The sequence below is a fragment of the Cervus elaphus genome, chromosome 14, assembly GCF_910594005.1.
Source record: "Cervus elaphus chromosome 14, mCerEla1.1, whole genome shotgun sequence".
Classification (NCBI taxonomy): domain Eukaryota; kingdom Metazoa; phylum Chordata; class Mammalia; order Artiodactyla; family Cervidae; genus Cervus; species Cervus elaphus.
Genome location: NC_057828.1, coordinates 6,080,570 through 6,223,267, shown reverse-complemented (window position 1 = coordinate 6,223,267; position 142,698 = coordinate 6,080,570). Strand labels below are relative to the sequence as shown.

The following is a 142,698-nucleotide window of genomic DNA, read 5'->3' as shown; positions in this document are numbered from 1 at the left end:
GTTAATGAGGTGACTTTTGGAAAGCAACTAAGGATGGAGGCTGGTTGCAGGGGAAACTAACCATGTGATTGGAGGGCTGGAACTTTCAGTCCTGCGCTCCTGACCTCGAGGGGAGCGAGACTGGAGACTGAATCAGCTGTCAATAGCAATGACTTAATCATGTTTATGTAATAAAGCCTCAATCGAAAAGCCAAGACAATGGGGTTCAGAGAACTTTGAGGTTGATAAACACATGAAGGTACTGGGACAGTGTGAGCCATGGAAACTCGATGTCTGTCCCACACACTTACCCTGCTCATCTCTTCCCTCTGGATGTTCAGCTGTATCCTTTATCACATCTTTTTGTGATAAACTGATAAACAATATGTAAACTGTTTCTCAGAGTTCTGTGAGCCTCTTTAGCAAATTATTTGAACTGAGGAGGGGGTGGTGGTGATTTATAGCCAATCTATCAGAAGCCTCTTGATGAGGGTGAAAGAGGAGAGTGAAAAGTCTGGCTTAAAACTCAACATTCAAAAAGCCAAGATCATGGCATCCGGTCTCATCACTTCATGGCAAATAGATGGAGAAACAATGGAAACAGTGACAGACTTCATTTCTTGGGCTCAAAAATCACTGCAGACAGTGACTGTAGCCATGAAATTAAAAGATGCTTGTTCCTTGGAAGAAAACTATGACAAACCTAGACAGCATATTAAAAAGCAGAGATATCACTTTGCTGACAAAGGTCCATCTAGTCAAGGCTATGGTTTTTCCAGTAGTCATGTATGGATGTGAGAGTTGGACTGTAAAGAAGGCTCATCGCTGAAGAATTGATGCTTTAGAACTGTGGTATTGAAGAAAACTTTTGAGAGTCCCTTGTACTGCAGGAAGGTCAAAGCAGTCAATCCTAAAGGAAATCAACCCTGAATATTCATCAGAGGGACTGACCCTAAAGCTGAAGCTCCAATACTTTAGCCACCTGATGCGAAGAGCTGACTCATTAGAAAAGATCTTGATGCTGGGAAAGATTGAAGGTGGGAGGAGAAGGGGACGACAGAGGATGAGATGGTTGGATAGCATCACCGACACAATGGACATGAGTTTGAGCATGCTTCAAGAGATGGTGAAGCACAGGGAAGCCTGGTATGCTGCAGTCCATGGGGTTGCAAAGAGTTGGACACAAGGAGCCATTGAACAACAAATCAGAAACACAGGCAATGGACTGCGATTGGCATCTCAGGTGGGGAGGTGCACTCTTATGAGACCGAGCCCTGGAATTGTGGGATATGATACTGGTCCTAGGTAGATACTGTCAGAATTGAGTTAATTTCTTGGTAGCATTGGGAAAAAAAATACATTGGAATCAGTGCCAGAATTGAGAATCAGTACCATCTCAATCCATTGTGAAACTGTTTTTTTTCTCAATTGACTTAAAAAGACTACTCAAGTCTTAGTCTTTTTAACAATGCTGTTGAAACAACTGGATACACATATGCACAAAAATGAGTCTCAATCTATATCTCACACTCTATATAAACTAACTCAAAATTAGTTAAAAATGGATCATATGGACCACTTTATGTATGGATCATATGTGACACATAAAATGATAGAACTTCTAGAAGAAAGCATAAGAAAAAACTCTGTGACCTTAACTAGGCAAGGAGTTTTTCAGATACAATACCAGAGCATGATTCATAAAAGAAAAAATGATAAATTAGATATTATCAAAATTTAAAACTTTTCTTCTGCAAATTACACTGTTAGTAGAAGACAAGCCACAAATTGGGGGAAAATGTTTGCAAATCACCTTTTTTACAAAGGACTATATTTTCAGAATATATTAGAGAACCCTTAAAACTCAACAATAAGGCAACAAACACCAACTAAACAGTGGACATAAGATTACAATAGACATTTCTCCAAAGGAGATATCAGTCAGTTCAGTTCAGTTCAGTTCAGTCGCTCAGTCGTGTCCAACTCTTTGCGACCCCATGAATTGCAGCACGCCAGGCCTCCCTGTTCGTCACCAACTCCCAGAGTTTACTCAAACTCACGTCCATCATGTTGGTGATGCCATCCAGCCAATTCATCCTCTGTCATCCGCTTTTCCTCTTGCCCCCAATCCCTCGCGCATCAGGGTCTTTTCCAATGAGTCAACTCTTTGCATGAAGTGGCCAAAGTATTGGAGTTTCAGCTTCAGCATCAGTCCTTCCAATGAACACCCAGGACTGGTCTCCTTTAGGATGGACTGGTTGGACCTCCTTGTAGTCCAAGGGCTCTCAAGAGTCTTCTCCAACACCACAGTTCAAAAGTATCAATTCTTCGGTGCTCAGCTTTCTTCACAGTCCAACTCTCACATCCATACATGACCACTGGAAAAACCATAGCCTTGACTAGATGGACCTTTGTTGGCAAAGTAATATCTTTGCTTTTTAATATGCTGTCTAGGTTGGTCATAACTTTCCTTCCAAGGAGTAAGCATCTTTTAATTTCATGGCTGCAGTCACCATCTGCAGTGATTTTGGAGCCCAAAAAAATAAAATCAGACACTGTTTCCACTGTTTCCCCATCTATTTCCCATGAAGTGATGGGACCAGATGCCATGATCTTAGTTTTCTGAATGTTGAGCTTTAAGCCAAATTTTTCACTCTCTTCTTTCACTTTCATCAAAGGGCTTTTTAGTTCCTCTTCACTTTCTGCCATAGGGTGGTGTCATCTGCATATCTGAGGTTATTGATATTTCTCCCGGCAATCTTGATTCCAGCTTGTGCTTCCTCCAGCCCAGCGTTTCTCATGATGTACTCTGCATAGAAGTTAAATAAGCAGGGTGACAATATACAGCCTTGACATACTCCTTTTCTTATTTGAAACCAGTCTGTTATTCCATGTCCAGTTCTAACTGTTGCTTCCTGACCTGCATAGGGATGGCAAATAAGCATATGAAAATGTGTTCATTATCATTACTCTTTAGGGAAATGTTACAACCACAATGGAATACCAGTACAAACTTGTTAGGATGGCTAGAAAATTATTTTTATATGTGGCAGTATTATCAAGTGCCAATGAGCTTGTAGAACAACAGAAATATTGCCAGTGATACAGCCATTTTGGAAAACAGTTGGGCAGTTGCATATGAAGTTAAACATATACCTACCATACAACCCAACAATCTCACTTTCCTTGGCTTAAGAGAAATGGAAACATATTCATGCTAAAATCTGTACATGAATGTTTACAGCAACTTTATTCAAAATCACGAAAAACTGGAACAACCCAAATGTTCTTTAGCCGGTAAATGAATAAACAAACTCTGGTACCTCCATGAGGGACTCCCAGGTGGCTCAGTGGTAAAGAATCCACCTGCCAATGCAGGAGACGCAGGAAACTCGGGTTCAATCCCTCTGTTGGGAAGGTCCCCTGGAGAAGGAAATGGCAACCCACTGCAGTATTCTTGCCGGGAATATCCCTTGGAAAGAGAAGCCTGGATGGCTACAGTCTGTGGGGTCGCAGAGTCGGACACAATTGAGCATGCAAGCAAGCATGGTATCTCTGTGGAGTGGAATACTTATTGACAATAAAAAGGATAAAGTACTAGTTGAGATACAATGTGGATCAGTCTTAACTGAATTTTGCTAAGTGCAAGAAGTCAGATTCAAAAGGCCACATACTATATTGTTCCATTAAACAACATTCTGGAAAATGTTTATAACTTTAGGGACAAAAAACAGATCAGTGATTGCCAGGAGTTAGTGCTGGGGAGAGAGACTGACTAGGAAGGGGCAGGACAAAGGAGATTTTGGAGTAATGTAGTTATTCTGTATCATGTCTGCAGTGGTGGATACACAACTCTGTGCATTTGTTGAGACCTATTGCAGTGCACAGCAAGAAAAATGAATGTTACTGTATGCAAATTAAAAAAAAAAATAGCCAGAGTATTGGAGGAACTCAAAATGGAATACTCTATTATATAAAATTGTATGTAAATGTACCATACACCTATGCTGAAAGGGATGGGAAAGAAAAGAACCAAACCTAAGTAATGTTAGAAAGCAGTTTTGACTGGATACAATAAGAGAACGGACAAAATAGACCATACAGGTGTTGTACTCTAGTCAGGAAAGCTGCTTCTCACAGGCTATGCCTTAGTGCTTCTGCAGCTGCCTCGGGGGTGGCTCGCACTGGGGTGTAACACTCCTTATCCACGGCAGTTAGGGTCCACAAATGACTGAGGACACTGACTTAGCAAAGCCTGAGCCGCTGCTCCTCCGGAAATACAGGGCGAGCTTCCTGTGAGGACCTAGTCACCACCTCTTCGTCAACCAGTCAACACATAACTTTGTTTTATACGTGTTTTCGATTAAAGAAACTTTAGTAAATTATATCGTTGATTCATTAGCAATGAGCTCACGATCAACAACGCCACGACTTGTGCCTGAAGGGAGCTCGTCTAACCGCCATGTTTTCCCCATAGGGCGCGTCACAGCCTCCTCTGCTCACCAGCACCAGATGGCACCTCAGCACTGTGCGTGGGGACCGTGGTAAACAGCAACATCACCAACAAAAGCGTAAAGACAAGGAAAATATCTTTACTAAACAGATCATGAGACGGGCACTTGTTTACAGAAGAAGAGCAGACATAACTAGGCGGAGGGGCGCCTCATTTCACCTCGGAACACATGCCTCTGGCAACTAACTTGTTCCCCACTCTGCGCACGATTCACAAAACACTCTGAGCATCGATTTGCAGGTGAATAAATTTTAGTGTGAAAGAGAATTCACAGTTTAGAATCCACAGTAGTTGCTGTTGTTGCTCAGTTGCTCAGTCGTGTCTGACTCTGTGACCCCATGGACTGCAGCACACAGGCTTCCCTGTCCTTCACCAACTCCCAGAGTTTGTTCAAACTCATGTCCATTGAGTCGATGAGGTCATCCAACCATCTCATCCTCTGTTGTCCCCTTCTCCTCCTGCCCTCAATCACTCCCAGCATCAGGGTCTTTTCCAATGAGTCTGCTCTTCACACGAGGTGGCCAAACTATTGGAGTCTCAGCTTCAGCATCAGTCCTTCCAGTGAACACCCAGGACTGATCTCCTTTAGGATGGACTGGTTGGATCTCCTTGCAGTCCAAGGAACTCTCAAGAGTCTTCTCCAACACCACAGTTCAAAAGCGTCAGTTCTTTGGGGCTCAGCTTTCTTTATGGTCCAACTCTCATATCCATACATGACCACTGGAAAAACCTAAAATAATGTCTCTGCTTTTTAATATGGCTGTCTAGGTTGGTCATGGCTTTTCTTCCAAGGAGCAAGTGTCTTTTAATTTCATGGCTACAGTCACTGTCTGTAGTGATTTTGGAGCCCAGGAAAAGAAAGCCTGTCATTGTTTCCATTGTTTCCCCACCCATCTATTTGCCATGAAGTGATGGGACCAGATGCCGTGATTTTCATTTTTTGGATGTTGAGTTTTAAGCCAGGTTTTTCACTCTCTCTTTCACTTTCATCAAGAGACTCTTCATTTCCTCTTTCTGCCATAAGGGAGGTGTCATCTGCATACCTGAGGTTATTGATATTTTTCCCAGCAATCTTGATTCCAGCTTGAGCTTCATCCAGCCCAGCATTTCGCCTGATGTACTCTGCATAGAAGTTAAATAAGCAGGGTGACAATATACAGCCTTGATGTACTCCTTTCTCAATTGGGAACCAGTCCGTTGTTCCATGTCCAGTTCTAACTGTTGCTTCCTGACCTGCATACAGGTTTCTCAGGAGACTGGTAAGGTTGTATGGTATTCCCATCTCCTGAAGAATTTTCCACGGTTTTTTGTGATCCACATAGTCAAAGCCTTTGGCATAGTCAATGAAGCAGATGTTTTTCTGGCACTTTCTTGCTCTTTCTATGATCCAACAGATGTTGGCAATTTGATCTCTGACTCCTCTGCCTTTTCTAAACCCAACTTGAACATCTGCAAGTTCTTGGTTCATGTACTGTTGAAGCCTGGCTTGGAGAATTTTGAGCATTACTGTACTAGCATGTGAGATGAGTGCAATTGTGCGGTAGTTTGAACACTCTTTGGCATTGCCTTTCTTTTGGGATTGGTATGAAAACTCTGACCTTTTCCAGTCCTGTGGCCACTGCTGAGTTTCCAAAATTTGCTGGCATATTGACTGCAACACTTTTACAACATCATCTTTTAGGACTTGAAATAGCTCAACTGGACTTCCATCACCTCCACTAGCTTTGTTCGTAGTGATGCTTCCTAAGGCCCACTTAACTTCACATTTTAGGTTGTCTAGCTCTAGGTGAGTGATCACACCAACATGGTTATCTGGGTCATGAAGATGTTTTTTGTATAGTTCTTCTGTGTATTCTTGCCACCTCTTCTAAATATCTTCTGCTTCTGTTAGTTCCATACCATTTCTGTCCTTTATTGTGCCCATCTTTGCATGAAATGCTCTCTTGGTGTCTCTAATTTTCTTGAAGAGATATCTAGTCTTTCTTATTCTATTGTTTGCCTCTATTTCTTTGCACTGATCGCTGAGGAAGGCTTTCTTATCTCTCCTTGCTATTCTTTGGAACTCTGCATTCAGATTGATATATCTATCCTTTTCTCCTTTGCCTTTTGCTTCTCTCCTTTTCTCAGCTATTTGTAAGGCATCTGCAGACAACAATTTTGCTTTATTCCATTTCTTTTTCTTGGGGATGGTTTCCATCACTGCCTCCTGTACAATGTCACGAATCTCTGTCCATAGTTCTTCAGGCACTCTATCAGATCTAGTCTCTTGAATCCATTTGTCACTTCCACTGTGTAGTTGTAGGGGATTTGATTTAGGTCATACCTGAATGGCCTAGTGGTTTTCCTTACCTTTAAGGAAATTTAAGTCTGAATTTGGCAATAGTTTATGATCTGAACCACAGTCAGCTCCTGGTCTTGTTTTTGCTGACTGTATAGAGCTTCTCCATCTTTGGCTGCAAAGAATATAATCAATTTGATTTTGGCATTGACTATCTGGTGATGTCCATATGCAGAGTCGTCTCTTGTGTTGTTGGAAGAGGGTGTTTTTGCTGTGACTAGTGTGTTCTCTTGGCAAAACTCTGTTAGCCTTTGCCCTGCTTCATTTTGTACTCCAAGGCCAAACTTGCCTGTTACTCCAGGTATCTCTTGACTTCTTGCTTTTGCTTTCCAGTCCCCTATGATGAAAAGGACTTCTTTTTTTGGTGTTAGTTCTAGAAGGTCTTATAGGTCTTCATAGAACTGTTCCACTTCAGCTTCTTTGGCATTAGCGGTTGGGGCATAGACTTGGATTACTGCGGAATTGAATGGTTTGCCTTGGAAACGAACAGAGATCTTCTGTCATTTTTGAGATTGCACCCAAGTACTGCATTTCAGACTTTTTTTGTTGACTGTGAGGGCTAATTCATTTCTTCTAAGGGATTCTTGCCCACAGTAGTAGACATAATGGTCATCTGAATTAAATTCGCCCATTCCAGTCCATTTTAGTTCACTGATTCCTAGAATGTTGATGTTCACTTTTGCCATCTCCTGTTGCTTGAGATCTAGGCCTCAGTTTACTCAGACTGATATGACCAAAATGCCAGAAAGAACTTCTCAACAGCTAGAGCCTTGGGTTCAGCCTTGGACCTCCCTCCCTTCCTTCCTAACTCCCTAGGTGACCTCATCTACTCTCATTACCATCTATATGGTACCACCTCTCATTACCATCTATATGGTACCATCTCTCATCATCTATATGGTACCACCTCTCATTACCATCTATATGCAGATTCATACCTCCAGCCCGGACCTCTTTCCCTGAACTCCAGGCTCCAATTTCCAACTGCCTTCACCACATCTCCACCTGGATATTTAACAGGCATGTCAAAAGTAATATCTATGAAATAGAGCTTTTATTCCCTCCCTAATCATTCCCAACCCAATAAACGGTAGCCCTAGTTGCTCAGGCTAAGATCTTGGGCATCATCCTCGAATCTTTTCTCTCATATTCTACATTCCATCCAGCAGCCAATTCTGTGGGCTCCTAGCACTTCCTACCCATGGACACGGCCCTCAGACCGCCACATTCACTTCCTGACCTGGGTCCCCTGCTTCTAGCCTGGCGTGTACATTCTGTCAAACAGCAACTGCAATGGTCTTCATGGAAAATCTTGTCACGTCATTGCTCTTCCCCCAGGTCCTCCAGCAGCCTCTCCTTTGCTCAGAGTAAAAGGCAGGGCCCACAGTGGACGTCCAGGGCCTGCTGGAGCTCCACTTCCTCTACCCTCTAGGGGCCTCACCCTGGCTCCTGCCGCCAGGCCCCTGCTTTCGTGAATGCCCAGGTGTGTTTCAGCAGGCCTGTGCCCTTCGCCAGGAAATTGCCCCAGAGCGCAGGTTTGCAGACCTTCCACACTATCCTATTGGATCTGGATAAACAGGTCTGGGTTGAAAACCTTTGCTTGCTGGCAGGTCACCCTCCTCCTCTCCCACCACCCACTAGCGAGTCTCAGTTCTTTATAGCTTTTTCCACTTCAAAGCTGGGTTTTCATCTCCTCTTCCCAGGTTTGGAATGTGTCCCTAATCACTGGAGAATCTAATTACCACTCCTTCTAAGTGAGTTCTCTGTCTCTGTTATGCAAATGTGGTTGTAATTGTGTCAGGCAGGTTTTGTTGCCATTTTTTCTTTCCTCCACTGTGTCTCCCCACCCTCACCCCCTACCCCTTTCAAAGTGGAGTTGCAGTTCCTTTTATTTTTTACTGTGAAGACCCTTGAGGTCCCCAGCTCCCCAACCACAGAAATCATCTTCATTACCCACTCTGGATCCCAGGAACCGTAACAGGTCTGCCTCAGGGCAAACAGAAGGAAAAATAAACAGCGTTTAGTGGAATTTATTTTATTTCTTTGGAGATGCAAATCAGAAGTTTCCAGAGGAGCTCTGGAAGCCGCAATGAGGGGCGGGAGGAAGTTGGCTGTGCAATGGGGAGCAGAGACTGGGAAAACCGGCCTCTCTGCAGCCGCTGGGGCTGCGCTGATTCTAATGACGCTAAGCAGTGCGGGGAGGGTGTGTGTGTGTGTGTGTGTGTGTGGTGTGTGGTGTGTGTGTGTGTGTGTAGGAGTGGGAAACAACAGCGCCAAAGTCCAAACTGTTACATATGCTATTTTGTTTTATTAAAAGTTTGAGCCCTCTCTGAGCAGAGGCTCTTGGGAAGCTCTGGTCCATTTCAGCCTTGAAATTGTCCATTGGCAGCCCCGGCTGAGATTCTGGGGTCCCTAGGAGGGGTGAGTTCTGTCCCTGGGATGGTCTGGGACCACTTCCTCAGCTGCCACATTCTGCTGACCTTTGGCTTCCCCGAAGTGGGCAGGGCAGAAGGCAGGGAGATTGTTTGAGGTTCCGTTTATTCGTTCATTCACTCATCTACAAACACAGTGAGTGCCAGGCAATATCCCAGGTTCAGGGAATATAGCAGTGAATAAGTTAGATATGAGTTTCCAACCTAATGAAGGGAGACAGACAATACACAAATGGGTGAATATATATTAGAGCAAATAGCAATGAGTATGAAGAAGAAAATCCAGGCTGGAGAGATGGACTACAGCCCACCAGACTCCTTTGTCCATGGGATTCTTCAGGCAAGAATATTGGAGTTGTTAGGTAGTTAGAATAGGGAACGGGAGTCCAAAATGGTGGTGGCTAAAAGACAAGGAAGGGAAAGCCCACGAAAATAGAACAAAGGAAGGTCCGAGGACCAGAGTGAGGACCTCAGGTAGAACAAACAGCACTCCTGGCTAAGCCAATTTACATAGGGCAGGCCCAGGGGGAGGAAAAAACATATAAAAGGAGGAGCCAAGTGCTCTCTGTCTCTCTCTGTCTCTCTGTCTCTCTCTGTCTCTCTCTCGCCTGACATCTGTAAGAGGCAGTAGGGTTAAATCCGAGTCACGGCACCATAGATGTCAGGCAAGTGTATGCTACTCGGTTCTGTCTCATCACAACAAAGATTTGGAGTGATGGACATTAAAGTCCTCGGTGTGTCACAGCTCTAGGGTCTTGGACAGACGGTGCTATAGCTCTTAGACAAATCAGTGTTACAGCTCTATTTTATTTACAAAATAGCAGGAAAATCCATCCTCGAGGCGTGAGGGCATGCCAACCCAAAGACGCGAAGAGAAGAGAGTGGAGGAGCGCGCCAGTGCGCAGGGGAGACAGATGAGAGAGCGCTTGGCTCCTCCTTTTATATGTTTTTTCCTCCCCCTGGGCCTGCCCTATGTAAATTGACTTAGCCAGGAGTGCTGTTTGTTCTACCTGAGGTCCTCACTCTGGTCCTCGGACCTTCCTTTGTTCTATTTTCAAGGGCTTTTCCCTTCCTTATCTTTTAGACACCGCCATTTTGGACTCCTCTTTCCTATTCTAACTACCGAACAGAGTGGATGCCATTTCCTTTTCCAGAGGATCTTCCTAAACCAGAGATCTAACCCAGGTCTCCTACACTGCAGGCAAATTCTTTACCACTGTGCCGCCTGGGAAGCCCCATATGAGGAACAACACAATTTGGAAAAGGTAGTCAGGGAAGAACTCTGATAAAGAGACATTTGAACAGAGCATTTTGCAAACCATGAGGCTGACTCCAGGCCTGACTCCACTGGCCACTCAAATTTCTTGTCTGGACTCGAGTGAACATGTTCAAGATCTGCAGACCTGCCTGGGGGAACCTGAGCTGGATCCCAACTGTTGTGCGACCTTGTGCTTGACTGGCTCCCAGTAATCCACCTGTTAAATGGGACCTAAAGGGCTGTTTGGTGATTAAATGATATACTGTGTAAGTGTGTGTGAACTTTAAACCTGTGGGCAGCGTGCTAATTTAAAAGCACCTTCTCAGTGTGAGTCTTGCAGAAACTGTGTTGCTTCCAGTAGGGCATAAGGTTGACCCTCTTCAGGAGGAGGTAGCTTTTGAGTTGAGAAGGCAGCTAACCCGCGGAGGGAGGGAGTTGGAGCCATGCAGCTGGGGCAGGTGACTGCAGAAGCAGAGTGACGGAGGAGCTGGAAGGGCTGAGGGTGTTAGCGAATGCTATCTCGCCCTTTCTCTCCCAAGCCCCAGCTCTCTTTCTCTCGTCAAGGAGGCATGATGACAGCAGGGTCAGCTTGAATGCAGTATTCGTGCATATATAAAAATCACTAGCAAATGTGATCCTTTATTATTAGTAACAGATAATTTGTGTTATACCACATACTGCCTGGACTGTGATGCTCCTTGAGGACAGGGACCAGGTTTTATTTATTAATTGTATTATCACTTTTAATTTCTGGCATGTTGGTGCATTGTAAGTCATCAGGAAATATTTAATAAATGACTAACCAGTTTGGACACTCCCTTCTTCTCCACTACTGAGGCATCAGCCGAGGGAAGAAGACTCCTTGGAACCAGACAGCTTAGGTCTGTAACCGGCATGACTCAGCAAAGGATTTAGGGAGTTTGGGGATGCATATGTGACTTCTGGGCAATGCATATGGGACTTCTCCCATATGTGACTTCTGGACAATGTTAGGATGTTGGAACCAATGTCCCAAGTTCCCAAGAAGAGAGTGGATGGCAAGGAGCTTCTCCAAAAGAGAATGGACTCATCTCATCCTCGCCTCTTATCTGGACTTGAACATCAGAGCCTAATTCCTGAGATTAGAGAAGAATGGGTTGACTGTTACTCTTTTACAGGTGTGTGTGTGTGTGTGCATGCAGATATGTGTGCATGCACATGCGTACATTGTGTGTGTGTGTTTTCATTTAAGTAGTGGTTGAGGAAGTATTTCTGCAAGTCAACTATTAGCTGAAGCTGAGTTTGTGCTGAGCTGGTTTCCGTGGTAACCCATCAGCTTCCTTTGCTTCCCTCTCTTCTCCTCCTCTATTATGAGGATATTCCTTTTCTAAACAGGAGGGCCAAGATGAGTGAAAGAGAGAAGGGACCCTCATCCAGCTCCTCAGTTGTCCACTGACACCGCAGCTAAGGAGGTGTTGCTGGAAATCTGAGGGGTCTGCCCCCGCGGGGCTCAGAGCTGGTGGAGGGACAGACAGACTCCCTGCTCCAAGGTCACCGCCCCCCAGATTCCTCCTCAGGCCTCACCTCACCCTGACAGCTAGGCTGGTAGTGTAGGCACAGCTGTGCCCAGGGGCTTAATTAAATGCTTGGAATTCTGTTCTCTCCCAGACGAGGTATTAGTTTATAAAATAGAAGGACAGCAAAGGGTTTGGAGGAAGACAGGCACAGAGAGGTGAAGAATGACGGACAGGGTCAGAAAAGGAGCACAGTAACCTTTTGACCGTTTGCTATTCTGAACAAAAAGAGTCCCCAGAGATTACTGGTGAAGGAACAGCTAGAAGAGGAGGTCTCAGGCTCAGAACAAACACAGCCTCAGCCCACACATTTTCTAACTTTCAGGCTACTTATTTTATAATACAAGGTGCATGAACCCATGAAACCTTCCCCTCCCCCTGCCAAATGTATATAAAGAGGGGACCACACTTTTTTAATATTTTCTAATACAGTTAACTTCTTAGAGCAAGGAGACACATTCAAAGAATCATAGACTTGAGATTTTATCTAGACTAGATGACTATGTGCCAGGCCCCACTCTTATGCCATCATAATATATTAATTAGCTCATTTCATCCCTGCAAAAAACCTTTGATATAGATGCTATTAAGAGCCCTCATTCTACAGAGAGGGAAAGAGAGGCACAGAGAGGTTAAGTAAATTGTCCAAGGTCACACAGCAAACAGGTGACAGAGCCAGAATTCAGAATCCAGAATCTGTGTTTATAATCACTCTACTAATGTGGCTAGGAAAGAATTTAGAGAACACCCATCATGTTTGACCCTCTCACTTTACCTGGAATAAGGAAGTGACCTAACCAAGGTCATACAGCCCCTGAGCAGCAGACACCAAGGGCAAGTGCTTGGATGATTAAGCTGTAACAGCTCTCTCCCCTCAGGAAAACCTCAGCCGGTCACGATCTCCCCCAGCCCCACCCCAGTCGCCTGCCATCCCCAGGTTCGGAGTCCTGGCTCCCTCCCCTTTGAAGCGCCTGGGTCTCACCCCCTGGGTGAAGGGGGCCGGGCTCTGCCAGAGTGACAGCACTGCCCACCGCCCTGTCATCTCTGCCTCGCTCGGCGTCAGGGCCTCCCAGCTCCCAGCTGTCTGTCAGCAGCTGCTGGGATATAAATAGCCAACCGTTGGCAGAGGCACCCTGGCAGAGAGGGGCGGGAGCGGGAGGAGATGGGGCTGCGGTGGTGACAGGCAGGAAAGGAGCCCGGGGGCCTCCTCTGGGCTCTCGCTGCCACAGCGGGGCTGGCAGAGGCCTGGTAGAGGAGTGGGAACTGGGCTTTAGCTGGAAGCGGCCAAGCAGACGCCTGGAGCAGGCCAGCTCAGTCACAGATCCCTGGGTGCCGGGGCAACCTGCACGCCCCCAACTCTGCCCTCTGCCACCTGATTCTTGAGGGTGTGCTCCTCTCCCCACCAAATCTGTGGGGCGTGAGGATGCTGGTTCTATAAAGAGAAGACACTTCTAGAGACGAGAGGGCTCCTGAGGCCTGACGAACGCCCAGAATACGGGCAGAAATAAGAAGTAAAGGGAGACTGGCAAACTTGGGAGGAGAAGGAAGTAATTTAAAATTCAACTAACATCTATCAAGCCTCTACCATATGCTGGGTGCTTCCGCACACATCACCTCATTGCATGTCTCTGTAATCCCGGGGGTGAGCATTATCTCCATTTTACAGATAAGGACACCGGGGGGTGATAAGGAGAAGCAAGGAGACTCGGGGTTGGGAGCTCAGGGGTGCAGTCCTCACTTCTGCCGAGGAGACACGAGGAAGCTGGTGACAAACCCAGACACAGAGCCAGGCAGAGCTTACTGGAAAGAGTGCCACAACCCCTCATCCTGCGCCGCCTCCCAGCCGCATGGGCAGCTGTGGAGTTGGAGTCGCGGGAGCTCAGGTAGAGCTAGGGAAGGCACTCCCCAAGAGGAGACAGTGACCAGGCCTGCTTAATCACTTGACGAAGGCGGCCTCTCTGGTATCTTGGTGTAGGATGGTCTCACACTTCAGCGGGCGTCACCGTCACCTGCAGGGGTTGAAGTGGAGGGCTGAGCCCCGCCCCTGAGTTTCTATATCAGTCAGTGTATGTTTATACTTTTTATTTTTTGTATTGTAAGGCGCTTTGTAATCCTGAAAACATTTCTGGCTGGGAAGAGGGACTGCCTCTTGGGCTAATCAGGTAGCAAAGTGTCCAGCTGAGAGCACATCTTCCTTTGATATGCAAACTAACCAATCTGGAGCCAAACCTCTTCTAATATTTGGCTGGGACACCCCAGGAGGCAACGCTTCTGCCTTAATCATCCCAAGGCTGGGTACCAGGCAACTAGCGACACCTTATCACTCAGAGCCCTCCAGAATTGTGCAAACCTGCCAGCCTTGTCTTGCTTGCTTTTCCCACAATTCAGTTCAGTTCAGTCACTCAGTCATGTCCAACTCTTTGTGACCCCATGGACTGCAGCATGCCAGGCCTCCCTGTCCATCACCAACTCCCGGAGTTTACCCAAACTCATGGCCATTGAGTTGGTGATGCCATCTAACCATCTCATCCTCTGTCGTCCCCTTCTCCTGCCCTCAATCTTTCTCAGCATCAGGGTCTTTTCCAAGGATTCAGCTCTTCACATCAGGTGGCCAAAGTATTGGAGTTTCAGCTTCAGCATCAGTTCTTCCAATGAACACCCAGGCCTGATCTCCTTCAGGATGGACTGGTTGGATCTCCTTGCAGTCCAAGGGACTCTCAAGAGTCTTCTCCAACACCACAGTTCAGAAGCATCACCTCTTCGGTGCTCAGCCTTCTATGTGGTTCAGCTCTCACATCCACATGTGACCACTGGGAACACCACAGCGCAGCTTTTCCCACAGAAGCCCCAGTAAGGGCTGTGCTGCCCCCTCCCTCCTGCGCCTCCTACCTCCTGACCGTGCTTCCTCGTGTGGCCCTCCCTATGTGCCAAGCTTCCAGCTTCTAGAAGCTGTGAGTATAATAAACATGTTCCCCTGAGCGTCTTGGTGTCTCTTCCTATGGCCGCACCTGACTGACAACCACATATAAGAACATAGTACAGTAGCTCCAGGGTGAGCCCTGAGAATTTGAATTTCCAACAAGTTCCCAGCTGATGCTGCTGATCCAGGGACCCCACCTTGGGAAGGTGGGTTCAAAGATAACTGAGGAAGGACTAGACAAATTTGCACAGGGTTCAAGAAGCTTCGTGAAAAGAACATGACCAAGTCACCAATCTTAAGTTCAGTAAGCAGTGGTGACTGTAGACACCACTGGGGAGAATGGACACCGAGGTCTCCAAGGGAGAACTCATCCTGAGGAAAGAAGGTGCTAGACCAGGCTCTGCAGGGAGCCCGGTACCTGCACCGGCATCGTGTGGCACAAGATGAAACGGTTACGCCCCATCCAAGGCCCGCTCAGTCAGAATCTCTGAGGTCTGTGTGAACAGGCTCTGTAGGAATTCTAATACAATACACAATTCAACTGGGGAAGAACTAGTCTAGACTGACCTTCTGGCTGTAACGCTGGAGCCCAGATTATCTTGGTAGCAGAGCGGCTGGTTCTGGCCCAGAGTAAGGCTGTGGCCAGCAATGCTCCCCAGTCCAGCTGCGAAGGCTGCCTCTGGGGACCGTGGCTGAGCGCGTAAGCACACATTCATCTGCAGTGAGTCTGAGGCCCAGGAACGGAGCATCCCTGTGCTGGTCTGTGCGAGAAGCTGAGCAGCAGGGACATCAAGGCAGCCGTGGAAAAGCGCTGCTGGACCTGGGAGACTGCTGTCAGAGCCTCGTTTCAGGAGCAGTGATGCACCATGGACTGGTCAGGCCTTCCAATTATCTGCTCACCCATCCCTTCCCACTTCACAAGGCCTAGGACTTTCCTTACAGTTACAAGGGCCAGGAGTTCTGGCGGAAGACAGGGGCATCAAGAAAGAGGTACGGGGCTTCCTGCTAAACTGTGCAGGTGGATGGATGCTCAGAGGATTTAACTGAAATACTAAAAAACATCTGTGACCTGACTTGTCTCCCAAGCCAATGAAGCAGATCACACTGGTTATCTTTCAATACATTTCAGAATTCATTTGTGTCTCCAACAGAGACGGGTTACTGGTACTTGCCACTGAGGGTTCTGCCTGACGGTAACCTGAAGGTGAGGTAAGGTGTGGCCCAGCGTCTTCACCCTGCCCTCAACAACTGCAGAGTTCACACAACTGAAGATGATTCCATGAAGGTTTGCTGCAAAAGAGGGTCCCGGCCAGGAGAAGGAACGATGCGCCTGAGCACTAGGGTGCCCTGGCCTCACCCTCATTTCTCAGGCTCGCCTGCGCCTTCTAAGCCCTGGGCGACTTTCCACCTCTGCAGAGGACGTTCCCTCCCATAGGAAGGACATGCTCCACCCTACCCAGATGACAAGTGTCTGAGCCTCCTTCAGGACTTGGTTTGGGGACCTTCTCTCAGATTTTCCAGACCTGCTCTCTGATGGTATGGCCATTTCTTTGCAGGCCCCCACTGGACACCATCTGTCAGAGCACAGACAAGGCTTTTTGCCGGATTGTAAATCCCCCAAAGGCAAAGATTACCTGCCTTTCTCTTTAGGCTCAGCTTCTTGCAGGGCAAGCAAGATAGTTACTACCCAGGTGGAGTTTATAATCAGGTATGACTTTTATAAAGTGATCCAGATAAAGAATTGAACCTTGGATGATGAGCCTTAAATGCCCGTTATCTACCAAGACCTAATCTGCTTAAGAAACAGGCCTACCTGGGGAGCTCCCATTTGATGGGGGAAACTGGCCCCTGCCCCAGGAACACCAGTCTGGTAGGGGTGATACATCTCTTGTCGTCAAGAAGGTTCCAGCATGATGGGTAAATATATTAATCAAGACACTGTTACCTGCCATTGATGGAGAAGGTGGCCCCTAGAAGCCCAAAGCTAACTTGCCCTATAGCTCAGAGTCCAGAGGCAGAGACCCAGGTCCTAATATCATGTCTTGATGTCAGAGAAGGCCCTGTGGGGCCTGGCAGGTGAGGCAGGGTGAAGGGGGTAGTGGGCTGCTCACGCTGCCCGGGTACACAGATGGGTCTGCCGCCCTAGGAGAGGGCTCTGGTGCAGGGCTGAGAGGGTGGACAGAAGACAGGCTGCTCCGACTGCGGGAGGCAGACCCCCACACCCAGCCCAGGCATGGGCACGGAGGGCAGGTGCAGGTGCAGGTCAACACTGAGGGTGCTTAAGTGCCGGGGGCTGGGGGGAGCCTGGGGCCCCAGGTCAGGGTTTAAACAGCAGATGCTGACCGGGAGGCAAATTTTGACTGAGAACTGGAAGAGAGGGGGCCTCAGGTGTTTGGGTCAGAGGGAGCGGAGGGGGTCCTGTCAGATGCAGGGGTGCTGGGAACGGGTTGGGGTACTCTGAGGAAGGAGAGGGTACTCTCAGAGGATGGTGGAGGTGTGAGGCCCAGCATTCCCACAAACCTCACCCGGGTCCTCTGCCCCCTGCTCCCGGCTCTAGCACAGGACACGTCTCCCTCAGGGCTTGGCACCAGCTCCTGGAAATCCACAGTTCTCAGGAGGACTGGAGAGGAAAGCCTGTGGTCTTCCAGAGGGAGAGACCGGAGGGGCAGGGATTTAAGCCCCACGGAAGTTAGGCATGACGGTCGGGGGAGAGGGACTGAGCGGGAGGAACCGAGGCGGAGAGAGGTTTTTCGCTTGTGCTAGGAGCTGAGTACCGGCTGGGAGCGAACCGAGGCAGCCGCACTGTTGTCATGGCAACACAGGCAAACCCAACTGTGCCGTAACCACGCCGTCTGCGTCTGCGAGTCTCTTCCTAAACCCGGAGCCCAGAAGCCCTCCCTGGACAGAGAGGAGTGAGGACAGCAGAGCCCGGGGTGTGCGATTCCTCATCCCCCAAAGAGCCTGCCCCCGGCAGGGCTGGGCGCTCCCCGGGGCCAGGGGAGGATGGGGCCTCCTTTCGGAGGTCGCCTCTCCCCTTGGAGCAGACAGAGGCCAGCCCTTCATGCAGGGTGCCTCCCGCTGCAGAAAGGAACTGAGGGGTGCAGCTTGGGCACCGGGAGTGGTGGAGCTGTGGGGCGCAGAAGAGAGGCCTCCCACCAGGCGGGCGCGGATGGGGGACGCTTAGTCCCAGGGAACCCAGGACTCATCACCAGGACCAGCACGGCCCTGCTCCATCCTCCCCAGGAAGGGGCAGGCTGGCAGGAGACAGATCCCTTCGGTTGGCTGGAGGGTGGTGGCCTCAGGAATCCCTGCCACTCCCGGCGTCTGCCTCCTTTCTCCTCCTCTCCTGCCTCCTTTCTCCTCCTCTCCCGTCCCCTGCCTCTGCCAGCTCTCATCTTTCCTGCTCCCCCCTCCCGGCCCGCCGCGCCGTTCCCCTTCCTCTTCCCCTCTCTGCTTTCCTCCGCCTCTCCTTCCCCTGGTCGAACTCTTCACTTGCCCCACCTGCCTTCTCTCTATTTAAATCGATACTAAGCCAGAGGAGTGGGTGGGAAAATGCAGCGCTGGGGACAGCAGGGAGGAATGTTTTAGTGTCAGGCCTTTTTCTTCCTAGCACAGTGGAAGCAGCAGAGAGCCTGGGGGGCACTATCCCGGGCACACAGGTCACCCACGCACTCCACCCCAACACCGACCCGGCCCCCTCTTCTGTGTGGACACCCTGCAGCTACCTGCGATCTCAGACTCAGGAAAGCTGGATGGTTCCTGAGTGTTGTTCACCTTGGGACCAGCCATAGAAGCCCTAGCGGTCCTGCACTGTCGCTGGCCGCAGCTGACAGAGAGCCCTGTGCAGGGTCGTGTGTGATGGCCGTGGGAGGAGGGCTGGGGCTCTGCAGGAACCCCTGGCCAGTTCTCTGTGCTGGAAAACCCCCCAGCTGAGGCAGAGAGAGAGGGTGGGCCGGCCGGAACCTCTGAGGTGGACAGGTTGGTGGGGAAGACTTTCTCCAGAATCGAAACTAAAGTTCATTAATGAGAAAGGCCCTTCGATTCCCAATCTGCTGAAACAGTAACACCTCTTAAGTTTAAACCCACCGGTGAGACTGCGGCTATTCCTAATGGCCTGTAAACACATTTCCTGAATCTTACAGATCCCTATTTTTTTGGGGGAAACTACCCACCCGAGAGCCCACCCTCAACTCTGGAAGGCTGCACTAGATATCGGATAGCCAAAGGGTGTCCCAGCATGTCACCCTGCCACGCCATAGAAACTGTTGACCTAGAGCTGCCCCCCCCCACCCCCAGATGAATCCAGACTTATATCAGAGTCACCTTTAAGTCTCCAGGGCCCTCAAGTACAGCTAAGGGTGGTGAGGAGCAAGGCTGCACGCAAAGCGCCTTCACCCCTGGTCCACAGCCCCACCCTGTGCAGACATTTGGGATCCTGGGTACTGGGGGCAGCACAGTTGGTCAAGCATCAGTCAACAGCATCTGGGGTGCGCACACATGTGTGTAAAATGACTAGATCACATGCACCACATGGGAAAGAAAGGGAAGATCAGGTTAGCCAGCACAGGAGGTAAGAGAGTGGGCTCGGTAAGGTCTCACAGAACACTCAGCTTCTTTCTGGTACTTACCACAGTCTACACCTGCTGATCGTAACAGTCGTAACTGCTCTAGAATCTAGACATTCTAGAGCACTCTGACTTTTCAGAGCTCTTTCTCATCCATTATCTCATTTGCTCCTCAAAGCAGTTTCACGGGGATCACTTTCCCAAATTCCAAGACAAAAGTTGAATTCGGAGAGGTTAACTGAATTGCCTAAGGTCACACAGCTTATTAGATTTGATAAAGTACTTCCCAGATGTTTCCACTGGGTCAGAAATGTGTTGTTTCTCAAAAAGATATGGCATGTTATTTGTTAGCTCATCGGTCTAAAACATGTCAAGTCCATCATTGGTCTAATACAGCCCCTCAGACCTCCTGGACTTGGACCAGGGTGGAATGTGCGGGCAACTGCCCTAAAGGACCAGGAATATGTAAAAATCTAAAATGCCTGGGAAAAAGCAGCCCCTGTAAGACTTGTGAACTGCCCCTCAGTGCTGGTTTCTTTGCTTGTGTGAATGCACACACGCACACACATCACCTGGGTGCCCTCCCCCTGGGTCTCCTGCGTGTCGTCCTTGCTATTGTCGTCCCAAGGCCAGGCCTGTTTGAGAGCAGAATCCTTGACCTAGGAAAGGGAGCAGCCCTGTTCCCGCGCCCGAGGCTCTCCTCACGTGGGCTGCCTGTACAGGCAGTGATGCGACACTGGCAGAGAAAACAGAAGCAAATGCAGAGGAATAGGCCAGCTGCAGCAGCTCCGCACGGCCCTGCTGGGGCGCAGGGCAGGGGCAGAGCGCGGGCCTGGGTGCTGCGTCCAGGCGGCCCTGTCTGCGGTTCAGGAAGTGACTTTAAGGGTGAGCTCTAATCGGTACAGACGGCCCGGGGCCCCTCCGCAGACAGTCTGCGTGGAGCATGACTGGGTGGAAGCTTAGACAGCTCCCTGGGCTCTGACCCAGGCCTGAGGCTCCCGTTGGGGCTGGGGCAGGAAGATAAAGCTGCAAGAGACAGATACTGTCTCTGCCAAGGGGTAGAGAGAAGGCACTTCCCTAGAGGGCTGGGCTAGTGACTTTCTGTGGCCAGAGAAACAGTCTGCTGTCTGAGTGCAGAAAGCCGTCTTCAGTTCCACTGGGGGGCAGAAGGGGGTCCCTCCCACTGCAGTAACCGCCCCATGAACAGGCTGGGAGAGGGACCAGCTCACGATGGATGACATGTCAGGGTGCAGCAAGGCACTCTGAACTCCTGGATGCCAGGCCTCCTGCCTTCTTCTTGCAGCTCTTCTTCCCCACGGGCCTCATCTGAGATCTGCTGGAGGCTGATTTAAATCAAGCTTGCCCAAAAACTTCCTACCTTGTATCCCTTGGTTTACATTCCCCAGGCTCCAGTTTCCTGCTTGTAATTTGGACCTCAGGGAAAAGACATAAACATCTTTACGTTTGAAGGGCTTCTGAGGAGCCACAGCAGCCCCAGGGATCAGGGGGTGACGGCCCCAGCCCTCCCCTAGAGCCGGCCCGGAGCTGGGAGACGCGGGGTCCTGCCCTGCTTGGGAAGCCAGGAGCCGGGGGAGGAGAGCTCCCTGAGCCGCGGCTGTTCTGCAGTTTACAGCCGGGCACCTAATTTATAAGCTGTTTTTACTGCTGTTGTCAAACAGCCACAAACCAAAGAAATAAGCAGCCAGGGGAACAATGTCTGCCCTGGGCCTGGGCCTCCCAGCCTGTCTGCTGTCTCAGGGCCAGGGGAGTTGACGTGCTCTGTGACAGCCCCTCCAAAGTGACTCCTCCAGGCGCCTGTGAGGAAGGAGAGACATTCCAGGGGGCCTGATGGGAAACATTCAAGGCTGGACCCCTGCGCTGGACGCCCAAGGAGAAAGCTCCTGGCCCTCCAGACAAACGAGGACGTGCCCAGACCCTCCCGCCTCCTGGCTGAGCATCCCTGGTCTGCCCTGTGGCCCCTTCTCCCCGGAGCCGCCAGGAAGGATGTGCAGCAGAAGGAAGGGGTGATGACAGCGCCCCCCCCCCGCCCCGGGGCGCACCCTGCCGGGACGGGCGGGCCATGGCTGTGCTCACCTGCAGACCGCAGGGCCACGAGCGGCAGCATTTGATGATGGGCACTGTGCCCTGGGGAAGGGTGGCTTCTACAGAATGACACCTCACACTGCTTTGGGGCCCCCTGCTCGTCGCACGTGGGCCCGCAGAGGGCAGCTGACCAGCACCTACAGGGATTAAATGTGGTTCTGGGAGGGGAGGGAGGGGAGGGCTGAGAGCACATGAAGGAGGCAGCAGGCAGACGGGAGGGGCCAAGTGTGCGGGCCAGTCCGGGAGGGGTGCGCGCCACCTGGGCATGCCTGCTGGACCCGGGAGGACGGCCAGGGAGCTGGCCACGTCTCACAGCCACTCTTCTGTGGGGGCAAACACAGGACGTGTTTGGTCAGATCCTGAGGCCCAGACCAGCCTCCCCTGCGGAGAGAAGTGTCAAGGCCTGGCTCCTCTCCTTAATTACGCTGGAAGAGCAGAGGGGAAGGGCGGTGTCTCCCGGGGCCTCCAGGAGGGTGTCACCCAGATAAGTATTGAAAACTGAGGTTCTGGGCTAGAGCAGGGGAGACAGCTATTCGAGCCATGGAAAGCTGGGCAGGTCGTGGCTACTCTGTTGCTGAAGCCTGTTTGCCGTGGCTCAGCACAGACACTCAGGCCCAGCCACAGCTCCGAGCTCTGCAGCCACCCAGACCACAAGCTCACCTCCACCACTCAGAAACCCCTGTCCTTAGAACTGCGAGCCTAGGTAACTCCCTGCCGCATCCTTTAATCCGGACCCTGGCTAACATCCGGCGGAAGCCCCTCCGTTCTCCCTCCTGCCCAGGCAGGCTCCCTCTGCTGACGGCGACTGGCTGCCCTTTCCAATCCTTCACCCGACCAGCACCACTCACCTACCCGCCCACCCTCCCACCACAGCCCCAGTCAGGCTGTTTCCATTCAGCAGCCTGCGTGGGCCTCCCCTCAAAGAGGAGAATGCAAGATGCTGGGGAAGGAACCCTGAGGGCCCTTGAGCGGCCCACAGTGGAGCAGAAAACCCTGGCATGATGGTGGGGTAACTGACAGTCCAAGTCATTTCCAAATAATTCCCGTGTGCACTCTAACCCAGGAGGGATCATAGTGGGTACTCCTCCCAATAATCATGGCAGGCTTCACAGAGGAGGTGGGGACTCCAGACGGAGGGGAATCTTCAAGAAAAATGGAAAGGCAGGAACAGACATTTCAGAAGTTGGAAATGGAATGAGCAAAAGCCCAGAGGCAGGATTTGTCTCAGTAGGGAGAGCGGATATTGAGTCCTGAGTTTACATATTATCTTTTCATTCACTCATTCATTCCTTTACTCATTCATTTGTTCAATAAATATTTTTTATTGAAGTATAATTTATTTTTAAAGTTGTGTTAATTTCTTCTCTACAGCAAAGTGATTCAGTACATACACATACATTCTTTTTTATATTCTTTTCATTATGACTTATCACAGGATATTGAATATAGTTCAATATACACAGTGCGTGTGTGCTCGCTCAGTTGCGTCCAACTCTTTGTGACCCCTTGGACTGTAGCCCACCAGCTCCCCTGTGTGTGGGATTTTCCAGGCAAGAATAATGGAGTGGGATTGAACCCATGTCTCCTCCTGTGTCTCCTGCATTGGCAGGTGGCTTCTTTACCACTGAGCCACCTGGGAAGCCTGTACTATATACAGTAGGACCTTGTTTATCCATTCTATATATACTAGTTTGCATCTGTTAATCCCAAACTCCCAATCCTTCCCTCCCTCCCTTCTGCCTTCTCCATTGGTAACCACAAGTCTCTTTTCTATGTCTGTCTTTTTCTGTTTCATAGATAAGTTCATTTGTGTCATGTGTGAAATTTTGCATATAAGTGAAACATGTGGTATTTGTCTTTCTCTCTCTGACTTACTATCTCTAGTTCTATCCACATTACTGCAAATGGCATTGTTTAATTCTTTTTTTTGTAGTTGCACTGTGAGGCATGCAGGATCTTGATTCCCTGACCAGGGATCAAACCAGTGAATGAGCTTCCCCTACAGTGACAGCACAGACTCTTTACCTCTGGACTGCTGGGGCAGTCTCTGTTTCACTGTTTCAATGGATGAGTAATATTCTGTTGAAACTCAGCATTCAAAAAACTAAGATCATGGCATCCAGTCCCTTCACTTCATGGCAAACAGAAGGGGAAAAGTGGAAGTAGTGACAAATTTTACTTTCTTGGGTTCCAAACTCACTGTGGACAGTGACTGCAGCCATGAAATTAAAAGATGTTTGGCCCTTGGAAGCAAAGTTATGACAAATCTAGACAGCTAATATCTGAGGTTATTGATATTTCTCCCGGCAATCTTGATTCCAGCTTGTGCTTTCTCCAGCCCAGTGTTTCTCATGATGTACTCTGCATGTAAGTTAAATAAGCAGGGCGGCCATATACAGCCTTGACATACTCCTTTTCCTATTTGGAACCAGTCTGTTGTTCCATGTCCAGTTCTAACTGTTGCTTCCTGACCTGCATACAGGTTTCTCAAGAGGCAGGTCAAGTGGTCTGGTATTCCCATCTATTTCAGAATTTTTCACGGTTTATTGTGATCTACATAGTCAAAGGCTTTGGCATAGTCAATAAAGCAGAAATAGATGTTTTTCTGGAACTCTCTTGCTTTTTTTAATGATCCAGCGGATGTTGGCAATTTGATCTCTGGTTCCTCTGCCTTTTCTAAAACCAGCTTGAACATCTGGAAGTTCACGGTTCACGTATTGCTGAAGCCTGGCTTGGAGAATTTTAAGCATTACTTTACTAGCGTGTGAGATGAGTGCAACTGTGTGGTAGTTTGAACATTCTTTGGCATTGCCTTTCTTTGGGATTGGAATGAAAATGGACCTTTTCCAGTCCTGTGGCCACTGCTGAGTTTTCCAAATTTGCTGACATATTGAGTGCAGCACTTTCACAGCGTCATCTTTCAGGATTTGAAATAGCTCAACTGGAATTCATCACCTCCACTAGCTTTGTTTGTAGTGATGCTTCCTTTTTTTTTTTTTTTTTTTTGCAGGGTCTACAAATAACTTTATTGAACAAATAACACACAGCCTTCCTAGGTTGAGGACTACCCTCCCCAAGCCATTTCTCACACGCTTAAAGCACAGAGTTTGCACAGTAAGGAATAAAAAAAAAAAAAATCATTTCTATGTAGAAATCAGACTCTGCCCCCAACAACATCATGGACTAAACTATTTACAAGCTTTCACATTTTAAGTATTCCTGTTATGGTTGTTCTCTCCTTTCCGCCCCTATCCAGGGGCTCCAGTACTTTTCTTTTGATTGATCCTGAAGGGAGGGGTATACTGTAGGAAAAGGGGTGGTGGGCTCCTCAGAGCTACTGGCACCAGCCCTAGGGTGCTGTGCCTCACCACAGGGTGGCGGATGTGTAAGGGCAAGGGGGATTAGATACAGTAGGTGGGATGGGGCACAGGCATCCAGAGCCCTTCCTGATCCCCATCCTATGCCCTCTCAACTTGGGGTGGGGGGGGGAACTAGTTGCAGTGGGGAGGGATCGGGCCAGCCCTGGGTAGAGGGAGAAACCTCCCACACCAGTCCCTATTCCTATTAACAGCCAGCAAATTGTTCATCCATCTGGGGCTGGGAACAAATGGGCAGGTGGGCAGGAAAAATCAGGCTTGTTCTGCCCCCAGCCTCTATCCAACACAGGAGGAATCGAGGTAGCAAACGGCTAAAATGCTCCAACGAGAGGGTAAAGGAAGTGAGGGAAAGGAAGTTCCCACTTTTGTAGAGCTCCCATTGCCCTGGGGCTGGAAAAAGGCAGACCTTGCTTGTAAAGTGCTGCAGCCTCTAGCAGGGCTGGGCCCTAGGCAAGCTTGGAAGAATGCAGGCCAGGCAGGGGCACAGGAACCAGGAATTCCTGACCAGCATGTGCCCTGCCATGCTCCTTGTAGGGACTGCTGGGAAAGGTGGACTGGTAACTTCGCCATTAGCCCTCACCAGCTTCCAGCCACCTCTGGTCCACATACAAACCAATACCCAACCAGCACTGTAGGACTGCCCTGCTCACAGCTGAAGGTTCCAGGCCAGTGGAGTTTATTCACTGTTGTGGCCCCAGCCTAGGTTCCTCAGTGGAAGCCACACCTTGAGCCTGGGGGTGTCTTGCTGGGGCAGGGGGTGTTTATGCCTGCCACCCCCCAGGCTCACACCTCATAGAGGATCACAGGGAAATCCACGTGGATGCGGGGGGGATCCAGCTTCACGGTGCCCTGAGGAATCAGGTTCTTATGCACCCGCCTCAGCTTGGCCCGCTTCTGCCCGTTCTTGGTGACGATTGTCTCCTCATAGAATTCGTGAGCCAGATCCCCATCCTCGTCATAGAACATGGAGCCGCGGCGCGTGAATACGAAGGGGGGCACGACTCGGCCTCGCGGTCGCACCAAAGCTTGCTCAGCGACCGCCGCCTCTGGGCCACCGCCCCCCGCCGCCGAGGTGAAGGGCCACAGGCCCCGAGCTTTGGAGCCGCTGGCGCCCATGTCAGGGCCGCCGGCGCATGGCGGGCCCCGCGGTAACTTCGCTCTTACAAGGCCGTCGGCGCCACCATGCCCTGCCTGGGCCTTGGCTTGCAGATGCCGCCGCCGCCGCTGCCGCCGCCTTCCGCAGGCTCCGCTGTCTCCGTGATGCTTGCTAAGGCCCACTTGACTTCACATTCCAGGACGTCTGACTCTAGGTGAGTGATCACACCATGGTGATTATCTGAGTCGTGAAGATCTTTTTTGTACAGCTCTTCTGTGTATTCTTGCCACCTCTTCTTAACATCTTCTGCTTCTGTTAGATCCATACCATTTCTGTCCTTTATTGAACCCATCTTTGCATGAAATGTTCCCTTGATATCTCTAATTTTCTTGAAGAGATATCTAGTCTTTCCCATTCTATTTTTTTCCTCTATTTCTTTTCATTGATCACTGAGGAAGGCTTTCTTATCTCTCCTTGCTATTCTTTGGAACTCTGCATTCAAATGAGTATATCTTTCCTTTTATCCTTTACTTTTCGCTTCCCTTTTTTCTCGGCTATTTGTAAGCCCTCCTCAGACAGCCATTTTGATTTTTTGCATTTCTTTTTCTTGGGGATGGCCTTAATTCCTGTCTCCTGGACAATGTCACAAACCTCCATCCATAGTTCATCAGGCACTCGGTCTATCAGATCTAGTCCCTTAAATCTATTTCTCACTTCCACTGTATAGTCATAAGGGATTTGATTTAGGTCATACCTGAATGGTCTAATGGTTTTCTCCACTTTCTTCAATTTCAGTCTGAATTTGGCAACAAGGAGTTCATGATCTGAGCCACAGTCAGCTCCTGGTCTTGTTTCAGGCCAAATTTCCCTGTTACTCCAGGTGTTTCTTGACTTCCTACTTTTGCATTCCAGTCCCCTATAATGAAAAGGACATCTTTTTTTGGTATTAGTTCTAGAATGTCTTGTAGGTCTTCATAGAACTGTTCCACTTCAGCTTCTTCAGCATTACTGGTTGGGGCATAGACTTGGATTATCATGCTATTGAATGGTTTGCCTTGGAAACGAACAGAGATCATTCTGTCATTTTTGAGATTGCATCCAAGTACTGCATTTTGGACTCTTTTGTTGACTAAGATGGCTACTCCATTTCCTCCAAAGGATTCCTGCCCACAGTAGTAGATATAATGGTCACCTGAGTTAAATTCACCCATTCCAGTCCGTCTTAGTTCACTGATTCCTAGAATGTCAATGTTCACTCTTGCCATCTCCTGTTTGACCACTTCCAATTTGCCTTGATTCATGGACCTAACATTCCAGGTTCCTATGCAATATTGCTCTTTACAGCATCGAACCCTACTTCCATCACCAGTCCCATTCACAACTGGGTGTTGTTTTTGCTTTGGCTCCATCCCTTCATTCTTTCTGGAGTTATTTCTCCACTGATCTCCAGTAGCATATTGGGCACCTACCAACCTGGGGAGTTCATCTTTCAGTGTTCTATTTTGTTGCCTTTTCATACTGTTCATGGGGTTCTCAAGGCAAGAATACCGAAATGGTTTGCCATTCCCTTCTCCAATGGACCACATTCTGTCAGAACTCCCCACCATGACCCAGCTGTCTTGGGTGGCCCCACACAGCATGGCTTAGTTTCATTGAGTTAGACAAGGCTGTGGTCCATGTGATCAGATTGGCTAGTTGTCTGTGATTGTAGTTTCAGTCTGTCTGCTCTCTGATGCCCTTTCTCAGTGCCTACCATCTTACTTGGGTTTCTCTTACCTTGGACATGGGGCCTCTCTTCACGGCTGCTCCAGCAAAGCACAGCCACTGCTCCTTACCTCGGAAGTTGGGTAGCTCTCCTCGGCAGCCGCCCCTGCCCTCAGGTGCGGGGCAGCTCCCCTCAGCTGCTCAATGGACATGAATTTGAGCAATTTCTGGCAGACAGTGGAGGACAGAGGAGCCTGGAGTGCTGCAGTCCATGAGGTTGAAAGAGTTGGACACGACTTAGTGACTGAACAACAATATACGAACCACATCTTCTTTATCCATTCATCTGTTGATGTACGTTTCAGTGGTTTCCGTGTCTTGGCTATTGTAAATAGTGCTGTCATGAACATGTATGTTTTGAATTACAGGAAGTGGCAACCCACTCCAGTACTCTTGCCTGGAAAATCCCATGGATGGAGGAGCATGGTAGGCTACAGTCCATGGAGTCACAAAGAGTTGGACACAACTGAGCGACTTCACTTTCTTTCTTTTGTCCAGATATATGCCCAGGGGTGGGATTGCTGGATCATATGGCAACTCTATTTCTAGTTTTTTGAGGAACTTCCATACTGTTTTGCATAGTGACTGCATCAGCTTCCATTCCCACTAACAGCATAGAAATGTTCCCTTTTCTCCACACCATCTCCACCACAACAAATATTTCTTGAGCACCTACTCTTTGTCAGGCATTGTGCTAAACCTTGGGGCTAGAGAAATGAACTATGGATGCGGATCTCAGATAACTCAGTCTAGTTGGCAAGACCAACAACATATGTGAAGATAGTAAGGTACACAAGTTTGCATGCTAGGGGACCCAGAGGAGGGGCCCTCCATCCCTGCTTGTAGACTCAGGCAAGATTTCTCGAGGAACTAGTTTCTAAGCTGAAACATGAGGGACACAAATATAGAACGATTTTAAAAACATTCATAGTCACTATCATCATAATCAGCGTTGTCAAAATAACTGACATTTATTGAGCCTTCACTGAGTGCCAGAGACTAATCTGAGCGCGTTACACATCTTCTCATCCAGGACTCGTGAGATCCCTGTGAGATAGACGCTATTCATTACCCCTATTTAGGGATGAAGAAACACAGGCTAAGAGTGTTCACAAGATTTGTGCAAACTGACAAGACCAGGGAGGGACACAGTCAAGATTCAAACTAGGTCAGATGGAGCTTAACCTTTATGTCCCTATGTACCATACTAGAGGTCAGAAAGAAGTATTCTTAAATCCCATGACATGCATGTTTGCATACATGTGCGTGTGTGTGTGTGTTGGTTCGGGAGGACATTTGGTTAGCCCACTGGAGGATGTTTTTCAGTCTGCCCACAGTACTCCCCAGCATCACTGCAACTGCCCACACCCTCAAGCTCGGCCCTCCTGGCCCTGGACTGGGCCGATCCTTCAGTGTAAATCTGGTGCTCCGAAGGGCCAGAGCACCAAAAAGCAAAGCAATGTCCAGAAGGACCAGAGGCATCATCTCCCTTTTCCTAAGTTCTCCTCGTCCCCCCAGCCCCTTCTGAGACACCAGCCCCAGGAAAAGTAGGGGCTGGGGCACAGAACCACATGGCTGACTCTGAATTATTTGCCAGGATAGTTCATGTGAAGTCCCACATCTATCATCACCAAGTCTCCCAGTTAACAAACCGGGACAGTTAGCCAGAAATAACTGCATGAAACTCATTCTCCGAAAGAAGCAGCATGGAGTCCCATGGTGGGCTGTAGACCAGCTCTGCCATTAACTGCTGCAAGGTCTCAGGGTCTTCATCCACAAAATGAGGGGTCTTGTCCATGCAAACCTAAACACAAGGCAAGAAAGGGGGGACATGCACTCCTGGATGATTGCTTACCTTCCTGGGAGCCCCACGAGATCAGGATGGAAAAGATGAGGGTGGGCCTAGATGAGCAGTAAGGAGATGGCACGTGATCGAAGCAGGACAGGCCTGGGTTTCTCCCTCCCAGAGAATTAGGGCAGGGAGAGACAGCAGAGTTCCTGGAGCTGTTCACAAGGGGAAGGGGTGAGTGTGGTTAAAGCAAGTCTTAGGACCCTACCCTGGACTCCCCTAGGGCAAGCTGCTCTCTGTAACCCATGCCAACAGCAGGGTGAGACCTCGGATCTCCAGGTACACACCACGGGTTCAGAGAATGCAGACACAGCCCCAAAATAAAGCAGCAACAGAAGCAATTCTTCTGGTAATTGAATTCAAGATCTTCCTTAAACTTGAAGGTGAAGCTGATTAGAGTTAGAATAATCAAATAAACAAAATATGTTTATACTCCTGCTTCACAGGGTAGATAATCCACTTAGAAACAATACCCCAAGAGGAGGCACAGGATGGAAATATGCAGAGCTCCCAAACCAGATTATAATGATTCTGGGGGAGATGGACTCATTGTAGGTTAGAAGGAGAACTAAAGTATTTTAGCTACTGTCCTAATATTTAAGAATGCCAGCAGAATCTGGTCCTTCCAAACCTATCCTGAACATCAAGCCAGAGATCAAAGGCAGCCCAGCAACTAACAAACAGTAGTAACAAAGGGTAGAGAGGTTCTTTAAAAACAAAATCGGAATTGAATACTGGTACATTATACAGGCCTTATTGAGATTTCACCAATTTTACATGCACTCATGTGTGTGGTGTGTATCTTCTTCTATGCAGTTTTATCACACATGTGCCTGCATGATAAGTTGCTTCAGTCATATCTGACTCTTTGAGACCCTATGGACTGTAGCCCACCAGGCTCCTCAGTCCATGGGATTCTCCAGGCAAGAATACTGGAGTAGGTTGCCATGTCCTCCCCTAGGGGATCTTCCCGACCCAGGGATCGAACCCGCGTCTCTTATGCCTCCTGCATTGGCAGGTGGGTTCTTAATCACTAGCCACACCTGGGAAGCCCAGTATCACATGTGTAGATTCATGTGCCACAGTCAAGATGAAGAATTGCTCCCATCATACCTCATACTACCTTTTTATGATCACATCACACCCCTCTTCTCCTCTTAAACCACCCCTCCTCCTCTAACCAGTTCTTTGTACAATCTGTACAGTTTTGTCATTTTGAGAATGTTGTATAAACAAAATCATGCAGAAGTGACTTTTGAAATCGGCTTTTTTCACTCAACACAATGCTCTGAGAGCCATCCAAGTTGTTGCATGTATCACTAGTTCATTCCTTTCTGTTGTTGAATTGTGTTCTGTGGTGTGGAGGGACCAGATTGTCTAACCATCCACCCTCTGAATGACATTTTTGGTTGCTTCCACTCTGGGGCTATTACAAATAAAATTGGTCATTCATGTACAGGATTTTATGTGAACATAAGTTCTCATTTCTTTGGGGTACATGTCTAGAAAGATGACTGCAGGATCATATGGTAAGTATATGCTTATTTTTTAAGAAACAGCAACTGGGACAAATAAACAGGCACATCTGGGAAGTGCAGACAACTCCAGCACATGATCAGAGGCGGCCACTAAGTCTGGCCAGGTCCAACTGGGAAAGCGACTGATACTTATCATGCTACAGAGACTGAGATGTCAGCTGACACAGCGGGAAATGGGCAAAAACAACTGGATGGAAGAGCTATCTGAACTGCAGAGCTATTTCAAGCAATCTAGAGAGAACTTAGAAACAAATTTTAAATAGCAAAGTAATATTTTCCTCCAATAAACCCCTAAACATGCTAGAAAGATGGGTTGCCCAGATGATTTTCAAGACTTAAGCACATTCTGGTAAATCAGAGCCCTGCGCATAAAGAATGCAATCAGAAGAACTCACCTGTTCACTAAGGAGCTGCATCATGATCCAGCCCCAACCTGCCCTGGCTCTGCCTCCCTGGACCGGAGGGGCAGCCACGTGGAAGGCACCAGACTGCTCAGTCACTCTCTCAGCAGGCATCAGTGGAGGCTCACGTGCCCAGCAATGTGCTAGGCGTCTGATTCAACCTAGAGGAACCAGTAGATGGTCAATATCTGGGAGGAAAACAAGAGAATGTTGAGGGCTGTCCAAGGTACCTTGAGAAAGTTAGCATCTTCACCAGACAGCATTTCTTAACAGAGGGCAGACAACAGGACGTGTGGAGAAGGCAGGTGTTGGGGGGCCTTAGGGACAGTGGCTACCTCTGATTGAGGACTTGGTCACCGTCGGACATCAGCAGTGTGCTGAGCATTTGACAAGACAAACGGTCCCTGACTTAATGATGGTTTAACAATGATTTTTTTGACTTTATGATGGTACAAAAGAAACCCTTCAGTAGAAACCCTTCTTCAGATTTAGATTTTGATCTTTTCCCTGGCTGGTGACATGCAATCTGATACCCTCTCACTTCTTACCATGCAAACATTTTATATTTCACTTTCAGTACAGTTACAATCAACTACATGAGATATTCAACACTTTATTATAAAACGGGCTCTGTGTTATATGATTTTTCCCAACAAAGGCAAATGTTAAGTGTTCTGAGCACATTTAAGATAGGCTAGGCTAAGCGATGCTATTCAGTAGGTTATGTTAAATGCATTTTTGACTTCAGATATTTTCAACTTATGATGGGTTTATTGGGATGTGACCCCACTGTAAATTGAGGAAGACTTGAAATTTAATAATGTAAGTTTCATGCAGTATATACTTAACGAGTTATCTCCTATGTGCCTAGATGACTGAAAAAGACACTGATTTCTCAAGATGAGGGAGCGACTTGGACAAGAGACTAAAGTGTCCTTGGATAGTCCCAATCTGGCATGGCTGGTGCTTTTCTGCTTATCCTGAGCTGGATATTATGGCAGTGATTCAGTGATTCTCCATGGAGAGGGGTGGGGAAATTTGATCTCCAATGTGGGACTTACATAGAGACTGAAAGAACATATTCAAATGATATTATAATTCTATGTTTGGAAAATTAATATTATTTTATAATAAAAATTACATCCAGTTGGGCTTGATGAAATGTTCTCAGCTAGTGCAGATACATAGAACAAAGAGCATAAAGTTCTGGGGTGAGATGCTGCTGAATCTCTGAAAGGGTGTGTACTATTTTTATGGTCATCACAAAGAAAATCTGAATGAAAAGAAAACAAACAAAAAAACCATTATATTATCAGGTTACTATATTCGCCCTGCCCCTGCCCACTTTCTCAGATAGACTCTTCCAACCTAAGCCAAAGAGCACAAGCTCTGGCCCATCAGTCAGGGGCCCTTCGAGGCCGCCTATCCCATCTTTCTCTGACACTGTCCCCTCCTCCAATAAGCCCTTTGTGGATGTCCACATGTTTCCCTTTTCTCTGAAGGTTCTGCAAGAAAAATGCACCATGTATTTTGGAAACTAACTGAAGCTGGCCCTGGCTGAAAAATCCTTTCTTTTGGTGAACTTGTCAGAAGGTTGGTCTGGTAGTGAGGGTCCTGCCACATCAAGCAATCCCTTCAGCAAATCTGGTAGTAGTAGGATAGGAAGGCTGGGCAGTGGGAAACTGGAGGGCCTCCATCCTGTCGCACCCACTAAACGCATCTGGCAGCTCCTAGAATGTTCCAAACCTCAATCAGAGGAAAAGGAGCGAGATCAGCTTCTCTTTGTCCTTAAGAAAAAAAAGATACATTCCAGATAATTTCACTGTGATGAAAGAGGAAGAACCGCTGAAGTAGCAAAGGAAATAAATTAACGCCATCTCAGCTAAAATCACACACAATTAAAACCTGGATCTGAGTGTACTTTTCTTTGCGGAGAGAGCATCTTGAAAATGACATGCATTAGTCATCTCCTCCAGCCACCCTCCTCAGCGTGTGGGGAGGTCATCTCTGACACTGTGTGGGGGGGTGGGGGCAGAGAAGGAGAGGGGCTGTGTGCCGGACCTGGGGCCTCAGCTTCCTGTTCTTCCATCTGGAGTCTGAAAGTCCCACTCCTCTGGGACGGAAGTGTCCTAGTGAGCAAGGGGCAACTTGTTCCAGAGGCTGTCTCACGGGTGGGACCCATCTAGCCGAAACAGGGGTCTGGGGTCTGTGAATGAATGTGCACCATTAGCCATTCGGGCAGAAGCAGACAGAAGTGACCCAAGATGCCCAGCTGTCTGCCAGAGTCCTGGTCTGCAAGGAGCTCAGCACTTTTAGGGGGGGATCACCATCTCAGGTCATGCCTTTAGGCAGACCAGCCTCCCTCAGTTCGGGAAGTGATGGACTAATTTACAGCTGCAGCTCTCTTCTTTCTCCTGCTTTTCTCTTCCCTCCTTTCAAAATTTTTCTTCTCCCAGAAAAGAAAAGGAACCCCGCCCCCAACCCCCAGCAAAGGAGATGCATTTACAATGCCTGAAGAAAAGACAGAAAAGACTTCACGACGCCAAAGGCTAAGGGGTTCCCACATACAGAAGCTGGTGACCGGTGACAGGCTGTTCTTCATCTCTCCCGAGGTTAAAACAGGAAGAAATGTGGTTTGTGGCAGGAGGAGCAATAAGGATAAAACATAAGGATGAGTTTTCTGACAGTGAAGATTTTAATCCCTTTGACAAGTGGCTCTCAGGGATAATAGGATGGGGAGGCAGGGGAACTGCAGAGGCGGAGGAAAGAGAAGAACAACAAAAAAGACACAGCAGACTTTGACCAGAGGACATGGGGCTGAGTTGGTGGAACCCATAAGGACCAAGGGAGGCCACACACTGACCACTCCCTGCACAGAACCGGGAGCTTAGAGTCAATTTTGTCCAAGCTGCTTATCATGCGAGACAATGCCTTGGGACAGGAGAATGGGCCAAGCTGAACTCTGCCTGAAGAAGCATTTAATCCAGGGATAGGACAGTGCCCATGCCTTCCTCTGTCATCCGTCATTTTAAGGCTTAAGCGTCAAAACTTAGGGTCCAGGATGCTTGCTTTAGGCTGCTTAGCAGCGCTGGGAGCAGGGTGAGGAAAGCTGCCTAGAGCCGAAAGTTAAGGAGGTGCCCACTCTCGAGGGCCTGCAAGTGCAAGGTCAGCATCTCAGAGTGGCGGTGCTGGTGCTGTAGTCCCTAAGTCGTGTCCGATTCCTGTGACCCCACGGACTGTAGCCCATAAGATTTTCCAGGCAAGAATACTGCAGTGAGTTGCCATTTTCTTCTCCAGGGGATCTTCCCCACCAGGGATCAAACCCAAGTCTCCTGTACTGAAGGCAGATTCTTTTTTTTTTTTTGAAGGCAGATTCTTTACTGACTGAGCACCCAGGGAAGGCATCTGAGAGTGGGTACTGCCTTAAATTTTGCTCCCTAGGCAGCTAGCTTGCCTCATTCTAGTACTAGCCTTGCTGCTCAGTCCCCTGCCTTTGCTCTTCAATGTGTTTCTGGATGGGAAGCACATAATAGCCTTTGATGAAGCTACAGTCCCAGCAGGGTCATCTAGACTCATCAGTTTTTACCAATTCACTTCTCCCTAACGCTATGGAGGCGAGATGGAAAGGACAAAGTCAGACAGAGCTGAAATCACCCAATCAATAAGGCTGTTTGATCCAGGGAACAACTCAAACACTTACCCCTGCCCTGAGCACCCAGGGTACAGACTACCACCGAAGCAGACAGGGGCTGCAAGGGGCAGGGAGATATATGGGAGGATTCTGTATTATGTACAGAGAGCATCTGAGAAGTCTGCCATGAGCAAGGTCCTCTGTTGAGCACTCTGGGGAAATAGTAATGAATGAGACACTTCCTTGAGGGAGCTAATAATTTAAGTAGGAAGGCAGGATACCCAGATAAAATAAATTTTCAAAGTGCAAATGATTGCAAATAAACATAAAGTGGCAAAAATAAGACTATTCCTGCAGAAGAGAAACAGAGGAGTGATCAGAATCATGAGTGAATCAGAAAGCTTCCTGCTAGGAGCTGAATTTTATCCATGGTTTATAAATACGTAGTGTTCTCAAAGTGTGTTCCTCAGAATCACTTAAAGAACAGGTCAGAATTGCAGTTCAGGAGCCCCACTTCAGATCTATGTGGGATCCAGGAAAGTGCATTTTAATCAGTTGCCCAGGTGGTTCTTTTGTATGCACAGTTTCAGAAGCATGAGTTTAGAAAGCAAAATTAGACCCAGGCACTGGCTGCTGAGACAGACCTTAGGAGTGATCTCTGGAGAGTCCTGTGAGCTCTAAGATCTGTTGGAATTAATTCAAATATTGGAAGTAAGACCATAAAGAATTCCTTCTCTGAGAGAAAATAAGAAAGAAAATACAGGTGTTATGAATAGCCAAAGCAGTCTTGAGAAAGAAGAATGGAGCTGGAGGAATCAACCTTCCTGACTTCAGATTACATTACAAAGCTACAGTCATCAAGACAGCATGGTACTGGCACAAAAACAGAAATATAGACCAATGGAACAAGATAGAGAGCCTGGAAATAAACCCATGCACCTATGGGCACCTTATTTTTGGCAAAGGAGGCAAGAATATACAATGGGGCAAAGACAGCCCCTTCAATAAATGGTGAAATGGGAAAACTGAATAGCTACATGTAAAAGAATGAAATTAGAATACTTCCTAACACCAGACACAAAGATAAACTCAAATTGGATTAGAGACCTAATGTAAGACCAGAAACTATAAAACTCATAGAGGAAAACATAGGCAGAATACTCGATGACATAAATTATGGCAAGATCCTCTATGACCCACCACCCAGAGTAATGGAAATAAAAAGAAAAGTAAACAAGTGGGACCTGATTAAACTTAAAAGCTTTTGCACAGCAAAGGAAACTATAAGCAAGGTGAAAAGACAACCTTCAGAATGGGAGAAAATAATAGCAAATGAAACAACTGACAAAGGATTAATTTCCAAAATATACAAACAGCTCACACAATGCAATACCAGAAAAACAAACAACCCAATCAAAAAGTGGGAAAAAGACCTAAACAGACATTTCTCCAAAGAAGACATACAGATGGCTAACAAACACATCAAAAGATGCTTAACATCGCTCATTATTAGAGAAATTCAGATCCAAACTACAATGAGGTATCACCTCACACCAGTCAGAATGGCCATCATCAAAAAGTCTACAAACAGTAAATGCTGGAGAGAGTGTGGAGAAAAGGGAATGCTCTCACGCTGTTGGTGGGAATGTAAATTGATACAGCCACTATGGGAGATTCCTTTAAAAACCAGGCATAAAACCACCATATGACCCAGCAATCTCACTTCTAGGCATATACCCTGAGGAAACCTAAATTGAAAAAGACACAGGTATCCCATTGTTCATTGCAGCGCTCTTTACAATAGCTAGAACATGGAAGCAACCTAGACGTCCATGAATGGATAAAGAATGAATGGAGTGGATGAATGGATAAAGAAGCTGTGGGACATATACACAAGGGAATATCACTCAGCCATAAAAAAGAACACATATGAGTCAGTTCTAATGAGGTGGATGAATCTAGAACCTGTTACACAGAGTGAATAAGTCAGAAAGAGAAAGATAAATATCATATACTAACACATATATATGGGATCTAGGAAAATGTTACTGAAGAATTCATTTACAGAGCAGCAATGGAGAGACAGATGTAGAGAATAGACTTATGGACATGGGGAGGGGGAGGAGAGGGTGAGATGTATGGACAGAGTAACATGGAGACTTAGCCATGTTAGCCAACAGGAATTTGCCGTGTGGCTCATGAAGCTCAAACAGGCTCTGTATCAACCTAGAGGGGTGGTATGGGGAGGAAGATGGGGGGAGGGTCAAGAGGGAGGGGATCTATGTACACCTATGGCTGACTTCTGCTGAGGTTTGACAGCAAACACCAAAATTCCGTAAAGCAAGTATCCTTCAATAAAAAAATTAATTAATTAAAAAAAAAGAAAATATAGGGGTTAGAGACAGTGCCAAGAGAAAAGGACAGGATTAGACTAGAGGGAGTCCCAGTTTCTTTGCCCTGCCAACCACTTCTGAAATAAAATGTTCATAAATGAACAGAGTCTGATTGGCAAAGAAAAAAATCAGAGAAGTCATGCCATGGAAAAAACCTGGATTTGAGTAAACACTTTATTTTTAACATGTGAGACTGAGTCAACTCCTAGGCAGGTTGATAAGAAGTCCAGGGTCCCCAAGGAGGAGACACGGGTCTGGGGCTCTCAAGGAGGAGACAGATGTCTGGAATTCTCGAGGAGGAGGAAAGGACAAACATCTTTTTTTCTCGACATTCCTTAGTCTTAGTTACATAAAACTAATTAATTTTTCTTAATAATTTTTTATTAATACTTTTGCTCCAGTTTCATGAAATCTTATGTGTGTACTATGTTGTGGTGTTCAATGTATATCTTACCACGGTCTCTATCAAACCATGGCCATTTATTCCAAAGATTCTGCAAATAAGATACTTATGAGGATCTTCATAGCTTAAGGTGAAAGGTGTTAAGCCTAGAACTGATGATTACACAGCAAACAACTCAATTTGAACTCTGTACTAAGGATTATATAACAACAATATATCCTACTTGAGGACAGTTTTTCCTTCCTGGAAACCTTCTGACTAATCCTGATATCTTAGAATGTATATTATGGGAATGGGTCTAGTAAAATCTTTCTATTGTTAAGTTCTAATCTTGTTAGAACTTACTTAACTTATATGCTTATTTAACTTATATGCAGAGTACATCATGAGAAATGCTGGGCTGGATGAAGCACAAGCTGGAATCATGATTGCTGGGAGAAATAACAATAACCTCAGATATGCAGATGACACCACCCTGAGGCAGAAAGTGAAGAAGAATTAAAGAGCCTCTTGATGAAGGTGAAAGAGGAGAGTGAAAAAGCTGGCTTAAAATTCAACATTCAAAAAACTAAGATCATGGCATCCAGTCCCATCACTTCATGGCAAATAGATGGGGAAACAGTGGAAACAGTGAGAGACTTTATTTTTCTGGGCTCCAAAATCACTGCAGGTGGTGACTGCAGCCATGAAATTAAAAGACACTTACTCCTTGGAAGGAAAGTTATGACCAACCTAGACAGCATATTAAAAAGCAGAGATATTACGTTGCCAACAAAGGTCTGTCTAGTTAAAGCTATGGTTTTTCCAGTAGTCGTGTATGGATGTGAGAGTTGGACCATAAAGAAAGCTGAGCGCCAAAGAATTGATGGTTTTGAACTGTGGTGTTGGAGAAGACTCTTGAGAGTCCCTTGGACTACAGGGAGATCCAACGAGTCCACCCTAAAGGAGATCAGTCCTGGGTGTTCATTGGAAGGACTGATGTTGAAGCTGAAACTCCAATACTTTGGCCACCTGATGTGAAGAGCTGACTCATTGGAAAAGACCCTGATGCTGGGAAAGGTTGAAGGTAGGAGGAGAAGGGGACGACAGAGGATGAGATGGTTGGATGGCATCACCGACTCAATGGACATGAGTTTGGGTAAACCCTGGTAGTTGGTGATGGACAGGCAGGCCTGGAGTGCTGTAGTCCATAGGGTCGCAAAGAGTCAGACACGAGTGAGCGACTGAACAGCAACAATGGAGGGAAGGGGGAGACTCTGTAGCCCCCTCTGTGGCTCCCTCCTTTCCCCCAAAAGAGCGTTTCTCCCAGGAATCTTCTGAATACGTTAAATTAAACAGAATGGGATTTGGTTACCATTTTGCCCAGTTTAGCTGTTTTATATTATATTATATACTCAAAGTCAATTTAACAAATACAGAGTGCAGGTGTCTCACTTAGAGTCATTAAATATGATGTTTATGGTGTTTATACTTATTTCTATAAAAAGCTGGGCACCAGGACCTTGGTGAGAATTATAATTTCCATCATCACATTGTTTCTGGGCAAAAACAGACTCAACCTACATCACTTTCCCTGCAGTACCTTTTCCAGGAATATAACCCAAGATACATTTGAGGACTCCCTGCAGTTCCACTCAGTTCCACCATCTGCAGTGTCCTCTTGCCTCTCTGGTTCTCTGGGCTCCATGGGTCCTGGGAGCTCCCTGAAGGCAGGGGCCAGGGGAAGATCCAGTTTTTGTGGGGCCCTCTTAAGAAAAAGAACAAATACAAAATTAGGCCCAATGGTTTTATTTCTTTAGAACTAGAAAGACCACAACAATTTATGTGAACCTTGGAAATTCAGGTCCCTTTCTTCTGATACCTCTTCATTCAGTTCACCAGAAATGCTTGCATAAAAATGCTTGCTGTTTGTAAACCAACCTCCCCTCCCTTCCTCCCCTCAAGTGAACAACCATAAAGCTTTAACTTCATCAGCTTCATCGAGAATCTGCCTCTGGCAGGGACCCTGTGTTCTCCTTTCACCGTTGTTCCCCAACAGCCAGAATATAGGGCTCTGTACTTCTTGTGCCCAGGCAGAGAGTGATCAGAGAGTGACGGACACCCCACACCAGTGTCTCAAAGCAGCTTTCAACCACCACTTGAATCAGAATCACCTAGAGACTCTGCCAAACTGTAGATTCCAAGAACTAGAGGATCTAACTCTGGGGTAGGACCTGTGAGTCTGCATTTGCACACATGCTTAAGCCTGAGGACCACCGCTCTGGGGCCACACTCTCTATGGAGCTGAGTCCTCAGCGACTCCAAAGGCCTCATTCAGGGCCTCCTGAGGTGGGGGCTGAGCAGAGGCTGCAGCCAACAGCGGGGGGTCCGTTGAAAGAGGTGGCACCAACCCGCAGTCTCCCTTCTCTAACTTGGCTCACCGCCAGGCTCCAGGAGCACCCCTTCTCTCCTCATCGCCCTCCCCCACACAAACAGCATGCTTCCAGCTCAGTGTCTGACTCTTACAGGAAAGAGCCAAGCGGACTTGAGCTGAGAATCATTTGTAGCGGTGTGTAATCCGGCATCCTTCTCCCAAGACACTCTGAGGTCACAGAGTCCCAGGCTTCTGGCAGTAGTGATGCACAGCTAAGCCTAGAGATTAAATCTGGAGGTCAAAAGGTCACTCCCCAGGCCATTAAATCTCCCGGGTAATTACCTAAGAGCTTCCAAAGGACTGAGTTGAGTGCCCATCTTTCCCCAGGAAAGTGTCTGGTCCGGAATGGAAGCCATGGAAGACGAGTTGAGAGAGAGAGAGAGACGGCCATTTACTGAGATGTGCTATATGCCAGATAACGTGCTCACTGCCAGACACACGTATCCCTGTGACATCTCACAACAATCCTCTGAGTCCCAGTGAACGCGCTTATCGCTACCCTCATCTTAAAGAGGTGGTGCAGGCTAGTGGTTCAGAGTTAGGACTCTATCATCAGATACCCTGAGTTAGATCTCAGCTCTACTATGTACTGGTTACATAATTTTAAACCTCTTTTGTCTTCCCATCTCCAGAGTCCTAGGGTTGATGGAATTTTCAATGAGCTGAGGCATAAATATGCCTTACGTGTAGTAGGTGTTCAAAAAGTATTAACTGCTATTACTTGAATTTTTTTACACAGAAAAGAACTGGAACTCAGAGAAGTTAATGCACTTTTCCCAAAGAAAGACTAAGTGATGAGGAGAGTTTCAAACCTCAGGCTCTGAAACCAATGCTCAGGTCCATTGGATTGTAAGAAATCTGGAGTCAGCAAGAGGTTTCCCCCATTCTCTGCCCAGAGACAATACAATTCCCTTATCCCTTACCCAGCACACGTCTTACAGGGTCTGCCACTTAGAAACAGCCAACTGGCAACGTTACTTGCTTTCACCCCACTTATTCTGTAACTATCCGTTATTGAGCATCTACTATAAGGCATTGCTCCCCTGGTAGCTCAGTGCTAAAGAATCTGCCTGCTAACGCAGGCGACTCAGGTTCAATCCCCAACCCACTCCAATATTCTTGCCTAGGAAACCCCATGGACAGAGGAGCCTGGCAGGCTCTAGTCCATGGGTTCGCAAGAGAGTTGGACTTGACTTAGCGACTAAACAACCATAAGGCACTAATCTCGACTCAACGCTATGTGGGAAGTCCTAGCCCTCCAGAAGTTTCCCATCTGGGTTGGGAGCTAAAACACACTATGCAACACGGATACGTGTTCAGGGGCTAGGGTGCTGGAGTGTCGCTGAGTTGGTAAAGGGCTGGTGACACTTCCTCCTTTGTAAGATTAGCCTGAATACACTGACATCGTCCCTCAGGATGGTGAACTGACAAGGGACTCCAACACTCCTGCTCAAAAGCTTAGAGTCAAGTTTTGGCCCCTTTCACGCAATCAGTCAGTGTCAAATTTCTACCAAGTCTTCTCAAAGAGGCCTATTGCATTTACTCTCCAGTCTCACCGCTACCCTCCCTTTTGTTCCACTAACAGCCTTCTCTCCAGCCTCCCATCTTCCAGCTTCTTTTATCCCAAATCACTTGTGTTCTGGGCCAAGGCTAAACTGTTCAGCCTGGAAATTCATGTTCTTTGCTCTGCAGACCCAGCATGGTGTTACAGCAAGGGCACTGTGGTTCCAAGAAGAGGTTCAAATTCTGCCTATAGAACTTAAACTCTCTGAGACTCTATTCTACTGTCTGTTAAAGGGGGGTGTGAGAGTCAACTCAGACTATAAAATGAGAGGGATAGGGGTGTGTGACCACGCCTGGCGTCCAATAGTAGCTCCACAAACTCCCTCCCTTGCCCCCTGCCCGCCAAGCAACCCCCTCTGCTCTGCCGTCTCTACTTGCTTGCATTTGCTGGTCCCTGTCTTCTGTCAGCTCCTCCATCCGGGCTCAGCCTGACGCTCACCTCCTCCATAAAAGCTTTCCTGAATAACCTTAACCTATGACAGCCTTTTCTTTCTGTATTTCTATGGCACTTCCCTTGCCTTTAAATGTTTAAAATTGCTTCTTGTAGTTCCAACTTGTCCCTCTAAGCTCCTAGAGGCCATCATGCCCCACAGCAGGGGTGGAGGGCATGCCATGGGAGTGGTTTAGGAGGTACAATGGGAACTTAATACGTGCTTGCTGAATACACGGAGGTGAGAACCCCCTGCGCGCATACAGAACACATAGACCCTGAGGCTGATTTGATAAAAGCCTCCGGGGGTGGAGTTAGCACTGGCTGTGCCCTTGGAGAAGACAGAGCCTAAAAGCTCTCTGAAGCTCGAAGCTGAGCTCTAGCACTGGATGAAGGAAGGAAGACCGGATGCCACTCCTGGCAGGACTCCCCATCCCTTGGGCTCCAGCCCACCTGCTTCTCTACGGTTGCTTCTGCAGGCTCTGGTCAGAACCCATCAGTTAAGAGTGTGGCCTGTCATGGCCCTGAGCTTGTTTTGAGTGGTCCAGGCTGAAGGCCCCACTGAGGCACGGGACTCAAGCAGTTGGCCCCAGCAGGAAACACACGCTCCTACGCTCTGACAGGGGTGGTGACCCAGCCTTTGTAAGCCACCACGTAGCAGCCGAGCATCACCTTCAGCGCCCTGCTCTCCTTTCCTAGGGTTCACAACGCTCGGCCCGTAGTGGGGGCATCCGCCCAAGCCAAGCCCCAGAGTGGGCTTGCCAGTTCCTGTCTAACACCTATGGAGATGGACACTTTTGCTAAAGGCCAGGATGGAACCTTCCAGAAGGTCAGAGCTACCGTGCTCAGGGGGCCATGCTAGAAGTGTATGGAACTGGCGGGGGTGGGGTGTATATTCCACACTATTCTTTAGGATAAAAGACGCCTGTGCCCGTAGACAAATTCTATCCCACTGTTTGCATTCCTTAGTCCGCTGTTAACTTAGGGGGAAAGGGGGGGGGGGGCGGGGAACAGCACCGCGCAAGGCAAAAATGCTGTGCCTGCGAGTTGCACCTGTCCTCTAAAAGCTGCGGAATTTCCCCTCTGTCTTCCTTTCCAAGGGAGTAAGAGGCAATATGAGACCGGCCCCTTTCCCCTCTCGGATCTCCCTTCTTCTTTCGGACCAGCCCTGCGTCTGAAGGCGCAAGGGCGCCGCGGCCCCGGAGGCCCAGCCGTAGCATCCGGCCCCGGCCCCGCCTCCCGCGGGCTGTGTCGGGAGCGGGCGGCCGGCCACTCAGGAGTTAAAACGGCAGCGGGCCTGGAGGGAGGGGGCGGCGCGGCAGGCAGACGGCGAGGAGGCGCCCGGCGCGGGCTGGGGAGGCCGGGGCGCGGCGCAGCGGCGAGAAGAGGCCGGGCGGAGGGCGCGCGGAGGGGCGCGGGCGCCGCGGGGGCCTGCCGGCCGCACCCGCGAACCCGCGAACGCGCGGCGGGCGGAGGAAGCGCCGCTGTCGGCCGCCGCCCTCCAGCCGGGCGCGCGGGCCCTGCGCGGGCGGGGAGCGGGTGCTTCTGCCGGCGCCGTCACCCGCTCTGCCCCGGGACCACTCCCAGGAAAACTCCGCGGCGGGGAGGCGCCCGCGACCCCGCCCCGGCCTGTGCGCGCGGCCTCCCTGAGCCCGGCCCGGGCGGGAGCCGAGCGGTGCACGGGCAGCAGACGGCGCCCGGGGTGAGTGTGCGGTGCGGCTCGCAGGCGGGCCCCGGGGGCCGGGGGGCCGGGGGGCCAGCTGGGGGCTTGGGCGGGGGGCGTCCGCGCGGGGGCGGGGAAGGAGGGCCGGAGACCGGAAAGGTTGCCGGCCGCGCGGGCTGGACCCGAGGAAGGGGCGTCCGAGCCGCCCCAAACTGTGGCTCGGCAGAGCGGGGGCCCCGAGACGTCGGGGGGCCGCGATCTTAGGGGGGGCGTGACGGGGGCAGACTCGCCAGGGAGGGCTCCGGAGCCTGCGGACTTGCCCTCCCCTGGAGCTTGGGCGTCCAAGGTGGCCTTCGTGTCGGTCCGAAGTCTCTGGAGCCCGGAGCCCGGCTCCTCCCGGGCGGCCGGAGTCTGTGCGCGGCCTCTGCGCGGGGACCTGCGGCGTGGAGGAGGGGCCGGCCCGGGCCGCCGCGGCCGCCGGCCGACCGAGGGTGGGCCAGCTACAGGTGGTGCGTCCGTCCTGCGGGCGGAGGGCGGCGCGGGCTCCGGCTGCCCCGCCAGCGGGGAGCCGCCGGGTCGGGGGAAACTGAGCTCGGAGAAGCCCCGGAGGTGCGGAGACTGGGACCTGGAGGAGGGGGGTCCGGGGGATGTTGCTGTGCTCCTCGGCGGGCCCTGCCCTTCCTCCCCCACCAGAGGAAAAGGAAGGAAAATGTCAGCTGGGCTTTGTGCTCTCTTCTTCAGCCTGCCGCAGCTCCCATCTGTTGGAGCCAACGCAGCTTCTAATTGGGCAGCCGGCAGGGTCGGGAGGGGGTGGGCTGGGCGCAGCGCTCGGTTGCTAGAGATGGGCCGATTGGGCCCTCTTCTTGAAGACCCCAGAAGGTGGTGGTAGAGAAAACAGACCCCCCCCACCCCGTACCCCAGGTCAAGGGGGTAGAGGTGGCTCCCTGCCAGCTTGGCCATCATCATGGGGAGATCTGGGTCTTTCCATGCGCCCTGGTAGCCGCAGGCTCCCCTTTCCCTGACAGCTTGGGATGGGCTCTGGCCCATGTCCTCTTCCTGAATGAGAAGGCACGGATCCTCTCCCACTGCCCACTGCTCTTTAAAGTTCCCTCCAACAGGAGCACTGGGTGTGGGGTGGGCAGGGCCGTGTACAGGGCACCGAGGCCCCCTTGCCTGTTGTTGTTAGATGAAAGTCACATGTGAGCAGCCTGACCCACTTTTCTGGCTGGCCAGGTGCCCTTGTGGGGAGAAGATGGAAAGAGAGACCAGCGAGGGGTCTGAGCCTTCTGGATACCTTTCCTTCCCCTGGGCTGGCTCACACTGAGTCTCCTTCCCTTGGTGGCTGGGGAGGGGCCACCTCCTAGACCTAGGGTGAAACCTCATTGTTTGGAAAGGATGGAGCTAACCACCTCAGGCTTCAGGATTGGGACCTGCCCAGGGTCTGGCAGACACCTGGCATCTAGGGGCACCCCCAAATCGACAGCCTCCCCCTGCACAGCCCAACCCAGAGGAGACGCTGAGTGGCAGGGGGAACTCGGAAGTCTCGCTAAGACGAATTCCACCCAGGCTGAGACAGCAGATTTCCTCTGGAACTCTCCACAGTTCCTACCCACTCCTCATCCTTATTTCCGGTGCCTCTCCCCCTCGGTGCTCCTCCTGTCTCCTTCAGGAGTGTCTTCCTCTCCCCATCCCCTCACAGAGTTCCCCCTCCTCTCTCACCCTCCTCCTCTCCCCAGACTTCTCCCTCCCTCCCTTCCAGGCCTGTGTGCACCTTTTCCCTTTCTCTTCTGTAACCTGCAGCTTCAGCCACAAGCCGGGTGGTGCATGGGCTCCTGGCTCCGGAGCCTCCTAATGGTGGGAACACCTGTCCTGTGCTGGTAGCTTTGTTGCGGCCCCTTTGCAGGGGCGGAGCCTGGGTGGCTGGCCTGGCAGCTGCATTCCCCTGGCATCACTCCTGAACCAGGGCATTTGCCCCTTCTACCCCCTCTCTCTTTTTTTTTTTAATTTGAAATGGGAAAGAAAACCCATTGTTTAAAAAAAAAAATTCATTCATTCAACAATTTATTGAGCACCTCCTCTGCTTAGCACTATTTTAGGAGCTGAGGATACAGCCATTAAACCTTTATATCTCAGGGCTGAATTTGTATCTGGACGTCCCAGCCGATCAGGTCTCTGCCCATCAGACTCTTTACCCATTACTTGTGGTGTTGCTGGGGGAGGGGTGTGAACAGTCCTAGCAAATTGTCATCTTGATCATACTGAGTAACCTCTAATATGACAGGCGCATCTCCTTACAATAAACCAGATACTGCAAAGCGTACAGACCCAGGGTCATCCTGTCCTTAAGACATTTCTGACCTCCAAGGATGGACCAGTTCATATCTCATCGTTTATCTGGGAGAGCAGAATAGAAGGCTAGTGTCTTAGATGGAGAAGGGAGAAAGAAGCATTTATTATTGAGTACCTACTAAGCATCAATCTGTCAGGAACTTTACAAAAATTATCTGATTCGATCCTCCTAATAACCTTATAAATTTGGGGTTATCATCCAGTTTATAACTGAGGACACTGAGGACTGTGGAGGATAAGCCGCTTGTCCCAGGTCACAAAGGTCTCCGTTTTGAAATCACTGCCTCTTTGCAGTTCATTTGGCACCTGTGTCTGTGACAGCTGGTAACTTATGCAGTTCTCTGAAGGTTACATTTTAACCAAACTTTGCAGAAGCATGCCTTGTCTCAGAATATTAAGATATATAAAGATTTGCTGAATGGTTGCATGAATAAGCTTTCTCAAGGGATCAGGAAAGGCTCCCTGGAGGAGCTGGGCCCCTGGGAGAAGAGACAGGGCAGTGAGTCTTCCTGATCCCACACAGGTCTGTGACATGCTGCAGGCAGGCAGTCACACACACACACGTAAGCAGAGGTCGCTGTTTTCATTCAGGGTCTGTGTGTAGGAGCTTGGTCTGTGGCCAGTCTAACGAATCAGTGTCACTGGTGTTCTCAGCTTCCTTGGGCAAGTCTGGATTCTAGAAAAGCTCTAAGGCAGAGAATGAGGGTGGAAGGCTTTCAAGCCTGCAAGAACTATACGGAAGGGCAGGGACGATGGATGGAGGCTGAACGGGACAGGACAAGGGGAGAGTGACCCACGAACAGACAAAGGCAGGAGATAAACAAAGGCAAGAACCAGAAGGCAGGAGACGTGCAGGAGAAGGCTCAGCGGGCAGGACAGACTGCAGTATGCGGTGCACTTGCTAAGAGAGGGCGCATAAGAAGGATGCCTTTACCTGATGCTTTCCAGAGGGCCTTGGTCCCTCTGTCCTGCAGCTCAGAGGCTGGGACATTCGCCATGTTAGCAGTATGCAGGCACATGCTTTCCCCATCTTTTGTAAGCACCTGCTGTGCGTTCAGCCCAGTGCTAGGTGCGAGGGATAGAAACACATCAGGTGTGGCCCCTGCCTTCTAGGAGTTCTAAAGCGACATCGCTGGGGCTTGAATCCAGGCCCCATGACTTCTAGCTGAGTGATATTGGACAGGTTATCTTAACATCTCTGTGCATCGGTTTCCTTGTGTATGAATGGGATGATAACAGTACCTACTTCATAGAATTGTGATGATTGAATGAGTTAATGCATGGCCTGAGTTTAGAACAGTGCCTGGCACAGTAAGCGCCAGATAAATATTATTCTTAGTCTTATTAAATGGAGTAGTTAGCCTTACAATAATGAAACAAGTGCTATAATACATGGCTTTCCTGGTGGTCCAGATGGTAAAAGTGAAAGTCGCTCAGTCGTGTCCGACTCTTTGCGATCCCATGGACTATACAGTCCATGGAATTCTCCAGGCCAGAATACTGGAGTGGGTAGCTGTTCCCTTTTCCAGGGGATCTTCCCAACCCATGGTAAAGAATCCACCTAAAATGTAGGAGATCTGGCTTCGATCCTTGCGTGGGGAAGATGCCCTGGAGAAGGGAATGGCTACCCATGCCAGTATTCTGGCCTGGAGAATTCCATGGGCAGAGGAACCTGGTGGATACAGTCCGTGGGGTCACAAAGATTCGGATGTGACTGAGCGACTAAGCACATAGAGCAGTTAGTCTTTGTAATGAAACAAGTGCTGTGATACAGGGATAGCGGATAAAGAGGTGACTATGTCTGTCCCCAGTTTACAAAATTGACCTTGGAGGACAGGATACTGGGGCGCGGCTTGGAAAGGAGTCAGCCAGGCAGAGGCAGTGGGCCAAAGGCCCTGGTGCCCAGGACTGCATGTGGAAGGGCCTTGCTGCATGCGTGCTGTCTTCTGTGGCGAGCAGGAGCACCTTGGACACACCCCACTTCAGCCTCTGTTTCCAGCACTCAGAGCTGGGCTTCCAGTGGGGCTGGCAGGTCATCCAGAGCATTCCAACACCCTCCAGCCACAAACAATCGGCCTTTGGGCAGGGGGCCTGGTGTACCCCTAGGGTTGCTAGGGTTGGTCTTGTGACCGTGGCATCCTAACTGTTCTAAGCCTTCATCGGGCAGTCTCTGCTCCAAAGCCAGTGTGGCCACGGGCCTTGTTCTCTGCCTCCTTGCTCTTCCTGGGACCCCGGAGACGCCTGGGCCTGGGTCTCAGAAGGTGCCCGTCTTAGAAGGTGAGTTCAACCAGGCTTGGTTTAGAATTCAGTTTCTCTCTGTACATTTCTTCCACCCACACCTTCCCTGCTGCTCAGCGTTTGATGGACTTGACGTTCCCAGATGAAGAGCAGGCAGAGGGTTCGTGGGGCACTGACTGTTATTCAGCCTCCACCTCACACGTCGTAATGGCATTAATTACAGCAGCTGGCATTTGTGGAGCACTAACTATACGCCAGGTACTCTGCCGTGTGCTTTACCTACGTTATTCCATTAAGCCCTCAAAAAGTACCCCATTAGGTAGGTCCCCTTATTATCCCTAATTTAAACACCAGGAAACTGAGACTCAGGTTCAGTAACTTGCTCAAGGACATGTCGCTAGAAAAAACCTGAGGGAGGACTCAACATTCTCTCTGACTGCAGGGCTCCTGCTCCTTACGCCCCCAGAACCCAGTGTTCCTGGGCCAAGAGGTGCCCTGGTGGCATCCTGCCCATTCTCCTCCACTTCCTGCGGTAAGCTGCTCCCCAAAGGAAGGAGGTGGGAGGGAGGGGAGCTGGGTGTACCTGTGGCTGATTCCTCTTGATGTATGACAGAAAACCACAAAATTATGTAAATCAATTATCCTTCAATTAAAAAAAAAATGAAAAAAAAAGATGCCCCTTGGACAAGTCCTGTCCAGGCCAGGGGCTGCCTGCCCCTCTTTGGGGACCTTCAGGAAGGGTCTCCCTTTTTTTTCCTCCCTCAAATGACAGCTCCTGGAGAACCAACATTTTTTCCTTCTGCTTCAGCTAAGTGCGTCAGGGACCACATGGAGCCAGTGACCTCAGAGGAGCTGCACCCTAAGAGTAAGTCCCTGGGGGCTGACACAGCAGTGGGGCCAACGCAGAGGTGACTTCTGGGAGAGGTCTGCTCCCAGTGACTGAGGTCCCAGTGGCTCCTGGGAACCAGAGTGCAGAGTCCAGACACGGTGGTGGCAGGGGGAAAGCTTGCGATTGGTGTTGCCAGTGGGATGAGACTCCTGTGTGTTGGGAAGAACAAGAACAAGCGTTCCTTTTTGCAAACATCTTGCAAGGCAGAGCCTCCAGGAGCAAACATGTGGAAGAAGGGGCAGTGATTGTGAGGCAGCCAGCGTGGGTCCCCCAGGAAAAGCAGGTCTGTCTTCCCTCATCCCTTCCAGAGTGGGAAGAAAAGGGCGAGGAGAGAGGAAAGGCAGGGAAGGCTGTGTTCCTTTACACAGTGTTCTCAGAGTGAGCATCAGAGGCAGGTGATGAAAGTGTCTGGACTGGGAGGACAGGGGTGGTGATGCCCAGGAGATGGAGCGACCACAGGGGCAGCGGATGGGCAGGCTGGAAGTGTGAACGCTGTGTGGGCGGAGGGGAGGGGCTGGACACTTGACATTGACTCTGCCTGGTCCTCACCCTCACCCTTCACCAGCTCCTTGGAGAGCCCTCCCAGCAGAAGGTGCTTGCCCAGAGTTGGCCCGGGATTGGAATTGTGGAACCCTTGGGCTTCCCTGATAGCTCAGTTGGTAAAGAATCTGCCTGCCATGCAGGAGACCCCGGTTCGATTCCTGGGTCAGGAAGATCTGCTGGAGAAGGGATAGGCTACCCACTCCAGTATTCTTGGGCTTCTCTTGTGCCTCAGTTGGTAACAAATCCACCTACAATGCGGGAGACCTGAGTTCGATCCCTGGGTTGGGAGGATCCCCTGGAGAAGGGAAAGATTACCCACTCCAGTATTCTGGCCTGGAGAGTTCCATGGACTGTACAGTCCATGGGGTCGCAAAGAGTCGGACACGACTGAGTCACTTTCACTTTCATCTAGGGAGAACCTACAGAAGTTCCTGTCCATTGTCCTGCTCTGAGCACAGCTGTGCCTCAGCCATCTCAGACCAGGGTGGCGCTGGGGTGTCTTCATTCAGCAAGTATTTATGAAGCACCTGTGTCAGACACTGGGTACAAATAACTAAGCAACCAGAGATCATCACCCTTACAGAGTTTATACTTTATTGTCTGAGGATACAGTAAATAAATAGTACAGTTGACCCTGAACCACATAGGTTTTAACTGCATTTTTTTTTTCAGTAGCAAATGCTGAAGCACTACATTACCCCTAACATGCTTGGCTGAATCTGTGGATACAGAACTACAAAATAGAGGGTTGATTATAAATTAAACTCAGACTTTCAACTGTGCAGAGAGAGGGTCAGTGCCCCAAACCCCACATCGTTCAGTAGTCAGCTATGTATTATTAGGTTGGTGCAAAAGTAATTGCAGTTTTGCATTGTCGAACTTTGCCTATTGATATTGGAATATATTCTTAAATGTGGTTATGTTATATGTCATTTTAACGTGCATTTCTCGCTTTATGTTTTTTTGCTAATGACTTATTACTTGCTGTTTGTTTTATATTTATTTTAGACTAGGGAAATGATGTTAGACAAAAAGCAAATTTGAGCGATTTTCTTGAGTTCAAAATGGGTCATAAAGCAGTGGAGACAACTCACAGTATTAACAGTGCATTTGGCCCAGAAACTGTGAATGGACTTACAGTGCAGTGGTGGTTCAGAAGGATTTACAAAGGAGATGGGGGCCTTGAAGATGAGGAGCACAGTGGCCGGCCATTGGAAGTTGGCAAGGACCAACTGAGAGGATCGTCAAAGCTGATCCTCTTAAAACTGCACGAGAAGTTGCGGAAGAATTCAGTGTTGACCATTCTGTGGTCATTCGACATCTGAATCAAATTGGAAAGGTGAAAAAACTCAATAAGTGAATGCCTCATGAGCTGACCTCAAATTTAAAAAATCGTCATTTTGAAGTATCTTCTCTTATTTTACACAATAACAACAAACAATTTCTCAATTGGATTGTGACATATGACAAAAAGTGGATTTTATGTGACAACCAGCAACAACCAGCTCAGTGGTTGGAATAAGCAGCTCCAAAGCACGTCCCAAAACCCAAACTTGGCCCCCCTAAAGGTCATGGTCATTGTTTGGTGGTTGGCTGCCGGTCCAGTGCAGCTTTCTGAATCCCAGTGAACCATTACATCTGAGAAGTATGCTCAGCTAATCCATGAGATTCTCCATAAACTGCAACGCCTACAGCTGGCACTGGTCAACAGAAAGGGCCCAGTTCTTCTCCACAACAACTCCCAACCCCACATTGCACAATCAGTGCTTCAAAAGTTGAAAGAATTGGTTTTGCCTCATCCGCCATATTCACCTGACCTTTCCCCAACCCACTTCTTCAAGCACCTTGACAACTTTTTGCAGGGAAAACACTTCCACAACCAGCAGGAGGCAGAAAAAGCTTTCCAAGAGTTGGTTGAATCCCAAAGCATGAATTTTTATGCCATAGGAATTAGCAAACATTTCTCGTTGGCAAAACTGTGTTGATTGTAATGGTTCCTACTTTGATTAATAAAGATGTGTTTGACCCTGTTGTTGTTGTTCAGTCACTAAGTTGTGTCCAACTCTGCAACCCCATGGACTGCAGCATACCAGGTTTCCCTGTCCTTCACTATCTCCTGGAGTTTGCTCAAACTCAAGTCCATTGAGTTGGTGATGCCATTCAACCATCTCATCCTCTGTCACCCTCTTCTCCTCCTGCCTTCAGTCTTTCCCAGCATCAGGGTCTTCACATCAGGTGGCCAAAGTATTGGAGCTTCAGCTTTAGCATCAGTCCTTCCAGTGAACACCCAGGACTGATCTCCTTTAGGATGGACTGGTTGGATCTCCTTGCAGTCCAAGGGACTCTCAAGAGTCTTCTCCAGCACCACAATTCGAAAGCATCGATTCTTTGGTGCTCAGCCTTCTTTATGTTTCAACTCTCACAACTGTACATGACTATTGGGAAAACCATAGCTTTGACTAGATGGGCGTTTGTCAGCAAAGTCATGTTCTGCTTTTTAATACACTGTCTAGGTTTGTCATAGCTTTTCTTCCAAGGAGCAAGCATCTTTTAATTCCACGGCTGCAGTCACTGGTCACAGTGATTTTGGAGCCCAAGAAAATTAAAATCTGTCACGGTTCCCACTTATTCCTCATCTATTTGTCATGAAGTAATGGGACCAGATGACATGATCGTAGTTTTCTGAATGTTGAGTTTTAAACCAGCTTTTTCACTCTCTTCTCTCACCTTTATCAAGAGGTTCTTTTGTTCCTCTTTACTTTCTGCCATTAGAGTGGTATCATCTGCATATCTGAGGTTGTTGATATTTCTCCCGGCAATCTTTATTCCAGCTTGTGATTCATCCAGCCCAGCATTTCACATGATGTACTCTGCATATAAGTTAAATAAGCAGAGTAACAATATACAGCCTTGACTTACTCCTTTTCCTAATTTGGAACCAGTCTGTTGTTCCATGTTCAGTTCTGACTGTTGCCTCTTGACCTACATACAGGTTTCGCAGGAGGTAGTCTGGTATTCCCATCTCTAAGAATTTTCCACAGTTTGTTGTGATCTGCACAGTCCAAGGCTTTAGGATAGTCAATGAAGCAGAAGTAGATGTTTTTCTGGAATTCCCTTGCTTTTTCTCTGAGCCAGCAACAAGACCTGGAGCTGACTGTGGCTCAGACAACGAAATCTTTATTGCAAAATTCAGACTTAAATTGAAGAAAGTAGAGAAAACCACTAGACCATTCAGGTATGACCTAAATCAAATCCCTTTAGGTGATTAGCCTTGCAGTGGAGGTGAGGAATATATTCAAGGGATTAGATCTAGTAGGCAGAGTGCCTGAACAACTATGGACAGAGGTTCGTAACATTGTACAAGAGGTGGTGGCTGAAACCATCCCCAAGATAAAGAAATGCAAGGAGGCAAAGTGGTTGTCTGAGGAGGTCTTACAAGTAGCTGAGAAAAGAAGAGAAGTGAAAGGCAAATGAGAAAGGGAAAGATATACCCAACTGAATGCAAAGTACCTGAGAATAGGAAGGAGAGATAAGAAAGCCTGAAGTGAACAATGCAAAGAACAATAGAATGGGAAAGACTAGAGATCTCTTCAAGAAGATTGGAGATACCAAGGGAATATTTCATGCAAAGATGGGCTCAATAAAGGACAGAAACAGCAAAGACCTAACAGAAGCAGAAGATATTAAGAAGTGGCAAGAATACACAGAAGAACTATACAAAAAAGATATTAATGACTCAGATAACCACAATGGTGTGATCACTACTGAACCAGACATCCTGGAATGTGAAATCAAGTGGGCCTTAGGAAGCATGACTACGAACAAAGCTAGTGGAGGTGATGAAATGCCAGATGAGCTATTTAAAATCCTAAACAATGATGATTGACTTCCCTGTAGCTCTGATGGTAAAGAATCTGCCTGTGATGCAGGAGACCAGAGTTTGATCCCTGGGTCAGGAAGATCCTCTGGGGAAGGGAATGGCAGTCCACTCCAGTATTCTTTCCTGGAGAATTCCATGGACAGAGAAGCCTGGCAGGCTACACTTTGTGGGGTTGCAAAGAGTCAGAAATGACTGAGCGACTAACACACAGACAATGATGCTGTTTAAGTGCTGCACTCAATATGCCAGCAAATTTGGAAAACTCAGCAGTGGCCACGGGAGTGGAAAAAGTCAGTTTCATTCCAATCCCAAAGAGAGTATTTGAGCTTAGTTATAATGATTTAAAAGTCACAGTCCCAAACTGCAATTATGTTTGTACCAACCTAATAGAAAGTTGGCAAGTGCTAAACAGAAAAATAAAGCCAGGAAGGGGGATAGGAGAGCCTTAGAGGAGGAGACTCTAGCTTTGTCCAGGCTGACCTTGCTGAGAAAGTGGCATGAGGAAAGCAGAAGGTGCAGGTACAGGACTTGGAGGCAGGGCTGTGCCTGGCGGGATTGAGGAGGGCAGATCTTGGCGAGCCGTGGAGCTGGGCTAGGGAGTTTTTTTTTTTTTCTCAGAGTGAGGGGAGCTTTTGCAGCATTTAGGACAGGGGGTGGTATGGTCTGATACTTTGAAACCCCAAGGTTGGGGCCATCCATTTCCATGTTTTACTAGGTGGGAAGAAGTTCTCCAGGCCTTGAAGCTGGTTTAGTCAATCCACATTGTCCCAACAAGTCATCTCATGAAGGGCACGGCCTCCCAGGCAATAGTGGGTAGAGGGGAGAGAAGATAAAGAAACAGTAGACACAGTCTTTACTGGTAAGGAAACCTCCTGGTCACTGGAAAGGCAAAACTTACAGTCACAAGAAATAAAGAGGGAATAATACCAGACAGTATTTAAAACCAAGTGCTAAACTGTGTGATTTAGACTATAAATGTTATCAGAGCTGTGAGCTCTGTGTGGGAGTATATTCTTCCCTGAGGAGGTACAGCTGATTTGGGCCTGGAAAACAGGGTGGGGTTTGGATCTGCAGAGAGGAGGACTCTCTGGAGGGGAGCTTGTGGGGTGGGAGGGGGGACCGGTGGCCAGGCCAGGGGAGGGTGTGTGGCTGGGGGTAAGGCGGCAGGTGTAGAAGCTGCAAGGGCAGGCGTTTGTCTCTGGAGTGGCCCTTCCCCATCACCTGGGTTTCTGGGTCCCCTTTATGCTCTCAGGGAACAGGAAGGCAGCCCTTCAGTGTTCTTGGCCTCTCCTTTGCAGAGCCAGCTGCCCTCTGTCCCTTGAAACCCTCTTGCTCTTCTCAGTCCCAGCCCCAGCTCTCTGGTGGTTTTCATGGACCCAATGTCTCGCAGTCTGGGGCCATCCATGAGCCCCCAGCCTCCTCATGTTCGGGGCTCGATTCTCTGCAATTCCCTGGGGCCCTGTCTGCAGCCAACTTCTCTTCTTCATTTCTCACTGCCTAGGCTCCTCTTGGGTAGGTTACTCCTAGAACATCACAGTAGTTTCATGTGTAGTGAAATGGGGCTTCCCTGCTGGTTCAGACAGTAAAGAACCCGCCTCCAGTGCAGGAAGCCTGGGTTCGATCCCTGGATCGGGAAGATCCCCTGGAGAAGAGGGTGGCTACCCACTCCAGTATTCTTGCCTGGCAAAACCCATGGACAGAGGAGCCTGGTGGGCTACAGTCCATGGGGTCGCAAAGAGTCAGACATGACTGAGCAACTAGAGAGAGAGAAAGCGCGAAATGGAAATGAAATTCTGCCCAGATGTGCCCCCATCCTTTTGTTTGTCTTGGAGAGGGTCTGCCTGGGTCCTGGGGGTCGGGCTTCCTTCTGGAGTATGAAGAAAGACAGCCCTGGAGTGGGGTGGGGTCTTTGGTGGTGCCTCCCCTGCCTGACAGCGGCCGACCTGAGCCAAGCGTCACTTGGGCGAAGCCTTCTCCCCAGCGGTCCGCTCTCCCTCCTCGGGGCCCCTGGCAGCCTAGCACCGTCACCTCCAGGATGCAGGCCTGAGCCTGGGGCTGCCTGCCGACCAGAGGAGCTGTAACCAGAGCTGCTTAACATCCCTTCCCTGACCGTATGCCCTTGGGCGTTTTGCCTCTCTGAGCCTCAGTCTCCTCATCTCTACATCTGGATTAATAGCACCCACTTCATAGGCTTGTTAATGATCACAGCAGAGTTGCTGAGTGCTTGTGATGTGCCAGAAGTTCTGCTGCATTCATCTCACTTAATCCACATAATGCTGTGAAGTAGATGTTATTTTCTCCCATTTTGCTGTTGAGGAAACTAAAGCTGGGAAACATTAAGTAACTTGCCTGAGGCCACACACAGCCAGCAAATGGCAGCCCGGAATTCAGCTCCCAGTCTTTCTGACTCCAGAGCCCTGGTTCCCATCCAAGTGAGCTAATGAGCTAATCTGTGTAGAGTGCCTGCTCCAAAGTAGAAGCTCAATAAATGCTAATTCTTCTTGCTTCCCTTGTGGCTCAGCTGGTAAAGTATCTGCCCGCAATGCGGGAGACATGGGTTCGATCCCTGAGTTGGGAAGATCCCCTGGAGAAGGGAAAGGCTACCCACTCCAGTATCCTGGCCTAGAGAATTCCATGGACTATATAGTCCATGGGATCGCAAAGAGTCAGACATGACTAAGCAATTTTCACTTTCTCCTCAATCTCTCCAGGGCCCCACCTCCAAAGAACAACTTTCCCCTCCTCTATCAAATTTCTTCTCCAGAGTTCCCTGGGGCACATGATAAAAGTAGGAATGGGAATGAGCCATCGGTTGATACCAAGGGGGAAGAAAGGCTGAGAGAGGGTGAATAATTTGCATAAAATCAAAAAACACTAGGGCTGTGATAAATACTCAGGGTACCCTTCTTATAAGAATTTGGTTACTCAGCTCCACTGGGTCCCAGGCAGTTTGGCAGAGACTATCTAGCAGGAGTGAGAAGAGGTTATGCTGTAAGGGAGGGCCACCGTCTCCCCCAGGGCAAGTCTAGGCTCCCAAGGGGCCTAGAGACGTGCTAGCCGGGAGATTCTAAGACCTTTGCTTTCTGAACTTGGGTGCTGTTTCTGGAGTTTATTACAGATCATCTGGGGGCTCCTCTGGATGGATTTAGGAGGGGGACAGTGAGGGGAGAAGAGATGCTATCTCTTCTTTTTGACTGTCAAGCTAGTGCACCTTCTGCACCAGATGCAGCACCCAGGGCTGGGAATGGGTAGTGGGGTGCAAAGCAAGCAAGAACGTGGCCTCTGGGGTCACCCGGTCTGATGGGGAGGTCATTCACTGCATGCCTGGGTACACCACCCACACAGCTCCATCCGACCTGACCGGAAGCAAAAACAAGAACAGATGACTGCAGGATAATGCAAATATGTGGATACAGAGGGATGGGAGAGGAAAGAGTTGAGACTGGTGGATTCCCCAAATCAGGGCTCTTCTGGTGGACACAGAGACCCACCTCTCTGCATACCCTGCTGGGACAGCCCAGGCTGCCAGCTTTCACTCTCAATGGGCAGGCCCTAGAGTTCCTCTGAATTTCCTTGCAAGGGTCCCCCAGGGAGAAAAGGAGGTGTCCAGGTCGGAGCATTTAAAACTGATGGCCACTGAGAGTCACGTGGCTTTCAAACATTGCTAGAAATTGATCCATTTTTCAAAACAAAGCTATGTCTGTGGTAGGCAGAATAATGGCCTCCCAAAGATGCTCACCTCCTGATCTGCAGAACTTGTAAATTTGTTATGTTACGGGGCAAAGGGAATGAAGGCTGTGAATCAGCTGACCTTAAAATGAAAAGATTATTCTGGATTATCCAGGTGGGCCCCATGTTATTATCACAAGTCCTTTGAATGTGGAGGAGGGAGCAGAAGTCAGTGTCAGAGTGATGACATGTGAGGAAGACTGGCCGTTGCTGTCTTGGAAGGTGGAAGGGACCATCAGCCACAGAATGCTGCAGCCTCAAGAAGCTGGAAAAGGCGTGGAAACAGGCTCTCCCCAAGACTCCAGGAAGGAACACATACCTGCTGACATCTTGATTTTTGCCCAGTGAGACCCATTTTGGACTTCCCAGGTGGTGCTAGTGGTAAAGAGCTTGCCTGCCAATGCAGGAGAAGTAAGAGACGCAGGTTTGATCCCTGGGTTGGGAAGATCCCCTGGAGAAGGGCATGGCAACCCACTCCAGGATTCTTGCCTGGAGAATCCCATGGACAGAGGATTCTGATGGGCTACAGTCCGTGGGGTTGCAGAGTCAGACATGACTGAAGCAACTTAGCACACATGCACGAGACCCATTTTGGACTTCTGGCATTTCAAATTGTAGACAATTATGTTACTTTAAACCACTAAATGTGTGGTAGTATGTTACCGCAGCAACAGGAAATTAATACCAGCTGCTGTAGCTGGAGCAATGCTGAACCACAGCCCCCCCTGTTCAGCCTCCTCCTGATCCTGACTGGAGGAATCGCTTCAGAACTCAGAGGCTCAGCAGAGTCCTTTTGAGGTACACTGTGTCTGGAACACAGTCTGGTTATTTTCTCAATGATGAACTCGAGGCCCAGAGAGAAGTGGCTTTGTCGGAGGTCCCCCTAAACGTGTTCGGTCCAGAGCCTGCTCCTGTCCTGTCAGAGATCTCGGGAATCTGACCATGTTCATTCCCATCTACTCACCCGTTTGTGGCCAGTGGGTGTATGTGCTAAGCCCTGGGCCGAAGCGCATGTGAGTTCCTCGTCTAGGAAGGTGGGAGAGGGTGGTTGAGCGTAGTCCTGCCCTCACCCCTCAGGGGCTTCTTGCTCTAGACTCCGGCCAGCCGCTCAGGTTACTGGGGCATCAGCTTTCCTCCCCAGGGCTGGTCCCCGAATGTGCTTCATCACCTCCGGGCAGAGAGGCAGCTCTCTGAAGGGAGGGGCTGCCTGCTGGCCTGGTGCTCCTGCCCTCTGGCAGCGCGCAGGGCCTCAGGGAGGACGGGAGGCTTGGCCTGCTGCCCCCCGCAGCCCGCGCCCGCGGGGGCCGCCTCTCCCCTCTGCCGGGCATTCTGGCCTTGCCAGCCCTGCGCGCAGCACACAGGGGCCACGGGCCGGCCCGCAGGGCTGCCAGCTCCCGGTGCTGGTCTCCATGGCAACCCCACATTTGCTGTTCTGGTTCCTAATGACTTATTGGCATGTGTGGTAATTTGCAGAGCTTGGCAGGCAGAGCTAGGGGAGTTTGTGGGGGAGCGGAGGGGGGCTTGGCAGTGGGGAGGGGGTTCAGGTTTGGGAGGGTAATCGAGGCCCGCTTTCCTTCCCAGCCCGCCCTGCCTGTTCTCTGCTGGTTAACACCTGTAGCAAAGGAGGACCTTCAGGTCCAGGCCCCCCATCTGAGGAGCATTAGCTCCCTGCAGGCCCCTGAGATGCAGATGGACAGACAGATGTGGAGTACAGCTGCTCACCTGTCAGGCAGTGGCGGGCAAGTGTGGGCTGACAGCCATGTTCATCCGTGCAGGTCAGACCCCTTCTGTTTTCTGACATCTCCTGCGTGCTCCCTGGGCCCTGAGAACAAGGGTCCCTCTTGGACAGATAGTGTTTCCCCCTTGTGGGGAGGGGACAGGGCTGGTTTATCCACAGGACAGGTCTTTGCTGTGTCTTGGCCTCTCACACACTCAGAGAACCAAGTCAGGCAGTGCTAAGTGGGATGCCAGCTCCCATAGGCAGTGGGCAGTCCAGCCAAGCAATCAAAGAGGGAGGCATGAGCAAGGGCCTGACCCTCTGCACTTCTCTTCAGCAAAGCTTACCCAACCTCAAAACTGCTTCCCTGGCCAAGGCAGTGGGGAGCCTCGCCTGTGTGCCACACAGTCTTCGCCCTTTTCTGCCACCGTCTTTGCTTCTGTCTTCATTCTGGTCTCTCTAGGTGAGAGGTAGCTTGGTGTGTTGAAAAGACCACCATCTTTAAAGTTGGATGCATCTGGGTTAGTGTCCCAGAGCCACTGGCTACCACTTCTATGACGTTGGACATATCTCATAACCTCACTTTGAGCCTCAGTTTGCTTATCTGTAAAATGGGATTAACAGAGCCATTTCACAGGGTTCTGGAAATGAAGCCAGCTCACACTTCAACAACTGGCATATAGTACTGTGCTGTGCTTAGTTGCTCAGTTGTTTCCAACTCTTTGCGACCCCATGGACTGTAGCCTGCCAGGCTCCTTTGTCCATGGGGATTCTCCAGGCAAGAATACTGGAGTGTAGGTTGCCATGCCCTCCCTCAGAGGATCTTCCCAACCCAGGGATCAAACCCAGGTCTCCCACGTTGCAGGCAGATTCTTTACTATCTGAGCCACCAGGGAAGCCCAAGAATACTGGAGTGGGTAGCCTCTCCCTTCTCCAGGGGGATCTTCCCGACCCAGGAATCAAACCAGGGTCTCCTGCATTGCAGGCATATTCTTTACCAGCTGAGCTACCAGGGAAGTCCCTGGCACCAATAAATATCAAAGAATTTAAGAAATAATGTTTTATCTATGCCAATAAATAGCAATGTGATCAATAATTTAAGCAATTTTGGTGGGCTTGGTCAAGTTTTCTAAGTATTTGAAAATAGTCTTCATTTATTCAGTAAATGTTTACTGAGTACCTACTGTGTACAAAGCCCTGGGCCAGATGCTGGTCTTTGCTAATATTATGATTAGGGTTTAACTAAGTTGCCTGTGCAGTCCCTAAGCATTAGCGTCGGACAGGAGGCGGAGGGGGGCCGAAGAGGGCTGGTGGCCGAGAGAGGGGAACCCAAGGTCAGCCACGTAGTGCTTATCTGTGGATCTCCAAGGAGTGGTGGCCCCAGAACGGTCTGCACTTTGAAGGCTCTTTCTGGGTCACGTGCCCCGAGACATTCTGCCTGACTCCTTGGAAATAGGGAGCCCGTTTTTAGAACTGGGAAGTCTTGCAGGAGCCAAGAGGAGGTCGCTCCTCCACTTCCATAAGTTGCTGCGGAGGCTTGAGGGGGCCACCCGCGACCCCCCAGCCCAGGATGGGAGAGGAGCAGCCGCACTGGCTCACCTGGGCAGCCGTGTGGGTCCCAGCCCTTCAGCTGTTGCTGGGAGGGAGGCGAGGGGAGCTGGGCACTTGGCTTCCATCTCTGCCAGCAGATGGGCTTCTGCCAGCAGCCAGAGTCTGTCTGTTCTTCCGTCGGCCTCCCCACAGCCCCTTCCGAGACGTAGCACTGAGCCAGCTGGGCCTGGAGAGTCTGTCCCACGCTTCTCCGCGCTCTTGTGCACCGTGCAGCACTCTGACATGATGACGGCGGCTCAGGAACTCTGACTCGGGGGCTGAGGGGCTCCGTGTCTGAGCACACCTGTAACCCATCTGGGGAGGGCTAGCTTAGCCGTTTCCCCAACCTATTTTTATTGATGTGAAATCTGAGGCTTGGGAAGGGGGAAGGACCTGCCCAAGCATGCAAGTGACATCAGGACTGGCGTTCATTTCTTGACTTCTGACCCTGTGCTGTATCTGTTACCTCTTCTCAAGACTCTTTCTGCTTTCTTTTCTGACCTTCCACTCTGGAGAATGTACTTAAGGTGCAAGGGAATGTAATTCCCCTAAGAGACCATTCTTCCCCAAATCTCATAAAATTAGGCTTCATCTCCGCCTCCCCCTTGTCATCACCAAGCGCCCTCTTGTTCATAGAAGCCTTTGGCCTCTGCCCCTAGGCATCCTCCCCTGGAGCAAGTCTGTCCATCATTCGGAGTGAGCTCAGTGACTCTATGGGCAACGAGTTCTACCCCCAGGCCCATCAGCCCCTTTACGGGTCTCCCCCTCAGCTGCCCACTCCCAGGGTCACACACTGGATCTTGCCCTTGCCTGGAGGTCACCTGATAGAGTCCCCCGCTTTCTGGCCACAACCTCCTAGCCCCCGGCTTGTTATCTCAGACTCTCACACAGCCGTTTTTAACCTCGCTGAGACCTTTGGTTCATATGGACGTTGATCCTTTGGGACCTGTGCTCTAGAGTCTTCGGTCCGCTGGCACCTCTACTTTCTTGCCATCCATGACTTTATTCTGCCTACTCTTTGAATCCAGAGAGGTTCCATGTCCCATCACTTTAAGAACTCTCCTGCTGAATGCAAGGATTCTTTAGTATCTGCAAATCAATCAATGTAATACACCACATTAACAAATTGAAAGATAAAAACCATACGATTATCTCAATAGATGCAGAAAAAGCCTTTGACAAAATTCAACATCCATTTATGATAAAAACTCTCCAGAAAGCAGGAATAGAAGGAACATACCTCAACATAATAAAAGCTATATATGACAAACCCACAGCAAACATTATCCTCAATGGTGAAAAATTGAAAGCATTTCCCCTAAAATAAGGAACAAGACAAGGGTGCCCACTCTCACCACTACTATTCAACATAGTGTTGGAAGTTTTGGCCACAGCAATCAGAGCAGAAAAAGAAATAAAAGGAATCCAGATAGGAAAAGAAGAAGTGAAACTCTCACTGTCTGCAGATGACATGATCCTCTACATAGAAAACCCTAAAGACTCTACCAGAAAATTACTAGAGCTAATCAATGAATATAGTAAAGTTGCAGGATATAAAATTAACACACAGAAATCCCTTGCATTCCTATACACTAACAATGAGAAAACAGAGAAATTAAGGAAACAATACCATTCACCATTGCAACAAAAAGAATAAAATACTTAGGAGTATATCTACCTAAAGAAACAAAAGACCTATACATAGAAAACTATAAAACACTGATGAAAGAAATAAAAGAGGACACAAACAGATGGAGAAACATATCGTGTTCATGGATTGGAAGAATCAGTATTGTGAAAATGAGTATACTACCCAAAGTAATCTATAGATTCAGTTCAATCCCTATCAAACTACCAACGGTATTCTTCACAGAACTAGAACAAATAATTTCACAATTTGTATGGAAATACAAAAAACCTCAAATAGCCAAAGCAATCTTGAGAAAGAAGAATAGAACTGGAGGAATCAACCTGCCTGACTTCAGACTCTACTACAAAGCCACAGTCATCAAGACAGTATGGTACTGGCACAAAGACAGAAATATAGATCAATGGAACAAAATAGAAAGCCCAGAGATAAATCCACGTACCTACGGACACCTTATTTTCGACAAAGGAGGCAAGGATATACAATGAAAAAAAGACAAACTCTTTAACAAGTGGTGCTGGGAAAACTGGTCAACCACTTGTAAAAGAATGAAACTAGAACACTTTCTAACACCATACACAAAAATAAACTCAAAGTGGATTAAAGATCTAAATGTAAGACCAGAAACTATAAAACTCCTAGAGGAGAACATAGGCAGAACACTCTCCGACATATATCACAGCAAGATCCTCTATGACCCACCTCCCAGAATATCAGAAATAAAAGCAAAAATAAACAAATGGGACCTAATTAAACTTAAAAGCTTTTGCACAACAAAGGAAACTATAAGCAAGGTGAAAAGACAGCCTTCAGAATGGGAGAAAATAATAGCAAATGAAGAAACAGACAAAGGATGAATCTCAAAAATATACAAGCAACTCTTGCAGCTCAATTCCAGAAAAATAAATGACCCAATCAAAAAATGGGCCAAAGATCTAAACAGACATTTCTTCAAAGAAGACATACAGATGGCTAACAAATACATGAAAAGATGCTCAACATCACTCATTATTAGAGAAATGCAAATCAAAACCACAATGAGGCACCATTACACGCCAGTCAGGATGGCTGCTATCCAAAAGTCTACAAGCAATAAATGCTGGAGAGGGTGTGGAGAAAAGGGAACCCTCTTACACTGTTGGTGGGAATGCAAACTAGTACAGCCACCATGGAGAACAGTATGGAGATTCGTTAAAAAACTGGAAATAGAACTGCCATATGACCCAGCAATCCCACTCCTGGGCATACACACCAAAGAAACCAGATCTGAAAGAGACACGTGCACCCCAATGTTCATTGCAGCACTGTTTATAATAGCCAGGACATGGAAGCAACGTAGATGCCCATCAGCAGACGAATGGATAAGGAAGCTGTGGTACATATACACCATGGAATATTACTCAGCCATTAAAAAGAATTCATTTGAATCAGTTCTAATGAGATGGATGAAACTGGAGCCCATTATACAGAGTGAAGTAAGCCAGAAAGATAAGCACCAATACAGTATACGAACACATATATATGGAATTTTAAAAGATGGTAACGATAACCCTATATGCAAAACAGAAAAAGAGACACAGATGTACAGAACAGACTTTGGGACTCTGTGGGAGAAGGTGAGGGTGGGATGTTCTGAGAGAACAGCATTGAAACAAGTATACTATCAAGGGTGAAACAGACCACCAGCCCAGGTTGGATGCACGAGACAAGTGCTCAGGGCTGGTGCACTGGGAAGACCCAGAGGGATGGGATGGGGAGGGAGGCGGGAGGGGTGATCGGGATGGGGAACACATGTAAATCCATGGCAAAAACCACTACAATATTGTAAAGTAATTAGCCTCCAACTAATAAAAATAAATGGTGGGGAAAAAAAGAACTCTCCTGCTAGTATCCTAAACTCTCCTGACTCACTGTCTTTTTATTGTTCCAGTCTGGCAAAGTCCCAGTTCTGGATTAACCACTCTATGTGCTGCTTTCTGCCTGCATCCAGTCAACAAACCTGCTAGAAAAAGACTCAAAATGAGGCAGATTGGGACCTATAAAAATTCACCATCACCAACCCAACTTATTCTTCAGAAGTGTTCCTACCACATTCCTATGGTTATCTCCCTCTCAATTCTCCAGGATGACTAGTTCACACCTTCCTTCCCAAAACTCTACCTACGCCCTCACTCTCAGCTCAAGACCTCGCTTCCTGCTTCACAGAGACACAGGAGCCGTCAGGAGAACACCCTCAACTCTTGCCTCAAGCCCGGAGGCCCACCTGCCTCTGCCCAGTCCTGCTCCTCCCGCCCGTCTGAGCCGAGGCGGGAGGCGGTGTCGCCCCTGCGGCCCAGCTCCCGCTCCGTCTGTGCCGCACACCCTGTCCTCTGGTCTCGGGACGGCCTTGCAGCCATGCTCATGCCTCTCCCATCTCCAGCCACAGCAGAAAGCGTCCTCGAGCCGGCGTCGCCTCCTTAGGGGCCGTGTCTTGAAAGGACCGGCTGCGCGGGCTTCCATTTCTGCCCTCCCACCGCTCCCTCGCCCCGCCTCCTCCGTGAAATAGCTTTCCATGGCGCTACCAGTTTTTAGTTCTCAGAGCCGTTTTTCACTCCTGACACTTCTTTTCCCCCGGCTTCTCTGACCCCCTATTCCTGGCTTTTCTGGTTATTCCAGGTCTTCTTTGCTGACTCATCCTTCCCTTCTCTGCCTCTCAACGCTGGCAAGGCTTATAGTCTGGCTCACGGTCTTCTTTCCTGACGGGGTAGCTGTCCCTAGACGATTTCATGGCAGGCTTCTCCTGTCAGCCCTGTGCATGGGTGTCGCCTGCACGTTTCCTCTGAGTTCCATGTCCCTGTGTCCGCCTGCCTAGTTGACGAAGTGGGGTGTCCCGAGAAACCTCAGCCGTGCATATCTAAAGGCAGAGTCGTGGTCCTCCTGAATCTCCACTGCCCGTCAGCTCCCCTGCCTGGACCCCTCCAGCATTGCCTGGTTTTTGAATGCCACCACCTCAAGCCAGTTCTGTGCTGGGAGTCCTTGTCAACTCTTCCCTTTACTCCATTATGGATGCACTTGCTAAGTGCATCCACAGGTCCTGGCCAGTCTCTGGAACAGCGCCCATGTCCCCCCACTCCCCATCTTCACACTCCCCTTCATACTGCCTTCACCTCTCGCCTCGGACACTGGAATCCCCTTCTGATTTGAGTATCTACATCTGCCCTTGCCAGTCCTGTCTCCAAATAGCTGCTAGAATGGTCTTTTAAGGACGCAGATCTGATCTGGTCCCAGTTTTTCTGTACTCTGAAAACTCCTCAATGATTCCCAGTGCCCCTACCACCCTCATGCTCCACACTCTGCACACTGCCTTCTTTCCATTCTTTGCTAAACTCTTTGCCTCATGGTTTTCACACATGCTGTACCCTGGCCTTTTGTCACTCTTCCCATTCCATACTTCTCCCTCAATTCTGGTGTGCTTTCAGATCTCAACTCAAATAACCCTTCTTTCAAAAAGCTTCCCCAGGGTACCTGCAGAATTTTATCAGGTCCCTGTTGGACACACTCATAATGCCCTGTATGCTTGGGTGGTTGTTGGACAAATGTCCATCTCTGCCAGTAGACTGTGACCCTGTGAGGGTAGAGACACTGGCTGTTAAGCTCACTTTTGTAACACAGATTAGGTGTACAAAAAGTATTTGAGGAGTGAATTAGTTAGTGAAAGATCTTTAAATACAAAAAGGATTGCAAGAGAAAGGGTGAAGGGAAAAGCCAGCCCCAAGCGCAGCGTTGGTAGACCAGATGGCCACTGCCTTACCTGTGTTCCCCTGTGAAAGGAAGCAGGGTTGATGGTCCTGTCTCCTTTCCCTTCACTCTCCTACCTCAGCTAAAGACCTTATCCAGCTTCAGAGAAGGTTTACTCTGGTTTTCCAGCCAGAGGGGTAGACTCCTCTTCACCAATAGTTCTTTCAGGAACAATAGCAGTAATCTTCTGCACCTGGACAGTTGTTTGCAACCTACAAAGCTCTTTCACATATGTCATCATAGTGTTTTTTAAAGGCCTTTGAGCCACCCCTTTGAGGAAACTGGGGTATGTATTATGATCAGTTGTTTCATAGTAGAGGAAACTACTGCTCAGAAAGGTTCCGTGGCTTACTTGCAGCCATGGGGCTGGTCAGCGAAGAGTTAAGCTCAAACCTAGTGCTTGTGGCCCCAGTTCTGTGCTCTCTGCACTGTTCCATTCATGCTAGTATTTGAAAAAGAGACAAGTTCCGGGTTATCGACAGTAGTGGAAGGAGTGGTACCAAAGAAAAACAGACAAACCTACACGGGTGGGGAAGGAGGAGGTGGGTTGGAATGTGATGTGCAATCTGGTTTGTGTAGATTTACCTGCTACGCAGCTCAGGGCGATCCCAGTGGGCTCTGCAGAGCCTGCACGGGCCTCTCACCTTTCCCAGGCATTTAGAGTCCCTCGTTTAGCACAGAACAGCAGGACCCATCAGGCTCTGGGGACCCCAGGAGCAGAGTGCCGGGGGAATCCAGAGGAAGGAACAGGTGGCTGAGGTGGGCATGGGGCAGTGGCCCCCACACTCAGCTCCGGAGGGCTCGCTCCCAGTGGCTCCCTGCTTGGCTCCTGCCTGCTTTGCAGCCTCCTTGCCTACCACTCTCTGCCCCCTAAATGCACGAGTAAGCCTTCTCTGCAGGTCCGCACCGTAAGCTTTGCTCTGCTCTTGCCCTGCCTGGGTGCCTTTCATGCACACTCACCTGGTCAGCTCTCCCTGAGCTTCAGCACTCAGCTCTGGTGACATCTTTCCCAGGAAAGCTTCCCCGAAGCCTGAAGACCTCTTCTCTTGTACTGAGCACACTCAGCATGCCATATGAAAAATCTCTTTCCCGTGTCTTCCTATCTCGTTGGATTGGAAGCTCCTTGAGAACAGAGGTCTCCGTGACTTATTGATGTGGTGCTCCCAGAAACTGGCAGGAAGTAACAACAGGTAATGAAGGCTTGCCATGTTCTAGATGCTGTGTGAAGTGCTCTGTATTAATTCATTGAACCTTAAAAACAACCTTATCCTGTAGGTACTATATACCTTATTTTTAGAAAAACGTTTTGTCTTGGAATAAGTATAGATTCACTGGAAGTGCAAAGAAGCATACCAGGAATTCCTGAGTATGCTTCATCCAGCCTCCCCCAGCATTAACATCTTATGTGGCTATAGTTCAATATCAAAACCAGGAGACCAGCATGGATGAAATTCATAGAGTTTATCCAAATTTCATTTGTGTATATAGCTTTGTGTAACCACCACCACAATCAAGATCCTTACCTGGACAGTCACAAGGCTCCCTGCTGCTACCTTCACAGCTACACACCCCATCCCTAATGTCCGCCAGCCTCTGACCATGTCCCCCATCTCTGTGGTGGTGTTATTTCACAGGTGTTACATCAGTGGGATCGTACAGTCTATATCCTTCAACATTGGCTTCTTTCCCAGCAGCCCAGTTTCCTTGGGCTGCAGTCAGCTTGTTCACTGTATCGGTAGTTGGCTCCTCTTTGTTGCTGAGTGGTGGTCCCTGATGGGGATGTGCTCCAGTTTAATTACTCACCCCCTGAAGTACATTTGCATTCCTCCATTTTCAGGTGAGAAAACTCACTTGCCTAGGGTCACATAACTAGTAGCTGGCATTTAATAAGGGTTTAGTAATAGGCACCTAATAGATGTCTCTTGTCCTAAGCTCAGCTGAGGGCACTTCGTGCGCTTCTGTTAGTTCCCAGCCTGGTGTCTTACACACAGTAGGTGTTCAGTAATATTTGCTGTGAGGATGTGGATGCAGTTGCATCTGTGTTTACATAGGTAGCAGTAATGTCTAACTTATCCCTGTGCCTAGACATTTGCAAGAGAGACATTTGATAGCTTACATAACTGCACTTTCAGTTTCACTTGGAATATCAGAAAAGGAAAATTGGGGCAGTAAATATGATCACATACAGGGCTGGCATTTTATTGCCTAAAATGCCCAAAGCTGTTGGTTCCAAATTAATACATGCCGTATTTGCATGGTATTTTGCATCTGATTTGCAGGTGGCTCGTTTTAGCACAATGGAGAGAGGCCCTTCCGGCTCCTGCTTGTCACTCCGGCCCTCCCAGCTGCTCCAGGCAAGCCGGCTGGTGCAGGCTGCGCAGACCACATTTGGGGCCTGAAAGTACCCACCCTCGGCCAAGAGGGCCACCAGGGTGTTTTTACCCATCAAAGAGGACCAGAGTTGTCCCTCAGCAGGGGCCTCTGGAGGTTTAATTAAGGAGGATTTGGGGAGCAGTTGGAAGCCTCAACCTCAGGTGTGGAGCCAAATGCAATTAAGTGACTGGAAGGGCCCCTCAAGGTGGCTTGTCTCCACCTGGGCACGGCACACAATGGACGGGCTTGCTCAAGCCCCCGTGCCATCCCTCTGTTGGGAGAGGAGAGGTGGCAAGAGAGCCAGTCCCAGCCACCAGGAGTCCAGTCAAGGCCTCACCAAGGGTGCGTGTTGGAGGGTCAAACAAAAAAGGTGAGCTCTGCCCTCAAGGAACTGCTAATGGTGTTGATCCAGCCTCAAAGCAATTATTTAAACACCAAATGGTACAGGCCCCCACACCAGTGACAGCTGGTGGAAAAGAGAGGCTGTTAACTGGAGACAGTGTCCTAGAGGAGGTCAACCTGGTGGGTGTGCCTCTCGGGGGAAGCTTCTCCTTGACTCAGAGGCTGAGGGGGGAAACACTAGAAAAAAGCAAGTGTGGGTCCGGCGTGAAGTTCACAGAGTCAGGCCAAGACTGCAGAGTCCCTGGGGCCTTTCTGCAGGCCGCTTGGGACTGTGTCCTCAGACCCCCGGGAAAGCGTGACCACTCTCTGTGGTCAGGGCCGCTCCAAAGGAGCGGCCCTCAAGAGCGTGGAGTGGTGGGTGGAGAGGCAGCGTGGATGTTGGGAGGACGGCTCTCTGGGGGCTTGGCCGACACCGGGGAGAGGGTGTGGCGTGTCTGATTTGAGGCCAGTGTTCGAAGGACTTGGGTTGGAGTTTGGTTGCTTAGGGACTGAGTGGAGAGAAGAGATCCCAGCGCTTGGTGGTCACCGGGGTGGTGCTGCCAGTGTGATGGGGGTGCCAGGGAGGGCGGGGATGAGCCTGCAGGAGGCTGGCCCTAGACGGGGGTGGGAACCGGGAGCACGGAAGACGGGGAGAGGTTTCCCCAGTGAAAGGGCTCCTCCCCGTGTGGCTGATTCCGTTAAGGGCTCCCAGAGGCTGAAAGCAAAAAAAATGCTGCCAAGTTGAGAAGAATGGTGAGACTGGAAAGCAGCTCACATAGCACTTTTATAAGCCTCTATTTAGGAGGAAGAGCAGACCAAAATGGCATTTTTATTGTTGGTTTTAAAGGTGGAGAGGGTGAGTGAAGGACTGAGTTTCCTGGAGGTGGGAAGGGATGAGGTTGATGTTTAGAGAAAACCTCTCTCTTTAAGATGGAGCGAAGGAAGAGAAGACGGGCCGCTGGGTGCTGGGCGAGGTGGGGACGGAGGCCCAGCGCGGGGGGAGGGGCACAGGAGGTCGCGCCTGCCCAGCCCGTCAGCCCCACGGGTTGGCAGGGTCTCTTGTCAGAGGCAGGGAGAAGCAGGTCCGGGAAAGGGCACCCAGAGTGTGCCAGGGTGGCAGTGAGAGAGGGCTGAGAGGGCGGCAGCAAGCCGGCTGGGGAGGCTGCCCCTGCAGGCCTGTTACGCGGCTGGTCTGTTGGCTTCTCTGTCTTCTTCCTGCAGTGCTTTGGGAGGAAAGGAATGAGGCAGGGTACGGAAAATCACTAATCTTTTCATTAAGACGGGGTGGCATTGACACCAGTAATCTTTGCCTTACTTCCTGGGGCCTGGGCTCCTAGACCTCTCCAAAGACTACCCAGCCTGGCCTCCTCCTGCGAACAGCCCAGCCAGGTGGCCCATCCATCTGGCCTTGCCATCTGAGGAGTCTTCCACCTCTCAAAGGCTGAGGTCATTTCTTCTTGTCCAGACTTATCAGTGGATCCAGTTCTAAAAGAGTCCCATTTGCCCTCACTGCTCTCTGGGCCCTGTTTTCATTTTTCTCCCCTCCTTGGTCTTGCAACAGCAGCTAAATAGCCTGTGAGAGGGTCAGGCGGGGAAGATGAATGCTGGCCTGTGGGGGCTGCATCCTGCCTCTCCGTTAAGGAGTCGATAGAAGGCGGGAAGCAAAGAATGGATAATCCAAGGAAACAGCAACAGATGCAACATGCACCTTGTAGGATAATCCAAACAGCGCTTCCTCTTGTGCTCGGAGAGTGCTGTGATGACTCGAGTGCGCCAGTTTGCTGGTCTAATTAGGTCTGATTTGTAGAGCACTGGTTGCATTGCCTAGAGGAGAGGCAGCAACAAGCAAAGGATTGCTGGGGAGAAGCCCATCCGGTGAATAATCCCCAAGTTCATGCAGAAGCAGGATGGAGGGTCCGTGAAGGCCGCCTCCCGGCTGGTCTTCAAAACAGTCCAGATCCTGCAGGGTGCCCCAGGACACAGTACTCCACACGTGTTGTGTGTTGGCCCCCAAAGGCCAGGTTAAGCAGGGGAGAATGCCTGCACTTGACTCTCCCTCAAGATAGGAACAAAGAAATAAGGGGAAAAAAAAACACCAGATTTTTCCCGTGCTTAACCCTAACCCCCTCTCATGGCACTTTCCTCCCTGTCCCCACCCCAGGCCTTGGAGATGTCATGTTTGGTCACCATCCTCTAGTGCTTCTGGACCAGCCCGGTGCCGCCAGAGGACCCAGGCCTGTTCCCCTGCCCGTCTCCCTGTCACAGCTCCTGGGGACACACATTTGCTGTGTGCAGATTGCCAGAGTCCAGGCACACTCCAGATGAAATTGGCCAATTTTAGCTACAAATGAAAAGACAAATGAGATGGAAATTGCACAGAACAAGCCTGGTCCTCGTCAGTAGGTATCAGTCCTGACACAGGACTGTGTAGCCTGTCCAGGCCCTTCCCTCCCGCTGAGGCCCACAGGACTCTCCTGTGCTGAGACGCCCGGCTCCTTCGCTCCCAGCCCAGCAGAGGGGCGGTCTGAGGGGCTTCGAGAGGAAGCCAGTGAGGGTGTGAGCATGTGTGAGATGGTGGTGGGGTGGGGGGTACAGGTAGGGGACACAAAGCAGATGCCGAAATAGCACCATGCAGAAAGAAGAGTTCATTATTCCAAAAAAGAAAAAAAAAAAAAAAATGAACATCTGTGTGCCCAGCCCTGTGCTAAGTGTTCTCACTGTAAAGGCAGAGAGCCCTATGGGGCTCCCAGCCCAGGGGACATGAAAAGAGAAAACAAGATGACGGGGCCAGAGACAGCAAGTGCAAGAGGACATGTCTAGCAGAGGGAGGAGGCACTGGAAGGAAGAAGCAGGGATGGGCAGGAAAGTGGGGGTCAGCTCACACAGCGGGGACAGAGCAATCTGAGCTCTACAGCCGGCCAAGGCTGTTTCAAGACCAGGGCTGTCCTGGAGCCTTAGGTACAAAGCAGAGAGGGAGAGCTGGGAGGAGGCGGCCCGCCTGTCCCCTGGACCGGGAAGGGGCAGCCAGGAGGAGAGCTTACCACTGCTTTACAGACAGCAGGTAATTCATTCCAGGTGAAGTGTCAAGGAGTAGGGATGACAGGGAGTAAGTACACCAATCTAGTGAACGAGGAGAACTAACAATCCAAATGTTTGAAGGATAGTTTACTTGCTCTTTGTGAAGAGGAGTCAAAGACCCAGGAGTTCTCAACCCTGGGTTGAGGGACCTTACACATTTTCTGAGCTGAGGGAATTGCAGAGAGGCGGAGAATGCAAATTTGTTTTCATATGGATGTAAGCTAAATACAGCTTTTGTAATAATAATAACAGTAGCAGACACTTGTAAAGCACTTACCAGGAGCCGGGCTATTGTAAGCACTTAACCGAGCTATTGTAAGCACTTAACCGTATTAGTTCATTCCCGTAGTAAATATTCTGGGGTCTGGGGTTCAAAGCCAAACACATGTAACTTAAAAGCTATCCATTTCCTTTCTTCCTCCCCACTCTGAAAGTTGGTTAAGAACTGGTGGCCACAGAAGGAACTCTGAGCCAACTCTCCCTTACTTGGGTTAGCATGAAGCAGAAGGGCTGGGGATTTGGGAGTAGTTCCAGGAGGCCTTAGATGATCCAATCTTGGTAGGTCAGACAGACTCCCCCCTCTGCCTCTGCATTCTCTGAGCTGAAGTGCTTCAATCCAGGTCCCTTGCTAGGGTGGGGCTCAGTGCTCATGGAGAGAGGAGATCCAGGAGACACCCTGAAGGGTGAAACCGGCCGTTAGGGTGAGTATGGCCAGTTCTCCAGGGACTGCTCTCTTCCCAGAGCCAGAATTGATGTGCATCCCACCACTGTGAATGTCTTTAAGCCTGGCTGTCACCAAGGAACAAGTTTCTATAGTGACAGAGATACACTAGACCCTTGACATTATCAACATCATAGCCCGTCATGAATCAATGGATTAAAAACTACCCTATAATTTCCCCCATAAAACATAGTATGGCTGAGAAATGTAATGAGGATGACTAGTGAGGGCAAAGTTACCTAACTCTCAGCTTGCCAGGAGGTTTCCCTGAATCAGACTCAACAGCCTTCAAGTCAATGCCATGCACTATTTCATGTCAGATATGGGCTGGTGGTTGCAGTGTAAGCCACTTTATGATAAACTTGAGAATGCCGTCTATTGCTTTTCAAACAGCAGGTAGCAGAGAGGGGCTGTGATGGAACAGGGTAGACTGAACTCACCCATGCTTCTCTCTGCTGCTGCATGTAAACAAGAGTAGAGGAGGGGTGCAAGCCCACAGGGCAAGTGACAGGAGACCAAAGTGAGTCAGTGACGTCTGCAGCTTTGGAAGTTGAAAAGCTGATTGACTTGGCTTGATGGAGAAAGTAGAACCGAGAGATCCCTGGACAGATTCCTGCCAGTGAACTACAGACAGGCTCAGAAATCAGCGACATCTGATGATAGGGTAAGGAGTAGGGCCAGAAGCAGAAGAGTGATTCCTCACCCATTTCACCACCTAGTAGCATCCTGGAGAGAACTTTATTCTCCAGAGAGATCTAACCCAAGAAGTGCTGGCTTGGGAACACGGGTACAAGCATGGGTGGAGATGAAGCAATTTATTGAAAAATGGGCATCTGCTGAATGTTTGCAAGCCAAATGGGGAGATCCCCTTGCCCTGTTCTTCCTGTTGGCTCTAGGAATGCTGGTGAATGGGCAAATAGTGACATTTGGGGGACTCCATTGAAACCTCCCTTGGTGAGATGCACACAGAGCTTCCAGTCAGCTTCCAGATGCCTTGCTCGTAAATACAAGCCATTGGCCAAGCACCACTATATTTTTAAGGAAGGCGTCCAAAATAAGAAAGCATTAGCCAAAATAAACATAAAACAAATTGAAGACAGTGAACATATACAGGGAGCAAAATAAAATGTAAACACCACCACTGTCACAATTGAAATCCTCAGAAAAATAAGGGAGGGTTTTTTATGCCCAAAGAACAAAGATCCTTTAAAAAAAAGAATTGAGATATAATTCAATTTATAAATTGGTCCTTTATTTTTTTTTTTTTTTAATTTTTTTATTAGTTGGAGGCTAATTGCTTCACAACATTTCAGTGGGTTTTGTCATACATTGATATGAATCAGCCATAGATTTACACTTATTCCCCATCCCGATCCCCCCTCCCATCTCCCTCTCCACCCGATTCCTCTGGGTCTTCCCAGTGCATCAGGCCGGAGCACTTGTCTCATGCATCCCACCTGGGCTGGTGATCTGTTTCACCATAGATAGTATACATGCTGTTCTTTTGAAACATCCCACCCTCACCTTCTCCCACAGAGTTCAAAAGTCTGTTCTGTATTTCTGTGTCTCTTTTTCTGTTTTGCATATAGGGTTATCGTTACCATCTTTCTAAATTCCATATATATGTGTTAGTATGCTGTAATGTTCTTTATCTTTCTGGCTTACTTCACTCTGTATAAGGGGCTCCAGTTTCATCCATCTCATTAGGACTGGTTCAAATGAATTCTTTTTGACGGCTGAGTAAAATTCCATGGTGTATATGTACCACAGCTTCCTTATCCATTCATCTGCTGATGGGCATCTAGGTTGCTTCCATGTCCTGGCTATTATAAACAGTGCTGCGATGAACATTGGGGTGCACGTGTCTCTTTCAGATCTGGTTTCCTCAGTGTGTATGCCCAGAAGTGGTATTGCTGGGTCATATGGCAGTTCTATTTCCAGTTTTTTAAGAAATCTCCACACTGTTTTCCATAGTGGCTGTACTAGTTTGCATTCCCACCAACAGTGTAAGAGGGTTCCCTTTTCTCCACAGCCTCTCCAGCATTTATTGCTTGTAGACTTTTGGATAGCAGCCATCCTGACTGGTGTGTAATGGTACCTCACTGTGGTTTTGATTTGCATTTCTCTAATAATGAGTGATGTTGAGCACCTTTTCATGTGTTTGTTAGCCATCTGGATACCACTAAAACCCATGAAACTGTTCATTTTTAAAGGACCAATTTTGGTCCTTTAAAAATGAACAGTTTCATGGGTTTTAGTGGTATCCACATGGCCAGATCACCACTATGTAATTATGGAATGTTTTCATCATCCCCAAAGAAACCCCACATCTGTAAGCAGTCACTCCTTATTCTTTCTTCCCCAGCCCCTGGCAGCCACTAATCTACTCTCTGTCTCCATCCATTTACCTATTCTGGACATTTCATAAGTGGAGTCATGCAATATGCAGCTTTTGTGTCTGGCTTCTTTCACTTAGCATAATGTTTTCAAGATTCATCCATATTGTGGCATTATCAGTACGTCACTCCTTTTTATGGCTGGATAATATTGCATGTGTGGATATTTCACATTTTATTTATCCATGTATCAGTTGATGGACATTTGGGTGATTTGCAGACCGTGAAAATGCAAAGAATAAGAATGAACTCTTATAAACTTAAAATATACTCCATATTTCTTAAAGGAAAATGATTACACTTTCCAGATCACAAATCCATTAGGTGGCCAGCACAATTAGTGACAAAAGGCCCTTACAAAGACACATTTTAAAATTTCAAAATATTGGTGATAAAGTGAAGATCCTACAGGCATTAGGATAACAGCAGACTTCTCAACAGAACCCTGGCAGCCAGTAGACAATGGAAAGATTCCTCCAAACATAGGAGGGAAGATTTTTTAAATCTGAAATTATATTTTCAGTCAATCCATCAATTAATTATGGAGATTAAGACATTTTCAAGCATGCCAGTTATTAAGAAACTCACCTCTTGTTGAAAAAAGTAACTTGCCAGTGTGCCCCACCAAAAGAAGAAAGATGACGTGAAACCCAGGCAGAGGAACAAGCAGTAAGAATATTTGCTACCGTAGGAAAAAGCCTGAAAGGACTTGCACTAAAATATTAGTATTGGTTAGTTGGAATTGGGGGAGAAGGCAATGGCACCCCACTCCAGTACTCTTGCCTGGAAAATCCCATGGACGGAGGCGCCTGGTAGGCTGCAGTCCATGGGGTTGCTAAGAGTTGGACACGACTGAGCGACTTCACTTTCACTTTTCACTTTCATGCATTGGAGAAGGAAATGGCAACCCACTCCAGTGTTCTTGCCTGGACAATCCCAGGGACGGCGGAGTCTGGTGGGCTGTCTATGGGATCGCACAGAGTCAGACACGACTGAAGCGACTTAGCAGCAGCAGCAGCAGCAGCAGTTGGAATTGGGAGGTGGAAAGGGACATTATTTAAACCTTCTCCATGTGTTTTTCTCTTTGCAATAACAATGCTATATTGCACCTACATGACTACCTGTGTGTCGTCTCATGCTGAGATGAAGGCAGGAGTGAGGCGCAGAGGGCAGAGGCGAGTCCCTCTGAGGGCCCCCCCCTCCATCACCCCCACTGCAGCGCCCCTGTGACACACTGCAGCCTCTGGGGCTGTATCGGACCTGTGTCTGTCTATCTGTCTGCTCTGCTAGGCCGAGAACTTCCCAGGAAAGAGCTGGCTCTTGCCCATAGTGTATACCCCTAGTGCCCTCAGAGAGCAGGCCCAGAATCAGAGCTTGAATGAATCTGTGGAACGAGAAAGGGAGGAGGAAAGCAGAGACTCCCCACCACACGTAGACCGCAAAGTGAGTGAGGCCTGGCAGTAGGGCCGCCATCAGGGTTTCACAGACCTGCTGGCCTGGAGACGAGGTCAAGGACAGTAGGCAGCCCGGGCTTCCTCCACCCGGGCTGGTGGAATCAACTTCTGGAGTAATAATTCCCCAGACACAGAGCTGCATCGCTGAGAGGACCAGTGGTCACGTAGCTTTTATCTTACAGACCAGATTCGGAGGCCAGGATCCGGTGAGTGCCCTGCTCGAGACTCTTCCTGCTCTGGGCCTCGGTTTGTTCCCCTGAAAAGCCAGGAAGCAAAGTAAGGTGACTGAGGTGAGCTCTGACCACCCGAGGCTCTTAGAACACGCATCCCAGGAGGCTGAAGACCAGCTCACCTTACTTAAGTGTGGAGGCTGCCCAGGCAGACGCCTCCACCTGAGGGTAGAGGGTGAGTAAAGACTCCGCCTCCCAGCCAGCTCCTTCTCTCTGTGGAGGCAACTTCTGAGATAGGTGCGGTGCTGGACCACGTGGGCCAGCTTCCCCCAGGAGGCAGACGCTGGCCTGGGACAGCATGTTGGACCCAGCCGCCTACATCAGAATCACCTGCTTAGAAGTGAGTTCAATCTACAGGTTTCTGGGCTCCACCTCTGGGCTTGCATGATCAGGGACTTACAGTTGCTTGTTAACAAGCACCCCAGCTGATGCTTGGGTGCACTCTGATTTGAGAAATGGATTCAGGGGGCTGGGATTAGGGTTGGGAGTTTCAGTGCTCATAATCGGGAAATCGCTCGTTCATCCCGTACCTACTCCGCGTGGGGCACTTTCGGACATGTCTAATCTTTACAACCACCAGCCCGCAAAGTAGGTATTACTCTAATTGTACAGAAGAGAAGATTGAGACCCAGAACAATAAGTTGCCAGACATCACACAGCTAAAGAGACAAAGACCGGAATTTTAGCTGAGGTCCTTCTTTGCTGTCCTACTAGGCAACTCTGGCTCTCTCGTGCCTCCAGTGTTTGGAGGGAACCTGCTGCACCGGCGGACGAGGGGGTCATGTAAAGGTGGGGCTGCCCTGGGTGGGGGGCGTGAGGGGCACTGCATCTCTTCTCAGGCTTCCTTCAGGCCCCCAGGCGCGTTTTGAGGGGGGTGTGAAGTCATCTGCGACCTCTGTCTCCCCTTCTTCCCAGCCTCTCATTGTCTCGCTAATTAAAGACGCCTCAAAGAACTGCCCTGCTGTGAGCCGCTGGCCACCTGCCCACACCCTCTGAGGAAGCAGCGGCAAGGCGGCAGACACCTGGGCCCTGGCACAAGGAGACCCCTGGGCCCTGGCGGGGCAGCAGGCGGAGAGAGCAGGGCAGAGGGCAGCGGCCCGGGAGGACGGTGTTCCGGGAGGAGCACGCCAGCCCCTCCGGGCGGGTCCCTGTCCTGAGCAGGAGTCCCCACAGCTCCGTCGCCTGCTCTGGTATTTGCTGTGACTCCCCCCAGGACGCATTCGGTGGAGACACCAGAAAGCCCCACCTCGGAGCCTTTGCCTGCTGTCCCCTCTGCCTCCCAGTGACCAACCGTTTGGTTTGCTCAGGACTGAGAGCTTTGGAGATTCTGGACTTTAAAGCTGGGAACCGGGGACAGATTGGTCATCGTCCTGTGCTCCCCCATCTTCATTCAGGTCTGGGTCCACTAGTCCCTCCTCAGAGAGAGGTCTTCCCAGACCCCAGCATCCAGAGCCACAAGTCATGATCCTGTCACTGTTTGGTTCCTGGATTGGTTTTCTATTGCTCCTGGAACAAACCACCCCAAATTTACTGGCTTAAAGCAACATGCATTGTTGGCTCACAGCGTGTAGGTCAGCAGTCCATCTTGGTTGTTCTTGTGGTTTCTCTCTCTCAGGTTTCAAAAGGCCAAAATCAAGCTGTCAGCCAGGCTGGATGCCTCATGTGGAGGCTCTTGGGAGAACCCACCTCGGAACTTAGGCGGGGGCAGGTGGAGCCCAGCTCCTTGCGGGTGTGGGACTGACGTCCCTTCTTCCGTGCTGGCTGTCAGCATCCAGAGGCCTTTCCAGCCCTGGGCATAGCCCCTGTGCCTTGGAACTAGCAACAGGACCCCAAGTCCCTGCGTGCCTGGACTCCCCCTCCGCTTCAGCTGGACAAAGCTCCTGCATTTAGGGACTCATGCGACTAGATGAGCCTCACGTAATAATCCAGGTCACTGCCCCTTAGAGTCCACAACCGGAGTCATATCTGCACTGTCCCCTTTGCTGTGTAAAAGGTAGCAGATTCAACAGATTTCAAGATAGTCAGAGGGCCATCCTGCTTACCACATTCCTTCAGAGCCCTTGTCACTAGCAGGTGTCTTATTTGCGTAGGTGTTTATTCTCCGTTGGGCTTCCCTGGTGGCTCAGAGGGTAAAGCGGCTGCCTGCAATACGAGAGGCCTGGGTTCGATCCCTGGGTCGGGAAGATCCCCTGGAAAAGGAAATGGCAACCCATTGCAGTATTCTTGCCTGGAGAATCCCATGGACAGAGGAGCCTGGTAGGCTACAGTCAATGGGGTTGCAAAGAGTCGGACATGACTGAGCGACTTCACTTTCACTTTCTCCTCCCCATGCAAGTGCCACACGAGCCGGACGGCATCTGTATCGTTCCCTGCAGGGCCCCTGGCCCTTTCTAGTGCTTGGCACGCAGTAGGCATGGCACACAGTTTGTTCGATGAGTGTTACAGTGATTTCTGGACGCCCGGTGGAAACGGCAACTTCTGCAAACCGCTCAAGGCTTCTCAGAGCCCGCCCCCCCACGGAGCAGATGGCAGGAGGTCGGGCAGGGAGACACCCGTGGCTCCAGTGACCTTAGCACTGACTTCTGACCAGCCCAGCCTCTCTGCCAGTGTCCCCCCCTCCTCCCAGAGCCCCCAGATGCTCAGTGTCTCCCTGCCTGAGGACCCCAGAGGGCAGACTCCTGAGGCTAGCTGGCGCCCTAAGGGGTGGTAAAGACTGCAGGCCAGCCCAGGAGGAGGCAGGGACTGCTGCCGCAGCTGGGTTCAAAGCCAATCCACCTGGGACTTCCAACAATTAATTTCCCCCATCTGCACAACGATCAGCTTCTGAGGGAAAACAATTAGCCCACTGCAAATTGTAATTGTCATCTCACTCCTGACTTTAATTTGGACTAATGAGGCTAAGTGATTCCCACTCCCTCTGCCTCCCGCTCTGCCTCCCGCTGTCCGGGCCCTGGGCCCTCACCTGGGCGGGCAGTTAACCCTTGGCTGTCTGCCTTGCACCAGAGACTTAGGGCCATTTGGAGGCTGGCCCAGGCCAGGGCTGGGCCCAGCAGAGGCTGGCAGGAAGGAGAAAGGAAGAGAGTGCCTCAGGTCCGCAGGGAAGCTGCCTGTTTACGATGATCAGAGTTTTATTGAACAGAATTGACTAGCTGGCTCGCTCCTCTGTCACAGCCAGTTACCTCTGGCGCGCCGTCTCTGGGGACCCAGCATCCGGAAGCCTCTCCCTCCCGCAGGCCGGGTGCCCCTGCCCACCCTCTCCACTCTCCTGAGCTGAAGCTGTGCTTCTCCGCAGCCGGGAGAGTCACGGGGTTGGTGTGAGCGACTTGGCATCGTTCAGTTCAACCCTGCTCCTACTGCACAAACCAGGGAGGGAGCAGGCAGGGACGTGCTCAAGGTCACGCAGGGGTCCGGCCTCAGGAGGAGCACGCAGCACCGTGCTGCTTGTCGCTTACCTGTCTCTCGTCTCCTCGGGCGCGTCCTTGCTCTCTTGCCCGTGGCTTGCCCCCGGCACGATGCCTGGCATCCTCACAGATGCAGGAAATGAGGCGCGTGCAACGTCCTGAGTCCACCAAGCCCCTCAGCCCACGTGGCTGCTTTGATTCGCACGCTCACACTCGTTCATTCATCCGTCACAGTCACTGTGCTGGGAACCTCGCTAGATGCTCGAGCACAAAGACAAGACCCTTCCCGGCCCTCGAGGACCTCCCAGCCTCGTGGCTCTCGTGTGTGGGGCCGTTCGGCCTGGGACCCCCAGCCTCTGGCGGGTCAGTCTTCAGTGAGAACCGACTCTGACCTGACTGGCCACAGGTGAGGAAGCAGGCCCTGGCTCCCGGCCCCCACCTCTGCTGCGGAGCCACCCTGTCCCTGCTGCCTGCGGGGTTAGGTGTGGAGTCAGGAATTTGGATTCCTCATCCTGGCTTTGCACTGGCTGTCTCTGTGGCCTTCCACAAACCCTCTCCTCCCTCCTGAAGCCAGGGCGCTGGGCTCTGGTGTCTGCATGGCGGCCTCTGGAGACCCCCACCGTGGGGAGCCGGTGGGGCTGGTGGGAGGCCCCGGGCTCCTCAGGAGCAGCCTGGCTCCAGGCTGCTGCCACCCCCCGTGACCTGAGCCCACGAGCCCCCGTCCCTGGCAGGTAGAATGGGGCAGGCGGTACGAGGCCTGCAGGTGAAGCCCTGTGCTGCAGCGGGCAGGCGTGGAGCCCCTTAGGTGACCGCTGGCGCCACAGGAGAGGAAGCGGGCCTTGCTGGCGTGCCCTGCTGGGAGCACTGACTCGTGGGGAGGTGGAAACTGGGAGTCGGGAGAGAGGGACGTCTCAGAGCGTCCTCTCCCAGGCTTCCATGGTGCCGGGCGCGTTGGCAGCTGAGCTTTATCCCCGTGATTCCCCGTGAGGGCAGCCTCGGGGGAGGCCACGGCTTCCTCTGGGCCCTGCCCTGGCCCCTCCGTCACCTCCTGAGGGAGACACAGGCGACTGCCCGTCTGCTGCCTTCTCTCTGCATGCTCCCGTGGCCTGCCCACCCCCGGACCAGCCAGCCGCCGCCCGGGGTCATTTCTTGCTCCTGCTCGTCTTGGCTTGGCTGGGCCACCGGTCTGGGTCCCTCCTCTCCCGCCCCGGCCTGTGCCTGTGAGGGAAAGGCATGGGAATATCAGGACCCCTTCTGCTCTGAGGCCGCTTAGAGCTCATCACCATCAGCCTGTTTGTTGTCCCTGAGGACAAGAAACCAGATGCCCCAGCGTGGCTGGTTCCTCACCCAGGACATCCCCACTGCGTCCCTGCTGCCACGGCATGGCCCATTCCCCAGGTGCCTGGGAACCGCCTCTGACACACACGGCTGCTTTCTCGCAGCCACCCCAGCCTTCCCTCCGCCTTGCGATGCACTCCTGGTCCTTCACTTATGCTTGAACCTCACCCGCTGATGGGGCCGACGCAGCCTGCTCCCGGCTGAGGCTAGGGAGGGCGCGCCCCAACCCGGAAGTCTTACGCTGACCCTGCCTGGGATCTCCATCAGTGCTTGTCAAAGACCACCTCCAGAGTGGGTTCAGCACGCAGATTCCTGGGTCTCACCTCCAGAGAATATGATTCCAGAAGTCTGGGTGTGTATAGGAATCTGCAGGATTAGTAAGTACCCTGAACCTGACTCTGGACTGTGGACCACCCTCCATGAAAGGTTGCTTGATCTAGATGTGGTGAGAAGAGCTCTCCCCTGCTCTTTAAGGCCTTGGAGCTCAGGGTCAGAGAGAGAAACCAGCCCTGTTGGTCGGGGCTCTGGAGTATTGGCTCCCCCGAGGTCTTTAGGTTGCTGTCAGTACTCTCTTCTTGCCTGGGTGCCCCTGGTAATCCTGGTCTTCATCGTTACTCGTGCACTGCCTGGGAGGTGGGCGCCTCAGCAGAGCAGAGGGGCTGGCTGTGGGCAGCATCTGGGAGCTGGCCCAGTTCTGTAGGAAGGGTATTTACTTTCCCAGGGACTCGGCGATGCTCTGATGCTCTCCCACCTTCTTTAGATGCACTTTGAATCCCCCACTTGGGCGCACGAGGCTGGTGATGTGGGGGCTTCAGCATGGTGCCCCTGGTCCAGATCCCCGCTCAGAGCGGTGGTGTCTGCCACAAGGCGCAAGCGCATCAGGCCACCCTAGGAGGTCAGGAGCATCATCACTGCACCTCCCTCCTGCTGCTGCTGCTAGTCCCTCTCAAAGACAGGTGAGGGAACAGTGCCCTGAAGTTAGGTAGTTCACGTTACGGGTCACAGAGCTTTGGGGCACACTCAGAAGTCATCTGCCCTCCCTTCGTTTTACACTGAGAAAACCAAGGTGCAAGGGGTAACAGCTTCCCAGATTCTCACAGAGGGCCGATGGAGAAGTTAGGCCTGCAGCTAGTTAGTGATGAGACTTGGGCAATGTTCAGTCCTGGCTCCTAGGAATAGGAAGGGGAAGCGTTGAGTGAGTGGTGGAGGTAGGATTTGGACCTACATCTTTCCAAACTGCAGTCTATGCTATTGCTCCTCAATAGAAATCTAATACAAACCACACTTTATATATGGAGTAGCCACAGGTGACTACTGGTGGCTTCCCAGGTGACTTGGTGGTAAAGATCCTGCCTGTCAAAGCAGGAGACACAGGTTCGATCCCTGGGTCAGGAAGATCCCCTGGACAAGCAAATGGCAACCCACTCCAGTATTCTTGCCTGGGAAATCCCATGGACGGGGAGACTGGAGGGCCAGTCCCTGGGCCTGCAAAAGAGTTGGGCGTGACTTAGTGACTGAACAGCAACAGCCACATTAAAAATGTAAAAAGAAACAGGTGATGCTAATAACATATTTAACCCAGTGTATCACCCCAGACTATCATTTCAACACGTAATGGGCGTAACAGGTTTACTAGCACTTTCACTCTTTTTGCACACTAACCTGTGAGCTGGCACAGCCGGCAGTGTGCTGCGCATCTCAGGCTGGACTGGCCGCGTCTGGCGGGCTCAGTGGCCGCATCGGCCGCCGTGTTGGGCGGTGCGGGCCTAGGTTTCGCAGCCGCTCATTTCTGCTGCTTCGCCCGGTGACTCAGCAGAGACAGCAGAGCCGCCTCCTGGCCCCTGCCGCCCTGACTCCCCGCCATCCCCGGGGCCCTCCTCTTCCTTTGGGCTCTCAAACGGGATTGTGGTCTTCCTTCCCTCTCGCCCGCCCATCTTCCTGTCCACCTCTCTAATCCCCCCTCTCCTGAGTCTCTCCTGGAGGACTTGTTGTCAGACAAGAAACCTTTAAATAGGTGAGACAAAGGTGACAAATGTCCCTCATTTACATTCAGGTCCTATCTGGCTCTTTTGGCCCCGTTGAATGGCACTTCTATCAAAACATCTCATTTGGAAATGTCAGTGTGCTTTTTGATAAGTCATCAGTCACTGTGATGGAGACCGGCAGACGGGAAACAGCGTGGTGGCATCTAACATGCTGCGGAACCGCTCTTCTGCAGTTGCGTAATATTTTATTTATTCAACGTGGCATGAAATCTCTCCTGAAGGAAAGACGTGATTAACCCTGCCACACCAGGCCCATCAAGGCCTTCTTTTCTCCTTAACTTGTCAGCCTCGCGTTTGCCTCCTTGCGCCTTTTCTCCCTGGAGTCAGGATCTCGCGGTCACCACGGGCCCCAGGGCACCTCCACTCGAGCAGGAGGCAAGCCAGCTGCCCTCCTGGCACCCGAACAGGAGCTGTGAAAACTGCCCAGCTGCTGCAGGACCCTGGCTCTGAATCCAGACGCCAGGGCTGCCCATGAATTTCACCTGGACCTGGAACAGTTCCTGTGAGCAAGGAAAGCTGGCGTCCTGCACAGTCACTGTCCACTCTGGTGTGGTTGCTGGTCCTCCGTCTCCCCCTCTCTACATCCCACCCTTCCTCAACTCCTGCAGGGTCCCCGCAGGACTGCGCCCCCAGCCATGCCCTAACCAGCTGCTTACAGTCCTGATTTCCTGTCAATTTCACCAGAAACAAGAGTAGATTTTTGAAAAGGAGCATTAAACATTTAAGGAAAATGATAATGCACATGCAAAAAAAAAAAAACCACAGGAGTCTCAAGTTTTCCAGATCCCATGTTTCTGATAGAAAATAAAGGTACTGAAATCTGAGATGGGCTGGTTCCGTCCAAGCAGCTGGCCTCTGGCTCCTTCCTTCGTTTCATCCTTGTGTGAGTCCCCCTCTCCTCTCACTCTGAAGGGCTCCCTCCCCCTCCCCACACTTCCTCCCCAGCCTTTTGGGGCTGAGACTTGGGCCAAGTAGTGCAAGTAACCAAACATGGCATAGAAGCAAGTGCAGGCAGAAGCCCCTGGCTTCTGTGCTGTGCTGAGGGCCATTCCCCTCTGGTACTTGGAGACGGTGATGGCCATTCAGAGGCTCTCCTGTGACCCTGAGCCTGTGTGACGGCCACTCCAAGGCTCTCCTGTGACCCTGAGCCCGTGTGACGGCCGCTCAGAGGCTTTCCTGTGACCCTGAGCCCGTGTGACGGCCGCTCAGAGGCTCTCCTGTGACCCTGAGCCTGTGTGACGGCCGCTCAGAGGCTCTCCTGTGACCCTGAGCCCGTGTGAAATCCCCTGACCCACATCCAGGCATGCGGGAGGAGAGGTCATCCAGACCTTTCTCCATCCCTTCTCTCTTCATTGGTGTTGAAGGGGAAATATCACACAGGCACACACGTGCGTGCACAGTCTTTCAGTGTGAGCCTTCCCCATTCCTTCTCCCTCTGGGTGCTGTGTTATGATTTCTGCAGAAGACAGCGTCTTGGGAAAAGAAGGGCTCTGGCTCTGGAGCGGGACCGTCGGCTCCAGTCTCAGCTCTGTGCAGCCTCCTGCCTGGCTCTGGGCTGGGGAGTCGTCTCTGAGCCTCAGTGTCGTCCCCTGTGAAGTGATGGAGGATGCCAGCCTCTCAGAGCTTGCCCGCACCCTGCCAGCGTTCCTGATGGTTAATTCCCCTCCACTCCCCCTTCACATCCACTTCCTCCTGATGCAGGTGCAAGGCAGAGAAGGGTCTGCAGTGATTGGCAGAAACCCTGTGCCCTGGTCCCGTGGCTTGAAATAGGCACGTGCAGATCCGCCTTCTGATTGTCGCCCACTACTCGTCTCATCTAGACACAGGGTTAGACCTGCCCCATCAGGGCCCCAGCTGGCCACCTCTTAATGGGGGGCTGTTCCTTTTCAGGAAGCCTCCTGTTAAGGGCAGCCCCACTGCCCAGGCATGAGCAGTCACACCACTTGTTCTTTTACCCCCCACCCACATTTATTGAGCACCAGTCATGTGCCAACCCCTGTGTGAGGTGAAGGGGAAGTGGGGGCGGAGCAGGCCCAGCCCCTGCCCTGGAGAAACTCAGGCCCAGGAGGCAGCCTCCCTATGGCTGCTGCTCAGCTAGGGTTGGTGCTGGAGGAGGGAGAGGACGGAGGGCAGGGATGTCACAAAGGAGGTGACAATTGAGCTGACGCGGGATGATAATTAAGAGTTTCCCCACTAGCGAATGGAAGGGCATTCCAGAACAAGTTAAAAGGCCTGCAGGCAGAGAAGGGACCATCCAGTTCCTGTTCAGCTTGGGAAATGAGGAGAGGAGGGGAGGCCCTGCAGAGGGGGTGGGGATGGATGGGGCTGGGGCTGCTGCTCGAGCAGCCAGGGGTCTGCATTTGGTCAAGGAGAGCTGGTGCCCTCCCTCATCACAAGGAGAGAGCTGAGGCGTAGGGACTGAATGACAGATGGGGCGCCCAGAGGAGAAGGGGGCCCCAGGGACGCATGAAGGATCGGGAGATTCAGCAATGTGGGCAGAAGTAGCTTCTGGCCCATTCACATGTTACCAAAAAGCCGCTCTCCCCTGCGGCCCCTTTTCTCTGATACTGCACTAGTGAAGCAGGAGGGTGTAGGTGTGCATGTCATGCCCATGTCTGCTGGGATATAGAACTCATTTGTTGAACGCCTGCTGTGCACCAGCACTGTGCCAGATTTTTTGTCAGTATTACTTCATTCAGTTCAGTTCAATTGCTCAGTTGTGTCCGACTCTGAGAACTCATGGACTGCAGCACGCCAGGCTTCCTGTCCATTACCAACTCCTGGAGCTTACTCAAACCCACGTCCATCAAGTCAGTGATGCCATACAACCATCTCATCCTCTGTCGTCCCCTTTTCCTCCCACCTTCAATCTTTCCCAGCATCAGGGTCTTTTCCAATGAGTCAGTTCTTCACACCAGGTGGCCAAAGTATTGGAGCTTCAGCTTTAGCATCAGTCCTTCCAATGGTTATTCAAGACTGATTTCCTTTAGGATGGACTGGTTGGGTATCCTTGCAGTCCAAGGGACTCTCAAGAGTCTTCTCAAACACCACAGTTCAAAAGCATCAATTCTTTGGCACTCAGCCTTCTTATGGTCCAACTCTCACATCTATACATGACTACTGGAGAAACCACAGCTTTGACTAGATGGTTGGATGGCAACACTCACTCAATGGACATGAGTTTGAGCAAGTTCTGGGAGATGGTGAAGGACAGGAAAGCCTGGCGTGCTGCAGTCCATGGGGTCGCAGAGAGTCAGACACGACTAAGTGACTGAACAACCACCTCACTGAATCCTTGATAACCCTGTGAGACATTATTCCGATTTTACAGATATAGGAATTGACGCTCAGAGAGGTTAAGTAATTTGTTTAAGATCACACAGCTAGGAAGAAGCAGAAGTAGGATTTGAACTCAAGTCCTTGCTATTCTGGAGGCTGTGTTCTCTCCACGCTGCTGTGTAAAGCGTTTGTCCCCAGGTTCCTGAGCCTGTTCTTCATCTAGCCCCTGGGGTTCTGGAGGGATTTATATGACTTTGATGCTGCCTTCGTCATTAGAAAGCTGTCACTGGGGTGACAGAGAGCAGCAGATGCGGAGCTGTCACAGCGGGAAAAAGGCGACAAGGAAGGCGCTTCCTCCCCCGCCGCTCAATTGGAGGCAGCCACAGCCCTGCCTGGTGAAAGCCTCCCTGTCGCAGTTGTGTTCCTGCTGTGTCCCCAGAGTTGTCCTAGGCCCCTTCTTCAAGCCGGTATGCTCCAGGCCTCAAAATCCACTGCTGGTTTCTGAAGGATGCAGAGAATTGTATGGAAAGGGGCCAGCCCATCCTCTTCAGAATTGACCAAGGAGTAGAGCAGTGGTCCTTAACATTTGGGGCCATCGACCCCATGCAGGGATTTCTGGACCTTCTCTCCAGAGAGACATATCTGTATGCTCACACTCACGCGCGCACACACACACATGATTTCAGGTATTTTCCAGGCTCTTCAGTCCGGCTGTGGACTCAAGATTAAGCAGGCTTTCTCTCTGGAGATGTAGGGGATATGTTGATGATAAACACAGTTGCTGACTGTGTTTACCCTTCTGACCCTTTCCTCGTCCTATGGCTCCTGGAGGAAGCAAAGGAAATGTCGCTCAAATTCAGTAATTGCTTTTCAAGAGTGTCTTTGGGGAGGTGAAACCATGGGCTGCTTGAGAGTTCTGGCTTCTCCGTATTTAAATTGCCGAGGCCCTTCACGTCTGTGAGGGCTGCACAGGCTGCCTGGGCAGCTGGGAGCGCGCTCTGCCTAAAAGTCTGCCAGGATGCCAGCTCTCGGAACCTCGGGAGCCCTCCTTGCCCTGGGTTCCCTGAAGATTGCTCTGGAAGAGACAGCCGTTGCCGTGAGGCTCTGAGGACCTGCGCCTCCCCCTCGGCCACCGCTGGAAGCTCCCGTCCCTCTCTGAAGGGAAGCACGTGCACTTGTAATAGAGCTGCCTAATCACTTGTCTAAACTAGACATTTGGTGTGTAATGACTCCTGGCTGCGACCAGAAAGAGCCATCAGCCTTTCTGCAGGGACCAGACCTGCCGGCTGTGGCTCCATTGGCTGGAGGAGCAGGGCCGTCCTCCCGAAGGTAGCACCCCTGCGTAAGGAGCCCGGAGAGGGGGTCACCTTTCAAGGCTGGGCAAAGACAGCTGACACCCCGCTTCCTTCTTCACCTGCTTGCCTCCTCCTGGGCACAGGGTGAGCCCAGGATGGGAAGGAGTGAGAATGTGGGACGGCTGGGTGCCGGGGGTCATTTCCCACCTCTGCTAGTGACCCGAGGGGGCAGCTTCTGGAACAGTGGGCCTGTGGAATTGTGGGCCTGCCTTGCCGGCCGGCTGGAGGATACAGGAAATCAGGCAGGGCCTGAGGCTTCCCAGGCTCGGGGGTATGACTGGAAAGCCCGCAGATTTGCTATTTGCCCAGAGTTTTGAGATCTGGGGAGAGAGACGCTGGAGAAATATAAGCCACAGCTGTGTTAATTATTATTATTTTTATCATTATTACAGAGGAGAATGTTCCCTTGTTAATTCCCTGGGAAAACAAGCTGGCACCACTCAGGCCTTGAGCCTAGGAGAGCAAGCAGTGGTTAAAAAAGAGTAGCCTCCATGTCTGCTCTACTCCGAGCTGGTTCACCTGGCCGGCTCTGTGCCTCTCACCCACACATATGCACACACACAGACACACACGTGCCCTCATATGTGGCATAGCCCCTGAAGCGCTTGTTCTTGCGTCAGTGGGAGAAAGCTGGCCAGGCCAGAGCAGAACCGTGTGAGTCTTGGGGAGAAGACCCCTGCTTCTGTTATTCTGGAGTTTCGATCGATGAGCACTTTGAACACATCCACCATCCACAAGTGAGCTCCCTCGCGGCCTGGCACGTGGTGTGGTGAGGAGCCAGGGCCCAGCGTCACACGGGCTGGCCTTGTGTCGTGGCTTCTGCGTGTGCCAGCTGTGGGGCCTAGGCGGCGGCTTCACTTCTCTGAGCCCCCATCTCCCCTGCAGTGCGTATGCCTGCCACTCTCAGAGGGCTGTTCACGTGGGTTAGAGAAGAGACAAACTTTGGGAAAGGCCCCGGACAGAGTAAGTGTTCAGTAAATTGTACCTGCTAAACTTCAGAGCAGATGTTCTTTCCCATTTTACAAGTGAGAAGCATCTGGGGCTCAGGGAGGAGGTCCCCTAGTTGGTAAGTGGTGAAGCTGCGTTTCTTTGGGAGATTTCCATGGGGGCAGTGTGGACCTGGGCCTCCCACTGCAGCCAGCTCCGTCATCCCTGGAGTGCACACACACGGCCACCCCTCTGGGGACTGCTCCAAGAGCTGACCTGGACTGCAGCTGCAGTTGCCCCCAGCCTCTGCCAGGTGGGGGCAAGGGTATGGAGACAGAGGAGACCCCCAGCCAGATGGCAGCATCGGGAGCTGGTGGGGGCAGGGAGAGGAGAGATGGATGACCTGCAAGGTGGGAGAGGGGCAAGGAGAGAGGGCAGCAGTGAGAACAGGTGGGAGCTGGGAGAAGGCGGGCCCCACTGGCTCCTGGGGAGCCCATGGCCGGGCTGCGGCTCCATTTGCTCGGACAGCTGGATGCCCCTTCCAAGAGGAGCTTCCTGTTGGTAATAATAAAACATCCTTAAGCTTGGTGGCAAATCCGGCCACTAAATTTACCTCTCAATATAATATGATTGTGAATTTGTGGCACATGAATTATATCTGAAAACCATTATTTATATATAATTATGTAATAATTATATATACTGCATATACATATATATACACATGCTTATGCATATACTTGCATATTTGTGTGTCTGTAATCACACAGTCATGTCCAGCTCCTTGCAACCCTTTGGACTGTAGCCCTCCAGGCTCCGTTGTACATGGAATTCTCCAGGCAAGAATATGGAGTGGGTTGCCATGCCCTTCTCCCAGGGATCTTCCCAATCCAGGAATCAAACCCACATCTCCTGTGTCTCCTGTATTGCAGGTGGATTCTTCACCTACTGAGCCACTGGGGAAGCTCTGCATGCATATATATAAGTTTATAAATATATAAAATGGGGTTGTTAAGGCCACTGGTTCTTGACCCTTCCTAGTTGTATGATCTTGGGCAAGAAGTTTAAGTTCTTTTAGCCTCAGTTCTCTCATCTACACAATGGGGAGAATATAATGGTTGTTCTGAGGATTTAAAGAGGTAATGAGGGGCAAGTCCCTGGCAAAGAAACAGTCCTTAGTGAAATTGCTTTGCATCTGCTTTAGTTGGACAAGGTGTGCCATTGCCCCTTGTTTAGGATCAAGGAAAGTGAGCCCAAGAGGGCTGTCTGCAGGCCTGGAGGGCAGGCGCCGGTGGAGCGCTGACTGTTTGCAGAGTGAAAGGCGTTTCGCCCCTTCCTGGGAGAGGCACAGCTCTGGGAGGCTGAGGAGGGTGGCCCTGTGGCCCCGGGGCCAACTGGACCCCCAGTGGACTGAGGGCCCCCCCAGAGCTGCCGGGGTGGGCTTCTCACACCAGAGGGACCCTTACAAGTGAGGAGCTGAGGGAGCTGCCGGGGGGGCGGGGTGGCCACAGTTGGGGCCCTTGGTGGGCATGTGAGCCCCAGACACCCTCCTCCAGCTGGGGCCAGGGGCCTGGGTGGGCTCCCACTTGGAGCAGATGAGCTGAGATGCAGTTTCTTAGCAAGTTGTGCCTTTTTAACCCCAACCGCTCTCTCATCAGGAAGTTCTTCCGCACATCCAGCCTCAGCATCCTATGGCCTTTCATCTGCTTTCCTGACCTTTGGTTCTTAACAGATGGGCTTGACTTCAGATGCCCCCAGCCAGCTTCCCAGAGGCAGCCGGGAAGTGGGTTGAACCCCCGCATGTGTCAGCCCAGGTGTGACCTTGCGTGGGGCACATTCACATATTCCCGCGTGGTGGGTCAGGCGGCCAGGGTCCTGGAGAATCCCCATGCCCGCCCCGGCTTCACCCTGGAATTACTTTCCTAGCTGGGCGCCTGGAGTGGAACCCATTCTGAAGGCTGAAACAGGAACACACCACCAGCCTCAGGAGCTAACAGGGAGCCTCTGCAGGCAGCCTGTCTGGGCTCGCTTCTCTGCTGCATACTACTTACAAGATCCTGGGCAAGCTCTGTAACCTTTTAAAGCCCCAGTTTCCTCATCTATAGCGTGGGAATGCCAGTAGTTCCTACTCCGAGGGTTTGGGGCGATTCCGTGAGATCCTGTGTGGGAAGCCCCGTGCTGGGTGCCATGTAGGTGCCGAGGCTGAGGTTGGAGGCCTGGCCCTGCGGCACCGCCCTGTGAGTGGTGATGCCCACGGTCAGTGCTGGTCATCAGCTCCCAGACTGCGGCCGGCAGGCTCTCTGCCGGGGCCTGGCGCTCGGGTTGGGGGAACGGGCGGTCGCAGCTGGGGGCCCCTACACTCAGTGAATGCATTCATGAAGCAGAAAGGGGGCCAGAAAAAAGCAAAGAAGAGGAAAGAAACACCAGCAAATTCTCCTCTGTCCTCCCCCAGCTCTGCAGCTCCTGGGGGAACTGAGCTGCATAATACAATGGGATTTAATAAAATGCCTTTAACTCACAAAGTTTGTCTGCCGCCAGCTCCTTAATTAAATTGCCTAATGCTGCTTTGCGATGGCAGCACAGACTCCTGTGTTTAAAGAGCGTGGTGTTGCCATGGCGCTCTCCCGGCAGGGCCAGCCGGCCTGGAGGAGCATACAGATGAGACGGGGGCCTGGCCCTGCCCGCAGCATCCGCCGCGCCACACACACCCCAGAGGCACACACACCCCAGACACACACACATACCAGAGACACACACACCCCAGAGGCACACACACACCAGACACACACCCCAGAGAGACACACACCCCAAACACACACACATACCAGACACACACCAGACACACACACATACACACACAAACACACACACACACACACACTACAGTGTACCCTGGTGTTCCTGGGAAAGGATTGAATCCCTGCCAAGAACGCTAGCTGAGGCTTTAGAAAGGGGAGACCTGGGGACACTGAGCAGAACGGAGCTGGCCTGCTGGCATGGCAGTGGTCCTGGGCCCCGCCCTGGCACTCGGGCAGCCCCTCGAGGCCTGGGAGCCAGTATCTCCCCAGCCACCGCTCCTACGGGCAGTCGCTCCCTCTCCCCTGGTGCCCACCCAAACACCCTTGTCTGTGTGTGCCGAGACCCAGGGAGGGCCGGGAAACGCTGGTAGAGAGTCCGAGTTTGATGAGAAAGGGGTAGGATATTCTTTCACACATGGAGGGTGGAGGAAAGAGACGCTCACTTGCTTGTGGAATTTTCCTTTAGCTGCAGTGCTTCTCAGTAAAACCAGTTGGGTATTTTCCCCCTATACTTTATTATGAAAAATTTTAAAATATTGTATCACAGCAAAGTTGACGGAATTTAACAGTGAGCAGTCATATACTTGCTACCTAGATTCTACCATTAACCTTGGGCGAGACTTGCTTTATCACGTCTCCTCCCATCCATCAATCCATCTTATTTCTCCTGCATTTTAAAGTAAATTGCAGGTATTAGTACATTTTCCCTAAATGCTTCAACAACCGTGGAGTTCAACTTTATTTTACAGATTTGTTTTTTATGTAAAATTTTCATGCAAATAAATTCTGGGGAGTTTTCATTCCATGCCTGCGTTGTACCCCCAGAGACTGGTTTAATTGGTCCGGAGTGAGAGGCAGACATGAGTGTATTTTAAAAGATCCTCATATGAATCTCTGGTGCAGCTGGAGTTGAAAAGCAAAGATAACAGGAGGCAAAGAGTTATCATTTTTATTTCCCCCAAGGAGAATGCGAAGCTCTGGTTGCCTGTCTCCTATTTATACTTCCAGCCCCACTTCCCTTCCCCCGGTACCCTGTGTGTATGCATCACACGTCCACATTCATGCTTCTTTTAGGGTGTACATGTGAACCCACTCATGCTCATGTTAGCCTTACAGGGTCTCTTCATCTATATTTCCAGTGGCAAAATCCATATCTGTTTCAGATCGTGTACAAGTCACAGAGATGAACCTGAACAAATCTTAGGATGATCAGGGAGCTTAACGATGACCAGGATTGAGGCAGCGGATGCAGGGATGATGATGCTAGTGAAAGGTGTTCTCAGTGATGTGTGGTGATGACGGTGAGTGAGGGGGTCCCGGCATCACCGCTGAGGACAAGGGCAACATCAGGGGCTGATACTGATGGAGACGGGGTGCTGCAGGCGGGGGGCCGCCAGCGTGGCGTCCATCCCAGGTGACCGCCTCCTGGTGGCGGTCATCACGTGGTGCTGCTGTTCCCTTCCTGAGAGGGTGTGCGAACAGACGCTCGCTCACCACACTGACACCCATCTGGGGAGAATGTTGGTCGGCATATGGCAGGAAGGTGGGTCCCGCCACCTGAGAACCCGACTGCTGCAAAGTGCAGCTCCTTCCCAAACGCCGAGAGGTCGCCTGAGAGCCCAGGCCGAGGCCCTGACGGAGCAGCGGCCCCGCAGTCGGCTGCCCTGTCTCACTGTGCTTTAAAAAGACACAGCTCCAGCGTTAAGTACAGGCGGACCATTAGCAACATTTATTTAAGTTGACCGGCTCTGAGCCAGCTGGACTTGGGATGCCAGCCATCTCAAGATCGATAGAGATTTTATTTGCTGCCTTCGTGGTTTCCTGTTCCTTTCATGCCTGGTAAGCTTGAGTGAGGACAGAGGGAAAGGGCTTGGGTTCCTCCCTGAGGCAACAGGGGGCAAAAGGGTGCAAAGCCCAGCACTCCCGTCTCACCACAGCACTTAGCTGGCCCCCGTCTGCATTGTCCTGGGCTGCTGGGATGAGAATGAAGTTAGGATGCTAAGGTGTGCTACTTTAAATATATACATATATATCAAATATATCTCAACATATATATGTATAAGGAATTGGTAGAAAAATATCTTAATGTTGTCCAACCCTTTCATTTTACAGATGAGAAAACTAGGGCCAAGTGGGCAACAAATAAAATCCCTGTTGAGAACAACAATAAAAATCCCGTTCACGTATGTAATATTTCTAATGTGGCAAAGACACCTCACACCTGTGATCTGATTGGATCTTTAAACCAGCCCTGTGAGCTGGCAAGGACCTTCCTACCCATTTGACAGATGGCTCCTGAGTCATTCCCAGATTTTTTCCACTAGCACTTAAGCCTAGGTGGTATATCACAGCCCATAGCATATTTCACGCTCATGTTTTCACTAGATCTACACAAGATTTCTGGACAAAAGACGGAAGGCACTAGTCTAAACCCCATTTTTCAGAAGTGAAAACTGAGGCTCATGGAGATTAAGCATTTTGCCAGGCTTGTACAGTTAGTAAGTGGTAGAGTGACAGCCAGAATCTAGGATCCCAGCATAAGTTTGCTGGGACTGCCATATCAAGTACTACAAAGTAGACTGGATGGCTTAAACAAGAGTAACTTAATCGCCTTGGGTTCTGGAGGCCAGAAATCTGAAATCGGTATGTTGGCAGGGCGGCAGGGGTGCAGTCTTCCTGCAATCTGGAGGGGAGACTCCTTCCCAGCCCCTGGTGCTGTCTTCCTTGGCTCAGAGCTGCAGCGCTTCAATTGCATTCTTCATCACCTCATTGAATTCTCCTTGTGTCTCCGTGTCTGTATCCAAGTTTACCTCTTCTTACAAGGACACCAGTATTGGATTAGGGCCCACCCTAACCTAATATAACCTCATCTTTACTTGGTTACATCTGCAAAGACCCTGTTTCCAAATTAAGGTCACATTCACAGGATCTAGGAGTCGGTCTTCATTGTATCTTTTGTGGGGGATACAGTTCAATCCATAAGGGTCCAGTGGTCTGCAATGCTGTTTGCATCCCGTGCTCCATCCCTCCCATTTTCTCCTCCGTGGCTGCTTCTACCAAGGATGAGGTGCTCCCCTCTCCTGCAGTGCAGAAAGTGGGGCTGGCTCGGAGCGCTTTTCACCTTCCACTCTTCTCAAACGATTACTGGCTACTAGGGTGGAATCTTGAAATAGAGGCAGGCTTTTTGTCTTTTTTATTCTCAGACAGTAAAAATCATTAAGGCTTGCTCTTAATTAGTTTCATTTCGAAGCTTCTAAATATTGATTTAACCTACACTCCTTTGTACTTGCTGCAGTCACTGAATTATGCCTGATATTGATCATGGGATGGAAGCGTTTCCCTCCACCAGGCCCGGGGCCCTAGAAGGCCGTGGTCCCTCAGTGGGTTTGTGGGGCTCAGAAGGCATTGATAGGCTTGGAGTCAAGAAGCCCCTGCCAGGTTGGATAGGGCCTTCCTCTCCCAGAAGGGCTATTCAGCTTAGGCCACGGGCCAGTTTCTTTCTCTTGGGCTGGCCCATGCTTGGGGGAATTTGATCAGCTGGAAACCTCCCATTCCTTTCCAGGCCTGAAGAGAGCCAGGCGGGGGGAGCTGGAGGTGCTGTGGGGTCAGGGTTTAGAGTGTGGGCACTGGCAGCCTCCAGACCTTGTTTGACTCCTGGCTTTACCAGCCGAATGTTGTTGGGCGAGGGACCTATCCTCTCACATCTATGAAATGGGGCTAGTAATCCCTTTATCTTGCTATGGTTTTGAGCATTGAGTGTGACCACTCATGTCAGAGCCCAGCCCAAGGCCTGGCTCATAGAGTCCTCAGTCAGTGGCTGCCATTATTAACACTGCTGTCCCTCTGGGACAATAAATCTGGATTTGGAAGCACACACTGTCTTTTAGCTGTGGCTGCATTACTTGTTTGCTATATGATCTTGGGCAAGTCGCTTAATATCCTTTCCATTAAAATGGGAGTGGTGACATCTATGACCCTGCCAGCCTATTGTGAGACTCACACAGGGTCATGGAGGAGGAAGAATTTAAACTGTGAGGTGCATACGGTCATAAGGGGTACTACTGATGGCTACAGGAGGCGCTGCGTTCGATGCCCTCTGGGCTGCCCTCTGTCTGCGTACTGTGGCCCTTCTGGCTCCAGCCTGCTGTTCCAGTCTCTTCACACCACTTGCACTCTTGGAAACTAAGGGGGACCACTCAGTTCTTGAAGTTCTCTTTGTCATTTTTATCCCAGGACCTTTGTTCCTGGTGTCCCCGGTATGTAAAGAATATCTTTCATCATCTGTGCATCTGTTGACCTGTTGATTTAGACAGCACTTCCCTGGGAGGTTTGTTTTTTAAAGAAACAAAAACAACTTTATCAAAGTACGTTTCATACCTTCAGATCTACCCATTTTTTGTGCATAGTTGAATGACTTTTGGAAATTCCCTCTGAATTTTTGCCCAGTGTCTCTCATGAGGCAGAAATGTGTTTTCTCCTCTAGACAGTGTCCCTGTTGCCCTTGGTGGGTACTTCCATGACACCTCTTATCATGCTTTAGTAGAGTGGGTTTTTTTTAAATCTGTGATCACACCTGCCCTTCCCATGACCTTGTACCCCTAGCCGCCCATAGTGCCAGCATACAGTCGTGACTCCATTAATGCCCATTGGGTAGAGAGTTTCCTTGTGGCCAGGACAGAGGTGCGAGGGGTCTGGAATACTCAACTCGTACCTATCAGCATAATGATAAGAAGCTCATCATACACAGAGTTTTAATTAAGCATTCCTAGCTGGCACTGTTCTTGTTTACAGAATTCTAGGCTCAGCTGTGGGGGAAGCCTTAGAGATAATCCAGCCCAGCAATTCTCCAACATGGAGCCCGTCGGAGGCACCTGGAGGGTTTGCTCAAACACAGGTAACTAGGCCCCACCCTCCGATCCTGGAGGTCTGCGGTGGGCTTGAGAATCTGCACGGCTAACAAGCTTCCAGGTGATGCCGATGGTGCCGGTCCAGGGACCCCAGCTTTAGAACCGCTCTGTAGCCCAGCCCCCCAGTTCACAGGTGAGGGGCCCGAGGTCTGGAGCAGTAGGAGGACACACCCCAAGGTCGGTCCAGGCCAGGCCGCAGACCCAGTCCTGTCCTGCCCCGCGTCCTCCGCCCCGTTCCCGTGCTCTGAACTCTGCTCCCGCCCTAACTGCAGAGAAGGCGGGCGCAGGCACCGGCCACACAGGGCCTCTGTCAGGCTCTCCACCGGCCTGACCCCAGTCGGGGAGGGAAGCAGGGACGGGGAGGGCCCCGGGAGGCGGGCAGGGCGGGCCTGGAGGAGGCCACGAGGACAGGCCGTTCTCACTGCAGTTGGTTGTGGGGGGACCCCCCCACCGCGAGGCTTGCAGCTGCAGACATTTGTCTCGCAGGCTTGCCCGAGACAGCTGACAGAGAGGGGAGGCCGTGAGCCCCACCGGGACCAAGGCTCCTTCCGACGCGTAATTTATCTCGGAGCTTCATCTGGCAAACCTGCTGATGAAACGAGTCTCCTTTTCTCTCCGCCTCATCAATTTTCATTCTGATTTCATTTTCTTTTTCCGTTAGAAGAGCTTTGGCCTTTCTCCTTGTTTAACTGGTCTGCTCCCCACTTGCTCTGCGTCCTTCTCCTCAGCCGCCCAGGCCCCGCGCCCTGCCCCCAGGCACCCCTCCCGCCGCACCTCGTGTTTCTCTCCCCCTTGGTTCTGGGCACACGAATCACAGAGTTGCCCTCGAGGGGCTCACAGAGGGGCTCACAGTCTGATGGAGGAGCTGAGCACCGTATTGGGTGTGGGTTCCTCGATAAGAAAAAGAGCAAGGGGTTAATTAGCTGGGGGTGGGGGTGGTAATGGAAGACTTCAGAGGAAATGTGAACTGAGACCTCAGAGAATTCCCAGGGTCCACGAGCGCTGACAGGGACTTCTGGGCAAGGCCCCTGCATGTGCAAAAGCAGGGGGGGCAGGAAAGAGCATTGCTTGCCTCTCTGGAGCCTCCCCCTCTTTCCGCCTGCACCTAGCTCCCAGGGACCAACTGTGTCTTAAGGGCTGCTGAAACGCTGCCCAGCATCCCAGCTGATTCTAGGAAGGGTGGGGGAATTATAGGGAGGGAGCTGGGGAGGCTGAAGGTCAGCGCTTGGTCTTCGCTGCCCCTTTGGCTGGTGGCCAGTGCAGAAAGTCTGCGGGCTGCAGTCACACTGGGGCCTTTAGAGCGCCTCTAGGAAGGGCCCTTTCGACCCTTCCAAGGGGCACCTGGGCAAATGGAGGAGCTGCTCACCTAAGCCAAGGAGAGTGAGCTGTTTGTTGGGTGAGAGTGTCAGACATTGGTGATCTATAAGTGGACTGAGTTCTAGAGCCTTCTAGAGTCCTGAAGACTAGAAACAGAACCCTGATAGGAAGCCGCAGGGAGTGCTTAGAGAGAGATGGAGAGGGCAGCTCCATCAGGAAGGAGTGTCAGCCTGAGATGGAAGAGCTCCTGGGAAGGGCCGCCTGCTCTAGGGGCACACAGCCTGGGGCAAGCCGTCTGGGGTGGGCCTGGTGCGTGGGTGGCCTGGAAGCTGGAGACTGAGCCCCAGACAAACCCAGGGAGATGGAAGTAGAAGAGGGCTCCCCTGGATGCCAGGCGCTTGGCAGGCATCACCTCTTTCAGATTTTCCCCATGAGGGAGGTCTCTCCCCAGTTACGAGGAGCAGCCTGAGTAAGGATGCTCGAGGTCACTGGGATTCAGGTGTAGACTGACTCCAAAGCCCTTCTGAACGCTGGCCTAACCTAAGGTCCCCAAGAGTCCAAGGCTGGTCCAGAGACCTGGAGATGTAGGTATTTCTTTCTGGAAATAAATCCCTTCCCTCCCAAGTAAGGAAAAGGTTTTTACTGGGACAGTGACTCCTCTCACTGCAAAGTGGAAGAGAGGGCAAAGGTGGACAGGAGAACCTCATCCTTTCCCCCAAGAGATGCCCCCTGTTTTTATCCCTGCTCTCCTCCAGTCTCCCCAGCATCTTCTACTCTTGGAAGTCAGCTTCTGGCACTAGAATCATGGAAGCAGAAAGGGCTGGTGTGTGAGGCACAGCCAGGTTCCCACTCAGGCCGGTCCACATCTGAGCTGTGGGACCTGGGTCTGATCCCTGGGCTCCACTGAGCTGAGGTTTCTCTTCTAAAAAGTACCCCCCTTACAGGGATGTGGGAAGGATGGGAAGAGGTATCTAAAGGGCCAGCAAATAGAAATCCAGCATGTACAAATCACTCAGGGATGTCGTATCTTCCCTCTGACACTGATTTATATCATCCTTCTTGTAGCATCAATGAGAGTTGAAGGGACTCACCTCAGTCAGAGAGGCTCTGCAGACTCATCATTTCCAAGCTTCTATAGCTGCAACTCAAAGGCAAAAATGCATGATTTTGCATCATATCTGTTTGTGCTCAAGTGTGTACGTATGTGTGTGTATAAAACAGAAAGAAAAACATTTCTCAAAACATTGCTTAGTCTAGCTACATACCATGCACTCTATTGTCTATTTCGTTTTTTAATGCACATTGTTATCTACTTTAAACTGTTTTCATGACCCACTAATGGGTTGAAGTTCATAGTTCATGGTTGTAAACACCTCCCACCCTCTACACTGCCCTAGGTTCTGAGAAGACAAAAGTCACTACCAAACCATCCTTTCCTGCAGGAGCTTACATCCTGGTTGAGAAAGCAGGCTGACTGAATGGCAGTAAGACAGATGCTGTTACAGTGGAGGTTTGTTCCCGGTTCCAGGGGCTGCAGTGGGTGTGACCACCTTTCTCGGGGGGACTCTGGGCACATGTCACAAGAAGGTGGCATTTGGGATAGGTTCTTATGACTGGAGAGCAGTTTGACAGTTGAAGTTGGGGAGAGGTTTTGCTGGTTGAGTGGGAGGCCTGGGAAAGGGAAGGAAATAGCAGGTCTAGTTTGGGGGAAGCGTGAGGTGTTTGGGAACAAGAGGGTCACCTCAGGGCTGAGAAGGAGACACCGAAAGAGGCTATTGTAAGAGTCAAGACGACCGATGAGAAGGGATCGTAAGCATGAGCACTGTGGCGGGCGTGTGTGAGGCGGGAGAGGGGTGGGTCAAGGTGGCGGAGAGTTCCAGTCTTGGAGACTGGTGGGTACTGGTGCCGCCTGAGCAGGTTTGGTGGGAGATATTGGGCTTGGGGCACGTTGAGTGCGAGGAGCCTCTGAATGGGCAGGTGGAGGGGTCCGGGGCAGTTAGAGGAGTCTGGGCTGGGTCTCTCCTTTCTGGCCACTCCCCTGCTTGTCCTTTTGCCTGGAGCCGCAGACTGTCATCAGAATATCTACAGCTCTGGTAGCAGAAAGGGGCCAGCAGTGCTGCCCCAGGAGGAGGCCAAGACTCAGCAGGGCTTTGGGGAAAGGCTGCCAGGGGTGTGTGAGGCCAGGAGGTCATTCTGCCTTTGCCTCGAGGCAACATAGTACTCACGGGTTCAGGTCATAGGGTTCCAACCAGAGAGGGGACCCTAAGATGTAGAACTGTAGATCAAGAAAGAGAAATAGGGCTTCCCTGGTGGTCCAGTGGTTAAGACTGTACTTCCACTGCAGGGGACACAGGTTCAATCCCTGGTTGTGGAACTAAGATCCCACATGTCATGCAGCATGGCCAAATTAAATAAATAATAAAAATTTTTTAAAAAAAGAGAGAGAAATAGAGGAATCAGTCTCCCTTCTTGGAGATCACTGATTAAGAATGAGACCGTGAGAAGCTATAGTCACTGTGAAGCAGGAGGATGAATTAAGTGAATTTCAAGTCTGAGGTTCTGGAATTCCCTAGAACCAGAGTCAACTATTTCCAGAGCCATGGTTTCGACTTGTGATGGGAAAGGATGGGAAATTCTGTGCTTAAAAGATGAAACTGACTGATGGTGACAAAGCCAGGCGGGACGATCGCTACTCCAGGTGGGAGCTGGACAGTGACTGGGAAGCATCACACGGGAAACTCAGGAGGGCTGGAAGTATCTGTTTCTTGTTCAGGGGGTGGTTATATTGGTATCTACTAATGTAGCAATTCACCAGGCTGCACACTTGGGATTTGTGCCATTTATGTACTCTCTTATTATACCTGAATAAGAGAAAGGAAAAGTTTACTACAAAAGGTGAGAATTGAGAAGTAGGAGCTAAGATGGGAGGAGAGGCAACGGGAAAGGGGCCATGAGGACCACACACAGGCACGTCCTAGATGTTGATCCGGGCTCCTCACAGCAGCTCTGTGAGAAGGTCTCATCCTCACTTCCCTGCCCGGGTCACTGACTTTGCCCAAGGTCGCACAGTGAGCGGCAGAGCCAAACTCAAAGCTCTGATCGCAGAGACTGGCTTCCTTCTGCTTCACCACTCCTCCTTTGCATAAGTTATTTATGGAATTCAGACTCTGGAAGACCAGATAAATGCTGAGGTCTCCTGCAGCCCTGAGGTCCTGGTTGTCTGTGATTAAATGGGAGGCGGGAGTGAGGGCTGTGCTCCCCTCCCAGGAGGAGCTCTCAGGGGCCAGGTGTACAGATGGAGTGCTGCCCCCCGCCCCCGCCCCTCGCGTCCCCCCACCCAGCACTTATCTGCCAGTGAGGAGGCCGGAGTTTATCAACGCTACACTCAATTATGCTGCCCATCTGTCTCCGCAGCTCAGGGGGCCCTGGCACTGAAGCTGCAGTGAAGGCCAGGCCATCGATCACTGCCTGCTGCTCCTCCCTTCTGAGGGCTCCCAGCCCGGGGGGCTGGGCTACGAGGAGGGGCGGGGGGGACAGAGCCGCTCTGCACCCACGGCCATCTGGAGGAGTGGCGCTGTCTGCTGGGAGGAGCCACTGGCCCTGCTGCGCCAGAGAAATGGGAGAAGGGCTGCTCTGCCTCTGATGCCAGCTTCTCCAGAATTCTTCATTTGGTGCTTTGCCTAGGATTGGGGTTCAGTGGGAAGTGTGTGGAGTCCATTCCATACTTTCTGCTAGGTCCAGAGCAGCTGCCCGGAAGAGGGGGTCCATCAGGGCTTGCAGAGCCAGCTTTTCCAGGAGAAGCTTTGCCCCTTTCTTCTCTTGGGTTAGACCACCCTGCATCCCCCTGAAGGCCAAGGCTGCAGCAGTCTGCACACGGCAGCCCCCAGCCCCCGGTCCAGAGGCAGACTGAGGTCTGTGCCACCTCACAGAGGAGCAGGGTCTTCTCTGTGTGTCCCCACGGGAGTCCCTGTAGCCAGGAATCAAGGCATGGTGCCCGAGGACCCCCTCAGGTCGCCACCGGGGAGGAGGGGCAGAGGGTGAGGTCGTCCCTGAGGGGGCTGGCCTCTGGGGCAGACTTGCTGGGCCACCAGCCCTGCATTCTGCTCCTGTCCGCCAGCATCGGTCTGCCAGGCAGTGCACCTTGGCTGGGCTGGGGAGGCAGGTTATGGAGTCAGAGACCTGGGTTTGAATTCTGACCCCACCATGTCAGAAGCTATGTAACCTCCATGCCTGTTGCTTCTGCTGCAAAGTGAGACTAAATAATCTCTTCCTTCTCTGCCTGCACACAGGATCGATAGGAGAATTACATACTTCACTCTTTGTATCCACTCACCAGTACCCTTGCACACTCAGTCCTACACTTGGCACCATGGGGACACAAAAACATGCATGACACGGCTCCTGCCGCCAAGAGCTTGCAATCCAGTTGGGGAAAGCATACATGTGATAACCTGAACTCTTGCTCACCCAGGGAGATTATAGATAAAAGACAATTAGCTTTCTCTGCAGTTCCCAGCAGAAACTGCTAATCAACTGCATGAGTGGGCCATGTGCAAGACAGCCTTAAACAGTGATGGCAGGTGAGTGGGCAGCTCTGAGTTCTATCCTGGAAGGGGCTGCGAGCTCAGCAGTGATGGGGAGGACTTGTCTAGGCCTTTGCCAAGCATCGGGGCCAGAGGTGCATGTGAACGTGAGGCATCCAGCCACTGCCCCTCTCTGGATGCCGGCTCACCCCCCAGCCCAGCCACAGGGGCAAGGAGGTGGGTGAGCCTGGGGTGGAGGGAAAGGCACGTCTCTGAACATTTTAAATGAGTTTTAAGTGGCTTCTCGATGCCCTTCACACAGTTGTGTATCCCAGAACAGAGGTGCCAGGACAGAGGCGCTGGAGGAGGAGCCTGGGGCTTGGGCAAGGCTCAGGGCCCTCCCCACCCACTGCAGCCTTCTCTTCCCTCACGAGCTGTCTTGGGCTCTCCTCATCATTTTGCATTTTTGGTCCTGCCAGAGTGGCACTCTTAAAGGTGTGGCATTTGGCTCTGCCCCCAGGTCCCCACCCCACCTGGAGATGACACTGGGCCTACAGTGGGCAAGCTTCATAGGGGCTGGTTAAGCCCTAGGATCCAACTTCTATCCCCTCTAAGAAGTCCTGGAGCTGGGTGCCTCCCCATCCTGGGGGATGCAGAGAACTAAGACTAAGCCCTCTCTCTGTGCACTGCACCCAGCTCCTCCAATCCTGACAACGAGCTCATTCTACACTAAGGAGCAGATGCTCAGAAAAGTCAACAGCTTTTCCCAAAGTGCTCTGGTAGGAAGTGATAAGTAATAGTAAGATCTGTGTGATGGTAGGTAGTGTTCTCTCAAGTCAGGCCTGGGCAAGAAGCAGAGGCCTCTTGTGTGCCCGTGAGGCAGGACTGCAGTCCTAGCCCCACGACAGGGACAGCCCTGCTTCCTCTGCACCCACACAGCACACTGCAGAGTCCTCACCCCTCCTCCTGACCTCCACTTACCGGCCTGCATGGCTGAGTCCCCTGGCTCCCCTCTGCACGTGGATGTAGGTGTGCATACTTTTGTACACGTGTGTTTGTTTGCCCTGAGTTTTATGTGTCAGTGTACACACACCCCCCACGCAAAACCTCTGTGCATTTTAAGTCATGTTGTTTTTCCCACCTTCAGAAATAGCTGCAGAGGAAGGTGGGAAGTAGTCAAATGTAAACAGTCATGCCGCTCCCCTGCTCAGAGGAGGCCTCCAACTGCTCCCCTCCCAGCCCCAGCATCCTGGAAGTGGGAGAAGGCAGGCAAAGAGCCCCTCTGGCCAACTGAGAGGCACCTGCCTGCAAGGTGATAGGAGACACAGGTCCCAGTTTCCCATAGCTCCCTGGCAAGTAGTCATCTCCTCGGGGGACAGAAATAGTCACCCAGCCTGCTGCTGCAGCGGCCAGGGCAGCTCAGGGTGCCCAGGATTGGGTCGGGCAGATGTGGGGCAGAGGACAGTGTAAAGGGCACACCCTCTGAATTCCTGGCTCTTGCCACTTGCCAACTGTGTGGCTGGAGCCAAACTCTTCAACCATCTCTGAACCTCAGTTTCTTCATCTGGAAACTGGAAGTATTAATGCATGTCTTATCGACTCTTTATAATGGTTAAGTGAAATAAGACATGCACAGTCTTGGGTCCTGGCAAATTGCAGGTGTTTAGTAATCACGTGCTCCCCTGACGCCTACAGCTGGAAAACTACCAAGTCAGACCTCCACTCAGAAGTCAGATGAGGCTTGGAGGTGCCCTCTAGCTCCCCATCTTGGTTCTAGGCCAAGGCTGGACTTGCATCAAGGGTGATGCAGCTGGGCCCTGGGTTCCAGAGAATCTAGACCGGATTGTCCATGCCTGGGAAGGAGGAACAGCAGTGGCTGGGATTCTAGATGGGGGTAGGGGTAAGGACCCAGCCTCCTGGGGGAAGGAGCCCTGGGACCACAGAGATTGATTTATATGATAAACCCTCCCTGGGCCCCTGCCCTGGGCTGTAAGCATGATAATGAGTGAGAAGGTGCCCAGCTGGAGAGACATTTCCACATGGTGTGATCAGGGCTGTGATGGAAGAAAGCAGAGGGCACTGTGAGAGCAGGAGCCAGGCCCTCAGCCTTCCAGGGGTGGAGAGGGTGAGAAGCAGCTTTCTGTAGGAGCTGACTGGCCTTAAGTTGAGTTTTGAAGAACAAGTGGAAGTTGTCTGGGAGACAGTGAGGAGGAGACAGGGGTGGATGTCAAGGGTAACTCTGGCCCAGAATATTGGCTGCAGTCAGTATGGTGGCCAAACTTAGGACAATGGGCAGAGGCCAGATCACGTAAGATCTTACCTGCAGGCCTGAAGAGCTCAGGCCCAGGCTTAAACCCACCTCCTCCTCCTAGCAGCTTGGCCAGGCTGCTGGAGAAGGGAGAGCCCCTACCTCCAGGTAGGGAAGTTGGCAAAAAACAAAGCCGACCTCCATCTCAGGACAGCCTAAGCAGACCCTAGACGACCACCCTACTGCCCCAGCCAGTCTGGGTATAGGGTCGGGGCCCACTGCCTTTCAACTTTCAAAGTTTTAGGAGCTTACCCTGGAATTGCAAAGCCACCTTTGGTTCTGCCACCCTCTACCCACACTGTTGAGAGAGATGTCTGAAAACTATCACTTTATTTCCCATTTACTCAGTGAGCCGAGGAGGAAGTGAGGAGAGAAGTGAGGCAGGCTGGAGAATCTACTTCATGTCTCTCTGGGCTCAGAGGACTCTGAAGATGACGGCAGTTCCAGCCACCCCCTCTCCTCCACACACACACACCTTCCCCGAGTTATCCGGGAAGCTTCCAAGGCTCAGAAGACTTCCCAGAAGACTCCGTCACTCCCCCAACAGATGGGAGAAAAGGACAACAAAGCCAAAGGGCTGTAGGATGGAACTCAGGAGCCCTGGCTCATCTTGTCCTTTGGCTTCTTGAGTCTAACGAGGGAGACACGGGAGGAGCGGGTAGATTCTGATCCTTAACTCTGCGTCCTCTTCTTCCAGGTTACCCTGGTGGGGCATGGTGATGAGTGAGCAGACCCGGCACCTGTAGACCAGGATGGAGCACTGTTCCCAGGAGGGCAGGACATGGTGTCCTCCCGTCCCCGCATAGAATGACTGCCCTGGGGGGGTGGTTCCCTGGGTCCTGGCCGAGCTGCTGACCCTCAGCCTGCGAACCGCCAAGAGTACCAGGACTCCAGACTCTCCTTGTGGATGGTCCCCTGCCCTGCAGCTCCACCATGAGGCTCCTCGTGGCCCCCCTTTTGCTAGCGTGGGTGGCTGGTGCCACCGCCACTGTGCCCGTGGTACCTTGGCACGTGCCCTGCCCCCCTGGGTGTGCCTGCCAGATCCGGCCCTGGTATACCCCTCGATCGTCCTACCGCGAGGCCACCACCGTGGACTGCAATGACCTATTCCTGACGGTTGTGCCCCCAGCACTGCCGGCAGGCACGCAGACCCTGCTTCTGCAGAGCAACAGCATCGTCCGCGTGGACCAGAGTGAACTGGGCTACCTGGCCAATCTCACAGAGCTGGACCTGTCCCAGAACAGCTTCTCAGACCCCCGAGACTGTGATCTCCGTGCCCTGCCCCAGCTGCTGAGCCTGCACCTGGAAGAGAACCGGCTGACCCGGCTGGAAGACCACAGCTTCGCGGGGCTGGCCAGCCTGCAGGAACTCTATCTCAACCACAACCAGCTCTACCGCATCGCCCCCAGGGCCTTCGCGGGGCTCAGCAACCTCTTGCGGCTCCACCTCAACTCCAACCTGCTTCGGGCCGTTGACAACCGCTGGTTTGAGATGCTGCCCAGCCTGGAGATCCTCATGATTGGCGGCAACAAGGTGGACGCCATCTTGGACATGAACTTCCGGCCCCTGGCCAATCTGCGCAGCCTGGTGCTCGCGGGCATGAGCCTGCGGGAGATCTCTGACTACGCCTTGGAGGGGCTGCAGAGCCTCGAGAGCCTCTCCTTCTACGACAACCGGCTGGCCCGTGTGCCCCGGCGGGCGCTGGAGCAGGTGCCGGGGCTCAAGTTCCTAGACCTGAACAAGAACCCACTCCAGCGAGTGGGGCCCGGGGACTTTGCCAACATGTTGCACCTCAAGGAGCTGGGGCTGAACAACATGGAGGAGCTGGTCTCCATTGACAAATTTGCCCTGGTCAACCTCCCCGAGCTGACCAAGCTGGACATCACCAACAACCCTCGGCTCTCGTTCATCCACCCCCGAGCCTTCCACCACCTGCCCCAGATGGAGACCCTCATGCTCAACAACAATGCTCTCAGTGCCTTGCACCAGCAGACCGTGGAGTCCCTGCCCAACCTGCAGGAGGTGGGTCTCCATGGCAACCCCATCCGCTGTGACTGTGTCATCCGCTGGGCTAACGCCACCAGCACCCGCATCCGCTTCATCGAGCCCCAGTCCACGCTTTGTGCTGAGCCCCCGGACCTTCAGCGCCTCCCAGTGCGGGAGGTGGCCTTCCGGGAGATGACGGACCACTGCCTGCCCCTCATCTCCCCCCGCAGCTTCCCCCGCCGCCTCCAGGTGGCCAGCGGAGCCAGCCTGGTGCTGCACTGCCGGGCGCTGGCAGAGCCCGAGCCTGAGATCTACTGGGTGACGCCCGCTGGGGTCAGGCTGACGACCGCCTGGGCGGGCCGCAAGTACCGCGTGTACCCCGAGGGGACCCTGGAGCTGCGGAGGGTGACAGCGCAAGAAGCAGGGCTGTACACCTGTGTGGCCCAGAACCTGGTCGGGGCCGACACGAAGACGGTTAGTGTGGTTGTCAGCCGGGCCCCCCCGCAACACGGCAGAGACAAGGGCTGGGGGCTGGAGCTCCGGGTTCAGGAGACCCACCCCTACCACATCCTGCTGTCTTGGGTCTCCCCACCCAACACAGTCTCCACCAACCTCACCTGGGCCAGCGCTTCCACCCTCCAGGGCCATGGGGCCACCGCACTGGCCCGCCTGCCACGGGGCACCCACAGCTACAACATCACACGCCTCCTTCAGGCCACGGAGTACTGGGCCTGCCTGCAGGTGGCCTTCGCGGATGCCCACACCCAGTTGGCCTGTGTCTGGGCCAGGACTACAGAGGCTGCTTCTTGCCGCAGAGGCCTAGGGGACCGGCCCGGGCTCATAGCCATCCTGGCTCTCGCCGTCCTCCTGCTGGCCGCCGGGCTGGCAGCCCACCTTGGCGTCGGGCAACCCAGGCAGGGTGTGGGTGGGCGGCCTCTGCTCCCAGTCTGGGCTTTCTGGGGCTGGAGCACCCCTTCCGCCCGGGTGGTGTCGGCACCCCTCGTCCTGCACTGGGATCCAGGGAGGAAGTGGCCCAGGTCCTCCGAAGGGGGGACTCTGTCCCCGCCATCGTCACAGAGGTCCTGAAGCTCAGCCTGTTCTCAGCAGTAGAGAAATAACTTGGACTACTTTTTACCAAGAGGGAGGCGATCTGGGCCAGACGCCCTGCCAGGAAATTGACCTGGACCCACGTGCTTGAGGCCTGGCAGCTGGACTGAGACAGTCAGCTTCGAGCCCCAGGGGGTGCCTCTGCAGCCTCCAGGAACCGCCTCACCTTCAGGGGGCACCTCGGCTGCATTCTGAAGAGCGGCTCCAAGGAGCAGGAAGGACTCTGGCTCGAGCCGCCTACCTCCCCAGTTGTCTTTCTGCCCGGAGAGTCCTGGGCCTCTGCCTGGATGTCCCCTGCCTGCGTCCCCAGGCCCCTGGCCCACAGGAGGCACTCCCTCCTCTTCGCTGTCTCTGTACAGTCTCAGTTGCTTGCTCTTTCCGCCCCTGGGCAAGGGCTGAAGGCCTCTCCTCCTGACCTGGGGGGGAGCTGCTCCCCACGTGGGCCGCCCCCCGGCCCTCGCTGGATTGGAAGGATGCATGGAAGAGGGACACCCAGGAACAGCTCTGCCCAGCAGCCAGCTCACTCTGATGGTGACTTTCTGTAGGCAATTTTGTACCTTCGTGGAGAAACGTGTCGCTTCCCCTCAATTCAGTTTTGCTCCTGTTTTGTAAAAAATAAAAATAAATAAGAAACACAATAATCAGGGGAGGGGAATGGAACAAAAGAGAAGCGATCATTCGAATACTGAGTGTAACTACAGAGCTCTCAGTTCGGAATCCCTTTGGAGCCTGAGGATGACAGGGGGCTGGGGAGGATGAGGGAGTGGGGGGGGCTTGGAGCTAGAAGCCCGGTTTGCCCGGCAGGTTTGGAGCCTGACCTGCAGGCGCCTCTGGACCGCTCCCCAGAGAGCCCTGTAACGGAGCAGGAGATCTGGGAACGGGGGACAGTGTGCAGGAGAGGCTGACAGGACAGGAAAGAAGAGGGGACACGGAACGAGAGGGAGGGAAAACTGGAGGAGAGTCTGGAGATGGAGACAGTGGAAATTTCCATCACCACACACTCTCACCCCTTCTCTTTCTGTGATGAGCAATTAACATGCCAGTACATAGGAAGCACTTCCCAGCCTATTTCTAATTAAACAAACCCAAGAGGCAGAGTCATGCAGAGAATTTCAAATCGTCAAGACAGCAAGGACTTTGGCTCACGGGGGCAGGAGGAGTGTTGGGAGGTGACGGAGGGTCTGAGCGGGGAAGGCTGTGGGAGACCGCAGCATCTATCTTTCCAGTCCATTTCAGTATAATTTGCAATGAGCTGGGTTTGCTTTTGCAGTATTTTTTTTTTAATGGATCGACTTCCTAGGACCAAATGTGAAGAGAAACATCTGTTGGAAAAGCAGAAGAGCCAAGGGGAGGGGGCTGCCGTGGCCAGCCAGTGGGGGTTCCAGGGCAAGAGGCTGCCAGACAACGGCTGTTGTTTCTGAGACGGGTCTCTTGAGATGGAAAAGAAGCCACACGTGAACCTGAGAACTCCGATGTTACAGACACAGTTAGCAGACATGAAGGAAGTGGGCTCAAAGTCACCCTCAAGGTTGTGAATGTAGACGCAAGTGAAGCCAGACCAGTAGCTGGAGCTTCCAAACCCCCAGACCCAAGAGACAGAGCCCTCACCCAAGTCAGAGGATGATCCCCCTCTCCCGATAAACACAGACAGTAGGGTTCTCTGAAGACCTTCAGCAAAAAGCCAGTTGAGAAGGCTTCTTCCTCTTGGATAGAAGGGTTCTCACACACCAGCCTGCATCAGAGTCACATGAGGGCCTGGTCAGCACGGAGGCTGGTCCCACCTCAGAGTTTCTGATCCAAGTCTGGGCGGGATCTAAGAGTGTGCATGTTTAACAAGCTTTCAGATGATACTGCTCTTGCGTGGAAAATCCCATGGACGGAGGAGCCTGATAGGCTGCAGTCCATGGGGTCGCTAAGAGTCGGACACGGCTGAGTGACTTCACTTTCACTTTTCACTTTCATGCATTGGAGAAGGAAATGGCAACCCATTCCAGTGTTCTTGCCTGGAGAAGCCCAGGGACGGGGGAGCCTGGTGGGCTGCCGTCTATGGGGTCGCACAGAGTCGGACACGACAGAAGCGACTTAGCAGCAGCAGCAGGTGATACTGATAATGCTGGTCTGGAGACTACACTTGGAGAACCGCGCAGCTCCAACCTGGGGTGGCTGCAATGTTTTGCTTCCTCTAGGCCCCAGGTTTTTTTTCTAGATAGTGGTATAGGTTATGGCCCTGTGAGAGGGTTGCGGGAGGGGCTGGAGGCTGGTCCATTGGCTCCTCTCCCCTCTACTGCACGGCTACTCAGCCCCGTTTCAAAAGGACAGCCCATTGCCCTGAGTCAGCAGGCTCCATCCACATGTGCTCTTTCCCATGCACAACTGACACGTTCTTAGGGGAAAGTGAAAAGGAAAGTCGCTCAGTCATGTCTGACTCTTTGAGACTCCATGGAATTCCCCAGGACAGAATGCTGGAGTGGGTAGCCTTTCCCTTCTCCAGCGGATCTTCCCAACCCAGGTCTCCCACATTGTAGGTGGATTCTTTACCAGCTGAGCCACAAGAGAAGCCCTCTTTAGAGGAGGGATCTGGGAAAGCTTTAGGACCATCATAGCCAAGTTCGGGGCAGCCTATTCACCGCTGGTGGGGTTCATCCTCCATGATCCAGAAGCTCTGTGGGGAAGAGGCAGGTCAGGACCTGCACTGATCTCAGAAAACTGAAGTCAAAAGTCAACACCTCCTCTGTCTAGGATGAAGGGCAGGTGCTACCTTCCTGATGGGCCCACATGGCAAGGAGAATCCAGGTTCTGGTCCTTTATATAAGCACCCAGAGCCCAGTGAGCCCTGCAACCCTCTCCCAGCATCCTTGGCCACCTCAGAACTCCCACCCAGAACGCCTCTAAGAGCTCAGGCTCAGCCATAGCAACCCCAAAAGGGACCCCAGCACACCTCAGATCCTGCAAGTGCAAATGCTTGTAAAGGTGCCTGGGGTTGGAGGGTGGAAAGGCTGGAAGATGAAAGACATCATTGCTACCTTCCTTTCCCAAAGACTCCTGAGTTACAGGCAGGGAGCCCCGAGGGAAAGGGGTGCAGCTCTGGCTCCCACGTCCTCAGGAGTTCCCAGCACTGAGTCCTTGAAAGTGAATCCCTTCTTCTGAGGGGAAAGGTATTATGGGGAACCTGAGTCTCAACTGAATTCTCTGGTCCTGAGCATGTGGCTGCCCCCAGAGAAGTTAGGTGAGCTGGGAAAGGATGGGGGTGAGTGGCCTCTTTTCTCCTGGAAAGAGAGCAGATGCTGCCAGGCTGAAGCCAGCTAAGAAGGGGAGGGATAGGCACTTTGGGGTTGCCATGTCCCGGAATAGCTAGAAACTGAGCAAATGAGAGCCTCTACCCTGGTACAGAGCCAGGCACACGGCTCAGGTGTGTTGCGACCAAGTGGAAGGACAGTGGAACTCACTCCCAGTATATCTATTAATGCAACCTAAGTGCCATTCAAAGTCTTAGCTTTCCAACTAGACTGGGTGTGTGGGCAACTAAACATGCTGGGGTTAAGACAAAGCGGCTCTTCAGCCTGGTCTCTTCTGGATATTTAAGATTGCTTTTTAAAAAATGCTAAATAGAAGGCAGTATTTGTCACTGTTTGAATTTCAGGTTGTTACATTGGGCCTGTCATTTCCATCTATTGAGATGATTTCCAAACCCTGCTCAGACTTACTGATGGTGTGGGCTGTCCCTGGCTAGGACACGCCTCTGCAGTATCCAACCCTGTTTCTCTGTCCTCATCCTCGGCCCAGATAGTGGAGAAGATGCAGGCCAGGATATGGTTCTGTGGCTCACCACAGCGGCCTTCCCACAGCTGACATGGACCCATCCATCAACACATCTGAGATGGGTGCTCAGCCAGCTACAAACCACATAAACACACCCTCTTGCAGCCCACGTCTGTGCATTCTCCCACGAGACAGACTTCATGGGAGGCTCTGCCAACACGAGGAGAGAGTGAGCATAAGGCAGTGCTGAGAGCTCTCAGATTAGTCCCCATATGCAGGAGTCATTGAGTTGGGCTGATCTAGTGTAGCATGACCAACTGGTTCTTTCCCAGCCTCAGCACTGAAAAGTCCCTTGTTTCAGAAACTCTCTGTCCTGGGAAAACTGGGATGGTTGGTCACGCTGGTCTAGTGACCTCTTCCTCAGCGTACCAGCCACCATCCTTCCTCCTGTTCTCCTTTCTGCCTTCCCATCAACAAGCATTTAATGAACAAGACTATGCAGTTGGAAGAGTTCGAGGACTGGGGATGCAGATAAACCTCTCGGAGCCCATAAACTTTACAGTTTAGTGAGTGAAGGAAGTTGATGAACAGGACAGATAAGTAAGAATATGTAGCCTTTTGGGTAGTAGCAAATACCATGGAGAAAAGCTTGAGTCAGGGAAGAGGATGAGTTGGGGTGGGGAGGCTACACTGGAGGGCTCAGGAAAGGCCTTGCTGAGAAGCTGATGTTTGAGCAATGCCTTGGGGGAGGGAACCAACCAGTTATCTTGGAGGAAGAGTGGTCCCAACAGAGAAGGCAGGCAGGAAGCCCAGAGCAAGGAGGGCGGAGGGAGAGGAACCGTGAGCCCTGAGGGAAGGGAATAGCCTGGCGGTGGGGCTGGGCCCCATAAGCTCCTGCGAGGACTCAGAGTTTTCCCTCCAGTGAGAGGGGAGACACTGGACAGTCCTGAGCAGACGTGGGCGGATTTGACTCAAGCGGATCCTCAGATCATGGGCATGGCGGGAGGCCGAGGGCGTCACAGAGAGACCACTCAGGAGGCCACAGCAGTGAGGGCCTCAGCTTAACCATCGCTTCTAGACCTTTGGCAGAGACACACACTCACGTGGCCCTATTTCCTAAGTCTATCCTTTCCCCCATTTTTTAAAATCAAAGCCTCATTTACTCTTTTGCAGGCTCTGGACCCATCTCATTCTCCCTGTGACTCTTCAAGGCAGCTCACGTAGGTCAAGACTCCACCATCAAGTCTGCTAGTTCTGCCAATGCCTGCCTCATAACAGAGACTAGAATTTACACAAGGTAGTGAGGGATGATCTTCACTGTCCTCTAATTCCATCTTAATTGTGTTTGTCATTCAAGTACGTTAGTCATTTCAAGGGAGAAAGAGCGGAGGCGGGAGTCCTTATCCTACCCGTTCCCTGACAACGCATTGCTGGGAGTGTTGCAAAAACACTGCAGAAGCAATGTGATGACAACCCGTTGGCTGTTCCAGGCCTGAAGTCTACCTTCCTTCTTGATGGTTTCACCAAAAGAACCCTTGTGTGTTCCTCATAGGTTTCACACACCTCCTTAGCTTCCTAGTACAATTGTTACCCATTTGGGCTATCCTTTTACAGATGCCCTTTGATTGAAAGTATTTTGTATTTTTTTATGGAATGGTAATAATGGCTAATGTTGAGCATTTACCATATGCTAGCCACTGTAGTAGGGATTTTGACCGACCACTTCATTTCAGTCACAGTTACCTTATGAAGTGGGTACAGGACTTCCCTGGTGGTCCAGTGGTTAGGAATCCACCTGCCAATGCAGGGGACACGGGTTCAATCCCTGGTCCAAGAATATTCCACATGCTTCGGGGCAACTAAGCCCTGTACCAGCTGCTGAAGTCTAGGCTGTAAAGCCTGTGAGCTGCAACACGTGAGCCTGACACCCTAGAGACTGTGCCCCACAACGAGAGACGCCGCAGCAGTGAGAAGCCTGTGCTTCACAACTAGAGAGAGCCCTCATCCAGCAGCGAAGACCTAGCGCAGCCAAAGATAAATAGATAAACATTTAAATAAATAAAGTGGGTGCAATTACCCCCATTTTACAAATTCAGATATCAGAACTCAGAAAAGCTAAAGGACTTATCCATGGTCACACAGCTAGTAGGTGGCAAAGTCAGGATTCAATTGCTGTCTAACTCCAAAAAACTCTTAACTACTCCTCTACGATATTCAAATGTATGTACTTTTAAAGTATGTCAATAGATTTCCAGAACACGAGAACTTCTAAAATCTGTCTACAGGTTTTAGAGAACTCTCTGTGCAGCCACGTCTATTTTTAGATGCTGCCCTCTTTTTTTTTTTAAACTCAGGATAATCTGTGGCTTTATTGTCAGGCCTTCAGTTTTAAAACCTCTTGAACTAAATTCTCTTGAGAATCAATCACAGCTTCTAATTCTTTTTTCTGAATTTTTGGAACATGCCTTTTAGAAGCCCGGGTGTCTGATTTTGCCCCCTCACCCTCTGCGTCCTTAGCTACTGTGAACTCTAAAATTCCACAGTGGCTTCCCCTGGAGGTTCTGATGTCTCCCCTCATCAGTCAATTCTCTGTTGATTAGAATCACGTCCAGAGCAGCCTTTGCCCACAAGCTTCCTTTTCTTCTGAGTTCAGACATCGGCTGGCCAAGTCAGGAACGCATCACAGGCTCCACTTTGAGCCAAGCAATGCACCAAGCAAATACCTAGGTGGCAAGAGTCCTGTTACTGCTTCCTCTGGCCTCTGTGCCCGTCTTATAGCATCCGTTAGAAAACATGGTCCCCATGGCCCCCTTCTGACCCAGCGACCCCCATCATTCTCATACCACAGTGTCCTCTTGAGCCATTCTCCTTTCACCGTCATCCAAAAGCTGGTTCTGCCCCTTGTGACCTTGCATTGCCCCGGGTCAGCCACCAGTCAGTGTCCCCACCACACACTCCAAACCTCTGTGCCCCTCCAGGTTCGCCTTCCTACAGTCACCAGCCAGGGAACCCAGAGATCCCCTCTGCCGTAGTCCCCACCACTGCCGTGCACAAAAAAGGACCTGCTTGTCTCGCTCGTGAATGTCTTAGAGCAGAAGAGCCAGTGTTGGAAATGGCAGCTCCCTTGGCAACAAGAAAACACAAGTTGGTTGAGGGAACACTAAGGAGCTATCCCTCATTCCTTCATTGCTACCCTCAGGAATCAAAAAGCATCATGCTATCAGCCTGTGAGGGAAGGAAGAACCCAGGCTCAACTACGTGACAAGAACAAGGTGCATATGTTGTGGCATATTACTAAGCCCATTGATATGCATGTTCTCTCTTGCTCTTGGTCATAATGAGTTGTGCTGTACAGATACAATTATTATTCCCGTTTTACAGGTAAGGAAACTGAGGCTTGGAAAATTTAAATAAGCTTACCCAAGGTCACACAACCAATAAAGGCAGAATGGGAATTTGAATCTAGGTCTTCCAATTCTGAATTCCCATGCTCTGCTCACCTACCCACACCTCACCCAGACACGCAGTGAGCGACTGTGCTCCTCTCAGGACTGGGGGGTGGGGTGGGCGTATCCAGGTACTGACTGCAGAGGACAGAGAGGAGAGGGAGTCGCTGGTACTGACTGGGTCTCAGGAGCTGGTGAGAGGGGCGCGGGAGCAGCAGCCCACAGATGGGCCCCAGGACCACAGGCGGGGCTGCCCCAGGCAGCAGAGCCACGGCCGAGAAGGCCAGGCGGCGGCAGTGCCCAGCTCCTGGGCGCGGAGGCCAGGCGTGGTGAAGTCCACCTCCTTCAGCTGAAGCCAGCCTCCCTGAGTCCCCTGGACTAAGTCACTGGGAGACGGGTGGGCACGCTCCTCAGAGCCATCCGTTAGAGCCAGTCATTCACAGATGGGTGGAGAGTCCATGGGCCGCTGTGAAATGCTGGCAAATTTTTCTGTGCACGTGCACATGTGACATTTTCTGTAGAAAGGGCACCTCGGATTTAGTAAGACTGAAATGGACCCCAAACCCAGAAAGACCAAGGATTACTGCACTAGAGGGTCCGAGAGTCCCGCTCCCAGCTGTAGGCCTTCTGTTGGGAGTTACCGCAGGAAACAGGGCCACCCACAATTTGTGGGTCTGTCCGAGAGGATTAGAGTGATGGATGTCCCTCATCCTTCGGAGCGCGGGCTTCTCTCTAGCTGTAGCAAATGAGCTCAGTTCTGTGTGGCATGTGGGATCTGAGTTCCTTGACTGAAGATCAAACCCGCATCCTCTGCACTGGAAGGTAGATTCTTAACCCAAGTGGATTCAGATTTCCTTACATAGACATTTCCTTTAAAATGAGGAAGATGAAGTGAATTCTCAGCATTTTCATTTGCAAACATTGTCTGCCCCTAACCAATCAAAGCATCAAGCTTTCAACTCATCAAAACCTATAAGCTCCCTGGAACTCCACAGCAACCCCCACTTGAGCTCCATGGGTCCCCCAGCCCTGAGAGCCCCAAGAGAGCTCACTCAGCCGCTGAGCAACACCCATCTGACAAGCATGTGCCCAGGGAAGGCACAGGATTCACCCAAATTCCCTGGGAAACCCAGGCTGAAGCCTTTCTCTTTAATCCTGAGTAGACTAGAATCATCCATCCTGTTCTATTTCTCCTTTATCCTCCTCCCCTAATTCCTCAACTTTTCTGACCCCCTGTGCACACACACACAAGCTGTGTGCACACATGCATGTCCATGTATTTGCACAAACACACACAACTTTGTAAATGTCATTTGCAGCTCTGTTCCAGTCCCCATTCTCCACGCCATCTGCCAGAAGCTATTTTAAGCACCTAATAAAACTATTTTAGAATGAATCCTGGGATGTTCTGCCCTTTGCTTCCCCAGGACAAGAGCAATTGGGCTCCAGATGGAGCTATGTGTTGGCAACAAGTGAAGAGAAGGAGAAAGAATCATCAACCCAGGGCCAGCAAGAGAACCCAGTCACCTCCCCACATCAGTGTGTTGTCTACACAGCCATACACCTGGATTTAAGTCTCTGCCGTGAAGACTTCCCTGGTGGTCCAGAGGTTAGGAATCCACCTTCCAGTTCAGGGGATGCAGGTTGTATCTCTAGTCAAGGAACTCAGATCCCACATGCCTCGTGGCAACTGAGCTTGTTTGCTTCAACTAGAGAGAAGCCTGCGCACCGAAGGAAAAACCCACATGTGTCATCTAAGATCCGATGCAGCCAAATAAATAAAAATAACTCCTTGTGGTGATCTTTACCATCCCTGAGACCTTGGCTACTGACTACACCTGTCTTGTTCATCTGTGAAGGAGAGCTGCTAGCATCTCCACAGTTCTCAGCCTGGAGCACACATCAGTCACCTGGAGGGCAATTGAAACGCAGACTGCGGGGCGCACCCTCAAATCTGGAGTGAAACTTGAGAATTTGCATTTCTAACACAAGCTCTCAGGAGGGTGCCGCTGGTCCAGGACCACTCTCTGAGAAACAGTGACCTAACTTCCGAGCTCTTGTGAGGATTAAATGAGAAAATAGATGTAAATCCCCCGGCACTTAGTATGGTAGTGGCTCTCCACCTTGACTGTGCATTAGAACCACCAAGGGAGCTTTGAAAAGTGGTGCCCAGCACCACAGACCAATTAAATCAGAGTCTCTAGAGGTGAGATACAGACATTACTACTTTTTCAAAAAAGTTCCCGGGTGACTTAAACGTACAGTCAAGGTTGAAAGCCACTGTAGTAGGGGCTCAGCACATTTAAAACACCCTGTACAAGCCGCCCAGCTGCCACTGTTCCATGACCTCTCTTCTCTCCTCAGGGCCCCATCACCCACTCTGGTTCCCTGGGAAGGACTGTGGGGAAACAACCTTGAATTGACTGCTGGAAGGGCCAGGTGCTGAAGACCATTTGGAAGATGAGAACTGGTTCATTCATTCAAAGCACTCAGACAGTCATTCATTTACTAACCATCAACCAAGTTGCGAGGCTTCCCTCATAGCTCAGTTGATAAAGAATCCGCCTGCAGTGCAGGAGACTCCGGTTCGGTCCCTGGGTCGGCAAGATCCCCTGGAAAATGAAATGGCAACCCACTCCAGTGCTCTTGCCTGGAGAATCCCACTGACAGAGGAGCCTGGCGGGCTGCAGTCCATGGGGTCACAAGTGTCGGACATGACTGAGCACAGCGCAGCACAACCAAGTTGCTGTGACTATTTATGAGGGGCTCAGGAGGGGAGATACGAGAATGAATAGAACCCAGTCCTGTCCACAGGGGTTCCTGCCATAGCACAGAGGAGGTGGAATAATCACCTCTCAGCTTTGGACGTTCTCAGCCTCTCCTCCTATCTGCCTGGGGAGCTCTCTCCACAACAACCCCATCATTTCATCCTAGCTTCAATACTAAGAGAGCTCCTTACCTCACAAGGCGGCCGTGGGGTTTAACAATTCTACCTTTTAAAAAAAGTTTTCCCTCAGACTGAACAGAAACAGAGCCCTTTGACTCCCACTCATTAGCTCTCAACTGGCCCCAGGCCTCCCCGCCCACTGTGGGCCTTCCTGGTGGGGTGGGGGTTGGCAATTATGCTGCAAGTTGAGAGTGTTTTCTGATTACCATCAAAGTGTCAGAAGGGCAATGCAGAGGTTCTTGGTAACTGAGTATTAATTCACCAGCTTTCACAGGTTGTGCCAGGACCCAAAAGTCAACATAGAACAAAAACACTTACTAATGAACTGACCACACTCTAACTTTAAACCTCACTCAGTTTTGTTCTGTGGTCTCAGGCTGACCCTGTGGCAAAGGGCTTTGTCCAGGCTCTGCTAACTGTGGGAGGTTAGCAGGAAACAAACAAGATACAAGCCCATTGCAAAGTAAAATTGCATATCTTGCCCCCCAAAATGCAGATTTTAATGCTGTTGACAAAATCAGTGTTAGAGAAGTATTTAAATCACCCACAAAGCAATTGAAGAATTAACGCTGGGGTGGGGACACCACTTAACAACGAAGAGAAAATCAGCAAGGATCATACACAGCAGTCACCTCAAAAGGAAACCATTTGGATACCCAAAATTGAGAGGCCCATGGGAAATGGAGGAAGCACTGTAATAGTTTTACAAAATGAAGACCCTCTTTAAGATCCTGTTCCTTCCTTGGTGGCTCAGACCATAAAATGTCTGCCTGCAATGCAGGATACCTGAGTTCGATCCCTGGGTTGAGAAGATCCCCTGGAGAAGGAAATGGCAACCCACTCCAGTATTCTTGCTTGGAAAATTCCATGGATGGAGGAGCCTGGTAGGGTATAGTCCATGGGGCCGCAGAGTCAGATACGACTGAGTGATTTCACTTTCACTTTAAGATCCTGTTGCAAAAGTAAAGAAATGAAGACTGTTTATCTCTAAGAATCTATCATTTGGTTAAGGAGTCAAGTCTTACCCAATAAAAGAATTTCTATATTATGCCAGTAACACACAGCAGTGATGATCAAGAGTTGGATTGAGGGGAACACAGATTATGAGTTCAGGAGAGGAGAACCAGTGAAGACTGGAGAGGCCAATGAAGGTTTTGCCAGGAAAAGGCTTGGTTTTCAAGAAAAATGTACACACACCACCAGTGTTCCTTCCTGACTCCTCTGTGGATACTCACCACATCCTAGTCAAGAGTCCCAAAAGTTTAGGAAAGCCAAGTGCACCTGGCCTACCCAGCACACCCCCATGTTTCTGGTGAAGTTCCCAGGAGCTTAAACACGCAATGGACCACACCCAGTGGCAGAGGAAAGCCAAGGGCTGGAGGGCGCCCGAGGTGGCCGAGCAAACACTCAAGGCCCTGGTCACGTCAGTCCAGCCCGTCTGGGGGCGCCGCCAGCAGCACATTCCTGGGACACCAGTGGATCTGGCTGCCTCAGCCTGAGGAGGGGTGAGGAAGGCAACAGGGAGTCAACGGCCGCCTTCCCCGCCACGTGGGTGAAAAGAGCTTCCCACCCACCAAGCCACCCAACCCTGGTCTTCAGTGGGACCTCAGCTCAGTTTTCTGGAGGAACAGAGATTGCTTCTCGGCCTTGTGGCTAAGATCGAGTGGAGAGACCGAGCAGGGAGGAGAAACTGGGAGCCAGAGACACCTCTAGATGAGTGTGGAACCAAGGCCACTTCAAGCGTCTGCCTCTCAGCCTCCCCACTGTACTTACAGAGAAGAAACAAGCTAGGACTAGTGTCGAGGGGAAAGTCAGGTGAGAGCGTTCAGAGTAGATACAGTGTGTGTGTGTGTGTGTGTGAGTGTGTGTGTGTGAGAGTGTGAGTGTGTGTGTGTGTGTGTGTGTGTGTGTGAGTGAGTGTGTGTGTGTGAGAGTGTGTGTGTGAGTGTGAGTGTGTGTGTGAGTGTGTGTGTAGGAGGGGCAATGGGGAAGCCACAGCTGTGACCTTGGCCATTTGGGTACCAGTTCGACACTCAAGTATTTCTTCTGCTGCCCCAACAGCCACCTCATATCCTCAAAATTCCCATGAGGTCAAAGGGACTCCTGGGAATCAGACATCCTTACCTAGGGCTGCTCAGGGGAGGAAAGTCAGAATACAGTCCGACCTCTCACTTCCTATTGCCCTTAGAGAGTGGGAGCTGTTTATACCCCCACCCCCTGGCCCCTGCTTTGCTTTCTTTTTAATTTAAATCATCTGATTTTTAAAATTTTCATTTTAAATTGTGGTTTAAAATCCACAACATAAAATGTAGAATTGTGGTGAAGAACGTGCCTGTCACTGCAGGAGACCTGGGTTTGATCCCTGTGTTGGGAAGATCCCCTGGAGAAGGGACTGGCAACCCACTCCAGTATTCTTGCCTGGAGAATCCCATGGACAGAGGAGCCTGGCGGGCTAAAATCCATGGGGTCAGAAAGAATCAGACACCAATGAAGCCACTTAGCACTCATGCAGAACCTGTTCTAAGTATACAGCTCAGAAGTGTTCAAGATATTCACACTGTTGTACAACCACCTCCACAACTTTCTCATCTTGCAAAACAGAATCTCAGTTCCCTTTAAGCAATGACTCCTTGGTCTTTCCCGATGGTCCAGTGGTTAAAAATCACCTTGCAACACAAGGGACACTGGTTGAATCCCTGGTCCGAGAAGATCCCACGTGCTGCAGAGCAACTAAGTCCAGGTGCCACAACTACTGAGCCAGCTCTCTGAAGCCCATGAGCCACGACTACTGAGCCAGCTCTCTGAAGCCCACAAGCCACGACTACTGAGCCAGCTCTCGGAAGCCCGGGAGCTATGACTACTGAGCCAGCTCTCTGAAGCCCACGAGCCACGACTACTGAGCCAGCTCTCGGAAGCCCGGGAGCTATGACTACTGAGCCAGCTCTCTGAAGCCCACGAGCCACGACTACTGAGCCAGCTCTCGGAAGCCCGGGAGGCACAACTACTGAGCCAGCTCTCTGAAGCCCATGAGCCACGACTACTGAGCCAGCTCTCTGAAGCCCGTGAGCCACGACCACTGAGCCAGCTTTCTGAAGCCCACGAGCCACGACCACTGAGCCAGCTCTCTGAAGCCCACAAGCCACGACTACTGAGCCAGCTCTCTGAAGCCCGTGAGCCATGACCACTGAGCCAGCTCTCTGAAGCCCACGAGCCACGACCACTGAGCCAGCTCTCTGAAGCCCATGAGCCACGACTACTGAGCCAGCTCTCTGAAGCCCACAAGCCACGACTACTGAGCCAGCTCTCGGAAGCCCGGGAGCTATGACTACTGAGCCAGCTCTCTGAAGCCCATGAGCCACGACTACTGAGCCAGCTCTCTGAAGCCCATGAGCCACGACTACTGAGCCAGCTCTCGGAAGCCCATGAGCCACGACTACTGAGCCAGCTCTCTGAAGCCCGTGAGCCACGACCACTGAGCCAGCTTTCTGAAGCCCACGAGCCACGACCACTGAGCCAGCTCTCTGAAGCCCGTGAGCCATGACCACTGAGCCAGCTCTCTGAAGCCCGTGAGCCACGACCACTGAGCCAGCTCTCTGAAGCCCATGAGCCACGACTACTGAGCCCCATGTGCCCAGAGCCCGTGTGCTACCAGAAGAGAAGCCACCACACGAGAAGTCATCACATCGCACGGAAGAGGAGCCCCCCTCACCGCAGCTAGAGCAAGCCTGCGTGCAGCGGCGAAGACCCACTGCAGCCAGAAATAAAATAAAGAAAAAAATAAATCTTCAAAGAAGATAAGCAATGACTCCTCATTTCCCCCTCCCCACAAGCCCTGGAAACCACTATTTCTACTTTCTGTTTCTGTGCATTTGACTATTCTAGGCTCCTTTCATTTACATAATATCTTCAAAGTTCATCCATGCATTGCATGTGTCGGAACGCCTTTCCTTCTGAAGGCTGACTGACACTCCATTGAGTGTATACACCACATTTTGTTCATCCATTTATCCGTCGGTGGACATTTGTGTTGCTTCCACCTTTTGGTTATTGTAAATAATGCTGCTGTGAACATGGGTGTGCAAATATCTCTTTGAGATCCTGCTTTCAGTTCTTTTCTATATATACCCAGAAGTGAGGTTTCTGGATCACATGGCAATTCTATTTTTGATGTTTTTGAGGTATTGCTGTGCTGTTTTCCGCAGCAGCTGCACCATTTCACATTCCCACCAATGGAGAACTCGGGTGCCGATCGCTCCGTCCAGCTTTGCTCTTAAGGAGTCGCCGAGAAGGAGGGGCTCCCAGCGTCTCTGGGCTTGATGAAGAGCTTAGACCTCAGAATGCTTGCCGTCCTGTCCTTTCTGGCCTTATCCTCAGAGGTCTCACATCACCCCTCAGCCCATGAGAAGTCCTGCTCTCCAGCAGGTCAGGGGGAACAAAGGCAACAGTCTTCCCAGGTAGCCTGCAAAACAGATTCCCATGAGCGATGGTGCTCAAGTAACAGGAGTGCCCAGCAACGGGACAGATCCGGGTGAGGACAGGAGTGGGCCCCTGCCCCGCCCCCTGAGCTGCCTGAGCAGCAAGGGGTGGTGGGGGAGAGGCAGGGTGGGGAGCCCCTCCTTCTCAACATATGTGGAAGTCCACACTGCTGCCAGCTCCCCCAGAGCCCCCCAACAGCCGGCAACCTGGCCCCCAGCCTCTCTCAAAATGTGCGGGCTCAGCAGCAGGCAGAGGGTGCCTTTGAAAATTCAAACCCAGTCCTCTCACTTTGCTACTGCAAATGGTTCACTGCTCCTCCTGCCCCCCAGACTAAACTCCCTGACACACGGTCACAGCCCTTCACGTCCCAGCCCTGCCTAGCCCTCGGTGCATCCGCTATGTCCCTCCCTCCTACTCCGAGATCCAGCCACACAAATGTGTTCCAATTGCTAGAACATGCCACACTTGGTCTCTGTTGGGCTTTTGTACGTAATGTTCTCTCAGCTTGGATCAGTCTCCCCCACAACACCCTCTCTCCTCTCTTCATCTAACTAGTTCTTGGCATCCTTTGAGTCTCAGCTTAGATGTCACTTCCTCCAGGAAGCCTCTCATGGCCTCCAGGATTCTAAGTATTACCATGGGGGTCATCTCGGGACTCTGCTGCAGGCATCTTCCCTGGTGACTCATGTTCCTAGGACACTAGGTCTTGTGAGCAGTGTCTTGTCCATGTTTATCCCAGCTCCTAGAATACTGCTTGGCTGAGGGTAGGTGCTCATGACAAGTTTTTGATGAGTGAATGCGTATGTGAATAAAAGCCTGGAGGCTTCAGTCAGGAGGCTGATGAGACCTCGGAGGTACAAGGGACTGGCTTCCTTCCACCCCCCTTTTAACCTCAACCTTGTCTTTTAGCTTTTAGTGTCCCCCAAAGTTATGGGGAAATGAGGATATGCTAAAAAGGGGATAGGGCCCGTATAAATAAAGCATAAACCCTGGAGTTCCTTGGGGAGCTGTTCCAAAGCTCTGGATTATCAGGATATTTGAATTTATCTGGCTGTCCCCGACCTTGTGACCCTGAGTAATGAAGAGTTCATGGCTTCTTCCACCTTCTCTGGCTTCCCAGATTGTGCACAGTGATCACGTTCTGTCCCCTCTGGCCCTACCCCTATTGCTAGGAGACGGCTGTGACCTATGACCATTTGCCTAGGGGGCGCCCCCAGCCAAGAGACCCAAGGCCCCAGGTGCAAAAGTGATGTACCTCTCAGAGCTGGGCTCTAACGGGCCATTCTCCATCATGTATGGAGATGTGGCAAGACAAAAGTCTCCCCTACAGATCCTGAATCTTTCCCCAGCAGCAGAGAAACTGCAAGCCCTGGGCCTGGGGACATTCAGAAGGGAAGGGCGGCAATTCGGGGAGAGGAGGGCAGACAGGGTCCGTCCCAGCGCCTGACCTCTCCCCAGGGCCCCAGGTCTGTGTACATTCCAGCACTGCCGCGTCACAGAGCCCGGGCCCTTTCTGCTCCCCAGCTCTCCCCAGCCTCTCCTGTGGCAGGCGGGTGAAACGCGGTCCTTTGTTTGTCATGTGGTAACTGAGGGCACCATGGTGAGGGCCCGCAGAGCCCACCGCACCCTTCCTCGGGCCCAGGCACCATGCTCCCCTCCCGTTACCCGCTTCAGGACTTGGGTGGGTCGGACAGCACGTCCAAGGCCTCGTGCCTCCTTCTGGGCATCAGGAGCCACATTGCAGTTTTTTCTGGCTGCACTGGGCCCTTGCACTTGGACTTCCTCTAGTTGCGGCAAGCAGGGGCCCCTTCCTCTGGTGTGCGGGCTTCTCACCGCAGGGACTCCTCTTGCTGCTGCGCCAGGCTTCAGGAGCGTGCACAGTGGTTGTGTACACAGGCCTAGTAGCCTCACGGCATGTGAGATCTTCCCCAGCCAGGGAATCCCCTGCACTGGCAGGCGGATTCTTAACCTCTGGACCGCCAGAGAAGTCCACGTGACATCTTAATTAGGAGGAAATCTGAGGCCACTAGCCTGGGGGCTCTTAGCGAGAGTGACAACCACCTCCACACACGCGGGTCCCAGAGCACTCCACTGGGGCTCATGTGAAGCTACTGTCAGCCAAGGCCTGCGGTCTGGGCCCAGGTTACCAGAAGCAGGCTTTGGGGGCCTCCTGGTTCTGCACAAATGCAGCCTCCTTGGTTATCTCTTTGCACTGGGGACTGGAGGGGATGGAGGGGGTGGTCCAGAGGTCATCTCACGTGTAGAGCTCAGCTCAGCCTGCAAGGAGGTTTTTCCAGTAAAATGAGATTCAGTTACAGCCAAGGAAAAAAGGAAAGGTCCAGACAGGTGAGGCAACGACAGGCACTCAACAGCTGTTCTAGAAGATTACTCTGCCACATCACACACAAACACATGTGTGTGTACACACACACACCCAGTCACAGCTCCACCCCAGAAGAGACAGTTGCTAAGCATCACAGACAAACCAGGAAGAGCCAGCTCAACGGCAAGCCAGCCAGTCAAAGGAGCCAGGAATAGCCAGCTCAAAGCCAAGCTCTTTGCCTCCTCTCTGCCCAGCACTTAGATCCAGAGACCAGACTCACAGATGACTCAGGCCAGACCCAGGGGGCTTGCAGTTCTTACCCTCTCATTATTGTTCCTGCTTTGAGCCAAACACCACAGTAATTCACCCACACATGCCAGAGCAGTGGAAGAATTTCTCTTGCCAAAAAAGCTAATGGGAGGCGAAATGGCATTAATAACAGTATAGTGTCTAGACAGGAGGCAATGGTCCGGAAACTCTCTGCCCTGGTCAGGCCTCTCTTTGCCCAGCCTAACAGCCACACTCAGAGGCCACTGGTAAACCTGGGCTCCCTTCAGCAAGGGCTCCAGAAAGCAGGGTGGGGGTCTAGAGGGAATCCTTCCCCACTTGCAGCCTGTGAGAGCCATCTTCAGATGGCTGAAGGTGGAGGAGACTGGTTCTCAGCAGCGTCAGGGTGGACACTCAGAACAGGGCCTGGGAGTTACAGGGAGGTGGCTTTCCACTCACAGGAAGAAAACCTTCTAACAATCAAAGCTGCTAATGATAGCACTGTCATCTTGTGAGGTGCAGAGACCTCTGTCACTGCATGTATTCAAACAGTTCAGCGTGGTGTTTAAGAGCTTAAGCTATAGACTCAGATATATCTGGCTTCAATTCCTTACCGCCACTTACTAATTGTGTGACTCAGAGGAAGTTAATTGAAATTGTTTGCTCATTGGTACATAAGCATAAGAATTACCTCCTCAAATTTTGATGCATATATGAGATTAGTACATGTAAAGCAGAGTACCTCACAACCCCGAATACTCATTGGAAGGACTGATGCTGAAGCTGATGCTCCATTACTTCGCCAACCTGATGCAAACAGCCGACTCTTTGGACAAGACCCTGATGCTGATGCTGAACAAGATTGAAAGCAGAAGGAGAAAAAGGCAACAGAGGATGAGATGGTTGGGTGGCATCACCAATTCAATGGACGTGAACTTGGCCAAACTCCGGGAGATGGTAACGGACAGGGAGGCCTGGCGTGCTGCAGTCCATGAGGTTGCAAAGAGTTGGACATGACTTGGTGGGTGAATAACACCAACTACCATCTTACAGTAATAAGCACTTGATAAATTTTAGCTACAACTGTTCTTACATATAATAACAAGCAGAAACCAGGTGGCTACCAGTTGGGGGATGCTAACAAAGAGAGTCTCAGAATGATTAGAGATGGGAATAGATAATCTGAGATCCTTTCCAACTCAAAGGATATACAGAGCCACTTATTCCTTTTTTTTTTTCTCTTTTTTCTCATTCAACAAATGAAACCACTCGGTGACAGAAACTATGCTAGACTCTGAATAGACAAAGGAGCAGAGGCTGCCTCACACTCCTCCCTCCCTCTGAGAGCTCTTTAATCATTTCTGGCCTTAAAGCCCTCCCCAGCTGATCAGCAAGAGAGATGTTGGCATGCAACACATGTGTGCGCACACATACACGCACACACACCACCGCCACCACCGCAGTGCTCTGCCCTCACCAGCACGACAAACGCTGAGCCCTGCACAAAGCATAAATGCTTCTACACTTGGCTTTTTGCTCCTGTAGCCAGCTCTGGCCCATACGCCTTATCATAGGCTGTCTCTGAATGCTGTTGATGACCCAGCCCTAGCAGTAAGATCTCTCTGCCACAACCTGGCTCACCAGATACCTATTCCTTGGGTAAACAAACTAAGGGCTGCAGACTCCACCATTACAAACATGACCCTGGTTAGCAGGGACCCCCTCTTTCCTCCAGGAACAAATGTCTGTTCCAGGAGAACAAGCTCCATGGATCAGGAGCCACATTACATCTCAATTAGAAGGAAATTTGGGGCAATTATCTGAATTAACCAACCTAGCCTAAAGCAGCTGACACGTCCCTCTAGATTATGGTGCAAGTCAGGAACTCAGGGTTGGCTCCTGCTTTTGGACTGCTGGGCATTTAACGACGGCAGTAATTGGCTTAGCTCTGGTGAGACGATGTGGCTGAGCTATGCCAGGCCCTCAACCTGGTCACTGTGGCTACTCTGTTCTCAAGCCACTGAGCAAACACAGGGGAGGCTGAGGGAGAATCCGAACGCGTACAAAGTGGACCATCTTGTCTAACTGACCACCAGTGGGAGCTTGGTAAAATTCAGGTGGGACACAAATATTTTCACATTCTGTGCACCTTCTAAGAGGCCCGTCCACACACGTTTTTTCTAAACGTCCTTCCTTTCACCAGTTCTTGAATCTTATCCCTTCCAAGCTCATGACCAAACCACAGAAATTAGTGGTTTAACTAATTAGGCCTTAACTCAGGCCATCTCTCCTTCCAAGTAAAGTTGTCCAGCTCCAAGCACTCGCCCTGGGCAGCATCTGTCCCCATGCGAGGGCCATTCCAGAATGAGCTGCAGTGCGAGGGGAGTCCCTTCAGGTGGGAGTCAGCATATCAGGAAGAGTTCCTCAGTGAAGTCAGGGCTGTTCTCCTCCTGAGTCACCTCCCCCCGAGCCCACAGGGGTCAGCTGAGGAAGGCGCGTCAGAGAAGCAAGGGTGGACACCCTCGGAGCTTGAGTGTCTCGCCACGAAACGCAGGTGAGCCACGGGCATCGCTCAGCCCAGTCCCGCTGCTAGCACCTGCACCTGATTATGGAGTGCCGCTGGGCAGGCCTGAATTCGTGGCTTGTCAGTCGTGATGAGTAACTGTGGTTGCAAGGTCATGTGTTATCCTGTGGTCAGAGATGTAGTCTATCAGGGCCGGCAACAAGCCAAACCATTTCTCAAAAGAATAGTGAGCTGACAAAGCCTGTGTTTGTTCCCAAAGCCTCAGGACAGACTGTGTTTGCCACAGGTCCCACAGAGCATCCCAAGGTCGGTCTCCAAAATCCAGAGACCAGCTTGGAGTCAGGATGGTGCAACAAGGAGACGATTTACCCTCCCACCTAAGACAGCCACATGCCAGACAAAACGTATGAAACAACTGTTTATAAAACACAGCACACCGGGCAACGAAGGACGACGATCCCTGTGAAGTGGGAAATAAACAAGGTCATCCCTGGGATTGCCCCAGCCTGCTACCCTACGAGGATCCCCAGGCAGCCTAGGGAGAGGGAATCCATGTGGAGCCTGATGGGCTGGCTGAGTCAAGGCAGTGATGCTGAGAGTGCCTGAATTCACAGGACGGAGAACAGGAAGGAAAGAATGCACAGAGGAGGGACTCTGGAGACCTAAAGCGCATCCCCGTCGGGTCCTCAGCTGAGCACTGATGAGCACGGACACGTGAGGAACCTCTGCGAGGCTGGGGAGGAGTAAGCCGGGAGGACTAAGGGAGCAGTGCTCAGTGCTCACATGGGCTGGGAACAGCGCTGGCTCCCACGCAGACAGGAAAGCCCGGCGACTCAGGAGCACTGAGGAGAGTGAAGGGCTTCCTTAGGGCCTGGAGGACGACTTCTCAGCTTTCTCAGCTGACATTTGGGCTGGATAGTGCTTTATTGTACAATAACTCTAAACATTATAAGCCTTAGAGCTTCAAACTACATGAAGCAAAAACTAACAGAACTGTAAGGAGAAATGGGCAAATCCACAATTAGCGATTTCCATACCCGCTGTTAACAACTGATAGAACAAGTAGTCAGAAAATGAGCAAGGATAAAGGAGATTTGAACAACCCTATCAACCAACTTGACCTAATCCACAATTACAGAACATTCCACCTAACCACAGCCAAGTATGAGTCATTTCAAATAAACTGTTATTCAAAAAGATTGTCTTCTGGGCCATGAATAAAACTCAATACATTTAAAAGGTCATATCAAGTATGTTCTCTGACCGCAACAGAAATAAACTAGGAATTAATACGGGAAGATATCAAGAAAATCCCTAAACATTTGGAAACTAAATAGCACACCTGTAAATAATCCATGTGTCAATGAAGAAAAACTAGAAAGTATTTTGAATTTAGTGAAAATAAAACGAATGACAACATCTCAAAATCATGGGTTTGGGTAAAGTGGGACTTATATGATTTTTATTATTAATCATAACAACTAAAATTTGTTGAGCAGTTACTGTTATGTGCCAGGCATATGTAAAACCTTTATGTATATTATCTCATTTAATCTCTATAAAAATTCTGTATTAATAGAGTGCTATTATTATTCCCATTTTATACATTAAGAAAGGGCTTCCCTGATAGCTCAGTTGGTAAAGAATCCACCTGCAATGCAGGAGACCCTGGTTTGATTCCTGGGTTGGGAAGATCCATTGGAGAAGGGATAGGCTACCCACTCCAGTATTCTTGGGCTTCCATTGTGCTCATCTGGTAAAGAATCCGCCTGCAATGCAGGAGACCTGGGTTTGATCCCTACGTTGGGAAGAGCCCCTGGAGAAGGAAAAGGATAATCACTCCAGTATTGTGGCCTGGAGAATTCCATGGACTGTATAGTCCATGGGGTTGCAAAGAGTTGGACATGACTGAGCAACTTTCACTTTCACTTTCTTTCATACATAAAAGAAACAGGCTTAGAGAAACTAAAAATAATCATCAGGATGCTGCTAAAACAGTACTATGAGGGATTTAAAGCACTAAACACATAGCTTAGAAAAGAAGAATGGTTTTAAATCCATGCTCCAAGGTTACTTCTCTCAGCATCCTGCTTCTATCCCATGACCTGCCTGTATCCACCCCGCAAGAGTAAGTGCCCTGAGGGCTGCATCTGTATCGTGTGCATCCTTAGAATACCGACCCTAACACACAGCCTGGTCCACCATGGGCCTCCAGAAACACGACTCGACCAAAGTTCCATGCTCACTGGCGTCCCTGTCACAGGAGCCAGGAGAACACCTTAGGCCTGGGCCTTCTATTTCGTTCTATCCAGAATGAACAGAATTCTGGTCCCATAACTTTGCTCAGGGAGCCTCTGAGGGCTGGCGACGGGCCCACTCCCCAGCCCAGTCTGAGAGGGACCACAGGGCGAGCCAGCCCGACCCACGTGGCTCCAGGGAGACCCTTCCCACCACGGGCCTCTGTACCTGCGCCCCTCTCCCCGGGGCTCTTTCTCACTGCTGTGGTTTCAGTTCATTTCCTCAGACGGGCCTTCTGTGCCCTTTACCTATAATCCTTCCTTCTGTAGCATCACTGGGATTTGGTTTTGGATAGCCGCCCCTCCCCAGTAGATCCAGTCCTGGTGAAGCTGTCGGCTAAGGCGCTCTGGTCTTCCTGGTGAGAGAGATGTGCGCCTTCCGTTCCTGCGTCGTGACTGCTGAGCTGGGTGTCACAACAGAATACTGTCTGGGGAGCTTTCTCCCCACGTCTACCCTCTGGAGAGACAGTCCAATGTGCCACAAAATAACCCTGGTTCCTATGCCTTCCCTTACTCTCTCTCTCCCTTTTATTCTGTCCTTTGATCCTGCAACCTCCTCTATTCTGTCCAGAAATTTCCTTTTGGCCAAGCCATCTCCTTTGGCTTATAGTAAAGACCCCTGACACCGGTGTCCCACCTTCAGCCATTATCTGTTTGTTCCTCTTACAGCATTTTTCACAATCCAAACTGATTTTTTTTTAAATGTGCTGACATGTTTGTCATCTGTCTGCACCATGTCGGGAGGAGTCTTTTCTGTCTTGCTCCCTGCTGTCCCAAGACCTTGTCCAAGGCTGAGGCTGGCGCAGGCAGGGCTGGCCCACTGGGCCGTGTCTCACCACCAGGCCCTCTGGCTGGAGCGCCGCCCAGGCTGTGTGGGAGGGGGTGGGAGGGGGCCGTGGGGACCAGGGGGGAACCTCCACCTTCGCTTCGGATACCAGGCAACAGATTCCAAGACCAGATCTCTCTTCCCCTCTCCCTGTGATCTCTACCAATCCTTGTAAGTCTCGAGCAGTGTCTTCTAAATCTTTAATTACAAAAAAATTTGCAACCCAACCAGTGAACACATGAACACTGTTGATAAATATTTAAAATTGCTACAGCAGCAGATCTGAAGGGATTAAGAAAAGATATATTGGAGTGACAGTTATTAAACACTAAATCCCAGTAAATGTTACCGAGCAGATAAATAATGCAAACTCCTGACAGCCGCTCTGCTGCTGACAAGACAGGAGAGACATCTGCTCGGGGACACGGCCTCGGGGGAGGAGAGGCCCTCCCTGCTGTGGCAGGGGTGTCGGGGAGGGGGCAGTGTGGACGCAGCTCCCTGCCCCCCAGGCGCGCCCCGCCTCATGCTCCCTCACTGTCCATGAGGGGACAGCGCCACTGCCCATGGAGGCGCGGGGTGTGGCGGGAAGGGCAGAGAGAGAAGCCTGCCGGACAGTTGCCGGAGGCTCTGGGGCTGGACCGTTTGGGCTGCCACCACCACACAACTCCTCGGACTGACCATTCACCTATCACCCCAGTATTTCCCTAAGAGAGTATGCATACTCTCACACATTCATTCAGTTATGCATGTGCTAATTTACTTATTAGTAAATTATTAGTAAATAATTTACTTATTTACTAATTAGTAAATTTACTTATTAGTAAATTAGTAACTTATTAGTTACTCACTCACTGGTCAAATGTTTGCTGAGAGCTTGTTATCGCTGGGGGGACACGGAGCTTAGGAAGACCCAGGCCTCGCCTTCAAGCTCTGAAAGCCTAGGTGTGAGGTGGGGTGGAAAGCACAAAGGTGAAAATATAGCCACCCCATAGACTCGGCATTTGTAGATTCCATACTTGAAGTCTGGCTACTCAATAAACAGCCACAAAGGTCTGCGACCGCCAGAGACGTGCCCTGTATTTGAGACACGCTTGAATTGCGTGTGCACTGAGACTGGTGTGTGGGAACAAGGAAGGTACCGGAAAAGGTCGAGAGAAGCACGCAGGAAAGCACGGTGGCGTCAGACACCACCTGCATGCCAGGCACTTTGCTCTGTGACTGGATGGCTCTTTTACTGATCAAAACAATTTCCCGGCCCATCTTGAAGATTAGGAAATCAGAGATCAGCTTGTCCAAAGTCACAATGATAGCGACAGCCTATCTAGAACTAGAACTAGAGAGTACCTGACTCCAAAGTCAATGCGCTTTCTATAATAATACCCAGCTCCAGCAAAGAAGAGTGGGAACGTTTTCTCCTGGTAAGAACAGCAAGGCAAGGTTATTTTGCTGATTATTTGAGATATAATTTATGTGCAGTAAAATGCACAGATCTTAAGTGAAGAGTTCAATAAGCTTAGACAAATGTATACAACCATGTAACCAATATCTAAATCAAGATATAAAATATTCCCAACACCCCAAAAAGTTCCTACCACAAGCAACCACTATTCTAATTTCTATCACCATAATTTGGTTTTGCCAGTTCTTGAACTTCATATAAATGACTTTGGTGTATAAATGGCTTCTTTCCCTTAACATAATAAGAGAAAGTTTTTAAAATGGATTTTTTAAAAAAGAAGTTAAAGAGAAACCTTCAGAAATACCCAACCCAATGAAGTGACATATTACCAAGTTCTGACTTAACTGTAAGAAAGGCTAGATGGGTTGGCACTGCCCAGGCCACTCGAGATCCCTAGTTCCACCTGCTTGCCCTGTCATCTGGGGTTAGGGAACCCCACAGAAGCTCAGAGGGCAGCCCCTGTGCTCCGGGTCGGGGAGCCTCTGGCCCTGCAGGGCCCGTCTTGCAGCAGGCACTTGGGCTGAGCTGCTGTCTGCTTGCCTTCTACCCTGGGTCTCAGAGCCACCCGGCCCCCTGGGGAGGAGGGTCCGTTCCCCTCTGGCCTCCAGACTGGCCCCTGCATTTTAGACCACCCCCACCTGCCTGGCCACGCCTTCCTTGCGCCTCCAGGAAGCAGGAATCGGGGTTGTTTCCGGGATTCCCGCCCTCTCCTGGGGGTTCTGGCCACCATCTTGACTCTGGCTCTCTAGGCGCCCCGCAGCCTCCACACTGGACACAGTCTTCTCAGGAGGCTTCTGGCTTTGCGTCAGATTCTCTGTGGGTCGGAACCTGTGCCTCTGGCCTCTGCAAAGCTTCGCTCTCCTCTTGGAGGCCCCCCAAGTCCCTCTGTGCCATGTGAGCATGCCTCTCCTGACGAGCGGGGACCACAGAAATGGCTTGGCTCCCAGAAAGAACAGGCCAGCTCGGGAACCCGTGCTGTGGGTTGCAGGGATAACACCCAGGTGTTCCCCAGGGGGGCAGAGCATTCCTGCACGCTGCTCCATTATATTTTCAGCACCTGGGGGATCACTTTCACACGTGACAACAGGATAGCAAGCTTTTCTGACAGGGTGACTGGGGAAGGTAGGGGAGAGTGTGGGGGGAGGGATTTCCCAAGTGTCTGCAGCTGCAGAGACCCCGGTGTGGTCAGGACTGGGTCAGGTGAGGGGCGGGGCAACGGCCTTGGGGCCTCTTGGACGTTCCACTGTCCCCCTTTAAAAGAGCTGTGGCTGGGCCAGATGGCTGATGGAATCTCTTTAACTGATGTCCTAGACATCTCAGCAGTAATTATCTCCAGCTCAGGCTATCTCTCCCCGAGGCAGCTCAGTTACTAATGCGCCCTGTGGCAGCCTTCCAACAGCCCCTCACAGAGAACTCAGGCTTTGCCCTGTCAATTATCTGCGGGTGCTGCTCATCCCAGAAGGAAGCAAGGGCTGGGACAGAGTAACATCTCTCTCCCAGAGTCTGTTCGTCAGTCAGTCAACAACCATTGAGGAGCCCTTCCAAGGCAAATGCCTGTTTCATTCGCTCTGATCTTTAACCACCTGGGCTCCCACGCTATTTCCTAGTGTCTCCTTCTCTTTCCCTCTGACATACTCATTCATTCAGCAAAGATGTAAAGAACTTGAGAGACAATCCAGTATGATAAAGGACACTGACTTTGAAGCCAGATATTCTGGGTTTGACTCCAACTATTCCCCTCACTAGTTCTGTGATTGCAGACAAACTGTACCTCAGAATCAATAACTGACAGTTAGTGCAGGCAGCAGACACGTTAAATACGTTACTCATTTGGAGGGTTTCTGGCACATAGTACTATAGATGTGTTTGCTATTAAAATTATAATCATCACTGTGTTCAAAGCATGCCACTAGCTCTGGAGATAAACAGTGACCAAGCAGAGAAATTTCACCTGCCTTCATGGACTTTAGCAGGGAGCTGCCTCTGACTGTGACAGGTGCAAGCACAGGGATTGAGAGATGAAATGGGGGTCACCTGAGCTGAGCTCCCCACCCCGAGGAAGTCACGCTGAGAGATGAAATGGGGGTTCACCCCAGCTGAGCTCCCCACCCTGAGGAAGTCACGCTGAGAGATGAAATGGGGGTCACCCAAGCTGAGCTCCCCCACGAGGAAGTCACGCTGAGAGATGTAATGGGGGGGGTCACCTGAACTGAGCTCCCCCATGAGGAAGTCACACTGAGAGATGTAATGGGGGTCACCCAAGCTGAGCTCCCCCCTGAGGAAGCCGCACTGAGAGATGAAATGGGGGTCACCTGAGCTGAGCACCCCCATGAGGAAGTCACGCTGAGAGATGAAATGGGGGGTCACCCGAGCTGAGCTCCCCCACAAGGAAGTCACACTGAGAGATGAAATGGGGGCCACCCAAGCTGTAATGGAGGTCACCTGAGCTGAGCACCTTCCCGAGGAAGTCACACTGAGAGATGTAATGGGGGGTCACCCAAACTGAGCTCCCCCACGAGGAAGTCATGCTGAGAGATGAAATGGGGGTCACCTGAGCTAAGCTTCCCCTCCAAGGAAGTCACACTGAGAGATGTAATAGGGGTCACCTGAGCTGAGCTTCCCTCTGAGGAAGTCACACTGAGAGACGTTAATGGGGGCCACCCGAGCTGTAATGGGGGTCACCTGAGCTGAGCCCCACCCCCAAGGAAGTCACACTGAGAGGTGTAATGGAGGTCACCTGAGCTGAGCCCCACCCCAAGGAAGTCACACTGAGAGACGTAATAGGGGTCACCTGAGCTGAGCTCGCCCCTGAGGAAGCCGCACTGAGAGATGTAATGGTGGGTCACTGGCTGAGCTCCCCCCCGGGGAAGCCGCACTGAGCTGACTCCGCTGGACGGTAGGAGTTGGCTGGAGGAACAGCTGAGGGAGAGGGGAGCCACAGGCGAGGCTGAGGGGGAGCGCATCTGAGGAAGCGAAAGGCCTGGGGCAGCAAGGTTTCAGAGGGAGGGGCAGGGAGCAGGTGGAGAACCTGGGGTCAGGAGTCAGGAGACCTTGGTGTGTGCCGCGTAAAATTAGACAACGTGGAAAGCATGAGTCATGAAAGAAGAACTGGGAAGCTGGACTTGATGAAAAATATAAACTTCTGCCCTGTGAAAGACATATCCAGAGAATGAGAAGTCAAGCTAAAAACTGGAAGAAATTATTTGCAAAAGATATATCTGACAAGGGACCATTATCCAAAATATACAAAGAACTCTTAAAACTCAACAATAAGAAAATAATCTAATTGAAAGATGGGCAAAATATCTAAACAGACAGCAAAAAAGAAAGATATACAGATGGCAAATAAGTGCACTAAAAGATACTGTAGGGAATTCCCTGGTGGCCCAGTGGTTAAAACTCAGGGCATCCAGTGCAGGGCACATGGGTTCAATCTCTGATCGGGGAACTGAGATCCTATACGCTATGGCACGTGGCCAAATAAATAAATTTTTTAAGAAAGATACCCGATGTCATATGTCATCAGGAAAATGTTAATTAAAACAAGGAAATATCACTATGGAAAATATCACAATGGAAAAAATCCAAAATACTGACACCGCCAAATGCTGGCGAGGATGCAAAGTAACAGGAACTCTGGTTCCTTGCTGCAGGAACGCAAACACAGACAATTTGGCAGTTTCTTACAAAACTGAGTTCCTAACATGTGATCCAGCAACTGCATTACTTGGTACCCAAAGGAGTTACACAGAGATTTGCACACAGATGTTTATAGCAGCTTTATCCATAATTGCCCAAACTTGGAAGCTAACAAGATGCCCTTCAATAGGTGAATGGATAAATTGTGGTATATCCAGACACTGGACTGGTGGGGTATCCAGCAGGCATTTAAGTTTGTAGCTCTGAAAACAGCAAGGTTCTACTGTATAGCATGAAGAACTATATTCAGTATCCTATGATATGCCATAATATAAAAGAATATTTTTTAAAAGGATGTATAGACTAACAGATGTGTAACTGAATCATTTTGCTGTACGGCAGAAAACAGCACACTTCAATTAAAAACTTTTAAAATCTATGGCTCAGAAGTTCAGAGAGGAGGGAGGCATCCACATATGGTTCGAGCCAGGAGAGTGGAGAGATTGCCCAGGACAACATGAAAAGACAGAAACAGGAGGCCGGGTTTCTGCAAAGATTACTCGTGGTCCATCTCTCGCAGCCCAGCCATACCCTGAGGCCCAAAGTCATGCCGTCTTACCATCAGCGTTCAGGCGGCAGCAGCTGGGGCTCCGCCTTGAGGAGAAAAACGTGGTCAGACTTCAGAGCCCAAAGTTTAGGTGGAGACGGTTTGTCGGACTGAGAGAGGGCATAGAGGAGGCAGATGCTTGAGGGACAAGGGCACTGTGGCCCCAGCTGGGAGCAGAGGGAGGCGAACAAGCAGGAAGGGGAAGCGGTGGGTGAGAGGAAGGAGAGACAGGCCACAGCGGTCCAGCGTCATATAGCTCTAAAGAAAAAAAAGATCTGGAAGCTAGCATTTACCTACAGTGGGAAAGGGAGCTTCCTGACAAATACATGAGTGCAGGTATGCGTGTAGGTGTAGGTTTGAATATGGATGGTGGCCGACATAGAAACGGACGTGGATGCCAACGTCATCAGAGATGGAGGCACGGGGCTGCAGTGCACGTCCTGATAAGGAGAAGAAGAACAGCGGAAGGGCCACAGATGAGCAAACTGCCTGTCTTAATGTAGATGGGATTCTATCTTCTGCTCCCCCCGTATGTACACACATCTGAGAAGCAAGCCTCTCTGTAGCCGTCTGCCTGGCCCAAATGCGCTAAACTCTAACTCATCAGAGTCAGTTACCAGCTGAGGGAAGCCAAGCCTTGGACCCCAGAAGGCAGACTCCTCACTCGTGACCTCCCTGTCCTGCCACGGCCCCTGCACCCTACCTGACCCAGCCTGACCCAGCTCGGGTTTGTTCTGTCTCTGCGTGGAGTTTCCCGTCCTTCCTGCTCAGAGTGCCTCACTGTGCCTCCCCAGCAGGCAGAGCCTCCCCCAGCCCCAGGTTCCTCAGCTGAGCTTGCCGGCAGGTTTCCCACGGCGGACAGGCCCTGGGCCATCCCTGCTCTTCCCTCCCGCCCTGAGCAGCTGGGCAAGCAAAGGCCCAGTGACTCTGCCACGCCTCACATGGACACTTTTCTGTGTCACGTGCAATCTGTGTGTCTCACACAGAGATTCACCCACGGCAGGTCCTCTCCCCAACCACTGCTTAGGCTGAAAATACAGGGAACTACTTTTAAAAAAAGGTGGGGGAGGGCTGTTCCCCTTGAAAGAGTTCCCTAGGAGCCTGAAAGATGAGGAAGGGTACAGTTCTTCTGATCCTTGGGCAGTTAAGTCCTTGAACTGTCTGCTCTGCTGAGACCCAGAGAGTGTGGGGTTGACCTGTGTCCTGCCTTATCTGACCTCTTTCCCCGCAGCTCCAGGGGATGGTTGGGGAGAGCCCCCATCCAGGGACACTTGGGTCCCCACCGCTGGCTGTGCCACATTGCTTCATAGCATGCCTCAGGAGCCTCCCTCCTCTAGTCACCACGAGGACTTGAAGGGCTGGTCATGTTCCCATCTCTCTGCCCAGCCTCAGCTCAGTGCCTGACGCATCATGACATGAGTGCACAGAGCAAGCACCAGATGAACTCTTGTTCTCTGCCAGGCACAGATCCCTTGCACATACTGCAAGCCACTAGCGTGCCCATTTTACAGATGCTGAGGCTGAAGCCCAGAGGTTAATTTACAGACACATGGGTAAGAGAGACTCAACTCACTTGCAGACTCCTGAGTTTCTAGTGAAACTTATCTGAAATAATCATATAGCAGGAGAAATCTGGAGCTAGCTCCAGGTCTGGGAGGGAGGGCTCAGAGGAAACACTGTCTCCGGCTTCGCCTCTATTGAGGTGAGAGGTGACTTATCCAAGGTCACAGCGTGGTGAGAGCAGACAAAGCATCTGTAAGCTGGAAAGGGTTTCAGAAGAGGATGGAGCTCATCTTTACCTGGGGAGGAAGCCTCCCTTCAGCCATTTGCCAGTGACTTGAGGCACCCGAGGGTGATGCCTCTGTGCTCAGGGCCTGGATCTGAGCTGCCCATGCACCAGCCTGTTCCTTCTTGGAGGCAGAGGCTGGATGGCTAGCCCTCAGGATGGTGCCCATCTGGTACAGGCCCCCTGTCCCTCAGTGGCTACACACTGCAAAGCCACTTTATGAAGGAGGACCAGCAGTGTTTTCCCACCTAAAACACTGTTATGGAGCTGCAAACACCAGACTCTAAAGTGGGCTCTCTGGGTTAGAACTTCTGAGTAACTCTGAGAGTCAGTCATGGAGAAACTGGCCCTTCCACCCAGAATGTGGCTGAACCCAGAGCCCGGATGGCACAGCAACGTCACCACCACGCTGGTAAGTTCAGGCTGAGCTGCAAGGGGGCACGGATGGAGACAGGCAGGCCCAGCTCTCAGGAGTGTGTGCAGCTGGGGCGTCTGTACAGCTGTGCGTGTGCACACCTGGGACACACCCAGCAGCTGCAGGGGACTCCTAGAGGGCCGGCTGCCAGGAGCTGCTCTTCCAGAAACTGGCTACAGCGAGACTCCCAGGTGTCAGCGCCTCTCCCCCAGCCCCAACTCCCAGCCCATGACTGGGCCAGCAGTGCAAGTCCATCTTAGCTGGGCCACTCAGAGCATTTCCCTGGGAATCTGGATTTAGAACCCAGAGATCCCAGCAAGGCCTGGCTTTCTCATAAACAAGTGTTAGTCACTCAGTCGTGTCCAGTTCCTTGCGACCCCATGGACTGCAGCCCGCCAGGTTCCTCTGTCCATGGAAATCTCCAGGCAAGGATACTTGAGTGGGTTGCCATTCCCTTCTTCAGAGAATCTTCCTGACCCCAGGATCAAACCCAGGTCTCCTGCATTGCAGGTGAATTTTTTACTGTCTGAGAAAGAGGGTTTGTAAATTTCAGAAATGTGGTTATTAGCCATTTTCCTCCATGTAGGCAAGGAAACAGGGGAAGCCAGTCAGCAGCAAGAGAAAAGTAGGAGTCAGACCTAAAAAGAGAAGGACCAGAACCATTTTCTGGTGGTGAGAATTCTCAAGCCTTGGGAGAGAGAGGAGTGTGGATTAGTGCAACCTCACTGAAGAATCATTTAACAATATGTATATCAAGGTCCTTAAAATATTCACTCTTAGATCCAGTAATTGACTTTGTAGAACTTATTCATCATAGAAAATCCTAATACAGAGATATACACAAAGATTTATGTGGGAAGGATATTCATTGCAGCTTTATTATGGTGAAAGATTACATATTAGTTATATAAATTATGATACACTCATATCACAGAATATTATATGTAGTACTGAAAATTATGTTTGTAAAGATTATTTAATAACATTGTAATGTTCGTTATGTCAACTAAAAAAAAGAATTTAAAAACTCTGAAACAAAAAAGTACAGAAAAAAAGCCTTCAGGGAAATATACAAAAACATTAATTATGGCTATATCTAGAGAGTAGGATCACAGTTAGGTTTTGCTTTCTTAGTTTTAAGAAACACCAATTTTTCTACAGTGAAGCATGTATTACTTCTTCAAAAAGATGTTTATTTATTTATTTGACTGTGCTGAGTCTTCGTAGCTTCGTGTGGAATTTCTCCACTTGCAGTGCAAGGGTTTCTTGTTGCGGCGGCTTCTTTGTTTCGGAGCGCAGGTACTATGGCGTGAGAGCATCGGTGTCCGCTGCATACAGGCTCTACAGCTCAGGGCCAATAGCTGTGGCTCTCGGGCTGGTTGCTCCACATCATGTGGGATTGTCCCAGATCAGGGATCAAACCCGAGTCCCCTGCGCTGGCGGTCAGATTCTTAACCACTGGACCACCAAGGAAGTCTGTTCTCCTACTTTTATTATTATTATTATTATTTTTATAATTAGGAAAAATTAATACTAAAAATGAATCCTAAAATTAGAATTGAGGACAATGTAGATGTATTCATCTATCCAAAATTAAATATATACATAAGAACCTTCCATGTATCAGACACAGTGAACGAAAGACAAGGCCCCTGCCTCACTGGGTTTCTAGTTGGAAAGGGGAAACACTCTGGAGTTTCCAACCACTTTCAAATTCAGTTTCATAGAAATTCTTTGAAAAGACTTCATTATTAATATCTAAACATCCACCGTTTATTGAGAGTTTGTTGTAGAAGTACTAGATGCCTCACAACTTGGATATCATGATCTCTGCACAGCACCCCAGAGACATACAGTCAGGTCTTGATTCAGGTCACAAAGCTGTTGGCAGTGGCCGGGACTCAAATTGGATTCACTTAGGCTGTGAACCAATTAACCTGTCTACTCTGCTCCCTGCCTCAGTAACTGAGCATTTGTGAGCCTGAACCATGGGACACGGCAAACAGGGGTCACCAAGAAAGATGTTAGGAAGGGCCACTAGGGGGTTCGGGTTGGCCTGGGTATGGGGCTAAAGCGTCAGGCGCTTGTGGTGTCCGGGAAGGTGGCAGGGCGGGGGCGGGGCAGTCAGTGGGGCTCTGAGCATCCCACGGGCAGGAAGAGGGGAGCCACAGCAAGTCTCCTGCTCCCCTGCTGACGAAAGAGCCCAGGAGAGCGGCGTGCAGGGACGCTGTTGGCTTGGGATCAGCAGATTAACTTTGAGAACTGAATTAAGAAACAAGAGTGGAACGCCTGGAGTGGAGCAACTCAGGCAGTTTTGCCCAGGACAGAGTGAACAGCGTCTGCACTTCTAACAGCTGGCTGACCTGGTCACACATGCCCCTCGAAGCCCTGGTCACTGCAGTCGGCAGGGACATCCTGGCCCCTTCAGTGTCAGAGGCAGAAGCTCATTGGTGGAGAAATACCAGGCAGATTGACCTGATGTCCACTCGCAATCTGGTTCTCTGCTTTGGTTCAGATATTTCATCCTGAGAGGCAAAGAAATTTCCAGGAAGCCTCGGAGCCCAGAGCCTAAGGGTCAGCCTCTAGGGTCTGACTCCTAGCCGCACAGGTTGCAGTTGTCTGTTTCCAGCTTTTTTTTTTTGTCTTTTTTTTCATCTCTTGCCCTCACCAGTTCCTCTGCCCTCCATTCCCCAGTCCCTACCCCTGCCATCATGAGCTCCTTGTCTAATGTGTTTTTGTATCCCTGGGCTCTGCGGAAATCTAGCCATATGATTGTAGGCTCAGCAAATGTGTATCAATTTGAATGAATGGGTAAATAAGGTAATGTCTGTGAAATCACTTTTGACAGTCTTAAGAATGATGCTTTTTAATAGTTCATTCCACAGATACTCACTCATCACCTGCTACTCTTTACAAGGCCTCTCCTAGGTGCCTTAGGCAATGCATATGAGTCCTTGCCCTCAAGGAGTTTGCAGGGGAATGTAGGAGAAACCCCACTGTAACTTTATTCCCTACAAACTACAACAGCATAAACATATTAGCATCAGGATGTGCTAAGAAAGGCCCAGGCAACGTGGGAGTACAGTGAGGAGCAGCTCTGCCAGGGTTTGGGGAGGCTTTCTACAGGAGGGGTGGTTTGGGTGCTGCCCGTCAAGAAAGAAGAAAGGGTTAGTCGCTCAGTCATGTCCGACTCTCTGTGACCCCATGGACTGTAGCCCGCCAGGCTCCTCTGTCCATGGAATTCTCCAGACAAGAACACTGGGATGGGTAGCCATTCCCTTCTCCAGGGGATCTTCCTGACCCAGGGATTGAACCCTGGTCTCCTGCATTGCAGACGGATTCTTTACCATCTGAGCCACCAAGGAAGCCCAAGGAGTCTCCGCAAAGCCTGTGGCAGGACCCAGCCCTCCCCCAGCCCTGCCATCCCTCCCTGAGGGCGGAAGTCATCCCGGGACCACAGG

At 50.9% G+C, this 142,698-nt stretch overlaps 2 protein-coding genes across 4 annotated transcripts; one reads left to right on the top strand and one right to left on the bottom strand.

The window, feature by feature from the left end:
* Positions 1 to 25,607: 25,607 nt before the first annotated feature.
* Positions 25,608 to 26,289, bottom strand: LOC122707696 (tumor suppressor candidate 2). Its single transcript, XM_043923475.1, has one exon. It carries the CDS (start codon positions 26,152 to 26,154, stop codon positions 25,822 to 25,824), a length of 333 nt encoding a protein of 110 aa, XP_043779410.1. The 5' UTR covers positions 26,155 to 26,289; the 3' UTR covers positions 25,608 to 25,821.
* A 17,801-nt stretch (positions 26,290 to 44,090) lies between these two features.
* Positions 44,091 to 109,104, top strand: LRRN2 (leucine rich repeat neuronal 2). 3 transcript variants are annotated; one of them, XM_043923730.1, is made up of 2 exons: positions 44,091 to 44,221; positions 106,071 to 109,104. In XM_043923730.1, exon 2 carries the CDS (start codon positions 106,307 to 106,309, stop codon positions 108,443 to 108,445), a length of 2,139 nt encoding a protein of 712 aa, XP_043779665.1. In that variant the 5' UTR covers positions 44,091 to 44,221; positions 106,071 to 106,306; the 3' UTR covers positions 108,446 to 109,104. The 3 variants fall into 3 exon arrangements, with proteins under 3 accessions (XP_043779665.1, XP_043779667.1, XP_043779666.1); XM_043923732.1 differs by lacking the exon at positions 44,091 to 44,221 and adding an exon at positions 48,776 to 48,808; XM_043923731.1 differs by lacking the exon at positions 44,091 to 44,221 and adding an exon at positions 67,586 to 67,732.
* The last annotated feature ends 33,594 nt before the right edge of the window (positions 109,105 to 142,698 follow it).

Coding starts and splice junctions, on each gene's coding strand:
- LOC122707696 (XM_043923475.1), bottom strand. CDS start 26,154: ATGGGCGCCAGCGGCTCCAAAGCTCGGGGCCTGTGGCCCTTCACCTCG.
- LRRN2 (XM_043923730.1), top strand. CDS start 106,307: ATGAGGCTCCTCGTGGCCCCCCTTTTGCTAGCGTGGGTGGCTGGTGCC.